Raw genomic sequence first — 129098 nt, 5'->3', positions numbered from 1 at the left:
GAGTAGCGTTTAAATGTGTCTTAATAATAATAATAGTAATCATTGCTTACACTTATATAGCGCTTTTCTGGACACTCCACTCAAAGCGCTTTACATGTAATGGGGATCCGCTCCACCACCACCAATGTGCAGCCCCACCTGGATGATGCGACAGCAGCCATAGTGCACCAGAACGCTCACCACACATCAGCTCTCAGTGGGGAGGAGAGCAGAGTAATGAAGCCAATTCATAGACAGGGATTATTAGGAGGCCATGATTGGTAAGGGTCAATGGGAAATTTGGCCAGGACACCGGGGTTACACCCCTACTCTTTTCGAGATAGGACCTCAGTTTTACGTCTCATCCAAAGGACAGCACCTGTTTACGGTTTAGTGCCCCGTCACTATACTGGGGCATTAGGACCCACATGGACCGCAGGGTGAGCGCCCCCTGCTGGCCCCACTTACACCTCTTCCAGCAGCAACCTTAGTTTTTCCCAGGAGGTCTCCCATCCAGGTACTGACCAGGCTCACACCTGCTGAGCTCCAGTGGGCTGCCAGTTGTGAGTTGCAGGGTGATGTGGCTGCTGGCCATATTTTGTTCATGTGCACAGAAAATCGATTCTATTGCATGCCAGTCTACGGATTTGTACGTCCATGCATGGTCAGGTTGGTTAGGTTGTCTGTCTGGGCCTCTCTAATCCAGTAAATCTTCAATGTCAGCCGTGGTCGGTCATCTCTAAATATTGGGGCCGCTGGCCCTCGAAAACTGGAGAATACTCCGATTTTTCATCCAAATGATGTTTAAATATACTTTACAAAGTATGTCAACCTGTCTGATCACAATGAAACTAGTTGAGGTCTTCGAAGCTCATGATGTTATGAAGGTAAGCTCATGATGTAAAGCTTACTCTTAAATCACGTGAGACTGAGATTCTCCAAGAACACCGCTGGACCTCCAGTCCTCACCCTATTCCTGGCACTAAGGCATGAGATGGAGTCTTCTTTCTGTACCTCACAGCAGCTCTCAAGAGCGCTAATAACATTTGAGTTAAAACAATTAACACACACAAACAAAGCTCTGCGTGAGTCGCTGTGTGGGTGGTGGCATAATGGACCCTTTGAGCGATAGCAGGAGACCTCTCTACAGAAAGACCTCGTCCCCTCCCACCTCAGCTCCCACAACAGATTTCATTAACCCGAATAAAACACGACAATAGATCCGCGCACAGCGTACAACCCGCTAACTAAACAAGCAAATGAAAACAAATGCCCTGTCAGCTCGGCATTGCTCTTCCTCTCTCCCGGCTGATTCGCACAGCGCGGCGCCTGTGTGTGGGGACGGGGTGCTGTCTGGTCTACACGTGAGTCCCAGGCAGTAGGCGGACAGCAGCAGCTGGGAGGAGAGAGAGGGACCGTCGGGCTCAGGTAGAGCTCAGTCAGCACACTCGTTGAGCTACTCCCACTGACCTGCTACTGTCAGCTGCTCTCCTGCCTCCCCCTACACCAACAGCAGACAGTATATAGTATAGCCAGTGTATAGTTTAGTCAGTGCATAGTATATAGCATATACAGTAAAATACAATTAATTAATAATAATTTCTTACACTTATCTAGCGCTTTTCTGGACACTCCACTCAAAGCGCTTTACAGGTAATGGGGATCCCCTCCACCACCACCAGTGTGCAGCCCCACCTGGACAACTGGAAGCTGAGGACAAGCTCAGCAGGTTTGAGCCTGGTCAGTACCTGGATGGAAGACCTCCTGGGACAGCTAAAGTTGCTGCTGGAAGAGGTGTTAGTGGGGCCAGTAGGGGGCGCTCACCCTGCGGTCCACGTGGGTCCTAATGCCCCAGTATAGTGATGGGGACACTATACTGTAAAAAGGCACCATCCTCCAGATGAGATGTAAAACTGAGGTCCTGACTCTCTGTGGTCATTAAAAATCCCAGCGTGTTTCTTGAAAAGAGTAGGGGTGTTACCCCCAGCGTTCTGGCTAAATTTCCCCCTGGCCTTTACCAATCATGGCCTCCTAATAATCCCCATCTCTGAACTGGCTTCATCACTCTGCTCTCCTCCCCACTGAGAGCTGGTGTGTGGGGAGAGTACTGGTGCATCATCCAGGTGGGGCTGCACACTGGTGGAGGTGGAGGGGATCCCCATTCCCTGTAAAGCGCTTTGAGTGGAGTGTCCAGAAAAGTGCTATATAAGTGTAATTAATTATTATTATAAATTCACTCCATTCAAGGACACAATTTCATAGAGGGGTCAGCCTCTGCTGGAGACGTAAACTGTTATATGCTCGTTGTGATTTAAAACCTTTCAAAATCATTGGATTTACATAACAGATCTGAAGCACAGCCTGCAGCCTCAGGAGGAGATATTTCAGAACTATAATCCAACCAATTTCACTGAATTTACCCATAATGACTTAATTAGCCCAGTAGAAAGACTTAACACTGAATGGAATTTAAGTCTCTAGGCTGCCATAATATACAGTACAGTGTGTGTCCCTCTTCATCACAGTATGAAAGGGACAGCTAATTCTCAAACTGCCTGTATTCTGATGGCTCAGGACCCAGACAGACTTTAGCAGTGCCTGTCGGGAAGTGCCCATTACAACTAGTGAGAATTTAAACCCATTCATTTATTTATTTATTTTCAAGTAATGAATAATCCTGGAAGCCTGTAACACATTCCCAGTCATTCTCACCTCCATCTGCTATCGCATCTAATCAGTTGTGTAGAAATGCAATTGCGAATTGGAGAGGTGTGTGAAAATGAGTCATTTATCTCCTTCTGAAGTGACGGGGAATCTTTTTAAGAATAACCACAGCCTGCAACTGATGAAAAGTTGTTGTTTTTTTTCGTTTCATCTGAAGATCTGAAGCCTTCTAGGAGAGAGGTTTTTCAAGAAAACAACTAAGGAATCACGGATCTCCAAATCAGCTTGGTTCTATTGAGAATTAAAGTTTTTTTTAAAAAAAAAAATAACCTTCAAAGATTAAAAAGATGCATGTGTACAGCACAACCATTCTTCCCAGTACAAGAACAGGCTGCAGCTGTGGTATTATTTAAGTACTGCTGTCTTAGAGGTCAGCATAAGAAATGTGTGGCTAGCCAGGTGAGTACTGTAGGTATAATTGTGTTACTGGCATTGTCATTGCTGTGGTGATTAGAAAACCAACACAATTGTTTTCACATCTGACTGAACATTTGGAATCAATGCCTATAATTGCTTTGGCGAGCTGAGTGGTTCGGTATTTTGCCTCAGTGCAGTGCAATTGATGCGCCTCCCTGATATGACCAGATATTGATTTTTTATTTTGATCCCTCCTTTCTAGGTGCCCATGGATTAGGAAATAGATCAGGAATCAAAAACTCCACTTTCAATGGATCTGCAGTGCCTAGTTTCAAAGATTGTGTGCTATAGGCAGGGCCTGGACAGCAGGGAAATTCATCTTTCTTTTTGGACACTTTTTCCTTCTTTCTGAGAGACCTGATCACAGTGTTGCTGTTGGCCCAGATCTCCTAAAACAAGGGTTCCTCGACTACATAATTCAACCCTTAATTAGCCAAATAATCATGTTAATTTGAATTATTTAATTGTTTTCAAATGTAAACATTTGGGAACCCACTTTTTAATGATTGAACTAAACCCAACATAACTAAGCAGTTTGCTTTTTTTTATTAATTGGCTTTGTTTGATGCATAGGAAGGTGCAATCTGTAACTCAAGCATGACAAACTGTTCAGTCCTACAGGGGATCATCAGGGTCTCGTAGCTCTCCTGGTCCTAGAGAGTCCCAGTCCAGCAGGTTTATAGCGCTAGCCTTTCAATCAACCATTTCTAAAAGTAAAAAGTACCGTAAAGATCATTTCGAGCAATAATCAGACAAATTAGTGTCCCACAAGAATAACTGGACTCAGTTAATTATTAAGCAATTAACGATGAAAAACATTAGGGATGATTGAAGGCGATTCTGAGTATGGATCTTATCCCAGTCTTAGGCCCAGAATCACAGGGCCTGCAAACAACAAGGCTGTGCCACCAGCCCCTGGAGTAACGTGCCCAGTCTGATCGTCGTGCCCACCAGCCCATCTCTCTCTCTTCCGCTGATCGATGCAGTTTCGGTCTAGAGCCCAGGATCCATCGGAAATCTTTATCCGCAGGGCTGGCTGGTGTAACCGGATAGTACCGCCACCCCCCTCCCTCCCTGTGGCTGCGTTCCTCTGCCCGGCTCTCCAGCCCCGAGCTCGCACCACCGGAGAGACCCGCCGCCCTGCTTGCCTCGTCAGCCTGAGTGTGGAAGACTCTTTCTCTCTGAAATACCAGCGCCACAGACCCGGTATGATGAGCCACTACACCATACAGGGGCCACCTTTCCCCCAGCCAGCCTGTAACAACTCGTACTGAGGGCTCTCCGAGTGAAAGCAGTGCAGAGGGCTGTACTACTGCACCCTGAGCTAAACATGGCTACGAGGCCACAAAAGGGAATCAAGGGGGGGGGGGGCACGTTTATGACTGGAAACAGGAGACACTTCTTTGTGAGAACTGCTGTAGGTTTGTAGAACATGTTAACAAGGCAGGTACACACAGAGCACCAAAGTGGCTTTGCATCCATATTGATCCAGAATGCAGATAAGGGACAAGGAGGGGGAGGGAGAGTGTGCGTGTGTGGGGGGGTCTGTACGTGTGTGTTCTCCAGAGACACATCGCCACGTGTGCCGAACTTCATTGTCCCCCAGTGTACAGTTTGCCCCACAAAAATGTTTGAAGTGAAAAGCTAAAATCAGTACCCTACCATTATGCCCAGTAATGTGTAGGGTTCACCTGAAAGTGGATTCCATTCATGACGAATCAGTAGACACAGCTTTTGACTCCTGTCCAGTGTGCCCACCAGTCACTGTGTGTCCTTGCTGCTGTGTCCTGGGAGCTTGCGTGACCCAGGTGTCTCACTGAAGGGGGCGCTATGGGCCACAGTGTTATTTCTGGGGTAGCCCAGTTGCCGGGGGGACCTGCTCCGTCAGGCTGGGGAATCGCCCGGGCCTCGTTCCCTCCCTCCTCGCCGGGCTCGCCATGGTAACAGCGCTAATTGAGAATAATTACAGGAGAGCGAAGAATTCACCTGGGACCAGACTGCCATCACAGGATGGTGTTGTTTCTGTCTGCGTGTCAACAGGCTCACACTGCACAACAAGGCAATGCAAACCGACCGGCTGCCTCTCTCAATTAATCACCTGTCCTGCGCCCCGAGGAGCACTTACTCTTCTCCCTCTCTCTCTCTCTCTCTCTCTCTCCTCCTGCTTTTTTTATCCCACTCTCCGGTCTGCTTTCCTCCTTTCTTTGGAATTCACCGCTAGAAGAAAGGTGACCGTGGAAAAGCTCAGCAGAAGCACAGTGGGGAATCACTGAGGTGTTGTGATCAAACACTAGCACACGGGAGAGGAACAGCGAGGAACCGGATGACGAGGTGAAGCAGGAACAGGCACGGGGGCAGAGCGGAATTAGGAGGCAGCTTTGCTCTGGTAAACGTTTTCAAGGGCGTACAGCGATATTGGACCTTCAGGAGCTGTGTGGTGATACATCGATCGGCCGATGGGTTTGGAATCAGACCATCAAATCAGATGAATCAGAGTGAGCTTGTTCGATCGGAATGGGCCAGGTGGTACTGGTGCTGCTGCACCTCCCTGGCGATCGAATGCCTCAGTAGGTACCACCTGGCCCACTCCATGGTCTGATCATCAGCAGATCGGGCGCATTGATCACACACTCCTTGAGGCACGCATGGAAGGGCTCTGTGTTAGCCCTGCCAGGAAGAGATTAGCTAAGGCACTCAGCCAGAGAGTATTTGCCTCACCTCACCTTAGAGGGGTGAGCACAGATACAGCACGGCTGGAAGGTTCCTCTTGTCCCCAGATCACACCATCTCCGAAGACAAACATCTCCTCCTGCCAGGGTACCCTGCTCAGGTGTGGGGTCGTTTTCAGTGTTTCGCCAAAAAAAAACAAACACACACAATCCTGAAAAAGATACCTCCTCCTCACACCCGTGCTTAAAAATAGAAGGTATTTCAGAAGATATATTTAGAAATATGTACAGTTGTAACACACACAGCGCAGAATGCCTTTCCCAGCTTTCTCAGATTGTGCTTGTAATCGCTTCAATGCTGCTGTTTTGCTAAAATAATCTCCCAGCATTATATCACTCAATTTCAGGCTTCTTCCACACGAGCCAAGAGCAGGAAGTGCTGCCGGATATGTGTTTGTGAGCCGGGTGGGTTTTAAAGATGGTGGGGGGGGGGGGACCTTCTGTTAGCAATTAGGGATATTAAGATTATTGCTGCGATAAGGTGGAGGCAGAATTGGAGCCATTTCGCATCTGAATAGGAGAGATAAATGCCGCAGGAAGTCAGCCAGCCTATAGTGGAATCTCCTCAGCCTGGTTCCATCTCTCAATAGCAGCCCAGAGGGAGGTGCGGATTTTATTTTTTTCTGGGCAGCAGATCTTCTGATCGTCTCATCGCCATCCTTACCAATGGGGAAGAGGTGCATCTGTCTGGACCTGCCCAGCGAGCTGGACGTCCCAGCAGAGCTCTCTGGACCTGCACAGCGAGCCAGCTGTCCCAGGAGAGATCTCTGGCCCTGCCCAGTGTGCTGAACGTCCCAGCAGAGCTCTCTGGACCTGCACAGCGAGCCGGACGTCCCAGGAGAGATCTCTGGACCTGCACAGCGAGCCAGCTGTCCCAGGAGAGATCTCTGGACCTGCCCAGTGTGCTGAACGTCCCAGCAGAGCTCTCTGGACCTGCACAGTGTGCTGAACATCCCAGCAGGGCTCTCTGGACCTTCACAGTGAACCAGCTGTCCCAGCAGAGCTCTCTGGACCTGCACAGCAAGCCGGACATCCCAGCAGAGCTCTCTGGACCTGCACAGTGAGCCAGCTGTCCCAGCAGAGATCTCTGGACCTGCCCAGTGTGCTGAACGTCCCAGCAGAGCTCTCTGGACCTGCACAGCGAGCCAGATATCCCAGCAGAGCTCTCTGGACCTGCCCAGTGTGCTGAACGTCCCAGCAGAGCTCTCTGGACCTGCACAGCAAGCCAGATGTCCCAGCAGAGCTCTCTGGACCTGCCCAGTGTGCTGAACGTCCCAGCAGAGCTCTCTGGACCTGCACCGTGCTGAACGTCCCAGCAGAGCTCTCTGGACCTGCCCAGTGAACCGGCTGTCCCTGCAGAGCTTATTAAGTGATATTGCTGCTGGTGAATAAATATCTGTGTTCTAGAAGGGCGCAGTTTGCATCCTGTATTTTTAACTGAAGAGGAGGTCCTGCCCAACACGTTAAGTTCAAAATTCCAGTAATATCATACAGCTGAGACTAGCTGTTTACGTGCAACTGTCTATACTGTCTCTCGGCCTGTCTGTCTGTTCTTCTGTGCTGTCTGTTTCTGTCTCACACATCTGCAGTGAGAGCAGCACGGTGGCACATTGGTCAATATTGCTGCCTCGCAGTGCTGGGGCCCTGGGCTCAAATCTGTGCTATCTGTGTGGAGTTTGCATGTTCTTCCCTTTGTTCGCATGCATTTCTTCCAGGTGCTCCATTTTCCTCCCACAGTCCAGAGATTCTTCTGGCTTCTGGGAAAACTGGCCCCAGTGTGAGTGTGTGTGCGTGCCTGTGGTTGTGTGTCAACTCTGAGATGGCCTGGCGTCCCATCCAGGGTGTACCCTGCCCTGGGCCTGTTGCTGGCCACAATAGGCTCGATCCCTGGACTGGATAAAGCTGTTAGAAAATGGATGGATAGATATCTGCAGTGTGTCAGTGCCAAGAGATCTGGGATTACGATCTCCACAGTGTTGAGGCACAGTGTTGAGGCTTGGGGGCAGACCGATAACAGCACACCTAGCGTGGTGCCCTCATAATCAACACAAGAGCAGACACCGTCCCTGAAGGAGATGGCCAGTAGGCTTACAGGAGAAGACTTTGAGTGGAGTGTCCAGAAAAGCGCTATATAAGTGTAAGCAATTATTATTATTAATTATTCAGACGAGTCACTTCCTTCAGCAAAGTCGTGGTTTCTTTCAAAGACTCCTTCCCGTCTTCACCCTCAAAAGGAACACGCTTCCCTGCTGGTGTGGAGGTTTTAAGCGCGATTCGGCCGAACTGGAATCGCGAGTTCCTGATCCGGGAGGGCCGCAAGCCCGCGTGACGGCGTGGCCGCGCGGCGGGGGACGGGCCGGCGCGAGCTGTCCGCGGTGCTGAATCCTCCTGCCCGCGTCAGCACCCCGCGAGCGCGGACACTCGTCACCAGGGGCTGCAACAGGGTGTTACTATATTACAATTCGGCGGAAATAGTGTCATTTAACTTCCCCCCAAAAAAAGTTTGGATGAACCAAATTCTTTAAATAGAGGAAGGCGCGGTGTAACTTCACAGGACGGAGGACAAAATGTTATATTGCGCGTCCCTGTCATCACACAAAAACCCTAAAACCCAGCCTAACCCTTCTCCGCGGGCGACCCTTATTACACGCTGGCGTGGCACATAATCAAGCAACAGAAAGCGCCTCATTCAGCCCGAAATGCTGTAGGAAACCGGCCCGAAAGTACAGTTCATCTCCCCGTACGAGGCGTCGTGTTGCTGGACTGGTAATACAATCTCAGCATTTTGTAGGCAGACAGCATGTCAAGAGATGCTTCAATCGGAAAGTTATACACCGTCGTTTGATCAAATTATTCCGCCAAGAACGAAAAGCCCACTCTCTCCTGACGGTCAGAATTATCAGCGAGTTTTCCCTTTGAAAGGGCTCGGCGTTATTTGAACAATCTGTCATCTCTCCCAGCTGCGCCGAGCTGCTATCTCCCGCTAATGTCCGGGATAAAACGCTAAAATCTTCTTTGGATTAATAAAGAAAGCCCTACCCCCCCCCCCCCACCCCACACAAAATAGCATCCTGCGTGCCGCTTTCGCGTGCGCTGTAATCTGACAGGGAGGGAGAGTATAAACACCTCCGGAGAGCGCGTCACATGTCGGAGCGCAGGTCGCCGAGGGAATTGGTTGGTATTTTTGAACTCAACTGAAAGCAAAACGCGTTTTCATAAATTTTAAATATAGGAGGCGTTGTGTTGCAGGAGAGAGCGGTTGCAGCGAGCGGGAGCCTTTTGCGCTTCTACTGCCTCCGAGACTGCGAGGTGCTGTCTCCCGCAGTTAATTACTCGTCCTGGCTAATTAAGAGACGGAAATAACACGAGGAGAGGACACTCGTGCCACGGGGGCAGCGTGGGGCTCGTCGGGACTCCGTTCGCTTTCTCGCTGTTGTTTATTTGGGGATAAATGACAGTGGGAAACCGGCGCCTCGTCCGGATTCAGCTGATTTATTGATGAGAAGGAAGACAGTTGCCGCTTTATTCCCAACCCAGGGCTGGGAGCACTGCGAGCGGGCGGCACACACGCGCACCTGCGGACCCCGGGACCCGGCGGCGGTCAGCCCGCTCCTCGGCCGTCCGTGCGCCCAGCCCGCGGCCAGCTGCGAGCGGAGGGAGCGGACGGGCACCCAGCTGCAGCCCAACCCGCCAGCGACGCGCGGGGTCCGCGAGTGAGACAGAGGCTCCGATCCTCCCGCCCCGGACCGCACAAGCGCGGGGCGGCGCGCTGTGAGCAGGAGCCTGAAGTCTCGACGAGGAGACGGAGTTCACCTGTCGGCGGAGCACACGGCCGCCGCGTCCTCGCTTTTTATCTGCTTCTGCTCATCAACCGCTTCGACGATCTACCCGCCCGAAGGACCGACGGGCGGGAGACGGACGGCGGCATCCCGTCGCTCGTAGGCGAGGGGTTTCGGACTCCTTCAGCGTTTTCGTTTCGGGCCTCGTGTTGCAACTTCTTGCGCGGCGCGACCCGGCTCGCCGGCTGGACTCACGGGGGGCTCCGCTGGCGAACATTTCTGGGTGGTGTGCGAGACTGTCGTGCAGGCACAAACAGAGAGCCTCCTCTGTTCTGGGAGGCGGGACGGGAAGCCGGAGGAGGGGATGAGGGTCTTATCGGTGGCGAAGTCAGAAGCCCGTTGCCAGCCGCGTCCTGTCAGCCTGTGTCGGTCTCGCTGCTGTTGCCGTTTTCTGAAGGCAGAATTTCTCCCGTGAGCGAGGGAGACGCACCAGCCGTGAGCATGCCGAAGAAAGCCCCCCTCGCCTGCCCTTCTGCGCTGTCGGGTTGCTGGGACACGACCCTCTTCGGTTTCGGCCCGGGACCTCAGGGGATTGTACTGTGACTGGGAGAGGCGGCTGAGAAACATTCCGAAAACAGCCCCGGCGGGCGAGAAGAAGAGACTCCGGGGAAAACTCGCCCCAGACCCGCCCCTCCAAAAACAACAACAACAAAACACCCCCAAAACAAACCACGGGCCCGGCCAGTCTGGAATATTGGGTTGGACGAGCGTGTCTCCGCGCGAAACCAAGCAAATCTCCAACATGTTCAAACGGGGTAAGTGAGAGAGAAAAAAAACTTTTGTTGCCGTGGCTGTTGGTGTTGCTTCCGCTGGCCGGTGGGTTTATTGAGCTGCAGGAGTGAGCGGTGCTACCTGGCGGGCTACCTGCGCTCGCAGAGATGGCGATATTGTGAACGCGGTTCGGCAGTCCGGGCTCGATTCGCCCGGCGTCGGCACGCAGCCTGGTGCGAGACGAGTCCAGGCTGTTCGGGCGCAGCAGGCTGGTGGCAGAGCGGCTGCCTCTCCACGCTTTGTGGAGTACATGAAATATTTATCCACCTCACGTAATATTGTTCTTAAATCGAGACAGCGGTGCCGCACTGCAGTTTGAGGGCTTGTTTGGCCGCTGTTGTCTCGGACAGTAGCCCGTGGGGTCCGCGAGTGGCCGTGGAGGCGTGTCCAGGGTGAGGAGTCCGGTGGGCACGGAGCGCCAAGCCGGGGAGGTGGTGAAAACCCCGTGCGTGTTCCCACCGGTGCCCGGGAGGGAAGCAGGGCTTGGACTGGTGGAGCTGGGACTGGTTTAGTAGGGACTGGTGGAGCTGGGACTGGTGGAGCTGGGACTGGTTTAGTAGGGACTGGTGGAGCCGGGACTGGTGTAGTAGGGACTGGTGGAGCTGGGACTGGTGGTGCTGGGACTGGTGGAGCTGGGACTGGTGGAGCCGGGACTGGTGTAGTAGGGACTGGTGGAGTAGGCACTGGTGGAGCTGGGACTGGTGGTGCTGGGACTGGTGGAGCTGGGACTGGTTTAGTAGGGACTGGTGGAGCTGGGACTGGTGGACCCGGGACTGGTGGAGCTGGGACTGCTAGAGCTGAGACTGGTGGAGCCGGGACTGGCGGAGCAGTCCACTATAAGATGTAGGAGTTGGGGACGGACGGGAGGCAGGTGTTTATATTCGCTCACAACTGCTGCACCTGTTTCCAGGTCTCAGACTGGAAGAAGGAAGAGGCGTTCAATCTCCTCGGACTACGCTCCCGTGTTTGACATAAGGCTTGGTCAGAACATTTCAGATACAAATTCTTGCTTCATCTGCCCCAGTTTGTAGGATGATTGCTAAATACCCGCAAGCATTCCAGTTATACTTTTGTCTCTGCCTGTAGTGTTTGGGGTGTACTGTGAAATGTGAAAATCACATCAACACTGCACTGCTGGGGTTTTGCTTAGAAAAGTGCAAAAGGCACCTGAACGCGAGGAAAGCGGAAAAGCGGTTTAGTGTTTCATTCACTCCAGCGCGATCGCCTTAATGTGGGTCACTGATGAAATTATGGATTTCAGCGCAATAACGCAGCAGCCGGGCTGCCGCCGCTGTGGAGCGCTTGCGGGAGCGCGGCCGAGGCGGGGGTTAGCGACAGGGACGCCCGGCTCGGGCCCCCCCCCCCCGCTTCCGCGACCGCCCGGGTACCGGCGGCGCCTCGGAGCGCTCTCGGCCCCGGCCGCGCGCCCCCGCCTCGCGCGCCCCCGCCAGCTGGGTCCTCAAATATCCCTTCTCTCGCGCGCTCGCGGCTCCTGCGTCGCATTTGCACATTATTTCAAGTGCAGAAGCGCAGAGCAGGGGGGAGAGAGAGAGACACTGCGATGAACATTTCAGCTTGAGCAAATGCACGGAGACTTTTCCACAGTCTCTGTGCACGTCTGTGCAGAGACGTGGATATGTGTGTATGAAGACCGCCGAAGGAGTGGGTGATTTGCTCTCATGCGCGAAGCAGATAACGGCACGCAGTCCTTAACACCCCCGAGCCCGCACCGCGTCCTGTTGACAAGAGCGTCGAAGAGAGTCCCGCACTGCTCCGCCTGCCCCCAAACAGCGCAGCTCTCAAATATTTACTCAAGACTCCTCCGCCTCCACACAGCAGCGCCCTGACCTGCTGGGAGCCTGAGCGATATTAGCGTCGCTCACCGCCCCCCTCGCCCCCCAAAGCAACACCATGAAACTTAAAAAAAACTTTGAACTGCGAATGAGCATCACGGCGGGTTATCCCAGAAAGCTGCGTCCATGGCGTGCTAGGGTTTCGAAAGGTAACTTGCACGCCGATATTTAAGCTACGCACCGGTGTTTTGGCGCAGATGGGTCTGGTGTGCGGCCGCCCGCTGAGAGGCTGTCGGTCGGGCTGGGCCGGGCGGACTCGGAGCCCGGCCGCGGCGAGGGCCGAGCTCAGGGGCTCCCCCTGCAGGGAGCCGTGTGTCATAACACCGCCGCTGGCCGGGGGGGGGGGGCGTGTCTCGCTGACCCGGGCCTGCAGGAGCCTGTGGTCACGTGTCTTTGCCACAGCATGAACAAGAGCTCCCTCAGCTACTCGAGTACTAAGGGCTGGTTACACGTAATTTCACCTGATCCTATTTACGCACTGTGTAAATATAAAAGCAGGACAACAGTGCTGCCTCTGCCTTAAAATGTTGCTTTAAATCAGCAGTAGCTGTAGTGTAGCATTTCGAAGTGCTCCTCAGAAATGATGCCACGTTTTTAAGCTGCCAAGGGGTGGCGTGTACCGCTGATACAGGCCTATCCGTGTTTCCATCTGTCCAATTTCCTACCCAGTTCAGTTCAGTCCAGTTCAGGGGCTGGGACAGCACAAGCCTTGCCTGGAAAACAACGGGCACAAGGCGGGGTACAGCCTGGGCGAGACACCTGTCCACTGCAGGGCACACACGGAGACACAAACACTCAGATCACGGCCAGCATTCCCAGAAACCAGTTATTTCACTACCAGTAGGGCTTTGGGCTGTGGGAGGAAAGCAGATCACCGGGTGGAAACCCAAGCGGTCACAGAGAGAACATGCAAACTCCACACAGACAGCACCTCGGGAATTGAACCCGATTCAATTCACTGCACTTCAAGGTGCTTTACTGGCATGGCCGATGAGTACAGTCAGTGGTGCCAAAGCAAAACAGATACAATGAACACGGAAAAAATTCTACAGACATTTACAATAAAGACGCAATCACAGGCATGAAATGATGACCTTCAGTGGGTTACCAGTTGTGAGTTGCTGCTGGCCATATCACCCTGCAACTCACAGCTGGCAGCCCACTGAAGCTCAGCAGGTGTGAGCACGGTCAGTACCTGGATGGGAGACCTCCTGGGAAAAACTGAGGCTGCTGCTGGAAGAAGTGTTAGTGGGGCCAGCAGGGGGCGCTCACCCTGCGGTCCATGTGGGTCCTAATGCCCGGAAGTTAATTTTCAAGTTTACACATTGGGCACAAACCGGGCGGTTTCGCGCCTTGCAGATGATCTCGGTGTCTGAGATCCGAGGAGCCAATGCGACAGAGCTGGTTATAAGGCGTTCGGAATGGAACACTGATGTCCAATTAAGCCGGATCACTGCGGTGTCCAGGTCAATGAGAGCCCAAGCTGTATTGACTGCTGGGACGGGGGAGCAGGGCCGATATCGATTCACCCCTCTCCTGATTCTCCTGGCTCTTCTGTCACCTGTGTCCGTCGGGTGCGTTTCCTCCTGATTACACCATGAGGCTGCAGGGCCCGAATACACATGACCTGCTCTCCCCAGGGACAGGCTCGGCCAGGTTAACTCTTAATCGAAAGCTCAGAAGCCCTCTCACGGATACTCACTGCGTCAGCTGCAATAACGTGGTCGTGAGATGGAGGCTCAACGCCACATGTCCTGGCTCAGCTGTTGATTATTCCCATTCGATGCCAGCGTTGCTCCAGCTCTCTGTTCCCAATGACAAAGATCGCACGTCCCACAGCTCCCAGTCCAGCTGGCTCCTTCCTCTCCGGCTCCTCTCCTCCCCCCGGCGCCCCTGACGACCCGGCGCTGCTGCTGCCCACCTGGGAGGGGCCCCGGCTCAGCCCCCCCCCCCCCCCCACTCCGGATCTGACGGCGCGCTGTCCAGCTGCGGGCCAAGGGCGGACAAATCAAAATCAAAAATCAAATCACAGTTTATTTCTCAGACGCCCAACAATACGGCGTGCAGCAGTAGTTGCGGGCAATGAAATGTCTTTTCTGTGAGCTCACAAAAATCACAGAAATCACAAAAATCACAAAAAACACAAAAATCACAAAACTGAGGTTATGAAAATAAGGTTACTTAATAATAGATGTAATAGAAACGGAATAAAACTCAATATGAGTAGAGCTGCTGTGTGTCCAAGGTGTATGCAATATATACAAGTAGTGCAGTTATGCTGAATACAGTGAAGACTGTGTGTCCATGTAGCCATTACAGGCGATTTGCTAAAGGAGCTGCAGGTTGGCTGTTTAGCAGTCTTATTGCCTGGAGCTAGAAGCTGTTCCGTAGTCTGTTGGACTTGGACCGAATGCTTCGGTACCGTTTACCGGACGGTAGGAGGGAAAACAGTTTGTGACTGGGATGACTGGGGTCCTTGAGAATGGACCTGGCCTTCTTCAGACATCTAGCTGAGGACAGGGGTGGGCCAGGCGTTTCGAGAGGCGAGGAGAGCGACAGACTCATCCGCACGACCTTTCACTTTCACTTTTAAATATCCTGGAACAGGGAAGAGATTGGTCCAGGACAAGTACTCCAGCACAACAGCAACCAAAGAAGCAAACTGGGACCTAAGTCAATCATGTCACCAGCAATGTTAAGGAACTTAAAGCCTCTGACCTTTTAGCGACCTTTAACAGTACCTGAAACAGCAGTCAGAGCCAGCCGTCTTTTCTGAAAGTTTACTGTGGTGTACCATGGTAAATGCAGAGCAGAGCTCGGGGAGCTGTGGTCAAGCGCGGTAAATGACTGGTGTGAAAATGGTGAAACTGCAGGCAGGGTTGTGAAAATACTGTTAGGAGCCTCCCACCCTGGTCAACACTCACAGAGCCTGGAAAACATCCCTCCGTCACCCCAGCGAATCGATGCGTTTGGCCCCCCAAGTGCAGGCGTCTCTGCTAGAACGCGAGAGATGCGCTCCTGTAAAACCTCGCGTTTTGCAAAATCGCGCGATAAAAATAACAGGGCTTATGGGAAAAAAAGGGTTAGGGGCAGCCCACTCACAGCCTAACCCAATGCCTAAGCAAAGCTTTACCAAATTTAAGAATTACCCTAATAAGAATGTTAGCACAGTTTCAATACATGTTCAATTCATAATAAAGAAATACTACAGTACTTTTAGGACTTTACCTTGAAAAAAAAGTGAAGCCCACCACCTGAGATTTTATCACCAGCACGCTTCTTAGATACAGTCTTGTCGCCTTGTCCACTGGTGACGAGATGCAGACGATTTCGTGAAAATAGCACGAAAATTAAGGAGCACCTCCCAGTTAGCACCTCCGAGACACAGCACGCGGGACAACTGAGCATCGTGTGTGTTCCTCCGCGGACCGCCGCGTTCGGACGTGTTCCTCCACGACACGAAACGTAAACAGGTCGGGGAGGAAATCGCGTGAGTTTCGCGTTAAACAGACACTTTTCCCCTGTTCTCGCATCGCGTATGAGCCAATTCGGGTTTTGGAAACTCGCGTAACAGCCGAGATCACTGTACTACTCCTGCTTCCACCTAAGGTGTCACAGGCCACCCGGCCGAGACCCCGAGAGAAAGCTGGAGGGGAGGGGGGCTGACAAGCACCTTCTCGGCGTTAGCGTCTCCCGGCCACCAGACAGCTTCCCTCTGACGGAGATCTGATTCGCCTTCCTCGGGCGCTAATAGCCTCGTCCCCTTCTGCCCGGCTGCGCGCTCTCCGTGTCACTTCGATTAAAACCCCTCCTGCGGCGCACGAAGGGAGCTGTCTGGCTTACGATTTCCAGAGCTTTTTAGCTCCGGTGTAAAACGTCTTCTCCTGCTCTCCACTTTGCCCAATTACCCGACGGAATCCAGCTAAGTGAGAAAAGGATATCACATCCATCCACACCTGTGTCAGCGCCAGTGGAATGGACCTTTTGTGGTTTTTATCATTAGTTTCAGATGGACTAAAAACCCTCTGACAAGCCACCTTGCTGGTGTGAACATACCGCAGAAGACTGTACAGCTATAGGTTAGGGGCCATGTAACAAGCCTAATGATTTAATAGCACTAAGTGTTTTACTTTTAATAGGACAGGCGCCAGCTTTGACATGCAGTACAGGGGACATGCAGGACTGGGGTGGGCTGTGGGGATGTGTCTCACGAAGGTGAGGGGGTTATTCCTGTTGAGCAGGTGGAGTGATGCTCCCCCTTTGGGAAGCGAGTGTGGGCAGCGGACTGGTTGTGTTTCTTTACACCAAGGGTGCTAGGTGTCTGGAACAAGCTGTCCAGCCATTTTTTTGTCCAGCCTTTCAAATAACCCCATCAGATCCAGGTCCCATAAACTATGAGCAACCAGGCAAGCAAGATAATAATAATAAAAATTGCTTACACTTATATAGCGCTTTTCTGGACACTCCATTCAAAGCGCTTTACAGGTAATGGGGATCCCCTCCACCACCACCAGTGTGCAGCCCCACCTGGATGATGCACCAGTACTCTCCCCACACACCAGCTCTCAGTGGGGAGGAGAGCAGAGTGATGAAGCCAGTTCAGAGGTGGGGATTATTAGGAGGCCATGATGGGTAAATACCAGGGGGAAATTTGGCCAGGACACTGGGGTAACACCCCTACTCTTTTCGAGAGACACCCCAGGATTTTTAATGACCACAGAGAGTCAGGACCTCGGTTTTACGTCTCATCCGAAGGATGGCACCTGTTTACAGTATAGTGTCCCCGTCACTATACTGGGGCATTAGGGCCCACACAGACCACGGGGTGAGCGCCCCCTGCTGGCCCCACTAACACCTCTTCCAGCAGCAACCTTAGTTTTTCCCAGGAGGTCTCCCATCCAGGTACTGACCAGGCTCACACCTGCTGAGCTTCAGTGGGCTGCCATCTGGGAGCTGCAGGGCTGATACAACAGCTGGATGAAGAGAGGGCGAACGCTCCCCCATACGTGCAGCTCCTGCGTCAGTTCCGATGTCCTGATCCTGATGGGACGCCTCTCTAAATCCTCTCACAGGTGACCTGCCCACAAATCCAGGCTGCAGTCGGGCAACGGCACAGAAATTCATCCGGCTGAGAGGAGCACAGTCAGTCCGCTACCCAGAAACCGCTGGGCACAGTTCGTCGCATTTAATGCTGCAGTCGCCAAGATGGTGCAGAATAAAGTGAATTATGAATTGCAATAACCTAGCGTTACATAAGACTCTTAAATAGATGGAAAGCACAAGAAGCCACTCTGTCTGGCGTTCTCAGCTCTGTCCTGCGTTATTTTATATGCAGTTCTACCACAGCCTTCTGATATGATATTACAGAGGCAGACTCACTCTTTGTCTCTAGATACACACAGAAATGTTAATTATTTAGAAGGTGAAAAGAGCTAGTATGGTGAACAGCTCATTTGCACGCTCTCCCTGTTACTCTGAGCTAATATTCTCACGTTGTTTCATCCTGGTATCTCTCCTGCCTCTGATTCACACAGCTCAGAAAGAGCCTTTACCTGTTTTTATCTCAGAGACAGAGGCAGAGGAAGCAAGCTCCTGGCTCAGGCTCAGCCTTAATGGAAGAAACAGGTCTTCCGTGTCATTCAGCTTCTTCGCGGTGATGGATTGCAGGCTTCACAGGCAATCTGGTTTTGGCAGCACTAGAGGGGATCATAAACAGCTTGCTCAGACGGGCACTGTAAAGTATCAGAGCGGGTTAAATGCAGAATCTGATTGGGTTAATTGAGCAATGTGACATAATCTGACTGGAAGCCTGCAGTCCTCTTACGAACCGGTGCCTTGCTCTCACAGTAGCTCTGACAACGTGTGAACTGGTCGCAACTGTTAAGGGAGGCAGTGTGGGCTAGTGGTAAGAGCTGTGGCACTGGGAGAGAGGCAGTGTGGGCTAGTGGTAAGAGCTGAGGCACTGGGAGAGAAGCAGTGTGGGCTAGTGGTTAGAGCTGAGGCACTGGGAGAGAAGCAGTGTGGGCTAGTGGTTAGAGCTGAGGCACTGGGAGAGAGGCCGTGTGGGCTAGTGGTTAGAGCTGAGGCACTGGGAGAGAGACAGTATGGGCTAGTGGTTAGAGCTGAGGCACTGGGAGAGAGGCAGTGTGGGCTAGTGGTTAGAGCTGAGGCACTGGGAGAGAGGCAGTGTGGGCTAGTGGTTAGAGCTGAGGCACTGGGAGAGAGGCCGTGTGGGCTAGTGGTTAGAGCTGAGGCACTGGGAGAGAGGCCGTGTGGGCTAGTGGTTAGAGCTGAGGCACTGGGAGAGAGGCAGTGTGGGCTAGTGGTTAGAGCTGAGGCACTGGGAGAGAGGCAGTGTGGGCTAGTGGTTAGAGCTGAGGCACTGGGAGAGAGGCAGTGTGGGCTAGTGGTTAGAGTTGAGGCACTGGGAGAGAGGCCGTGTGGGCTAGTGGTTAGAGCTGAGGCACTGGGAGAGAGGCCGTGTGGGCTAGTGGTTAGAGTTGAGGCACTGGGAGAGAGGCCGTGTGGGCTAGTGGTTAGAGCTGAGGCACTGGGAGAGAGGCCGTGTGGGCTAGTGGTTAGAGCTGAGGCACTGGGGGAGAGGCAGTGTGGGCTAGTGTTTAGAGCTGAGGCACTGGGAGAGAGGCAGTATGGGCTAGTGTTTAGAGCTGAGGCACTGGGAGAGAGGCCGTGTGGGCTAGTGGTTAGAGCTGAGGCACTGGCAGAGAAGACTATAGCAGTATATGTTTATCTGATAGTAAGAACCATTAACATTTCAATCCTATAAACAAGAGGATGTGGGAGACAGTACAACGATGGCAGTGGGAGTCTGTAGGCCTGTGCAAAACCGTGGGAGATCTGGAAAGCACTGTGCTTAGTGGGACGGTGTCAGAAGATCCTGTGATGGCATTGTGAGTTACAGTCACTGGCACAGAGATATCAAATGCAGAACTCTCCTCCGGGCTGGTTAAAAGTACAAACCGTGGCCTTAATAGGCAACTCCCCTGCCCCCAAAAAGACTCTTCAGGTGCAGCGAACGTTGGGGGATGTGGCAGCAACCGCTCGCTGACATGCAGGGCTGTTAGTGGAAATGTCACCCCTGTTAGCTGCGGCTAACAGGACAGATGTGCCAGCCAGCTGCTCCCTCGCTCGTTCCATTGCGCGCGTCCGGGGCGTGAAGGGTTAATGCCCGCCTGGGGCCGTGGAGCGGAGGATGCATTTTTCATCCGTGGCCTCGGCGGTGGCGGCAGGCGGGGAGGGCCTGGCACCGGCCTCGCTTTCTGGGCCAGCTTCCTCCTGAAACGGCTTCATTATTCAACAGCTCCTCTCCGGCGCAGCTCCGGCAGCGCGGCTCAGCCCCGCGCAGGCTCCGAAAGAGAAGCACACGGGGGACCCAGGGGCAGCTGCTGCAACGGCCCCGCTGTTGAATATTTAGAGGCGATGCCACATGCGCCAGCTCGTGACTGTGCTCCAGGAAGGCCTGAGCATCGTTCCTCATTCAGAAAAGGCCCTTGCACATGGTCAGCCGTATCCGCCCTGGTCGAGCCCTGGTGGCTCTGTGGCTCAGGATCTGCGCCTGTGGCTGGGAGGTTGCCGGTTCAAATCCCGCAGCCAGCAGAGGAATCCTACTCCGTTGGGCCCCAGAGCAAGGCCCTTCACCCCAACTGCTGCAGGGGCGCCGTATAAATGGCTGACCCTGCGCTCTGCCCCCAAGCTTCTCTCCCTGTCTGTGTGTCTCATGGAGAGCAAGCTGGGGTATGCGAAAAGACACATTCCTAATGCAAGAAATTGTAAAGGGTTAATAAAGTGATGTTGTTGTTGTTGTATGACCTCGCCCGTGCTGATGCGCTCCTCTGCCCTCGTTTGTGCCAGCTGGATCTGCGGTGGTTGGTTTGTGCTCCACCAGTCGATCTGAGCCCACCGTGCCCACCGGTCCTGTCTCACTGGAGCCCCACCTCCGCCCCCACCCCGGGCACAGTTCACCATCCAGCCATGATCTGTAACTGGATCCCCAAGCCAACGTGAGCCCCGACGTGCACTTACTCTGTTACTTGGTCCCTGGATTGGGGGGGATCCAAATGAGGCTGTCGCAGCACAGAGCAGGAAGCATCTCCCCGTGTTCAGCCACTGAACACTCCGTCAAAGCCAGGCTTCCGGTAGCCCCTGCTTTAAAATGCATCGTGCTCAACTTCATAAAACACCTCTCTAAATGAAAAGCAGTATCTGAAATCACTTGACCTGCTTACAGTATCTGTTGCTTGTATGACATGTCCTCGGTGATTCTGTTGGTTTTTGCACTGAGGTTATCTAATCGTAGAATGCCTTTCCTGGTCCTCCCAACTTTGACAGGCTGTGTGCTCACGGGCTATACCACTGGAAAAAAAAAAAAAAACGAGCAAAAGGTTAAAATGGTTCTTTACAATAATTAACAGACAAAAGTCAGTGTCACCAGCGTCTTTAAATATCAACACAATCCTGCTGGGTTTGGCTATTAAGAGGTCCTTATGATAAACACCACCATGAAGTAGCTGCACTAATCCATTGGATGATGAGGCCATTGTACTGTGGTATGAAGTGGCTGTGTGGGGTTATAGCGCAGCGCTAGTGCACGGGGCTGTGCTGAGCTGCACAGTGATCTGAGAGCGTGTTGACATGGTGTGCGTGCTGTAGCTCTAGCTATTCAGCTGCCGAGAGAGGAGACAGAGTGTGGCTGGTACATGAAGTGGCTGTATTAAGTCTGTTTTGAAGGCAGTGTGTGCTTTGCGAAGCTGTGTTTGCAGAGCGAGGAGGAGAGGTGCACGCAGGGTGAGCCAGGGTCAGCCGGCTTTGTTTGGAGAGGGGCTCCGGGGAATCAGAGCCTACATTTAGACTCCTCTGCCCCTCATAATCACCACCAGCTTTCAGTAGACAAAAGGGCAGAAAAGTGAGGGACCTCACAGCTCGGATTCGTGCTTACACGCTGCATGGCTGTAGGAGAGGCAGCATACTGACTCACCGGGCAGAAAGAGACAGACAAAACGAGAAGCTGACCTGTATTTCTGTCTGGCATGCAAATACAGTCCTGTCCATTTCCATTGGAAGAAGAGAGCAGACCTGGTTTGTACCTGCATACTCCCCTGCACGGCAGGACCACGGCTCAGCCAGCGTGTTGCTGTGCAAACGGCTCATTCTCTTCTAGTGGCCTCAGCCAAGCAGCCACTTGGTTGGATGTACAAAGCACAGCAATCTGCAGCGGAATGGAGCAGACAGATAAGCACCGGGCCATCCGTTATCATTATCACGTCTGTCTGTCCCCCTGCCTCTGGACTAAAAGCCCCATTCAACCTCATCTCACCGGCTCTCCGCTTGTGTTGTTTCGCAGTCCCCGACAGGGCCCTGTGCAGTCACGATGGACAATGTGCTTACAATGGAGATTTTAAGCCTGACAGAAAGGGAAAGCAAAAGACAGACTGACTTACAGACACCAGCGCAGTGTATAAACTCACCAGACGTGCAGGCAGATGGCTCCCCCCCCCCGCCCCCTCCAAAGTCTGACGACTGGGATGTGGATATTTGCCGGGTGTATATAAATAATGCATTTATGGGAATTATTACCAGAACCCTCTAATCACTGGGGCTCGGTCTAATTGCTGACTGTTTCAGCATCCTACCTTGCTGTCTGTGTGCAGAAATGAAACAACTGTAACCCAAGGAGATGCAGGCGGAGGGCAGAGGATTTTGGATTGTTTTCTGTGACAAAATTCAATTAAAATTAAGCTCAATAAAAGAAAGATGTAAAAGGAGTGAATGTCAGCCTAGACAAATTGAAAAAGCTAACCAAACAGATTGCACTGGAAGTCATTTACTTGTTCTAAATTTATTGTGGTAAGACAGACGAGTCAGTACACCATAGCTGACAGGTTGATTTGATTACTTTAGCGTAAAATTGCTTTTAAATTTTTAAATTTCTTCATTTTTCCCCCATGTACATGCAAATCAGTCTAATCACCTAGCTACTGAACACTCAGTGGTTCAACACTATAACACCGAGCTACTGAACACAGTGCAGCCCAGTACTCTGACACAGACCTACTGAACACACTGCAGCTCTGTATGCCAACACTGAGCTACTGAACACGCTGCAGCCCAGCACTCTTGACACTGAGCTACTGAACACACTGCAGCCTGGCCCTCTGACACTGAGCTACTGAACACTGCAGCCCAGCACTGTGACACTGAGCTACTGAACACTGCAGCCCAGCATTCTGATACTGAGCTACTGAACACACTGCAGCCCTGCACTCTGACACTGAGCTACTGAACACTGCAGCCCAGCACACTGACACAGCTACTGAACACACTGCAGCCTGGCACTCTGATACTGAGCTACTGAACACACTGCAGCCTGGCACTCTGACACTGAGCTAGTGAACACACAGCAGCCCAGCACAATGACTCTGAGCTAGTGAACACACTGCAACACAGCACACTAACACTGAGCTACTGAACACACTGCAGCCCAGCACACTGACACTGAGCAACTGAACACACTGCAGCCCAGCACTCGGAGACTGGGCTACTAAACCCACTGCAGCCCAGCACTCTCTCTGTGTTCAGTAGCTCTGATACTGAGCTATTGAACACGGTGCAGCCCGGCACACTGACACAGACCTAATGAACACACATCTTGTTAACTACATCCCCACCCCTGTCTCCAGGCTGGGAGCAGTCAGCGAAACGTTCTGAATGCACTTTTTTTCGCTCTTGCTCTTCCTTCCACGTTTTGTCTCTGTCTTCGCTCTGCAGCTCAGGACTGGCTTGCTGCAGAGTTTGTTTTTTCATCCGTGCTGAATTATTGAGAAGTGTTTTGATTCCCAGAACGCCTGTGAATCTGGGGCTCCTGGTTGGCTGGGGCTGCAGCTCTCAGCAGTGCAGCTATTCTGCTCAGACGTTTCCTCCTGGACCCCCTCGCTACCCCCGCGCTCTCGCTGCCTTCCCTCTGCCTCTCTCCTCGCCCTCGCCCATCTCCCTCCACCCTCCTCCATCACTGTTAAACCGCTCCTCTCCCATCTCTCCTGTCATGTTCTGGCTGTAATGCACACCAGACGTGAGAAGTCCCAGCGCGTTTGCTGGAGCGCTCAGGAAGAGTGCACTCCTCAGTTAGGCCCTCCGTGTCTGGAGCGCTGGCGTGTTGAAGTGAACAGCCGTGAGAGCGACACAGCGCCACCAGACAGGACCCGCCATCACTGATGGTCCCGCAGAAGGGGAATGCTCACCCTGGGGGGGGGGCTGTAGGCATTCTTGCTGGGAAGCAGGTCAATCCCCGGACTGGAACGAGTGCTCGTTCTACCGCAGCAGGGCTCGGGAACTATCGAGCGTCTCACACGGCTAGAAGTCCGACAGAGGCCAGGCAGACGAGTCTCGCGACGAGGCCGGAGCGGGAGGAGATCCAATAGGAGTGAACATTCAATAGGCGTGGGGCCAGAAAAGCTCTTCCGTTTTAACAAAGAACAGCAGCCATGTTGCATGTGGAGACGGGCTCTCTCTCGATATTCCACGATTGCTTTATAAGTGGCAGTGGCAACATTACCGGCACTCAGGAGGAGGAGCAAACAGAGCAGGGGGTTCTATAATGTTTTTAGGGAACAGTAATCCCACGCACAGAACGAGGGATAACAGTGCGTTATTGCATTCCTTATCCAAGTACGGGGTGTATCCAGCCGAGTTTAGTGCCCTCTGGAGAATGCCTACCGCCATTCTCCACACAGTAGGAGCAGCACTTGCACAGAGGTTTTGGATCCGAAAATAAAATGGAGAGGTGCAGCACAAAGGTGGGCGGATTAGTGTTTCAAGAGCAGAAGAGATGGGAACCCATCCAAATAACCCCTCATCCAAAGAGCCCTCTGTGGTCATTAAAAATCCCAGGGTGTTTCTCGAAAAGAGTAGGGGTGTTATCCCGGCGTCCTGGCCAAATTTCCCCCTGGCCCTTACCCATCATGGCCTCCTAATAATCCCCATCTCTGAACTGGCTTCATCACTCTGCTCTCCTCCCCACTGAGAGCTGGTGTGTGGGGAGAGTACTGGTGCATCATCCAGGTGGGGCTGCACACTCATGGTGGTGGAGGGGATCCCCATGACCTGTAAAGAGCTCTGAGTGGAGTGTCCAGAAAAGTGCTATATAAGTGTAGGGAATTATTATTTCCTCTGAGTCCTGCTGGCAATCAGTGTACTCTTCACCATGTAGATGTTGAGTCCCCAACTCCGATCAGCTGAAATCTAGGCCAATCTCACCTAATGCCAGGTCATTAGATGACTGTAAGAGGAAGTGCAAGATGTTGATGAGTTATTAGATGGTTTTCAGCCAGAGTTCATGTCAGTTTTGGCGAAAAGGGAGAGAGGAAACATGTTCCAGCCTACAGCAGAGCTGTTCGGCACTGTATTTGATAATTAATTGGCTCGTCCTTATCCGGAGTGCTGTGTAGATGGAAAGATAACTTGGTAGCCAGGCAGCGGGGAAAGCACAGAGAGAAATGCAGAGCCAGATTAAGGAGGTATTAGCAACACTAATAAATGTATGTCTCAATGGCGGGAAACTCGGATCTTCAGCCTGCCGGAGATTATTTTACAGTGATAATCTGCTCATGCAGCGCACGGCTACGCTCCTCATCTCTGGGCAAAATATTCGGATCCCTAAAGAATTTCTCTCGGCTCAGCGTTTTCTTCCAAGTCAAACATTTCTCCCGCGGTGCCTCACAAGGGCTACAGGGATACAGAGAATCCGAACTAAAAATACTGCAATAGGTTGAATGGCCTCCTCTCTCCTGTGGCGTGCATTAACTTCATTCAGCCTTCTCTGTACAACACACTGGGCTTCTACAGGCAGCAAGAGCAATCTGAGAGAGGCGTGGCAACACACACCAGGGTTTTAAACATTTGCAGCCCAATAGCATTCACGCTCTCCCAGCATAACGGCTCCTAGCTACGGCGAGAGACGGCGTGTGATACTGACCCGCCCACAGCTCTGGCTCCAGTAGCTCCAGGCTGAACGCAGATCCGGGCAGCGTCCTGGCCAGGGAAGGTGATGGAGACCTGTTTAATGCTCTTCAACCATGCACCCTTGCCACTAAGAAAAAGCCTGCTTATTTAACTGGGGGGGTTCCTAATGTTTTGTCCAGGCCCTACACTTTGTCGGTGTGCAGAAATGAAACTACACTGGCCGGATCGTCAGGCGCGTCGCCCCCTGGGAAGTTTATATGCAGCAGTTTGAGCTCCCACAGGTCTTACAGGCTGTGGGGTTTTGGATTTAAACGAAAGCCAGGGAGTCTGCATTGGTGATGGGGATCTGTTTTCCTGCGCCACCAGGGCCGTCTGATTCACAACCAGCAGCTGGTAAAACCCGAAAAACGACCAGACGGCTCAGCAGCGGTATTTTCATGGCCTTCACCGAGCCCCTCCTCTCGTCAGTCTGAATTTTCCGAGCCCAGCTCCCTTCCGTTCCAAGATTATTTACTCACCCAAATGGCGCTGCTCTGTTATTTCAGCTCTCAACCTCGCATAAACCTCTGTGAAGTCTGGTAAATGCTTGTTCCGGCATCTCAGAGCGCCTATAAAACCTGAAGAGGTGTCAGGATGTATTTGTGCGCGAATATTGTGTCGTTTCTAAGCACTACTGAAGATTTTATGCGCGAGTGTTGACAGCGGTATCTTCTTACAGCTGTCTGCTGCCTGGAAGGGGCAAGGAATTAGGTTGCAAAATACAGGGGCAAAATAAAACCGTAGAAATACAAAACAATGGCAGTGTCACCAATAATGTGATTATTGTCACTCTCCGGTGACGAGATTAAGTTGGGAGGCAGCCTGTCGAGAGCCTGGACGTGCGTCTCTCCCAGCGCTGTGATGTCAGCAGTCCCAGGAGGCCACGGGGGTAGACGCGGTGGTTTGACGAGCTTGGGGGGGGGGCACGCCGGCCGCAGACTGCCGCGCGCTAGAGCCGTCCTGTCCCCGTGCCCACCGCGACGCGAAGCCACCAGAGCTCCGCGCTGCGTTAGCTCTGCACGTTTCGCACAAAGGTTTTAAAAATAGCAGCCAACGTTTACACGAAACCCATCTGTGTGTGTGTGTGCACAGTGGATCTGCCGCCACATGAACAAAACATCCCACTGAGAACATCAGGAGGTCTTGTGGCATACCGCCGGGTCTGTATGACAGTTTACAGTGGCAAACGTGCTTGGTGTCTCTGCAGCTTTGCTGTGGTTCCACCACGATTCTACCACGGTAAGCAATACCTTTATACGCTGTCGGCTGGCGCGGTAGGTGTGATGTCCAATTAGCAGTGAGCTCAGATCTCCGACTCCAGAAGGTGAGATCCACCTTCTGAGTCATAATATGGAGGGTATTTTCAGCAAAAACCAGGTCCATGATATACAGCCTATGGGCATCTTTTAAAGGGAAGAAAGTAGACTTTGTTTTCTGAAAAGCAGAACTTAGTGTCTGGCAGTGAACGCCCTCCCATTATGTTGGCATGGGCACCTGGCACATTGGCAGGCTGGTCAGGGGCAGCAGTGCCTACAAGGGGGCGCACCTTGGAGATCGAAGGTTGTCCAGCCAGGGCGTCCTCGGCCTGCTACGCTACAGAGGCCTCCCGCGCACATCTGTGGCGAAGTCAGTGAGAGCTGCTCCATCCCTCCAAGCCAGGGGTTCCCCACCTTTTTCTGTCGGCTGAACCCCTTCAACCTAAATTATTTGTCTCAAGTCCCCCCCCTTGAGATTTTAACTAAATCAAACCTTTCAATCAATGTAGATAAACGCAACCCTCTTAACAAGCTTCCTTTCACTTTGTAAAATATTAATGTTACTCCTGTTGTTTTTCTTATCCTTATTACATTGTTATTTATTAATAGGCCCATATAATTTGACATTGATGTTTCCATCACGATCTCACGAACCCCTGCTCCAGGAGATGCTGCCTCTGCTGCAGGTGCTCAGGAAGTGGTATTTTCTCCCGCATCCTTCCTCGCACTTCCTGTACGAGCGTCTTGCGGAGGAGCCAAGCTGGTGGGACAGTTAGCAATTCCAAATGGCGAATTCCACAATTCAGCCGGCTGTTTATCTTCCTCGGCGGGATTTGAGCCGCTGACCGCCTGTGCTGGGAATGGACACGCGATCGTTCTGCTAAGGAGGAAATGTGCTGTAATAGGGATTGCAGTCGATATCTCTATATGGAGCATGTGCCACAGGGGTCTGTCATTCCAGCATCCTTTAATTGCTTTGCAGATAGACAGAGGATCTTCAATTGTCATGCCATCAGCCCCAGCACCTTCTGCTGAAATAATAGATGTAGAAGAAAAAAAAAATCAATTTTCCTGGTGCAGACTCCTGTCCTTACCCTATGGTCTGAAAGACCTGCCTTCTCTGTCATAATGAAATTCATTGTAATGGCTTTTGAGACACAATGTCAACAGATATATATTGAAATATCAGTGCCAACAGCTGCGAGAAATCTAGCAGTTTAACATCAGAATGAGCAGCAGCCGCAGCCCAGGAAGAAAAGGACAAAATCCAAAGGTAATCAAAGCTCCCACTTCAAACAACACAGCCATTTGCTTCTGCTCAGAGCTCTTTTCATCTATTTACTCAAAACTAGCAGGCAGCAAAATTGTTTCTCTTCAATCTCAAGGCAATTTTGTTGATAACATTGTCTCTCTCTCTCCTGCACAACTGAGACAGAAGTAATGTGTGGCCGATTTGGGGATGGGGGGGGGGGGGAGGAGGGGAGCTGTAACAAGAAAGCCTGCTTGCTCCAGCTCTTCACTGAGCACACCGGGTTGCCAATAAGCAAGACAGCAGCTCTCTTCACACCACAAGCGGAGCACTTCAACAGCTCAGTGGTGGCCCGAACAGAACTCTCCTGCACCACATGAGCCCGGGGAGCAGGAGAGCACTGAGATCAAGGACACTGTGTCCAGCGCTGACCACAATCTGCTCACCACCGGGGCGAGGGACCAGCAAATGGACAGAGGAATCCAACAGATTCCAGATCAGACACGGGTCAGTGACCGCTCTGGCATTTGACATTGGAGAAAAGGCCGTGTCTGCCTCTGGGTTGAGCTCACAGAAATTCCTGGGCTTTAGAACAGTCTGGATCCAACCCCACAAAATGCATCAGTTTGCCCAGCAGCGGCTGGCTGGACCAGACAGAAGGATTTCGCAAAAAGAGGACTGTAGCTCCAACCACTCGCATTGAACGTAATAGAATCTGTGCCTTTGGAGGATTTGAATCAAGCTGCTCCTCCTTTCCTCAGAAACACGGTCCACCTATTCCTGCTCGCTATTTATAGCTGCTTCAGATCCCAGGGGGTTTTGAGGTAACTGTGTGAAAGATCTTCATTATGGAGGCTGCCCGTCAGGCTGGGGGCAGGCCCGAGATTAATCCACAGCAGGCCGCCACAGCAGAGCAGCTCTCACCTCCAGGGCCGTGCTGGAGAGCCGAACCAGAAATCACGATCCCCCATCGATCTCGGCTGCACTTCTACACTGGTGCACACCCGCTGCTGTGCTCAGCACAAACCGGAGAAACTGCTCTCTCAGCCCACTCCCAAAACACACCAGTAAACGCCTACAGCCCTATAACCCAGGTTACTTCTCAAAGTGTTTTCACGTGCTTCAGCTGTTGTGAGCGGCACCAGGTTTTGATTCGACACGTCAAGACGGCTGTTAACATTTTCACCGGTGGCACCTCTCGCTCCGTCTGCACCTGGAAATCCCAGCTGGGGGGAGGGGACTGGCCACAGATATATTCCGAGAGACTTTTTAAGGCAGATGTGGTGTTCGAACAGAAATTTCTAGCCAAAGCATCCTGCAGTTGTTAAACTACTTGTGGATACCCGGTGGTTACGTGTTTTTGGTACTTGTTTAGACATTGGGATTGCTGGAACAATCTTGCACGGGGGGTACAGTAGCATTTCACCTGGGATTTGAACTTGCAACCCTCCAGTCGGGAGCCCAGAGCCCTGACCATGCCCCATACTTCGGAGACGTTTATATATCGCGTTCTGTACTACACGGTGTCCCTGTTTAGGGGATCATATCCTCAAGGAGGCTATTCAGCGCTCAGTGCTACATGGCACTGCAGGCTCAGGAATATACAGTACGTACAGGAATTCCCACAGCCGATGATGGTACAAATTAGTAGTACAAACGCAGTATAATAAATGCAAGTCACAGATTCAATGCAGTCTAGTGGATACAACCCAATAGGGTTTTCCGATTTGATAGCAAATAAAATGCCGTATAGCTTACAGTACAGCTTAATAAGCGAAGACAGGGGATAGAAGAAACAGCAAATTCAATGCAGCCCACACCACTGAACTCAGCACTACACTGCAGTGAGGATCTGAGGAATGGGAAATTCAATACAACGTAGTATTGCAAATTCAGGCCTTTTTGAAAATTTCAAAACGAATGTTTTCCCACTATGCGATTCTTTCAATGTCCTCCTAGAGCGCAGTGCGTCCTCCAGCTGGCAGAGCTACGTCCTTTCAGCAGCCTCCGGACTGCTGCTCCCATCCGTTTCTAATACAAATCCCTGCAGGTTCCGCAAATATTTATCTCCGGCCCACAGGGAGTACAGCTTGGAAAGGCCAGGCCACGGCGTGTGGAAAAACGGCTCGTTTTCGTGCTCTTTAATCAGCCAGACGGGAAGCCTGTAAAGATAGCCGATCAGGGACGGTGCTGCCATTAGAACTGTAGAGCATGCACAAAGCTTGACCGGGCACCCCTCCTTTTTCAAACGGGGCTTAGAAATGTAAAGTCAAGGAGGGAAAGCCCCTCGGAACTCTTGCCATTTGAGCCAACGTCCTGCTTTGCGGCACAAGGGAGATCGGCCTCTCCTTCCCAGCATTCCCTGTGTCATGATCGTGCTCCGACCCTTTCGGATTTTAGCTGATTATGTGCACCTGCCCCGCGTTTTGTGTCTCACTATTTAAGCCTGGCGCTCTCGGTATTCCTGGCTCAGCAATGGGAGATGGACGCCTGGAAGCCCGCCTACCAGCAGGTCCAGGAGAGACCCGATGGCATCGGCTTCACCACGGCATCCTGACCGTCTGGGTCCGGGGCTCGGAGCGCCTGGCCTCGTTACCCTGGTTTTATTCCCTGTTCCTGTTCCGGATCCTGTTCCGGATTTTAACCTTGTTTGTCTAGTCTTGGAGGGGTCCCCCGGTTCCTGGACTGCACCCCAGATTCCTCCTTGGACTGTTTGGACTCGTTTGCCTTTGCCACGCCCTCCGAGTGCTGGATCCCCGCCGTCACGCTCCCCCGTCTGTCAACCCGTCTTTTCCCTGTTGTCCTTCTCCACTTACTTCCGGATTATACCGTCTGCATAGGGTCCTGAACTACGCTTCACGGGAGCTTGGACTGGGTCCTGTTACACCCTGCTCTGCCTCTTCCTTGAATCATCCACCCCACCCCCACCCTCGTGCCCCTGCCCCCCAGCTTCGTTCTCCTGCTGGCTGGGCCCACAGACAGGTGGAACTGAACCAAGCCACACCTGTGATTACGACCTGTCAGGGAAGTGGCGTACGGTCAGCCCCCCCCCCCCCCGCAGTATGGCGCGCTGTGGACTGGCACTCCATTTGCTAAGCAGCCTGTGCTCCATAATGCTGTGTCTGCACCAGGGGTTGAAAGTGAGGGTCCAGAATGGAGGGATTTAAAAAAAATCAGAGCCCGTTTGACATCCACCGATGCACCATTACAAGAACTGACTTTTTTGGGGGGGGGGTAGGGGGATAAAGTCACACTCACGGGACGTTATGCAGATCTGTGCATACAGAACAGCTGCAGCTGGCCTGTGTGCTGCTAGTTAGCACCTCTTACAAAGAAACCGTTTCACCTGACAACACAGCCCTGCAGCTGCACTACTCCCTGCGTTCAGGCACAGTGCTGGGTCCTCATCAGGCGCAGAGCTGAGCTTTTTTTTTCACGTCATTTTCACCTGATTAGATAATTGGAGTGACTTGCGAAGTGCCAACACTCGAAAGACAGGCACCTGTTGTTTAGTTGCAGGCCCCCTTTAAACTCCAGTCCTGTTCCCCGTCCCAGCAGTCTGAGGACTCCAGCCTCGTGAGGAGACCATGCTTGTGTGTCTGCTTTACTGTGACTTCCAACTGACTGGCATAGACTAGTCACTAGTAGTTCAAGTAGGGAGCTGCGTCAGCATGCTTGGCCACAGAGGAACAGGTAGCGGGTTTATTCCATGCAACACACAGTGTTTTGGCTGTGGAGCCTTCTTCAGGTGTGAGGGAGAATAGAATAGTCACTGCTGTTTAAGGGCTCAGAGGCTCTTCATAAATCTTCAGATTTCATCACAGGATAACAAAGATGCAGGGACCTTTCTACTGTGTAGAATCTCATCTGTCACATGCCAAAAACGAGGTACTCAGCCCTGTTGTTGATGCGGATATTGTTAATGCTCGATGGATGAATAAGCTGTTAACAGCTAAACCAGCTTGCTGGCCTGCCCTCTTCTGCACACCGTTCACACACTCCACACTGTTGTGTATTGTGCTGTGTGTGAGGGAGAGTGCTATGGGCGAGCTTTGCAGAAACCCAGAAAATCCCTCTTCCAGCAGCTCCTCTCTGCAGGGGATGCAGGTGGGAAAAAAAAGAGCAGGAAGATCTTAACTGAGGAGATGGAAAGACAGGGTGCAGGGAGAGGGAGTGTCAGAGGGCAGCATTGGAATAGAAATGAAGGTGGGTTAGACAGCGAGGGAGGAGGAGGGAGGAGATGTGTTCTGGTAATGCGTTCCTGTGCAGGAGATGAGTGATCTGGGTCAGGTTTTAATCAGAGATGCTGTCAGAGTTCAGTTAGCCTGACTGAGAACCTGGGCTCTGCCTTCTCAAAGAGCCATCTGGAGTAGAGTGCCTTAACCCCTCAGCTGCATCCCACTGCATGAAGAAACAGGAGTCATTTCCCAATGCACAGTACCTGCACACCTCAAGCAGACAGGTCCCCCACACATAACTGTAAATCACCGCAGCGCCCAGATCACTCTTCTCTGAAACCATTCTGGAGATGAATGTAGGAGTCCTGCATTGCTAGATTAAGTCCTGCCTTGGCTTCCTGGCTCTGGGCTGTAATTACAGCTAAAACAGGTATCTGGTTAAAAATTGTACTACAGATTCACTCCAATGCATTAAGGAGAACCAGTTGCAGCACTAATCACAGATCCAGAGCCAGTGAATTAAAATGCTCTCCGATATGCAGGATTCCTAGTTGTAATATGTGACATCTGAAAAGCTGTAAATGCAACACATATTCCGCAAATTAATTGCAGTCAACTAGAGGAAAAGATCTCAGCAGTATGCTGGAAATTTGAGATCCTGCACATACATTTCAGTCTACTGCTGCGCTCGCTGAGCACCAACGCTGACATGACGGTTCATTTGCAATGTGTCCACAAGTAGTTGATTTTTTCCAAAGGTGTCAGATTTAGCCTTTCATAATGATTAGATTGCTGTAGTGCTCCAAAACTGAAAAGTAAGATTTTTTGCACTGGTTTGTCCGTTTACACTTCATGCTGTAGAGACACCGGACAGTTCCCCTGTCACCTGAAGACGAAACACCGGCCGGGCGTCCTTCCGAAAACAGGGTGTTGGGTTTTGTCTGGACAGGACAAGATGAGGCTGGAAATGAGCTTTGTGAAAAGAGGACAAAGAAGGTGTAGAACTCAAAGCAGGTGGAGAATACTGTCTTTTAAGCATATCTGAAATTGAACCTAATTCTGTGCAGTCTTGATATGGCCAATGTGACCTGCTATCTGATCAATAATCCAATCGTGCGAGAGCAGCACCAGCACAGGCCTGTATAAGCACAGGCAGTCATAGAGTTTTGAAATCTGTGGGGAACACAATGGCGCCTGAGGAGGAAATCACATGTGACAAACGCACAGAAATGAAGGACCTGGCTCAGATCTGCAGATCGCACTGAAGCCTGCGCTGAGGGCAGGGCCCCGAAGAGGGTCCAAGAAGGTGCTGCTGTTGACAGCGCAGGTGGCCATTCAAGAATCCCAGACAATCCAAAGGTTAGGAGGAATGGCTGAGAGGTTGGCTGGGCCATCAGGAAATAATAATAACAATTGTGTACACTTAAAGTATATAGTGCTTTTCTGGACACTCCACTCAAAGAGCTTTACAGGTAATGGGGATCCCCTCCACCACCACCAGTGTGCAGCCCCACCTGGATGATGCGCCAGTCCTCTCCCCACACACCAGCTCTCAGTGGGGAGGAGAGCAGAGTGATGAAGCCAGTTCAGAGATGGGGATTATTAGGAGGCCATGATTGGTAAAGGTCAAGGGGAAATTTGGCCAGGACACCGGGGTTACACCCCTACTCTTCTCGAGAGACGCCCTGGGATTTTTAATGACCACAGAGAGTCAGGATCTTGGTTTTACGTCTCATCCGAATGACGGCGCCTGTTCACAGTATAGTGTCCCCATCACTACACTGGGGCATTAGGACCCACACAGACCGCAGGGTGAGCGCCCCCTGCTGGCCTAATTAACACCTCTTTTAGCAACAACCTTAGCTGTCCCAGGTGGTCTCCAATCCAGGTACTGACCAGGCTCACACCTGCTGAGCGACAGTGGGGCTGTCAGCTGGGAGCTGCAGGTTGATATGGCAACTGTATAGGAAAAGGAAAGGTTACAAATGAAAGGAGACTGAGCTCATGTGGTGACTGACTGATCCCCAGAATCCACATCAACAACATGACAGGGCATCTTGTTCCACACACCCACCACCCTTCATGTAACAAAGAGCCTCCTGATCTCAGCCTCACATGCACTTCTCCCAGTTTCCGCGTCAGTGCCAGGGCAGACTGGGAGGAAGAGTAAATGTATTGTTTGGAGCTCAGCGCTGTGCTGGAGACCTGAGATCCTGCCAATGCAACAGACTGCACAGCACTGGGAGCCTGTGGGGTTAATACCAGACAATTGTTTTCCTGGCTGCACATTAATACAAGCAGCAGAGTAAACTTGTAATAATTGCAACTAACACAGCATGAAGCCATTATCCAAAGTGGAAGCAGAGCTTCTGCTACAGCCAGCGAAGGTGCGGCCAGGGGAGCGAAAGGAGGAGGCAGAAAGGGGCAGAAAGGGGCAGTGAGAGCAGGAGGGGTAGTAGAGGAGTAAGGGCAGCAGGGGCAGTAGGGGTAGTAGGGACAGTAGGGGCAGTAGGGACAGTGAGGACAGAAGGGGTAGTAGAGGAGTAAGGGCAGCAGGGGCAGTAGGGACAGTGAGGACAGAAGGGGTAGTAGAGGAGTAAGGGCAGCAGGGGCAGTAGGGGTAGTAGGGACAGTAGGGGCAGTAGGGACAGTGAGGACAGGAGGGGTAGTAGAGGAGTAAGGGCAGCAGGGGCAGTAGGGGTAGTAGGGACAGTAGGGGCAGTAGGGACAGTGAGGACAGGAGGGGTAGTAGAGGAGTAAGGGCAGCAGGGGCAGTAGGGGTAGTAGGGACAGTAGGGGCAGTAGGGACAGTGAGGACAGGAGGGGTAGTAGAGGAGTAAGGGCAGCAGGGGCAGTAGGGGTAGTAGGGACAGTAGGGGCAGTAGGGACAGTGAGGACAGGAGGGGTAGTAGAGGAGTAAGGGCAGCAGGGGCAGTAGGGGTAGTAGGGACAGTGAGGACAGGAGGGGTAGTAGAGGAGTAAGGGCAGCAGGGGCAGTAGGGGTAGTAGGGACAGTAGGGGCAGTAGGGACAGTGAGGACAGAAGGGGTAGTAGAGGAGTATGGGCAGCAGGGGCAGTAGGGGTAGTAGGGACAGTAGGGGCAGTAGGGACAGTGAGGACAGAAGGGGTAGTAGAGGAGTAAGGGCAGCAGGGGCAGTAGGGACAGTGAGGACAGGAGGGGTAGTAGAGGAGTAAGGGCAGCAGGGGCAGTAGGGGCAGTAGGGACAGTGAGGACAGGAGGGGTAATAGAGGAGTAAGGGCAGCAGGGGCAGTAGGGGTAGTAGGGACAGTAGGGGCAGTAGGGACAGTGAGGACAGAAGGGGTAGTAGAGGAGTAAGGGCAGCAGGGGCAGTAGGGGTAGTAGGGACAGTAGGGGCAGTAGGGACAGTGAGGACAGGAGGGGTAGTAGAGGAGTAAGGGCAGCAGGGGCAGTAGGGGTAGTAGGGACAGTAGGGGCAGTAGGGACAGTGAGGACAGGAGGGGTAGTAGAGGAGTAAGGGCAGCAGGGGCAGTAGGGGTAGTAGGGACAGTAGGGGCAGTAGGGACAGTGAGGACAGGAGGGGTAGTAGAGGAGTAAGGGCAGCAGGGGCAGTAGGGGTAGTAGGGACAGTAGGGGCAGTAGGGACAGTGAGGACAGGAGGGGTAGTAGAGGAGTAAGGGCAGCAGGGGCAGTAGGGGTAGTAGGGACAGCAGGGGCAGTAGGGACAGTGAGGACAGGAGGGGCAGTGAGAGCAGAAGGGGCAGTAGGGGCAGCAGGGGCAGTGAGGGCAGTAGGGGCAGTGAGGGCAGCAGGGGCAGGGGATGAAACTTGTTGATGCTGATGCTGCCCAGCGGGGACATCACAAGGGCACAGATCACAGGGGCTCCTTAACACGATCTGTATTCTGCAGGAGGAGGCGAGAGCCCACAGAGGCGTGTGAGCGTGGGGCAGTTTATTGCTGGGGTAGAGAAACAGGGGGCCGGCCCAAGGCCCCATGAAACCCTTTTCATCTGGTCCATGGTCTTCCAAGCCGGAGGGCAATGCGGTCTCCCCGCTGGGGCGCACAAACACACACCACCAATCACAGCCCTGGAAGGCCAGCATGTTCTGCCCAGCTGTGAGCAAGTGCCAGGCACTGCGCCCGTCCCCTGCCACACCTATCGAACTGGGCTGCATCTGTCCAGCTGTCCGCACTCCTGTGGTAGTGACTGACCGTCTCATGCATCACCCCTACGAAAGATGCATGTGCAAACCGTATCTCTCGGCACAAGCAGTAATAGCAAAGCACACTGGAAGTGTAGTAAAAGTACAGGCATCTCTGCTAGAACGCGAGAGATGCGCTCCTGTAAAACCTCGCGTTTTGCAAAATCGTACGATAAAAATAATAGGGCTTATGGGAAAAATAGGGTTAGGGGCAGACCACTCACAGCCTAACCCAATGCCTAAGCAAAGCTCTACCAAATTTAAGAATTACCCTAATAAGAATGTTAGCACAGTTTAAATACATGTTCAATTCATAATAAAGAAATACTACGGTACATTTAAGACTTTACCTTGAAAAAAAGTGAAGCTCACCACCTGAGATTTTATCACCAGCACGCTTCTTAGACACAGACTTGTCACCTTGTCCACTGGTGATGAGATGCAGACGATTTCGTGAAAATAGCACGAAAATTGAGGAGCGCCTCCCAATTAGCACCTCCGAGACACAGCACGCGGGACAACTGAGCATCGTGTGTGTTCCTCCGCGGACCGCCGCGTTCGGACGTGTTCCTCCACGACACGAAACGTAAACAGGTCGGGGAGGAAATCGCGTGAGTTTTGCGTTAAACAGACACCTTTCCCCTGTTCTCCCATCGCGTATGAGCCAATTCGGGTTTTGGAAACTCATGTAATAGCAGAGATCACTGTCTAATAAAACACAGAGAGCCATGGCAACAAGCATAATCCTAGAGCAGACCAGAAATGACAGAAATGCCTTGTGAATGATCATAGTCAATTTCTATTAAGGTCATGTTAGGAGGAGAGCAGTCAGAGATGAGTGAGGAGCTGGAAGTCCTTGCTGGTAGTGAAAATCCCGATGGACCACATTTGAGAGTCTGGAACAGGCTGTCCAGGCTTCTGTCAAGAAATAGCTGGATGAGCTCCTCTCACTTGCCGGCTTTCGTATGTTCGATAAAGAACAGAGATACGCTTTTACTGTACAGAAAACACATATTGTATCAGCTGCATGGTGCAGAACTATGAACAGTATCTCCAAGAAGTGAGAGTTAATTCATGATATGTACACATCATTTAACTCATTTATAGGAGCAGCAGATGACAACGTGTAATGGGTTGTTTCAGTGTGTTAAGAGTCTTAAGTGCTCCCCATACATTTTCTGCCACATCTAGACCAAGAACATTTTTCATGTGCGCTCAGTACTAATGCCGGACTATTTGGCAACGCCTTTACAATTCCAGACCACTGAAACTGGTTTGGGAAGTTTTCAGTCTTGGCTGTGCCACCCCTGTCGTGGTGCAGGTTGGTCAGGGGCGTGCTTGCCCGCGTGCCATTTCGAGTGAAATACCAGCTGCTGTGAGCGGTTCCCTTGTGTTTGCACTTGCAATGAAGCACGGGAGGGGTCTCTTGGCTTGGGACATGGATGCGCCCAGAGACGGAGATTACAAAGAGCAAACACTGCACACAGGTCGGACTGTGCCGGGAGAGGGATCCTTCAGCGCACACGAGTCCTCTCCTGCCACCTCGGTCAACAAAACCAGGAAACTCAAGCCAGCTCGCGAGAGACACCGGACAGTTCCCCCGTCACCTGAAGACGAAACACCAGCCGGGCGTCCTTTGAAAACAGGGTGTTGGGTTCTGTCCGAACAGGACAAGATGAGGCTGAAAATCAGATTAAAAAAAGAGAGCAGAGCAGGTGTAGAACTCAAAGCAGGTGCAGAATACTGTCTTTTAAGGAAATATGAAATTGAACCTAATTCTGTGCAGGCTTGATATGGCCCAAAGTGACCAGCTATCTGATCAATAATCTAATCGTGCGAGAGCAGCACCAGCACCAGGCCTGTATAAGTGTAGGCAGACCTGGCTCAAGAAGGAAACCCCCATCTGCAGATCGCATGGGATCATGTGTTGAGGGTGGGATCCTGCTGTTGACCGTGCAGGTGGCCATTCCAGAATCCCAAACAATCCAAAGGTTCTGAGGAATGGTGGGGATTGCCCCCAGGATATTGGGAACAATATTCCACAGCCCTTAATTGCCAAATGGTACGAGAGCATGAAAGTAACACGTCAAACTCTATATGAAGCACAAAGATCCATGTGAGAGCTCCGCACAGTGTATTCCTCTGCATGTTTCCTGTACTACTGGGCTGAGCGTATGTCTGTGCACATTTGTGGAATGGAATTTGAGCTGTTTCCAAACTTGGATTCCAACGTCATGAACCCCCAAAGCCTCCTCTCTTTCGGGGTGCTGAGAGCTGCGGAGGACAGCAGTCTGTTCAAGCCACAGCACAAAAAAAGGAAGTGAAAATCCGGCGCCTGTGGGGTCTGAGCAGCGCGAGCCTTCCGAAGAGCCTGCCAACGTGGGCTCCGGGCGCACAGGGTGGCAGTAATCCAGCCTCCACGAGCGCCGAGGCGTGGAAAGCCCATCTGTGTTGAGAGAGAGGAGGAGAGGTCAGAGAGGAGGAGGAGGAGGAGGAGGGCTGGCTGGCTGAACTCACGCTCGCTTGTTTGCCAAGAGCTCGTTAGTTCCTAAAAGACGATCTCAGCAGTTTCTGATGGGTCCTCTCCTGTTTCAGCGCACGGCGTTTCGGGCACGTTTCCCGCTCCCTCGGGTCGGGAGAGAAGTCGGTCCCCTTCTCTCCCTCCCGGCACCCGTGAAGGTTTTTGGTGAGGTTCAGGGGGTTATCGAAGTGTTTCAGATCAATATGGCTTCCTCCCAGAGAGTAACTTGGATACGTCAATATTCCTTTTTCTCTGCCAAGCGACAGGAGCGGGTAGTGATTTCTTGTTTATTCCGAGTGAAGACACAGCCCTGCCGTTAAGAGAGCTCTACTGTTTTTGTAATCAAATTTATGTCCATGTCTCTCAACCTGCCTGGGCATCTGGTTTCCGTCAGGTACAATGTGACCCCAGTGGGTTGGGTTCCTCGGTGCCGTGACACAGACTTTGCTGTTCAGGAATCTGGATGCACAGAGATTGACAAGACACCAGGGGCTTGCCAACTCTCCGGAGTTCTGAACCTCTAAAAGCTTGAAACCTTTGAGTGTGTGGCCAGGTTGTTTCCCAGCTTTAACATGTCAAATTAACAGCAGATGACGATGTCGGAACATGGGTGGACCTGGGGCTGTAACGCAGGTGACCGCTGTGTCTTCTGTAGTCACATCTATCAGTACTTCCTGTGTGATCACCCTGTCTGTGGCTCAGCTCTGATAAATGGACCATGTAACTCACTGAAGCCCTAAGACTTGTTCTAAGAAAGCGCTGACAGCAGATCAGTCTGGAAATGTTAGAGAATACACACATCTTTTACCCAGTCCAGAGCTCCGGTGATTTAAAATGAAGCCCCATCAAATGCAATTCTCAGAAAAGCCCACAATACACCCACACCCCTATATCCTACATCCCCAGCATATATAAATATCGCCCTTCTGCCTGCGCGTCTGTGGCAGGCCCTGCACAATGACATCAGGCCAAGCTACCAGATGCTGCTGTGTGTGAGTGGGCTCTGTTTCGCACTTGGTGTTGTGTCCTGGAGATACTGTAACCCTAATGCTCACCATGGTAATAGGTCAGGGGGTCTGCGACGTTGCCTGCAATGGTAACCTTACAATGTCTCAGTGGATAAAGAAAAGAGAACAGGAAAATAAAAAGACTGAAGGTACATTTCTGGATGATTCTGAAGAATGACTTAGTCATGGTGACCCATTGAAAAGCACTTTCCTCTGGGGACTTGACTAAATAATTTTTAAAAAAACTGACAAATTCTCAAAGAAAATAAAAAGCAAACAAAATAAAAAACCCTTCTCCCATCGCCGTGGCATCACAGTACAGCAGGCCAGGCTGCACGACAAAGACAGGCTCTATTTAATGGAAATGGACTCAGATTTCAGCACACCGTGACTCAGCGCGTGACTCAGATTTTCCATTACCACTTAGCCAGTGTAATTACTTTCCAATTCTTCAGAGGCTGGGACAGGGGTCAACATCCTGCATCCTGCCTATAATAATCCCCCCAAAGCTCAGATGCTATTACACCACTCTGGGCTCGCAGGTGTGCCACGGCACAGAGGGCAGAGCGCCGCCAATCTCGTCTGCCACCGCGCTGCCCACCGGGAGCCCCAGAGTTCAAGACTAGCTGCCCCTCAAGTGAATAACAGCAGCGCGCTGTCAGGCTGCTCTGCCAGTGATGATCTTGCCTTTCAACAATCCCTTACAAAATTTCACAGAGCTAAGCCACAGTAGAATGGCAGAATCAGACAGCAGTGATCGTGGTAAAGCACTGAGCAACACAGTACAGCACGGCACAGGCATGGCGAATCCTGAACAGCACTGCAAAACCGGCACACCACTTCCACAATCTCAATCACTGTGCGCGAACTGGCTGCGCTGTGATTCCTCCTCTGTGTGCCTGCCGGTCTGCCATATGTGGCACGATGTGAAAATGCGAGTATAGTGTGTGTGTGATGTGAGTTCCTTATAAAAGGAAATTGCACTGTCATTTGTGATCTATCCATAGATTCCTGTCCCTTCATTAAGAAACAATGCACTTGAAGAGAAAATAATAACAGTGAGGCTGAGCTTCAGCTCCCAGAAGCCCAGTGATGGAAGAGCCTCCTGCAGGGAAGACGACTCCCATCAGGGTTCACAGGCTATCTGATCAAATTCACATGTTATGAAATCTTGTATGCCACCAAGTTTATCAGCTAACTGAAAGCTTATTACAAAAGTGCTTAAGCCAAGATAGGCAGGGACCCTTTGATAATGCTCACGCACAGAGCTTAGCCTCTCACCTTCTGAACAAGCAGCAGTTTTCCAAGAATAAAGCCCTGCCTTGCTCTCCTGCTCTGATAGGAAATAATGGCAGCATAATGGGCTTGAACTGTAGCACACAATAATAATAATAATTAATAATTATTATTATAAAACTATATAAGCACTTATATAGCGCTTTTCTGGACACTCCACTCAAAGTGCTTTACAGGTAATGGGGATCCCCTCCACCACCACCAGTGTGCAGCCCCACCTGGATGATGCGCCAGTACTCTCCCCACACACCAGCTCTCAGTGGGGAGGAGAGCAGAGTGATGAAGCCAGTTCAGAGATGGGGATTATTAGGAGGCCATGACTGGTAAAGGCCAATGGGAAATTTGGCCAGGACCCCGGGGTAACACCCCTACTCTTTTCAAGAAATGCCCTGGGATTTTTAATGACCACAGAGAGTCAGGACCTCGATTTTACGTCTCAGCCGAAGGACAGAGCCTGTTTACAGTAAAGTGTCCCCGTCACTATACTGGGGCATTAGGACCCACATGGACTGCAGGGTGAGCGCCCCCTGCTGGCCCCACTAACACCTCTTCCAGCAGCAACCTTGGTTTTTCCCAGGAGGTCTCCCATCCAGGTACTGGCCAGGCTCACACCTGCTGAGCTTCAGTGGGCTGCCAGTTGTAAGTCGCAGAGTGATATGGCTACTGACAATACAGTTCGGATTATCCTGTGCCTTTGCTTGGTATTGTCCTCAAATCAAGTACGAATCAAGCTCAGGATAACTTTTCCTTAATTTAATGTGGTGCATGTGCCCGGACAAGTGTGGGAAGGAAAACTGAGCTGATAGCCTCACATTTCAAAAAGCACTTAAATACTTAAAGCCTTGCTTCCTGGAGGAGAGATGTCCGAGATTCTGTTATTATCATAAAGAGGTTTAAGAACACAAAGGAAGTACAGTAGTTGGCTGCCTGCAGAATACAAAAATGATCACAAAAAAAAGAAAGTAAATCTCAGCACAGAACCCAGGGCCTGAGACCACATGGTGCTGTATCCGAAACCTGAGTAGAGATTGATCTCAAGCAGAAGACAGGAGGAATATGAGCTGAGCTACCATGTCAGCATCCCCGACGCTAAGATCCTTCAAAATCCCCTCTGTACTTGTACTCACCTCCAGCTCCTGAGCCAGCTGCAAGCTGGCATTTTTAACATGCATGCTGGGAGAGGTGAGTGCATTGGCTGGCTGCATGCAGCATGTGTGCTGATGAACACAGCACTGTCTGTGTTGCTGCCATCGTGTTGAGCTCAGAAGCACAGGGGCTGTTGGGTTGTGACAGGGACGTGCGCATATTAATCTAGATGAGGACGATTCCACACCCATGCCGAGAAAAATCGGGCATGAAGCAAACGTGCCACTAAGATATCGAAGGTGTCAAACTGCTGTACTGCAGGCGCCGAGTATACCAGACTCCTCAGTACTCTGTTTTAAAGGTGCCACCCAATCCCAGATAGGGATGGACCCAAACCCCCTTCTTATCCTCGGCGCCATCTCATTTAGTGATGTGGAAGTGGTGTTGCAAGCCAGTTGCGTTCATTAAAGATGAGAAGAACGTGCTTAATCTCGCAGAGATATTACAGAAACCAAGAGGTCCTTCGGTGGCTCTTCGGCCCATTAAAAATGTGCATTTTCTTAGCCTCATTGCAACTGAGTGGAAGGGGCTGCTTGAGTAATGGATCAAGAAACATTATTCTGACCCGGCAGACCGCAGACTGCCTGCCCGGTCTGTAGGGCTGCTAATGTGGCCGTCTGAAAGGTTTTAACGTTGTTTGAAAAATATTTTTATTACCCCGTTCGCAGAAGTGGCACGCAAGCCGACTGCAGACAGCGTAGCTGAGAGATTGCACTGTCTGTACCCATTTTCGCAAAGCACAGTCATAAAAATGCCTGTGGAAGGGAATTACTGCATATTAAAGGAAAATTCAACAAAGGGATGTTTATTGCATCACCTCGTACGCCAACCTTTGTGCACAGGTCAAGTATAATACTGCGAATAATAATAAAGAGAGGAAACATACAACATTTTTCAGAGAGGGAAGAAATCTGTAAGCTTTAGAGTTGTGTTGGGACAGACTCTGCATTCCAATATTGAAATTGTTACGTACTGTGGTTCCATTGGCTTTGCACATTGTTGCAACGGGAACATTGCAAACAAGGTGGACAGCCATAAATAAGAAAAAAACTCAGACCAAGTTTCTGAGTTTACAGCTTCCTCGTGAAGTTTAAACAGCACACATACAGTGTCCTGAAAAGTGGATTTTTATGTCTAGGGCATGAAAATTTATCACACTCATATATTTTCCTACACATTAAGGTTCAAAATACATAGCTTTAGTATTACAGTATCAGTTGAGTCCAGATGAATATGATCATTCCCATTATTATGGGCAGAATTAAATCATTCTGTCCTTCACCTCACAGGAGCTGAGGATTTTCTTAATCCTGATTGCTCCTCTACACAACAGTTACCCATCCAGCCCTGACAGAGCACAACCGTACTGCTCACAAGTGGCGTGGTGCTGGTCCACTGGAGCTGTAGTTTGGGTGCTGTCCGTGGTGCTGAAGTGTGCAGTTACAAAGTGCGCAAACCTTGTATTTGCAAGCAAACTGTATTATAATTTTTACACTTCGATGGCACCATCATTTAAGTTGTGAACGGCCTGATAATGAAGAGGCTAATTATGTTGGTCCTCTTTAGGTGAAATCTTAGAATTTCTTGTACAGCTCTATTGCTGTTAATCAGGGTCTTGACATGACGTGCTTAATTATACTCGTTAAATATGGCAATGCACTGAAAAGAAACTGTACTGCAGTACATAATTTAGGGAAGGGATGGAAGACAGCCAGTACAAACCTGACCTAGTTCACACTGCCTCTCTGCATTGCCGAGAAAGCGCAGTCCTATTTCTCAGTCACAGACAACCAGCCTGCTAAAGTTGCTAAGGCATGGAGGATGTTTTGCTCGGTGACAGGCAGCCTCGGGGAATATTTTCATGTGGAACCATAGGGTTGTAATTCTGTTCCTATAAGGTGATTTTTGGGACCTTCAATGCTGTTAGGCCTCATGAGCTTTACCACACTAAACCTGTGTGCTACCACCATGGTCTCTCCATAGCAGTGCACTGAGTTTGAGAATAACAATCATGCCTTACAGCAGCCAGTCAGCAGCTTCACAGTTAACTTTACTGTTCCTCTTTATTGAATTTTTATGTAGTTTGACTGCATGGATACTGGTGGTTAATGGTGGTTGATAAGAGAATTGCAGCGCTGCATAAATATTGCAGTCAGAGTGCAGCGCTGCCATTTCCATCAGACTGAACCCCGAGGACAGTGGTAGCTTAGGAAAAGTGTCTCCTGCAGAGAGATGGTCTCCTTGTGTAACAGGACCAATTGTTAATACTGAATAAGGAACAGCTGTGGGTACTGTGCTCTTAGATCAAGTGTGACTGCCACATGTGGGCGGCCCATGTCTTACCTTATAGGCTCAGCTTCGAACTGAGAGAGGCCTGCAGAAGGAAGGGGGTAGTTTGCCAATACAGTATGTCCAGACTTAACCTCCCCTGTATGTGACTATCAGAAGTTTAAGCATTAATTTCTGGGTCTGAGCATTTGCTTTGGTATAGGCATAGGGGAAGGGCAACATGGACATGTGATGTTCTGAGTGAGAGACTGGTGCTGGACAGATTTTAAAGGATCACAGAAACAGAAGGGAGGGAGCCCAGCATGCAGCTACCCAGGCAATTGGAGGGATTGTGCTGACTGGGGGGGCAGGCTAAGTGGGTCCCACAAAGCAGTGCGGCATTTATTCCTGGATGTAATTTGGAGAAAATGGGGAAAACAGCAGTTGTTTTCTTCCTCCAAGCTGTAACTGAGCAACCAGTGCGTTTGCTCTGATGTGCACTCAACGTCAGCGAGCTACGGTTTATTTGTTTTGGACAGCGAAGCGATTAGTCTGAAAGGCTGCTGTCGTGCTGCTCGGTCGCTCGAGAGCGCTTTCAGAAGCAGGGTGTTCTAGGCTGTTCCTCTCCAGCATCGAGCTGGGTGCAAGGAGACCTTCACCCGTGAGAGGAAGCGCCGGCTCTGTGTTTTCCACCTGCCTTCTGGCACGTGACCCACGTGGAATGAGAACAAGCCCCCTGCTGCTTCAGACCGAGCTCAGAGTTGAGCCGGCGCCCTGTTACCAAGTTCCAGACTGCCGTAGCAGAGCTTAAAACCTGCGCAGTATCGGGAATTAAGACACGCACACACAAGAGATTCACTCAAAGACATTACAAGCCTGCAGGAGAGGTAGGCAGCAAATGTCCTACACTAATCCATGCCAATCTCTGTGGTTAGTCCAGAACCGCAGGTAGTGCGAGGCGTGCACGAGCTTGCACGGGGGAAAGGCAGGCGCCAAGCACCTGACACAACTGACATGGAGATGTATTTTTAAAGAGGAGGTCAATTTGTCTGAGTGGCCTTTTTTTGCTCGTTTCAAAATGTGGCACCACCTTGCTGGCATTTCCTGACATTTCCCGGCTGTCGGGGGCGAGACGAGCAGGGAGACGGCTCGTTACGCTGGCCGAGGTGCGCTGTGAGCTTGAGGTGGGGGCTCGCTGGACGGAGGCCGGAGCCGAGGATTGGAGGGCGAGAGCTGGCCCACAGACCCGCGGGGCGGTATTGTCAGGGCCAGACCCGTAGCTTAACGCGCTCAGAAAGAACAGGCTCCCCCGATGAAGAGCCACTGTTACCCTGTAACAGCGTGTGCTGAAGCTCGTATAAAAACAGAGAATACATTCTACCATAAACAGCCGTGCGAGAAGCTCAACGGGGGTCTTCAGCACGTGGCTGACTGTGCCTTGGTGTGGGCTGATGAGTGCAGTTTACCAGAAGACCCTGCTAATAAAGCTGGAGGTGTCTGCATCTGAGCATCGCGTCTCGCTGGGCTGTGCCAGCCTGCTCATTCCGAGAGACGGTGCTCGGTGTGAAACGGAGGATCCAGCCCTCTCCTTGTCTGTATTCCCAAAGTACAGGCAACAAGAGGAAAGCTGACCCACTTACAGACAGCGTGCAGAGAAACCAGGAAGCCTGCAGTAAATAACGTGCCAGAGCCAGGCACAGCTGGTACCTGTGCAGCAGCTCAGAGTCCCTGTCCTGGGCTCCATGCCCACAGGGCTCTCTGGCAACACACATGTGCACACAGACTCCTAGGTAGCCATTCTCAACAGTATGTACAGTACACACGTGGCACCACCCTCAGAGATCTGCTGAAGCAGTGCAGAGCTCTGTGTGCTAGCTGTCCTTCCTAAGGTTAGTCCCCGACTTCAGACAATCAATCACTGCACTCGCAGTCCGCAGCAGGACAGCAGCCGGGTTAACGAACACTTCAGCATCTATCTTCCACGCAGGCAGACACGCTGCAGAACAAAGGGATGCAGGCAAGGCTAATCAGAGTGAATGAGCAGCTTTGCGCACAGGTGTTAATGAGATGCCTTACTGCGAAGCCTTCCCAATTTCTGCGCAAGTAATAAACTAATGGGAACTTATCACCGTGCTTAGATTCGAAGTGCTAATGCAGTTTTCCACAGGCTTTTAGTAAAATCTGATTAAAACAAGTTCTACTGCAGCAGAGCACTGAAGGTTGAAGAAACTATAGTAATGCATGGTGAACAGTCTGGCACCCAGAGTAACGCACACGCAGAAGGCAGAGGGAGTCTTGCGTGATTGCGTGAGGAAATCTGTACCTCTGCAGGGAGACTTTCACAGCAGAAATACAATTCCCTATGGAGTACAGGGGTCTGGTTTAAACATTCAGCCTGTGACATGATGTGTGAGCTGATCTGTGTCACAGAGGTTAAAGACTGGAGGAGCACTTAAGACTCTCTTCTGGGTTTCTGCAGGAGAAGAAAACTTCTGCACAGAGAGCCAGAGATTAGAGGTGTGAGTGGGGTCATAGGTGAGGGCTCAAAGCCAGGCTGGGTGTCTGTGCATGTACACAGGGAGATCGGCTGTAGTGTTGTATGTAAGTACACATGGAGATCAGCTATACACAGGGAGATCGGCTGTAGTGGTGTCTGTGCCGGTGCACAGGGAGATCGGCTGTAGTGGTGTCTGTGCCGGTGCACAGGGAGATCGGCTGTAGTGGTGTCTGTGCCGGGGCACAGGGAGATCGGCTGTAGTGGTGTCTGTGCTGGGGCACAGGGAGATCGGCTGTAGTGGTGTCTGTGCTGGGGCACAGGGAGATCGGCTGTAGTGGTGTCTGTGCTGGGGCACAGGGAGATCGGCTGTAGTAGTGTCTGTGCTGGTGCACAGGGAGATCGGCTGTAGTGGTGTCTGTGCTGGGGCACAGGGAGATCGGCTGTAGTGGTGTCTGTGCCGGTGCACAGGGAGATCGGCTGTAGTGGTGTCTGTGCTGGTGCACAGGGAGATCGGCTGTAGTGGTGTCTGCTGGTGCACAGGAAGGTTGCTGCAAAGATGTCTACAGTCTACAATCAGGGAGGGGAGTTAGAGGGCTGACAAGGGGCAAGTTGGCCCATTTTGCCAGACACATGCCCTGGTACACAGCCACAGGCCTATAAACAACCTGAAAAACTTTTAACTTTATAAATCCACCTTTCTTTGCTATCTACTTGACTCATGACAGATGGTTTTCTACAAGTACAGAAATACACTGCCATCGTGCACTTACTCAGAGCAGCAGTGCTGTAATGTGTCAGAGTCTGCCTCTAATGGAAAACACATGAATAATTTCCTGTACATAAAAGATGGATAGAATTGGACAGCTAATGTACCATAGATCATATAATCTATACTCTAACATAGCTGTGCACTTCACCATGATATACTGTGATACATACTATAGGTGTGCATTTGTGTAAGTTCAGACTGTGTTACTTGCCAGCCTGACTGTTATGGATGGCTGAAACGGAAAGATAAACATGAATAAATGTTTCAAGTGCCACTAAGCGATTGTTTATGTGAACAACGTTAGCTGTAAGAAACAGGAAGGGATTTCAATAGACCGTAATGGATCTTGAAATTGATAAAACGCAACATTCACCTTTATAATGGCTGGTAGCGGAGTGTTTCTGTTCTTTCCTGATTTATTCTGCAAACTGCTTTCGTTCACATAATAGGGACACAGGGTATGAGATTGCTGGTGCAAGGAGATGAAGGCCTTCTTGCAATGTCAGAAACAGACGCCAGCGGAATAATAACGAGTGCAGGTAGGATCCCTGCCGGATTAGAATGAGCACCCCCCAAAAAGCACAGCGGCTCCTGTCCCCATGGTGTAACCTCCTCTTTAAGCGTGCACGTCAGGCCCTGCGTAACACGCTACTGTGGGCCTATGTACGCTGCACCGAGCGGAGTCATGATGGAACTGCTCTGCCAATGGATGGTTGACAGGGATGCTGTGAACAGGAGAGCCTGCAAGCTGATGCATTGATTTAAAGAGCCGTGCTCTGTAACTGGGTCACGCTGGCCTGTCGGCAGCACATTGGAAGCGATGGTCCTCCTCAGGAGAGCTTCAGACTGACCAGGCTGCGGACTGCATTCGCCTACCGAAAGGGAGCTGTTGGCCGAGCTTAGCTTGGAGCGCAGGTTAAATTCCGGTTCAGGAACCAAATGGGGGGGTCGCGCTGTCCTCGATGGAGTTTCCAAAGGGGAAGTGAGCAGGACACTAGGCCATTCAGAATCGAGAGAGGGAGGACACAGAGACGGAGAGCAGGAGGGAGAGGAGAAAGGAGAAAACTGGCAGAGAGAGGAGTCTGGCACAGAGGAACAGAGGCAGAGAGACCGAGAGGGAAAGCAATTGAGCTGAGAGGGAAACGCTCCTGTACTATATTGCTTCGCTTTTGCCGGAGTATCGCTGGGGAGTTGGAGGGAAAAAAAAAAAACATAAGCCATAAAAAAAGAACGAAAAAAGCTGAAGAGGTTTTAAGAGTGCGAGTTAATAAAAGCCTTTGCAGTTCGACAGCTCGGAGAACACAGAGCATGTTGAGAGGGCAGGGCTGCAGCTTGCCGTTGTGTGTGTGTGAGTGTGAGTGAGTGTGTGTGTGCAGACGCAGCCAGCACACCCTCTCCCTCTGTCCCGTCTCCAGGAGCTCTGCCCAGGCCTCCCCCAACCCCCCTTGCCCCCCGGCCCCCTCCCTCTCCCTCTCCGGCGCCTTTTTCAATTTCAAATTAGGCACTCATGAAAGGTGAAGGACTTAACGGCAGAGACTGTGTTTTGATGCCAGCGTGCATCGGGAGGGCCTCCTGTCACTGCTAACGAGCTTGCTTCAATAACGACCTCCACACCGCCAACAGTGCAGTCCCCTGTCCTCCAGGAGCCTGGATCTGCATGAGGTCTGCGCTGCGACCCACAGCCTGGCCAGGACACACACTCTCACACACTCTCACACACTCTCACACACTCACACACACTCACACACACTCACACACACACACTCTCACACACACACTCTCACACACACACTCTCACACACACTCACTCTCACACTGTCACACTGTCACACTGTCACACTCTCACACTCTCACACTCTCACACTCTCACACTCTCACACACACTCTCACACACTGCTCAAACGGCCGAGCTGCCCAGTCACAGTCCCGGGGAGCCAGTAGCAGCCTGGGCTATGCTTAAATTCTCAAACGTTGTTTTCAGCAGATAGTCCTTTAGATGCAGTGCTAAAGCACTATGCATCTCCTTTGTCACCTGCGGTCCCAGAACATGTGGAGATCTCAATCTCAGACGGGGACAGGAAATCTCTGTGAATGAAAATGGTCTCTTTTATGGCAAAAGCTCAGACAACCATCAGCTCCCCTGGACTAAAAACCTGACCTGGGATCATTCCTGTAATGGCACTCCAGGTTATACAGCATTAGTAACCAGTAACTACATGGCACTGGGTGGAAAATTACAGGGGGATTATTGGATGGCTTAGGGGGTGACGTCTAACTGCAGGGAAGAGGCTTCAGAAGCAATAGGTTGCGGCTTAATGTCATTCCCTGGAGATGCCATGCTTAAAGACCTCGCTCAGATACCTCCACACTCTCTCCTGTCGCTGCAGAGGAATGAAACTGCAGCACCAGCTCGCCTGTAGCCACCCTGGCGTGACGTCAGTCCTCTAATCTGAAGTGTCTGCTTTCCTCTTTTATACAGCTCTGTGCTCGGGGTGCTCTCCTAATTACTGTTTGCTTAAATTTGGATCTGAACACGTCCCCAGCCGTCCTCGCTCCGGCACCGCAATCCCAATTTAATTTTGAATTTTTCGGGCCTTTCAGCAGGATGGAGCTTTCCATTGGGTTGGCGGGGGGGGGGGGGGGGGACCGTTGCAGAAGAAAAAGAAGGAAATAAGCAGGCAGGGCCATCCGACAGGGCCTCTTTTATATCGCAGAGTGAAGACACCCAAAGACCGCCTGCCTATTACCACCTGTGCCCGGCAGTGGATAGGACTGGCAAAATAGTCGCAAAGCGCTTCTCGACAAAACTGCAAGGCACACACAGGGCGTTACGCCACGCCCCCCGGAGGACTCGTCCTTCCACCTCGCATTCCAGCACGGTTCCCAGTTAGCCCATTTAGCCCAGCCTAATGAATGCAGCTTCACACTCTCCCCTGGGCTCAGTATCAGGGGTTCTTCCTGGCTAGAGCTACCTTGATTCTCGCAATTATTTACGACATGGTTTTGGGCTTCCTGATCCTGGCTTGTTTTTCGACTGCATCTCCTGGTTTCGGTACTTGAATCCTCGCTCTGGTTTCGACTCTCGGCTTCTGGTTTTGTACTTTTGCGCCGGCTTGTCTACCTTCGGCTTTCGGACCTCGGCTTGCCCTATCGGCTACGCCTCTGGAGATCACCCTAGTTTTCTGAACAGGGTTCTCACTACTAATTCCTAACACAGGGAGCCAGCCAGTCTCCAGCCACCTGAAACAGCCCTCAGGAGCCCCGGATCTGGATAGTTTTCCTGTTGATCCTATAGCTGGGCACTGCGTTTGTCCGACAGGGAGCTGCCCAGGAAAGAGATAAGATCCTAACACAAAGGAAACCCAGGCGCCCACACAGCTGTCTAACTCCGGAGGGCTTTAGGTGACAGGAGTCTTCATTGTGTCTTCACTCAACACAGCCTTGTGTGGGAGCTTTTTAGAGCTCTCCTATAATTTGTCTTTTTACTGTGGTCTCCCAGGTCTCGGAGTAAAACTTCACATTAGCAGTTGCAATTTGTATTTATAAATACTTTAGAACCTCGACTCCACCAGTGGGGTTTTGTCATAAGCTTCTAGTCGCTGAGCTCTGCTGATGATTGATTGCATGTTATTAATACAGTGCAAATTGTTCTCACTTATACCAGGTTTCTAAAAGGTACAGTTCTCGCAGTGTGTTTATCAAGTGACATTTGCACAATGATTGATATCCGTATGCTCCTAGTTACACCTATCCACTTGTACTTCCAAGTAATTGACTTAAAATCCATGCAGCTTTTGCCTTCCTATTATGTAACTGTATAAACTGATTTTTGGCTTGGCACGGAGACTCTTCAGCCTTGATCTTCGTAAGCCTGGTTTTACACTTTTATTGACATGGAAATAAACTCCTTAATAATTCACTCCTATTTTAACATCTAATTCTTATTATCTTATCCATGAGTGTCGACCCACGATATATTTGTCAAGCTGCGGTACTTGTAGATATACATTATATATTTTTCGCAAAGTATTTTTGCTGAAACAAATGTATCAAATGTATTATTTTACAGCCCTGTTATTTTGTGTCTATCCATGTTGTGTGAGAACATGATTTGGACTGCAGTTATACATCCTTTGATGTTCTTTGATTTTCAAAAGGGCAAACACCTCTGTCTTTGACTCTTCGACTTTTGTCTTTGACTCTTTGACTGAAGACTGAAGACTAAATAAACACTTATGCAAGAAGACAGGCAGGGCGGCAGGACTTTTCAATGTCAGGCACGAGGGTTGATGAAACTGTGCTCGGGGGAAGTATTTTTGCATTTTGTCAGATCGAGGGGTCGTTGCTGTTGTACTGTGCCAGGCAGCTTGGTCTGCCTTCTTTCATTCAAACTGTCCATTTACTGGCCCAACAATTCAGAGCAAAACAGCTCAAGGCATCACGCAGCAGTACAGAAGAAATCCGGCTGCCCACACACCTACATTGTGTAGCAGAATCAAGGATTCGAAACTGACAGGACCGCTGTTGGATCAGAGTTGAGGTCAGAAACACGCTACGCTGTACTGCTCAGCCACTGTGCATTATTGACAGAAGCTGACAATTTAGGCCCCGATCCGGGTAAAGTGTGCCTGCTCTTCGCTTTTAATTATATCCTGGAGCTTTCCTGCTGTCGGAGGTGGTCCCGGTTCTACTTGAAGCCGGGGGGCCCCTGAGATGCAGGTCGAAGCTGTCGCCTGCCAGACGCTGGCTTGTGCAAACACACACGCAGGAGAGCGCTGCACTTAATTATGTTTCCGTGGCTAAACTCCCAGGATAGCGTGGAGAGGCAGGCAGCTCTTCCTGAGCACATCAGAGCCGCTCGATCTCCTGGCCAACATCGGGGCATAAGGGCGGGTTGGACAACCCGGAGCCGGATCGTGGTGCCGGATTGGGATTCGCGTCCCAGAAGGCATCAGGCATTTGCACTGTGCACCAGTCGGCCTGGCAGACTGCCCTCAGGACTCCGCCATCCTTCTGCAGGGAGCAGGGGCAGTAAATATCACTGATCTTCTAAGCCTCGGGCTAGAACAGGTGCAAAAACAGGTGTGGTGATCTGGGAGTCAGGGACTGGAGCACGGGGTTCGTTTTAGGTGAATACGGATACTGATCGTGCTGATGCCCGTAGTGCCAGAGAGCTTGCCAGGGCCGCCGCCCGGCACAGCTACGGATTACGCAGCCCCAGTGAGAGCCGACCACAGTGTCCATCACTCCCCGGCCACATAGAGAACACACTGCCCCCTCCGGCGTTCAGGCCTCCCTGCCAGTAGACCTTATCCGTTGGGCCTTTGAGAGAACCATACTGACCCCCACTGATTTTTAATTGCTTCGACTAAATAATTAAAGAGCTGATTGTAGTGGAAGGGACACATGTAGCGCAGCCCCCACGATGGTGTGTATGTATCCTTTCTGGAAAAATAATGACATGCTTATCTCTTACCTTATGTCTTGCTGTTACCGGCAGGCCGACGTGGGACCCCCCCCCACCAGCGGCCCAGCACCCAGCTCTCAGAGCCATTCCAGCACTGTATGAGCTGAGCAACACCTGCGAACTGCCAGCTGTAGAGTCAGGGGTGTTCTGTTCTATGGCTTCTTTCAGAAAGCAGGGAGAGGCCTTGCTCATCTGTTCATTTCTTCATTTTATTGCACTCGTTAGCAAACCCGTGTAACACAGCCAAAAGTCAGCCTTTACAAAGACTAGGAGGATCGAAAACTAGCATTCCAGTAGGACAGTACTCTTCCAGAGTGCAGGTTGATCCCTGTGGTCTGGACACTTTTCACTTGAATAAGGGTGGGTATCAGCCAACTGTGACCACACTTCCCTGAGTGCAGTTACCGAGGATCAGCCTGACCTGAGCTTGTCACGCAACAGCGCCCCCTGTGGCTGTGTGCTGAACACAAGTCACCCCTGTCCTCCCCCTGCCACCCTAGCTCTGCTGTTGCTGCAGTGGGCTCTCAGTGTCCATATCCACTTGGCGCATGCTTGAATCTCGTAGACGGGCTGCGAAACCCAGTGCCTCCCATTGGCTGACAAACTCGAACCCAGATCCCATTTTTCTAGGCCCTGCAAGGGTCACACTAGAGTGCCGACAGCAGGCAAAAGTCACGTACTGTATATTCAGACATTTCAGTTCCCCTTCGTTAGTGTAAGTCTTACTGCATATGCAATGAAATGCACAGGGTCAGCCCATTCGCTTTGGCCAGAGTTTGCATCTCGTTAATTTACTGCAGCTCAGGCAGTTTGCCCACAGTTTTCCCCAATGGGACAAGGAAAACAGACCATGCAGAGATAACCCCGCACCCTGCTGTCAAGCAGCCGTACTCTACAACACCAGCTTGGTTCGGTCTCACAGCTATTAAAAACATTAGAGTTGCACACCAGCGCACAGCTGCCAGCTCTCTGATACTGCATGACCTGTGAGGAGCTCCCTCCCTCCAGCTGCTCCTCTCCACTCCACAGCCGCACTCTGCAGAAGCCAGCCTCTCCGCTCCAGCTACTGATCATTAGGAAATTTAATTTAGCCTTTTGAAAGCTCTTGAAACAGAACGGATTATTTCCATGTCTGAGATGTGATGAGGCCCTCATCAGGGCAGCGTGCAAACTCCTCTGCAGATTGCAATTCAGGAAGGAAAACATAAAAAAAAATTCCCTTTTTAATGCCAAGTTATATTGTATGGTATATTTGTTACAGCTTAGCAACTGAGTAATACACATACAATCATAAAAATAAGACACTGATCTGCTAGTACTGTAATTGTACACAATATAACAACAACTTATATTATTATGTTTGCCATTAACGAGATCTGAATTAGAAGCTGCTGTGGTGCTGCAAAATTCAAACACAAAGGCCCTGATTATGACCTATTCTCCGGTCAAATACGGAAACTGATTGTGAAGCCATTTCTCACACAGTCACTGCACACCCAAACTAAACAGGACAAGCAAGGTGTTTGTGGGATTTTGACATGCTTTTCAGTTCATATGCCTGAGCCCCGACCAACACCGCAGCTCCCATCTTTATTCGGACCTTTATGACAGAAAGAAAAGCAGAACCCGTCCATTCCTGGGATCAGTTTGGGTTTTTTCGCATATATATGAGACATATAAGCCTCAGAGAACATGATAATAATAATAACATCACTTTATTAAGCCTTTACAATTTCTTGCATTAGGAATGTGTCTTTTCGCATACCCCAGCTTGCTCTCCATGAGACACACAGACAGGGAGAGAAGCTGGGGGTCAGAGCGCAGGGTCAGCCATTGTACAGCGCCCCTGGAGTAGTTGGGGAGAAGGGCCTTGCTCAGGGGCCCAACAGAGTAGGATTCCTCTGCCGCCTGCGGGATTTGAACCGGCAACCTCCCAGCCACAGGCGCAGATCCTGAGCCACAGAGCCAGCGCTCCGCCGCCTGTCGAGAGAACATCACGCAAGGTTGTAGATAGCACAGCCTGCGTGTTGAGCTGCTGTGCCTCTGTGCTTCCTCCTGACTGCTGCTCTCGACTGCAAGCTGTGCACGATGGAAGCCAGGGGCCAATATGGTCAAACTGGCTGCCATCAACGTGCAAGAAAGAGGCCCGAGTCCCCCTGCAGTAGCAGCGTGTCTGCGTCTCTCCACTCCGGTTGGGATTCTGCTCACACTCGTCTGTAATTAGCGACAAGCGAGAGGAACGCCTCTCCCTTATCTCCCCCTAACGTGCAATTGATCACTGAATGATATTGCAAATTGATATGTTAAGAGCCCTTAATTGCACAATGCAGTTTAATTTCATTGTTGCTTTTTTTTCCCGCGGACGGGAGGATCTGGGATTTGAATCTGAAACAAAAGCGGAGCGCGCGCTCCGACAGCCTGGAATCACAGCTGCCACGGGTGAAGATCTTCAGAGCACTGGAGCTGGTCGTGATCGGGAGTTTAGAACCGTCCCGAGTGAAGCCCATCACTCAGCAAAACGTGGGCTGCTGTGCATTTTGCAGAGCAATGTTATTGTCCTAATGCTCTACTACACTGTCAGTGTTGTTGTAAGATATTACCGAAACATAGCCAAACACTTTCCTTATCCTTTCCTATTGAAATCATTTTAATAACGCGTGCTTGCTCTCTTTGTTCTGGTCTGTTTGCCTTAAAGCACAGCAGGAACACTTGCAAACAAATTTGTCTTGCCTCCCCTTTCTCAAGGAGAGAATCAGTCCACGCAGAGCCTCACAGCACACAGCAGACAGCGCGGAGCTCTGCCTGTTGGTAAACAAGCTATCCATCACAGTTCGATGAAAATTCAGACTGCTCCTCTCGACTTTAAAAAACAAAAAGACACGCTTAAAAAACACTTTCAATGTATCCGTTTGGTTTGCTCTTTGAAACTCTGCTTTCTTTGAATGAATGAATGCCAAACTCCTCTGCTGTTTTGAAGGGGAGCGGCACCCTGCTGGTAGCTGGGACTGGGTGCTGGCTGGCCACCCTCAGGCCCCTGGCCACTGTGCGGAGCCTCAGTGATAACTGAGCACCTCTCCTCCTCCTGCCTGTTAGCTGAGCGATACCGGAGCAGGACAGAGGCCTGCCATCGTCAGGCATTGCTGTGGCCAGGGGTGTAAATCCGCTAACACATTGATAAGGCCAGCCTGCCAATACCACCCTCCCCACGCAGCCAGAGCTCCCTGGGCCAGAACCCCCAAACGTACTGCGCCAGCACCCCAAAACATACTGCGCCACTGACGCCCCAGCCTGCGCTGACAGACACCCACAATGCACTGTGCCCTCACTCCAGCAGCACCAGTCCCGGCAGTGTGTTCAATTACCAGAGCACCCTGTATCTCTGTAGCAGTAATGCAGCACCTCCTGCACTGCACCCTGCCTCTTAACCCACACAGCGCCCCGACACAGACAGCACATTCACAGGAAAGCTCCAGGGCAGGATTCAGTATGCTAATTCTCCAGGACTCCATCTGCCTGGCCCTCCTCAAGGAGAGACACTTACAACAGAGTGACTCCTTTCATAGAGAATTCTCTTTCTGTCAGGGTCCAGTGAGAGTCCACTGCTCCTCGGCGCTTGCAAGCCATTTCAAAGGTGCCTCCCACAGACAGAACTCCTCTCAGCACCCAGGCACCTCTTTATACAACAGAGGCCCTTTCTTTCCAAGTCAATTGTGACTGGGGCCAGGTTTGATCAAACATGAAATTAGCTCATTGAGTCTAAAGACCCACAGAGCCTGGCAGCTGCTCTTTCTCACCGGAATGCGTTAAAAAAAGACAAAGCAAACCTGAACATTCTATTAATACACACGAGCCGCCTGCAGCCCAGTTAAGTTGTGCACAGAGCCACCAGGCCGGTGCCTTGAACACCTCTGGACCCTGAAACTGGAACAAAAGGACACTCCAGTTATAGCAGGGCGCAAATATGCTGTCCCACTCCCACAGTTGGTCTTGTGAGGGTGGAGTATGATATGTCATTGATATGGTTAGACCACGATATCCTCTGAGCCACTGGCACATCAAATTGACCCTCTCAGACAATCGCTGATGTGCACACCATTTTCAGGGCTTTTACTGACACCACAATCTGTCCGTTTCCCAGCCTGCAGCTGATGTCTCACTTCACTTGAGGCAGTTGACTCAGAGCTCATTTTTTCCTGAGCCGTTTTACTTTAACTCCTTCGCCTGCGGAGGCCCAGCTCTTTGGCACACCCTGCTCCACACAAACACTTTGCTGGCAGGTTCTCTCTCGGCGCCTTCAAGATCCCGGCCATCCTATGAGCGTGCGGAACACGCAGCCAGAGTCTGACGGCTATCACAGGTCCCATTCCGAGCACGCGAGTCCAACTCTGATCCTTCCTGCGCCGAGAGACTGCTGCCCTCTCGCCTAACCAGGCTGCCCGAGCCTTTTACAAGTGTGCAAGAAAAACACTATCGTCAGCTCATTGAGAAGACCCCCGCATCCTTCATTTGCTTATGGGGGGACATACGGGAACTTCCAGCTAGCCACTGCTGTTTGTGTGCATGTCGGAGGTCCGTCTCGGGGTGCGAGGTGGGGTGACAAGGGACATGAGCATGCTAGACTCGCAAACAAGGCAGGGAAAAATTAGGAAACCTTGCACGCTAAGTTTGAGCGAGCTCGCGAGGATCGCCGTTGCTAAGTGACTAGAATCCACCCTGTTGAAGATCCCCCTTAACTTGTATGTTAAATGAATTCCGTTATTAATATTAGGAGCCGTATCTCACTCCCTCTTGCAGGGCCTGGCAGGAAATTACCTGCCGATCTGATCTCTGCCTTGTTAGGATGGTCCCGTCGCCCCTGTGCAGTTTAATTAGCACCGTCCCACGCAGCACTGGGGCCTCCTCGGCACGCCGGGAACAAGACATTCAAGGTGTCCCCAGGATCTGCCCCCTAAATTCCCCAGGAGGAAACAAATCAATGAGAAAAGTAAGAGGCCAACTGTCTCTTCTGGCCCTGCAGTGTCCTGGAGTGTTTGTTCCAGACGTGCAGAGAGACACACAGCCGAGAACAGAGACACAGCGTTAGAGACACACAGCCGAGAACAGAGAAACAGCGTTAGAGACACACAGCGTTAGAGACACACAGCCGAGAACAGAAACACAGCGTTAGAGACACACAGCCGAGAACAGAGACACAGCGTTAGAGACACACACCGTTAGAGACACAGTGCTTGAGACACACGACCGAGAACTGAGACACAGCGTTAGAGACACACAGCCGAGAACAGAGACACAGCGTTAGAGACACACAGCGTTAGAGACACAGTGCTTGAGACACACGGCCAAGAACAGACACAGCATTAGAGACACAGTGCTTGAGACACACGACCGAGAACTGAGACACAGAGCCTGAGACACAGGGGCAAGATCAGACACAGCATTCGAGGCAGAGATGAGAACACTCACAGTGTTTGAGGGAGAGGTGACAACAGTGTATAATACTATCTGAGATGAAAATCGGAGATAATGTAAAAGCAAGGCAATTCTCAGTAGGCTTCTTGAAACTCAACCGATGTCAATAGGGTTGAGTTCAAGTTGTTGATGAGCTGCAGGTTTTGCTCAGCTTGTTGCACCGAAAGGCATCCCCAGCAAGAAATCTCACCCAGCCCTGCAGTGTCCGGGCTCTGCTCACACCCTGAGCACCCACTGAGCACCCGGCCAGAGGTCACATGTGGGCCTCCTCCCCAGAACTGCACTATACCGACATCTGTACAAGCGCCAGCTCTCTGAAATATTTAGAGGAGGAAGTGCTTGCCAGGCAGAGGAAGACGGAGACTGCTGGGAGGGAGCTTCTATTAATAGTGTCCTGGCTTTAAAGCGGCTCAGGCTGTTTGAGCGATTCTGTTTTTATATTTTGTTTTCCTGTGGCAGACCGTGCTTGGTTTCCTGCTGGGTTTTTAAAAAAAAAAAAATCTTACTCTTTTCTGTAGCAGTCTTTATTTATGCCTTTCTGGTGCAATTAATATTTCAAGACTTCTTGCAACACTGCAAGCGACAGCTCCCCCCTGTGACACTTGGGAAGAAATCCCAACGAGCTGAACAGACTGGGCCTGTCCACCATCCCTCCGGACTGCAAAGAATCCCCATCCCAGGCTCTTCGGCAAGAGCTCAGCGCGGGGGTGCAACAATTCACCTCTTTCACAGTGTGCAGATGGGCAGAGACACTGTGAAGCACAGCAAAGACCAAGGCACTACACTGAACACAGCCCCAGTAACTGGTTACCTGAGTGAGCTTGCTTATACTTCCTCCTGTGCAGAATCATAACATTTCAAATTCCAGGTTAATGGACTCTGAAGGAATGCGACACATCTGAAGGGCAGCACAGTACAGCATAAAAGGCAACAGTTCATAGAGATCTGAACTGAAGCACAGCAAAGGTTCATCCCAAGAGTTTGTAGCAAAACAAATTCTTCAGCGGCCCAAATGTTTTAATAAAATAGATTAAGAAAGCCAGCACATGACTGCAAAACAACAGCTAAAGAAAATGAGTTCAGTGAGCTGTATGCACAGGTAAAAGAGGATATCAAGTCAAGAAAGATCCAGAAAGCAATACCGCAATGAAGGCTAAAATAAATATGTTTTTTGCAGTATTATGAAAGCAACAGAAGAGTACAGGATGAATCACAGTGCCTCAAAGAGAAAAATGGGGCGCTTGTAGACACCAACAGTAAAATGGCTGATGTATTTTGTAAGGAATTTTTCACTCAGGAGCTCACCAAGTAAGGCTGAGGAAAGACTTTGCTCTGTATTAAACAGTATCAGCATACAAGAGGCAGAAGAGTCATGAGTAACTAGAAGCACTTATGATAAACACATTTCCAAAGTTTGATGATTTGCTACCAGTTGTAATTGAGGAAGCATGATGTTACTCAAAGGCCATAGACAAACCTCTTCCCACAGTCACACGTGACAAGACAACGCCCATCAAATCGCTAAAGTAGTGCCCATCTACAGCAAGGGAGACTAACCTTATAACTGAATTAAAATTAGAAACTAATTATAGCCCAGTAAGTCTTCTGAGAACTCTTATTAAAAGAGGATCGTCTGTATGGTGAAAGCATTCTAGGGAGTAGTCAACACGGATTTCGAAAAGGCAATTCTTGCTCGGAACAAAACAAGAAGAGGATACAAACAGAGCTGTATGATACAGCATATTCTGCTTTTCAGAAGGCTGTCGATAAACCTTTCTCACTCAAGGTAATGCATGTCTTGCAATAAAGAACATGTTAAAGTAACAGAAATGTATCCTAGTGCTAGAAAACAGAGTGCACAGATAAGGGAGTGAATGCTCAAACTGGGGTGATGTCATCAGTGGAGTACCTCAAGGCTCTGTAATAGAGCCCCTGCTGTTATATACTGATACACACATATTCTGATATCATTTGTCACCTCCTGAACACTGCGTTCAGCTGTATTCGCCACAATAGCAAAACTATTTGGGTGCCTGAAACAGTCCTAAGAAGAGTGACCACATACAGTACATCCCAGGCTCAACAGTACACTGACGAGCTGTAACGTTTTATTCTTGACGAAGCTCATCTTCTGTAGCACTGTCCCCATGTAGCAGTACCAAAGCACGGTGTTGATTAAAGTAACATCAAGGACAGCCTGACCAGACACCAGGCGTGACAGCACAGCACGCGTGGGGCACAATTACGAGGGGGGGGGGAAGTAAGATAACACGCAAACTTACCGTGAAAGTTTAGTATTATCACAGGGCGCTGTAATTTTAAAGAGTCTGCCGTGTTTATGGCTTTTTCTGGAAGGCAAAAAGGCGCTGCGCTTAATGCCGCCTCAGCTCTGCTCAGCACAAGCTGCGATTTTTCCGGCTGACCTCATCGAGTTCCAGTCTGGCTTTCGGGAAAAAAAAAAATTTAAAAGCTTCACAACCAAACGAACCTTCGCTGCAGTTTTTTTTTTTAAAACTTTTAAAGCAGCTTTTGCCACAAAGGCCTCTGCTGGGGACGTCCTTTCCGACGAGCGAGCGCGGCACTTCAAAGCGGAACGGTTTGAAAACGCGCTGTGATCAATAAATAAGTTTGTTTTTTTCGAAGCAGAGAGGGAATTATAGACTGTTAATGGATCCAGAAGGTGCCAGCTGAGCCTTGAGGTTCACCGTATGCCATTGGAAGTTGGGTTTTTTTTATTATTGATAACAAAAAAAAATGAAGTAAAAAGAAAAATGTACAGCAGGGGAGAAGAGCAGGACGCTCTCCCACACGAGAAAGCTCCCATCCGTGATGGCCCCCGAGTTAAACTGCTGTCCGTCCGTACCGTGCGCTGAACGCTTTTTAATTCCAGATGTAATCTCTTCCATTAGAATAAATTGAAGCCCAGGCGCGGCGAAAATGGCATCATTTCTTATTTTAAAAACCTGCAAGAAATTAAATCCCTGACTCAGACGAAAGCCATTTAAAAAATAAAATGGGATTTCGGCTGGTGGAGGGAAAACGGCTCCATATTTCGGGGTTTTTTTTTCTCTGCCTTCTCTGTATTAAGTGCAATTCAGGTGCTTTTAATGAAAATATTGATTAAAACGAAGTATGGTAGCGGCGTCCTAGCGTGTTTTCATGGAAAGTGCGTTTCTTCGGTTTGAAGCCCAGACAGGCCATGTCACCAGAGCCACAGTAATCACCCCGGTCCATTCACTCGACCCTTCTCTCCGCCGGACCTATTTAATATGCTTTTGCAGGGTGATATTTTAAAAGATGTGCTCCATTCAGAATGTAGAACCTTAAACAGAGTGAATGCAAAGTAGTCACTGTCACTAAGCCTGTGCACTGTGGAGCACTGTTGCACACAAACGGGACTGTGAAATACCAGCACTGGGCTGTGGTGTGCATCACAGTGGGCACCAACACAACCAGTGTCCACTGGAAGACGTGTCCACTGTCACTGTCCATGTGAAATAGGCCCCCAGGGTCCCAGTTGTGAGTGGAGTAGATTTCATTGCCCTGCAGTGCACAGTTATTCTACTGACCAGCTAGAAGTTGCTCAGGCTAGTTCCCCCAGAGAGAAGATGAAGCTCTTGCATCTCTGGTGGTTGATTGCCGTCGAGTCAGTATCGACTCATGGCGACCCTATGGACAGTTCCACCATCACTATCCATAGAGCTTTCATGGCAAGGCACAGAAGTAGATCGCCAGGCCTTTCTTCCATGCAGACAGTGTGGGCACGGATATGTGACCCTACCCTGCCAACACCACCCCATACTGCTGCTGCCCGGTATGAGTTCTTACATCTCTGCTAATCCAGAAAACTCCTTTAATAAAAACCTAGAGGACGGTTTGCTGTCTGGAAGCTTAGGAAAACACTCCATTTTACATGGGGCAGTGCGGTGGCTCTGTGGCTCAGGATCTGCGCCTGTGGCTGGAAGGTTGCCGGTTCGTGGCTGGCAGAGGAATCCTACTCCGTTGGGCCCCTGAGCAAGGCCCTTAACCCCAACTGCTCCAGGGGCGCCGTATAAATGGCTGACCCTATGCTCTGACCCCCAGCTTCTCTCCCTGTCTGTGTGTCTCATGGAGAGCAAGCTGGGGTATGTGAAAAGACAAATTCATCATACAAGAAATTGTATATGGCCAAGAAAGGGATCTTATCTTATCTCTCTTCTCTTGAAGAGTTCTGATCGTCTTCCAGATTCCAGACAGAGACCTGCCTCATCACAGGCCTCTCAGGGTCTGTCCCGAGAGAGGAAGACCAAGGCCCAGCAGCAAGTGGGTCAGAGGTGGTCTCACTACCCTTTAAAAACGGGTTCTGCTGGGTCAGGCCGAGCTCTGGCGCAGCAGCCCGCTGGAGCTGATGCTGGGCTCTGAGGCAGCACGGTGAGACAGCAGAGGCGCTCTCCTCGGCAGACGTGGATCAGACCAGCCCAGCCCCTGTGGCAGCGACAACAACAGCAACGAAAAACAAAACAAAAGTTAAAGGGATTTCTCCCAGCTGCGTGGAAGTGAGCGCGAGGGAATTTAGGGCATAGTTAAATCAGAGCCAAATAACAGAATGAGTATTTGCAGAGAGAAGAGAGGCGCCTTCTGCAGAGAGGTTATGACAGGTACTGTAGATCTCAGCTCCACAGGTCTTTCAAAGTTAATCGCTTTCTTACCCATAGGGGACAGCTGCTCTTCTCAGGTGCATGAAGAGGCGGAGAGGAGACGCAGATGATTGAAATGTAAAGTGGTGAAGGTGAAAGAAGGGAGTGATGGGGAATACAATTAGGATGAGCAGAGAGAGATGTAGGGCAGGTTCTTTCATCAGCACAAGTGCTGGGGTAGGGGGGCAACTAATCCTCACAACAAAGACAGCTTGGTGGCAGCAGCTCCGAAGGATCTGCAGGAGTTTGACTGATAGGGCTCAGTCTGAAGAGAACAGGTCAGATTCAGGAGACCCTGTTTTTTTCTGGCAGTGGTGGGCTACTTCTGTCCCTTCTTCCTGCATCACACTGAACCATGCGTTATTCGCTGCCATTGTTGTAGACTATTGTCCTCACACCTAGTTTTTCTTCCTTAGGCCAAAATAATCGTAGAGGTGGCTGCTGTGAAGTGTAAGGGGGGGAGGGGGGGAAGGAAATTAGTGTCGCACAGCGACCAGGCTATTGAGGAAGCAGTACAGTGTGCATCCCAAATATTGTTCCCCCCGTCACTTCCTCACATTCACCTTTGATGGCGGTCTGCTCTCTCAATCAGTCAGGCAATGCAGAATAACACTGGGACATGGACAGGAGGCAGATAGGGCTCTTTTGAGCTGCAGAAACGGCTCAGACACCTATAAAACATGTGGCACTTCACATCCCAGAGAAATGGAGGGGGCATAACCAGGGGGCCATGAGAGACAGCCCACCGGTGATGGCAGTCTAATGGCGCAGTTCCCTTTCCGCAGCTGGGGGTGCCCGCAGGCTGCCCACCCTGACCCTGCCCTGCTCCGTGGGTCTGTGCCTCGCAAGAAAGCTGAATCAATAAATTTCACGTGGCCTGCAGACACAGCGAGCGAGAGCGAGAGAGGGAGAAAGCACTGTCTCCAGACATCTGCAAAATAAAAAGTAACACTCCTCTCAGCACGGCGTGAATAACATTATCTTGAAAGGAACCTTGTTCTCAGAAGATGCTCTTTGTGCGCCTGAGCAATGTGGAGAGACAACAGGCATTTCTGCATTCCCTTTTCTCATCTTCTGCAACATTTTTGCATTTTTTTATCTTTCCCGTGTTTGTGTATGTCTTTCCAGTGCTGCTCCCTTATTGCTTTGTTTTGTTGACAAGCAGAAAATTAACCCATTTTGACATCATGTCAGTCTTAGCTCCTGGATTCAAACTGTATGAGATTTTTTTCTTTCCTGTACTCCCGTTCGGCAGCTTGCCTGTGATTGGTCCGGGCTGCTAATGGGGATTTCTGATTGGCTCCTCCTCTGAGCTTATCACTAGGCCTGTTTCTGTGCACACTTGGCTGCTTCTGTGTTAGAAGCACCTTGGGCTACTTCCGTGTGATTGGGTGGAGCTATATAAACTTCTTTTATTCATTCCTTGTCATTCTGTGGTGTATTATTTTCTGTCCAAAGCTGGTACTCCTGATCTGGGTCTGGACTCTTTAAAAACATCATACAGGAGCCTTATCTGTCTTATCTTACTGACTAACATACTTGGGTTATCTAACTCTTTGCTTATACAGATACAATAGATGCTAATGATCAAGGACAAAGTCTGACAGAGTCCCATTGTAAATGGATTAAATCAACAAATGGGATCCCAGCTCTCTGGGCCACCATACCGTATGATGCAGAGCTGGGTATCACACTGACAGCAAATCACAGCCAGCTAGATCTGTATTATGAATCCCTGTATCAGAAGCATTCACAGAATCAATGAGTATAATACATAGTTTGGCAAACTTTACTACTTTGTCAACAATACCTCTTTTTAACCTTACTGACATCCCAGCAGGTGGTAGTTACGGTGAGTGAATTTACTCATGCAAGACAGTATGGTGTCAGTACTCATTGTAAGTCTTGAGCTCTATAGATAGCGATATGTCAAATCAGTAAAAAGAAGTGAAAAAACTTTTATTACTTTCTGTGTTGCCTAGACACACAGTGAGTCTGTAACAGCCTGACAGTCAGGGAAGATGAGATGCAGTTTAAACAGGCAAATACAGATATTCCCTCTGTCCCACCCTGCAGGGTTTTCTCCACTCAGAGCCGATATTGTTCAGTCGCATTAACTGCAACTGTGTCATGAACAGTAAGTCCCACACACCCCCTGTAGAGATCATGAGAAAATGATGATGTGAAAGAGAAGCACCTTCACCAGGGCACTGAGCTGGAGCAGGGCAGGCCGGGAACTGTGGGCACCTCACTGAGCAGGAGCAGGGCAGGCTGGGAACTGTGGGCATCTCACTGAGCCGGAGCAGGGCAGGCCGGGAACTGTGGGCATCTCACTGAGCCGGAGCAGGGCAGGCTGGGAACTGTGGGCATATCACTGAGCAGGAGCAGGGCAGGCTGGGAACTGTGGGCATCTCACTGAGCAGGAGCAGGGCAGGCTGGGAACTGTGGGCATCTCACTGAGCCGGAGGTGGTGCCTTGAACATTGAGGGAAACGGTAAATTGCTGAAGCAAGGACTCACATACTGACAGTGTTACAGGGGATTATCTTCAAGGCTTTTCTTAAATCAATAGGTTGCAATCTTACAGGAGCCAAATACAGCAGCATCTCCATGCTGGAGAACTTCTCTCATGTCTGTTGCTCCTCTGTAGATATATCCATTATGCATGTACGGATTTTAATTATTTATTTAATCAATACCATACTTCAGGGAAAGCCCAGTATTTTGGTAGTTCCTGACACAATTCCTCATCAGTTTTAATTATATGATTAACTCTGTCTCAGTTACGAAACCTGACATTGCCAAATTTGAGTACTGTTCTAGTCTATACTGCCTCTCTCCCAGTGTCTCAGCTCAAACCACTACCTCACACTGCCTCAATCCCAGTGCCTCAGCTCTAACCACTAGCCCACACTGCCTCTCTCCCAGTGCCTCAGCTCTAACCACTAACCCACACTGCCTCTCTCCCAGTGCCTCAGCTCTAACCACTAGCCCACACTGCCTCTCTCCCAGTGCCTCAGCTCTAAGCACTAGCCCATACTGCCTCTCCCCCAGTGCCTCAGCTCTAACCACTAGCCCACACTGCCTCTCTCCCAGTGCCTCAGCTCTAACCACTAGCCCACACTGCCTCTCTCCCAATGCCTCAGCTCTAACCACTAGCCCACACTGCCTCTCTCCCAGTGCCCCAGCTCTAACCACTAGCCCATACTGCCTCTCCACCAGTGCCTCAGCTCTAACCACTAGCCCACACTGCCTCTCTCCCAGTGTCTCAGCTCTAACCACTAGCCCACACTGCCTCCCTCCCTCTCTCACCATTATTTCTGACACTAAATCCCTTGGGTCTCTGCTTTTGTTCCATTTCTGAAAACACTGAAATCATTACACATTCATGTTTCTTATTCATCACACAAATGCTGCCCTTATGCACCATTGCGAGATTTTATTTCCTATAAAATTCTATCTTGTCTGTGATTCACAAATATCTCAAGCTCTGCATCTGACAGAGTACTAAGAAAAAAAAAGTCTTCTGAAGGAAAGAAAATTCTTATCTGGCTGTTATTCATCCTCCGAAAAAAAATCTGAAGAAAGCCTTGCGACTGAATGGAGACAGAGCTGCTATCGTTTTCACAGGCTGCAATATGGAATCCATGACGGCCTCAATTAATTACCCTTATCTGCTTCTCAATTCAACACATCTCTGAGCCCTCTTCTGATACCAGGCTGCTCCCAGCAGCACATCAGCAAGGTTGCGTGCACACTGTCCTTTCATCTCTGCTCTCCCTCTCCCATCAGGAGAAAAAGGGAAGGTTTAGAACAAAGAAGGAAATGGCTGTTTCCTCGCCCTTACTGCTGGTTCACAGTAAAATCAGTGTAGTGTTTGCAGTAAAATCAATGGTGTTTGTGCAGTAAAGTCAGCGGTGTGTTGGTGGCAAAATCAATTTTGTGTTTGCAATAGAATCAATGGAGTTATTGCAGTAAATGTAGCAGTATTTTTGCAGTAAAATCAGAAGCGTGTTTGCAGTAAAGTCAATGGTGTTTTGCAGTAAAGGCAGTGGTGTTTTTGCAGTGAAATCAGAAGCATATTTGCAGATAAGGCAGTGGTCTTTTTGCAGTAAAGGCAGCAGTATTTTGCAGTAAAATCAAAAGTGGATTTGCAGTAAATTAAAACGGGGTGTTTCCAGTAAAATCATGATGCATTTGCAGTAAAGTCAGTGGTGTTTTGCAGTAAAATCAGAAGCGTGTTTGCAGAAAAGGCAGTGGTGTGTTTCCAGTAAAATCAGAAGTGTATTTGCAGTAACGGCAGTGGCGTGTTTGCATTAAAATCAGTAGTGTATTTGTAGCAATGGCAGTGGTGAGTTTCCAGCAAAATCAGAATGTATCTGCAGTAAAGTCAGTGTTGTGTCTGAAACAGTGGCAATTCATTTCACCCTGCCTGGGTTACATAATCACACAATTTACAGCTAAACCCGAATAGTCAGGTTGAGACATTGAAATGTGAACATCTTCGACTCAAGACAATAACATCTGCTTGTCAGCGCTGCAGGGTGAGCTGGACACCATGCTGGGATAAGGGCTGGGGGAAGGATTGAGCTTGGCTATTGTAATGTTGCCATAGCCAAAATGTAAATGTAGTGGCTCTCTGAAGGCACCAGTTCTGTAGGGTTTGGGCATTTACTGGGACAATTATTAATTGTAGCAGTAAATCACAAAATTGATTCTTTTGATGGCTTTAGAATCCAACCATGCGACATAACTCAAACAACGTGCACACACAGGTACTAATACACGAGGATACATTTATTAATACATAAAATATGCATATAAACCTAACAGATCTTATCGAGAGGGTTATCAGAATACAAAAGATATATATTCAATCAGTTACAAAGAGTTACATATATCAAGAGGACATACGTTCAGTATATCATTCATTAAGACCGTTTCATAAATGAACTTGGTTATAACTTCTACATTAGATACTCAAAACAAGTACATAACTCTTAGGAATTAAATTGATATCAACTGGTTGGGATAACAATTGAATTCTCGAGCTGTAATGCATTGAAGTTGAATACTCATCCAGTTTCTGGGGATTCATATCTCCTGCAGGCACAATCAGCTGCAGGCTTGTTGCTGTCCAATCCGCGCTCTCTGGCTCCGTGCCAGGCTGTGCTGTGCGGCTTGCGACGGTGCGCTGCTGATGCTCACTGACCGGCTAGTTAGTGTTGGCTTTAACTAGCAAAGTTTGTGCACAGGAGAAAAGTTACTGTGGGTCCCAGCAGGTCAGGAAGAGGACCGGTTCGTTCCTGATGAAGCGCTAGTTCTGAATAGTGATTCAGCTGTCCACAGTTCCGACCTGTTCACGAGGCTTGCTGCTGATGCTAACCTTGGGTGGATCCTCTGGTTACTCTCTGGCAACCTCCGCTCTAGACTCTTAGAACAAAGCAAAGTTCTGGCACTCGGACACACTGGCCGTTCCGTGGTTGTCCGGGCTGAGTCTCAGGATGATCAGGAGGCGCGCTGCGAGAATGTCCTGCCCTTGGGAGCCTTCTGCTCCTGGGCCATCCTGCCCTGGAATTCTCCTTTGAATTCCCTTTAGAATAGTCCACAGAATTCTCCCCGAAGTCTCTTCTGAATCTCCCAGGCTCTCTGTGTTGCCTGTTTTTACCTGGAGGAACTTCAGCTCGTTGATTGGCTGAAAGTTCCATGGGCATCAGAGTCCCACGTGGGTTACTCGGCCCTACCAGTCCCTGATTGGTTGATCAAGGTGAGATATGAGTCACTTACTCCTGACACTTAGGAATGCAGTCCAGATGTCCATCTGGCACTCCCTAGACAGATAGGCGCCAATGGATGACCATTGATCATGATAGCCAGGCTTAGCTAAGTGCATCCCCCTTTGGGAGCTGTCCTAGGAAACCTTATCAAAGGAAACCTTAAATCAGCCTGCATGAATAGTTTCTCTGTGGCTGCACCACAGAGATGAACAGAGAGATGAGGCCTAATTTGGGAAAGCTCAGAAACACTTAATTCTGCCTTATTAATAAGCCTCGCTGCTACACTATGAATGTCTGCTGCATCTCCATCATAACAGGGTGTTGATTGTGTCTCATGTTCTTGACTCTTGAAGTGGGGAGCCAACTCAAGGACCTAGTTTACCGCCCAATGCTGTATCGAAACTTTCTCACTTGTATTTTTCAGTGACCTCTAATGTAAGAGCATGGTGGAAACATCTCAGTGCACCCAGACTTCATTTTGCTCATTTTCGTCTATTAGGGTTTTAATTGTTTTCCTACCCATTCCAGTGTTTAATGAGGAGAGTCTTTGGGGAAAATTGTCACTCTGATCAGGCAGAAAACATACAATACAGACCAAGAGATTTAAGGCAGAGTTATAAATCATGGATTAAAGGAAAAAAGTCTTCTTTTCAAGACCAGCACAAGGAATTCATGGGTTCAACAAATACACCAAATGACTAATGACATAAAGAGCTTTTCCAATCTATCACTCTGAACCTTTCCGACAACCCAAAACATGGCTCTTCCTTTAATAACGGCTTCACATGTTCTGCAGATTCGAGCAAGACTTATCCCTGCGATTCTGAATGTGCAGAGCGCCTGCTGTCACATTTTTATTCCACTGTAAGCCTTCTATTGAGCTCATCTCGCAAGCCTGAGCCCTACACAATCTGCAATTTCAGCTGCTGTAGAAACAAAGTAGCCAAGGATTTCGAGGTGGTGATGGTGTGTGTGTGTGGAGGTGTGGTTCAAAAGCCCCCCGCCGCCCCCCCCCTCCAGCTTGGGACATCTAGGAGCTCTAGTTCTTGAATTCCACATTCCAGCCAAAGAGGGTTCAGGTCTCCTGAGGGATCATCGCTGGCCTCTCGCTGCAGAAAGCCCAGTTTCGTCTCGGAGCCTCACCTTCTGATCTCTCCTGCCAGCTCTCCAGGCCCTCCTATCCCAGGCCGGTTGGCAGTCACCTGCCCCCTTGTCTGATGGCCGAAATAAGCCCGTGTGCCAGCATGCCAAGCTGGCTGCCCACGCAGTGCCCGCTGGGATACGAAGGCATGCCCGTCTCTCGCAGGGAGGGGTCCCGTGCAGCGGGCTGCGTGTGCGTCCTGTGTCATTTGCGAATCAGGCACCGTGCTGCGACGGCTGAGCTCAGAACGTCAGGCGCCGAGAAAACCAGGCGACTCGTTTTCACACCTCGTGATAATCCAGCACGCGTGTCAGAAAGTCAAAACATCACGTAGCCCCGGATTACAGCTCAGGGAGGGTCCTATAACCCCCCTAAATTCGAGCTCGTCGGCAGGGGCCTTGCTTCGTCTCCCAGATCCTTTCTCGGCTTTCCTCCATCCACTTCTGAAACCTGCATCTGCTAACTTTTACAGTCTGTCCTGCTTCTCTGTTTACAATCCAGAAGCAGTGTCTGCTCAGTGCACATCGGGGTCCGGTGTTTTATTCGTCCCCAGAAAGCCAGGCTTTTCTGGCTCTTTTCTTGACTATTTTCGGGAAGAGATCAAATTATTAGTTATACGGGCACAAAGCTAATTAGGAAATAAGGAGAGGAAAAGCAGATATTTCTCAGACATGTACGGGAGCAGGGCTCTTAAGACTAATGCATGGTTGTAGCTTGGTGAAACAAGTGTAGCTTAAAAGGCTCTTTAGTTTGTGGCGAATGAGTCCTGAGAGATTGTTGCATTATGTATTTCATCTAGAGTCAAAACTCCACATAACTCGAAAACCTATTTACAGTGTCTTACAGAAGGAGCAGCGCTTTTAACAGTGGTTTTAATTCCAAACCCTGTAATGGATTCTTCATTTTTAAACAGTTCTTAATGCTTGGCCTTGGCTCCAGACTCACAGATAACTCCCTATTCCACCCCCCCCCCCTTCCTCATTTCAGCAGCGGAATCCTGTTTCCTTTTTTTTTTTCCCTTTCTCGGAAGACAGAGGTGAAAGCAAGCAGACTGTGTCCAGTCCGGCTGGAGTCTGGCATTCGTGAAATCCGGCAGGACACATCTGGAGTGTGAGAGCTCTGACACTCTGCTAGAGATCGGCTTCAGGGTCAATGGATGTGAAGGTTACTGGACACATGCCATTAGAATTTATTTACTTGCACGGTTTCTTGATCAGTGGGTTTTGTCAACAACTAGACAGGCCTACATAGCTCTATAAAAGCCGCATCGACTGAGCACATCAGGTTTTCCAGTTCTCCGTGAGAAAGCACAGCTCATTTGGATTTAATTAACACTGCAAAAGAAGTGTTAATTGCAGAAGCCCACTTGGTGTTATTTTGCTGCTCTGTGACAACCTGCACCCTGGCTTCTCGCGGCCCTCTCCCTCAATCAGCAGCACACCTCACTGATTAGCAGTGTGAGCCTGATTAGGAAACGGGGGAACGCTCAGGCTGTATTATGAATAAAAACACAATCAGAGGAATATGACAGCGAACGCTGAAAAACTCTTTCATTATCCCATCATCAATCATTCCAGAAAATGTCATGTGTTGTAAACGCCTGGCACAATCCTAGCAGGTAGTGCAGTTGTTTATAAGAAAGGCTCATTTGTACTGTCTGTGTAGATTTTCACCTGATCTAACGACTCTTTCATAAATCTTTATGCTCTTTAACCTTTAAGAGTCCCAGTACTGGGGATCAATCTTGTTGACAACAGGCTGGTATACTGACTACTGATTGATTGGATCACAGCAGAGATTACTGGGCCCATCCCTCACCTCCCTAGATGAGCTGGTAATGGCCTGGACCCGACCCGGGTCACAGTCAGGGGGTATTGGACTTCCTGCTGGGGTGCTTGACAACAATAACTTCCTATGGTCGTGTCAAAAGACACTCACAAAAGATACGGAGAGGCATGCCAGTTGAAATACAAAAATATGAAAGACTTACAAAACCCAGCTTACATTCTCTCTTTGCTGCTCTCACTTATAAACACCCCTCGTTTTCCGCAATGGACTTTTTCTGGTTGTTAAAAATCTTCTTTACGTGGGCTCGTGTTGACAGAACAGGAATGAGCCCATACCTCTGCCCTTTGGCGTCTCAAGCAATCCGACACCGCTTCAGAAGACTCCCAGAATGCTCCTTGTCTGCCACTTTAAGGGACGGCTGTAACGAAAGCGTTTTTTTCCGGACCCCTATGCAGACGACACAATCCGGGGATGAGTGAGGAAAACACGGGGGAAAAAGCATGCGGGAGACGGGAATGAAAACAGGGGGCGTGTCCATGGTGCGCTGGTGTTCGGGGGAGGTGTGGCCGAGGCAAACAGTCCAGAGCTGAGTCCAAAAGGGGAATCCAAAACAGGGCAAAAGTCCAAAGCCAGGTGATCCATCCAAGACAGACGAGATTAAAACAAGAACCGGTTCGGGACCGGCACGGGAACGGGAACAGGAACCAAAACCTTGACGGGACCAGGCGTTTCCAGGTCCCGGACTCGCCTGGTACGGGAACCAGAGACGAGCCCGGAAGAGAGTGCGCGCCCGGCTTTTATAGGAGGAGGGGCAGGAAGCGGAGGCAGGTGCAGGGAATGAGTACTGAACAAGGAAGGGCTGGAGCGTCCTTAAGAGGAGGGGTTTCCGATCGCGACACCGGCGTGCGGAAACCGGGGAGCCAGGCCGTCGGGGCGAGTGGAGAGACGGTGTGGAGAGGGGCGCTCTGCTGGGCTCATCGGCTGGTGCTGAGCAAAGCAGCGCGTGGCGGCAGTGTTTCCGGCTCACCGGTAGCCTAGATTAGACGAGCCCTGATTGCCAAGCAGCTGTGGGAGGAATGCTAATTGGAGCGGCCCTCTTGGGTAAGGAGAGCAGCGCACTGCTGCCGCTCAGACAGCGGGCTTCGGAAAACCGATTGAGAGGGGAGAGGCTGTAAAAAACACGCTACATTGTGAGGATATTTCCGCCGCGTCCCCTGCCCCTCCCAACACAGTGGGCATTCTGGGACAGGAGTACGACTCTGCCTTCACTCCGACAGCTGACAGAAGATCTTCCCAGACTGGAGCGTCTCCTGCAGGGCACCCCTGACCTCACGCCATCCTGCCTTCACCGTTGATCGGCGCTAGAGCCACTGGCACGTCCCGGAGAGCTGCAGGGTCCGCCAGCGTTCCCTCCACCTGAGCTCTTACTCCCTTAACTGGCCCGTTCATTGGCCTACCTGCTTTGGGTCACCGTTATATTGAACCTACAGCTGCTGAGGACAGTTACATTCCTTATCAACCCTGTAGGCTGTGGTTCTCAAGGATCACAAGGGACATCAGGGACAAAGGCTTAGAATCCTGGCCTTCAGCTTGGACACCTGTGCTCTTCATCATCACCCCCAGTCATCTCAGTGAGGCGTGATGCCTTTTCCAATACCCCCCCCCCCCCCCAAACCATCACCCAGCACTGTCCAGTGGCAGTGGGACACCTGGTCCCCCATTTCCAGTGACCAAGGTAGGAAAGAAAAAGACCCGAGGTCCCTCAGTGCAGAGCTGAAGAGCCATTTTCTCACAGAATGCAGCAGAGGGATGTGAGGAAAAGGGCATATTTCCATTCTGTAGATTTACTGAATAATCAGTTAACAGGCACAATTCAAGTATTTCTTTCGAATAAATTTCCTTTCGTCTTCCCCACTGAGGAAGCGTGACAGGCAGGGATGCAGGCAGCGAGTCCCGTGTCGTTGTGCAAATGGTGAGAACTTGCTTCGAACGGAGCAGGTAATCAGCCCAGAGAGGTAAAGATTCTGTCTAGCCGTCAATGTGTCAGGACCCACCAACGCACGCCTTTCAAAGTTCGCTTTACGCTTGCTTGCCAACTCAAGGATTTCAGCAGTGTGTCTGCACACCTCCCCAAGTTCCTCCAGCAGCTCTGCTGGTTCCTGGCGCCGGGATTTCCAGGAAGCCCGTGGCAGGACCGCGGGGAGGTCGCTGCTGATGGAGACGGCATTGTTCATCCTGGACCTTGGATCTTTACTCTCTGCTGCACAAGGCCAAGCCTGCCATCCACATCACATTTAGGAAAACCAGGCTAAGACACCTTTGAAAAATCACCACAAATTTGCCAGGACAGAAGATACAAGATCAGATCACTTTCTGGGCCATATACAATTTCTTGCATTACAAATGTGTCTTTTCACAGACCCCAGCTTGCTCTCCATGAGACACACAGACAGGGAGAGAACCTGGGGGTCAGAGCACAGGGTCAGCCATTTATATGGCCCCCCTGGAGCAGTTGGGGTTAAGGGCCTTCCTCAGGGGCCCAACGGAGTAGGATTCCTCTGCTGGCCGTGGGATTCAAACCGGCAACCTTCCAGCCACAGGCGCAGATCCTTAGGAAACTAGGTCAACACAACATCTGCCTGCAGGCCGGCGAGATGATTTTCTCTTTAACTCCCCTCTCTCAGATCAGCAGCTTCGGGCTGATGTGTGGATCTCCTGCAGGCAACTGAGGAGAAAGACAGAGCCACACCCTGGGCCTCACCCCCTACCCCTCATGCAACACAAGAGCTACCGCCACCCTCAAGACAGGTGTAATGACTCCAATCTGGTGCCGTCACAGAGCAACGCACACTGAGAGGCTGAATGGATGTCCCCATCCTGCCCTTCCGGGAGCTGTCACAGCGATTTCCTCTAAAGGAACGGCACCAAAAGTGCCACAGTCCCTTCGCTCTCCAGATAATCCTCCATTAACGAAGCCGTCTCCATTGCACTGCCAGTTAAACAATATTGCATCACCGAAATACTGCACAGGCTGCCATTTTCGAGAGACTCCATTTACTGCTTTCTCATCTCCTGCACAAAACCCGGCAAACAGCCATAAAACCTGCAAAGTTCCCAGGCTTTTACAGCAAATTCAGCTCGCTTTTTAGAGAAGCTACCTTGAATGTGGCAGAAAACGTCCACACACGCAAAAAGACTGACAAAGAAAAAAGCACAGGAATCTGGAGCCCCAGCTGTCCACCTTATCATGAACTCCCCGTCATTACGACCAGCGATCTCCACGGTGCCACAGGGCCAAACCGCCAGCGGCTTTAACATGGAGATGGCCAGTAATTTCATACAGTCCACCATTCATCTTTATTAGCGTTTGAAAAAGACTCGATTTCTTTAGTGCTACTGAATTATGTAAAAACTCTGCATGAAGCCTATGTGTGGTGCGATGTCTGGAAACTCACTCAGCGAAGTAAATTATTGATGTCCAGCCCTGCCTTCCACTGAGTTCTCAACACTGTCCACCTCTCTTCTCCATTAGCCTGCGCGAGAAAGCTCTACAAACTGCCTCCTGATTGCACTGTGGGCTCTTTACAGAGCAGTTGCCAAGAGTCACTAACGCCACCCTCTTACTTCCTGTTAACATCACAAGCTTTTAGAGCCCCACAGTGATTCCATAAAGACCATTGACGGCGTTAAAACACAGACTGCCCAGAACACTTTCTGCACTCATCCACCGTTGGCAAGGAACGGCGGCAAACGACACTTCCTATTAAAGGAGATGAAATGATCGTGCTTGATAATGTGGTGGTAATAATATCAGCGATATTGATTTGTCAAATGGATCATTTAGGAGGAACGTTAATGGTGATCTAGAGAGCTTTATTTTGAACCGAGAGGCAGGAGAATTTGTTTCGGTGACTGAAAGGTCCAAATGAATGGGAACCAGGATGAGGTTTTACAGTCACGAGTGCCCGTTAGACTTTGGAATTCATTAATCCTGCAAGCGGAGCTAATCCGTGAGGGAGAGGAAACGAAGTCCAGTCGAACACCGAAGATAACCGGTCCGCGCTGGCACCAGGGCAGCAGAGCTCCCCAAGAGCCTCAAACTCTGCTGGGCATCGTCCCGCGTCAGCCTGGCATTGCTAACCTGAATTGATCACTTTCCGAATTTGACACCGTTCCAAGTCTTTCGCGCTGCTCTCTAACTGGAGGGCACTCGGCTCGGTTCCAGCTGTCTGGGGCCCGGCTGTGCCCAACACAGACAGCCCAGCTCGGAGCGCAGCTGGGGGGGTGGAGGGGGGAGAAGGAGAGTGTCTCCGGTGAGCGCAGCTGTGAGATTGCTCTCACGGGAGCTCGAGATGTTGAACAGACGCCAAGGGGGGGTTATATCTGAGCCTGGCGGCCTCCCTGTTCCCATCCTGCCAGTGGGATCAGTTGTCCGCTCTTACAGCCAGGCAGTGAACTGGGGCTCTGCTGCTCCCTCATCAGGCCGTCGGCACACAAGCCTCTCTGCCTGTGAGAGCCATGAGACGTGCACTTATTCTGCAGCAGAATACGTGAGGCCAGTCGCTGGGAAACTAAGACCCTCTGACTTCTGCCAAAGTCTTTCCTCCCCTGCACGTGGCAGGACTTCAGTTAACGCCACACAGTACGATGCACCACAATACATTGTCCGATTTCCCAGAAATGTGTTTTGCATCCCAGTAGCTTTGACATGCACAGAGACTTGCAAAAAATGCATAAATAGTACAAACATATCATTATAATTAAGTCGTAAATAAAAGACACTGACCCACACTTACTGCAGTCATTACACCTCCTTCCTATAATAATCCCCAGAGCATCTTGCCCCTTCATAACCACTGGCTGCACTTGGCCATGAGCAATCCTCATTTATTGATTGAGTAGTCTGATTGAACGCTGGATAAAGCAAGTCCTCATTTTGTTGTGTCTGCATGGGAGGGGGGACTCTCAGACACCTGTCTGGTGGCACCAGTTGGTCTTCCTTCATGCAGACCACGCGAGGCATCAGAGGAGATACTAACAGCGTTGGCCCTTGATCACTTATACAATCAGCTCACTTGCTGAAAATCAATGTCATGATAATAGCATTAGCTGGGGCAAAGACTTACAGTGGGATGAGACGGCGGAGCCCAGGTCGCCTGCCTCTGTCCGCTCTTGCAACAGCGCCCCCTGTTGGCCAATTGCGACTTGTTGCTGTCACCGGCTTCCCCGTGGGCGACCAAGGCTGCCAAATGGATCCCAGGAGCCGTTTCCCTGCAAATGGAAATCTTTTCAAATTGAATGCCGTTCGAACGGCAGCCCTGCGCGACTGCTCTGTAATGGAAAGGGAAATGATCAAACAGCTGGGTGCAGCCCCATTCTGATGTGCAGCACGGAGGAAGGGGGGAGAGCTGACACTGCCCCCCCCCCCCGGTCCCCAGGAGGACACTGGCTTGCCGGCCACCTCCCAGCATCTCGAGGGTTAAAACCCAATCCGGTTTTATTCAATTTCATCTCCATTTTCACTTTTCAATATATTTCAGAGGAAACGATTAGATCTGACATTAAACATGTGCTAGAGGTTATGAGAAAATTATTTCCAGCTTTTCTGAACTGCCTGAAAAAAAAAAAATCCAATATTCCTCAGTGTGCCCCGGAAAAAGAAGATGTTAAACAGGCGGCCGTTTTCATTTAGATTCGTCGTCCTCTTTCTCTCTCTCTCTCTCTCGCCCTGCTGTCACGCACTGCTGGGCCAGAGATGGGGACTGAGTGGGCGAGGTCAGGTGGCGGGGGGGGGACCGGGGGTCAGGGGTCGGGGGTCAGGGGTCAGGGGTCAGGGGTCCCGGGTGGGGTGCTCCTTTCTGTGCGTCTGTGACGTGAATCTTTTATCTGTGCGTCTTTGATCCTCATTGCGCCGCAACAGTAACAAATCTCCGCGTTTCCATTATGCAAACGGCTTAAGAAGCACACAGCTGGAACACTGGTTAAGAATGCCAACCCGTTTCAATTCAAAGAAAATTTAAAGGGCCCCGATTAGCGACACTCTGCAGAGATGACGGCGTTGATTTACGCCTTGGCTGAATTGGCCATGATTGCGCCGATCTCAGCAACGCCAAGCCGACTTGTCCCAGAATGCATCACTGCCCATACGTCCCCCGAGGTCCTGGAACGAGTGGGAAGTGTTTAACCACCCACTCCCACCTCGTCTGCCAGCCTTTCACCTACCCGGACCGGCACAGCGTGTGATGGGGCTCCCCAGTCGGCGACTGCCCTGCTCCGGGGTCCGGGTCCGAGAGGGAGGGGGACGAGGTGGGGCCCCTCTGGCCTGTGGCCCCAGAAGCGCTGCGCTCGCGTCTCCCCGCGCTCGTCACAAGAGGCAGAAGCGTGCGAGCTGGGTGAGCCGACTGCGTCCGCTCTTCCAGACACACGGGGCAAGAGGGGAGTCACCCCGCACAGTGGAGAGTGACCCCGAGACACGGAGAGACACCCCCCGACCTCCGTCTGAACCAGACAGCGTTTAAACACTGAAGGCTAAAGTTCACAGTTTGGTGATTAAAATACCATGAAAAGGTTAGAATTTAAAGGATAGCAGGGGAGAGGCAGAGGACTTGGAACTGTCAAGAATTATTATCTAGGTGCAGAACCTGGGTTCGATTCCAGTTCCGCCACCTCTGGTCACCCGGGTCCTTCTTTGAAAACCTCCAGACAGCCCAGCTCAAACACACCCACCTCAACGGCCACATTATCTTTCATAAACAGAGGCACACTGCATAAACAGCATAAGATCTGAAAAAAGAAAACAGCTGAGGGCTCTGGCAATACATTCTGTGAAAAAAGTATAAGTATTTGTGAGCTGGATGAGTGTTGCTCTCATCTAGAGAACAAACAAGAGCCGATGGTCTCATTAATTTCCCCTGATGGTGAAAAGAAAACAAGCAAACACAGGCAAGCATCTTAACGAAAGCAAACCATAAGAAAAGATTGATGTTTATCCGTCGCTCCCCCATCTGCGTGTGACGTGTCACATTTTCTGGATATTTGGCAATTGATTTAAAAAGTTGCAGAGGAGCTGGAAATAGCCAGAATAAATATAAAACTGACTGGACTATTTTCTTAATGTGCGGAGAGGAAGTGACAGAATGAACCTAATTTATCACCCGTGCTTTCGGCAGCGTGGAAAAGCACTTTACAGATTCCGGTGGGGAAGTACGACACTGTAGTTCAGACGACGACGCCTTCGGAGCAGGGCTGTGACCACAGAGCGCACTGGGCGCTTGAGCTAAATGAGTTTGTAAGGAGCGTTCGAGAGGTATGACAACAGCCAGGTTCAGTCACACTCGGCTGTCAGTAATTAGCAATCACCCCTGATACTGGACGGGACCCCCTTCTCTCCCTCATGAATGTATTTGTGCACCCCACCTCCCCCTCTGCAGCTGCCCCTGGGTCACCCCTCACTCTGCAGGGGGCTCCCAGCCTCCTCGTCCTCTGGCCAGGAGGTCGACCCTCAGCCAAGCAGGTGAAGCCTAATTTTAACCTAAATGCTCCGCAATCTTTCAGTACTCTTAATTCCTGGGTGTTGAGGATTCTGGGAGCCCCGATTTCTAGCTGTAAATGGGGATGGGCCCGTATTCTGCTGTCGCGCCCTTGTCCAGCTCTCCCGGTTGTGCTCCTGGTACCACAGGGAGGCGCACGGGAGCAGAGAAGGGTGGTGCAGTGTTCCTCGCCAGGCTCCAGTGGCCTCAAGGTGGCGTGAGTCCAGGAATTTCAGGTGGTGAACCCCATGCCCTGGCATGCCACAGTAAAGAACCTTAAAATTCCTTCCACTGGTCTGCTCATTGCTAGAACCCACAGGTCCACAGATTACAGCAGGAGAGAGTCACGCCCTGTCATATGAGTGGGTCCATCCAGGCACACACAGACACAGAGGGCACCAGTGCTGCCGGCAGCCTGATCTTCCCAACACAGGTGGAGCAGCACACAGCACGCCTGCCATGCACACAGACCTCAGGCGAATGGCAGAAGAGCACACAGACAGCCTGCCTACAGGACGTCCAGCAGGCAGACAGACAGATGGAGGCAGGCAGGGTGCAGGCAGAGGGGGGAGGAGGCTGGCTTGGCAATAATCACAGTCTCAGCAGTCAGCACCCATAGGGTACCTACCCTCATGTCCAATTTACGTGACATTGAGTTAATAGGAGTTAACTGCTAAGGGACTGCTGCCACACAGTCTGTCAAGAATTAGATGCAGTCACAAATAAATGCACTGGCATCGTCAACTGAAATAATGTTATTCAATAATTCATTTAGCTTAATAATGTGTTGCTCATTTCTCAATAATGGCTTTTCAAAGGTTAGTGATTACTCATTCTTTTAGGCTATTAGCAGTCAAAATCCCAAGGCAACTACAGGACCCACGTTTAGACAGGTAATTTTGCTGGAATGGTCTGCAAGTCTACTGATCGCTATGGTACAGTACGTTCACCTAGAGCAGTGGTCTCCAGCTCTTCAGGGTTACTGATGTCTTCAGTTGCTGGTTAAAGATCTGACTAATCTTGGCTAAATAAGATCACAATCAGTTCAGTTATGTCATTGGAATCTCAGCTGCAATGAAAACAGAGAAACCCAGTAGCTCTACTGGACCAGGATCGGAGCCCGGTGAGTTCGAGACCCTGTCAGGGAAGGTCTAGGAGCGAAGGTGTTGAGCACAGCCTGCAACAGACAGGAGAGCAATCTATTTCCATTCCTTTAAGAACCCGGGAAAGAAAACATGGGTATGAATATCTTCTGGCAGAAAACAATCACACTGAAACGACTGAGCTTTCTCAGACATGCCGTATGTGAGCAATCTGTGTTTTCATTGTGCTAATAAGTGTGAGTGTAAATGCCAGCTGGAAGTGGCCATTAACAGCCCATCAACATGCTGGGACTCGCCACCGCGGCCCTGCGCAAATGTCACCTGCTGTCCCCCGATTTCTCTCCCAGAACGCGCTCTGTCACTCAATAAGTCATCAGTGTAGTATCACTGCTGCCGACCAATCAATAAGGTCTGCCTGTGGTCGGAACAGTGCAGCTTGACGTGATCGAAGCGGGCGTGTGACGGGATCAGATATCCCAGGAGAGGGGCGATCTCCGACGTTCTTCCCGCCGAATCCGGGATAGAACACAGGAGAGAGCCTGGAGGCTGGGAATATCCCAAACCACGCCGCTGCCCCTCGCTTTGAATGGGATAGCGTGTATACATACACACATGATCACGATCGCTGAACTAACCCTGACTCTAGCACTGGGGGCAGGGCGCCCCACTGAGGACCGTATCTGCGGCTGTAGCGTCGGTGAGGCAGTACGAGGGCAGGGGTTTGGGGGTTTCTGAGCTGGATGGTCCAGGGGGCTTCCGAATGGCGGTCGGCATGGAGACGGCCGCGGCAGGGGGGCGTGCGTGTGCGCTGCTGTCGTCTTGTCCAGGGTCAGTGGCGCCTAGCTCCGTCTCGGGAGAGGGGCAGATCCGGGAACCCAGGTGGTACTGGATTTGAAAAAATGAACACCCATTAAAGGGGAGTGCCAGACAGATTCCAATTCCTGTACCGCCTAAACCTGCGCGGGTGTCACGATCGCAAACCCCTCCTCTTAAGGGCGCTCCAGCCCTTCCTCATTAGTCTCATTCCCCGCACCTGTTCCCTGTTTCAGTTCGCCTTTATAAGCCAGGCGCTCACTTCACTCGTGGCTCTGCATCTGATCTCCGCATCGTGCGAGCCCGGGACCTGGTTGCGCCTGGATCCGTTATGGTTTTAGCTTCCTGTTCCTGTTCCTGTTCCTGTCCTTGTTCCCCCCGCCGGTCCCGACCCGGCGCCTGTTTTTAATCCCTGGTTTTTGGATGGATTTCTCACCCTTGGACCCTTGGGAATCTCCCTTGGGAATTGAACTGGACCGCATGGACCGCATTGCACCGCATGGACACGCCCCCCTGTTTTCATCCCTGTTCCTGCATGACTTTTCCCTAGTGTTTTCCTTCCTCACTATTCTGGATTGTGTCGTCCGCATAGGGTCCGGAAAGAACTGCTCCGTTACAGCGGGACTGAACTGCGTACAGTTAACACCCAGGCCTGAGCACAGTGCAGCACAGAGAGCAGGCACGCGGGTGGGGTGGAAGTCGGAACAGTGCCCTGATCACTGGGCATACAGAATCAGAGGGGCAGTCTCCTGCACTCTCCTAAGACACAGAAGAGCAAAGGTTTGTAAGACGGGCCTGATCTCGCCTGCAGACACTTTCTTCCCCTTTAAAGCAACTGCGACTGGTAATAATGCAGAGTTCGTCATATAGTGTCTGTGTCTGAAAAACTCGCTGTCTTATCAGAAGTACATAGCCGGACCAGGCAACACTAACTGGGGTTAAGTCTTCTTCACATGAAGAGCACATGTCTGTAATCGCGGTCACAGAATAAACTGAGCTTTTCACAATGGGCAGGAGGCAGTTCTTTGCAGGATAATAAGAGAGCCAAGAGATATGATACCAGCCTCAGTGCCTTTTTTATATAAAAGCAAAAAATCAAAGCATGAAACTTGAGAGTTTAATTCAAAGGGACTGGACGTACCTTGCATAAATGTTGTAACCTTAGCTTTATGCCATACTAAGCATATAAAGTGAAAAAGATGTATCAGTAATATCTGAGCAGGGGCTCTGATGCACACTGGATGGATCAGTAGGTCCGATGTTAGTGTCAGTGTCTTGTTGCAGCATGATGCCTGTGGTCTTGCTGTCGAGTCCAGGGATGTTGCCTGCAGTGTGAACGATAAATATGGCTGCAGATTTTCTGCGCAATAAAATCTCATTTTCTCATAATCGGTGGGCCCTCTGAGGGCTGCAGATCTCTCTTCGGATTCTGGATCCAGGCAGAGTGTTTAAGAAGACTGAACGCCAGACTAGCACTTCAAAACTGACGATGCATGCAGTCACAACGCTGTCGCTGGTATGGACTCACAAGACAATCATTGGACTGCACTTCTAGCTTATATTCTCATGTAACAGTATGGCATGGAAGAATAGCTTGTTCAGTAGCTGGTGTGTGGAGTGGCCAGGTGGGTGAGGGAGGCAGACGAAGAGAGCTGCTCTATGCCTGCCTCTGCCTCAGCGGGTTAATCTTCTCTGCACACGATGCTTTAAATAATACACAAGCCTTCCAGATGAAAAGGATAAACATATAAAAGATTCAGCAGCTGTGGAAGCATGTCACAGTGGATCTCCGTTCGTCTCTGCAGACACACCAGTGCAGTGAGGAGACAGGGGGAGGCAGTGTGGGCTAGCGGTTAGAGCTGAGGCACCGGGAGAGAGGCAGTGTGGGCTAGTGGTTAGAGCTGAGGCACTGGGAGAGAGGCATTGTGGGCTAGTGGTTAGAGCTGAGGCACTGGGGGAGAGGCAGTGTGGGCGAGTGGTTAGAGCTGAGGCACTGGGGGAGAGGCAGTGTGGGCGAGTGGTTAGAGCTGAGGCACCGGGAGAGAGGCAGTGTGGGCTAGTGGTTAGAGCTGAGGCACTGGGAGAGAGGCAGTGTGGGCTAGTGGTTAGAGCTGAGGCACTGGGATAGAGGCAGTGTGGGCTAGTGGTTAGAGCTGAGGCACTGGGGGAGAGGCAGTGTGGGCTAGTGGTTAGAGCTGAGGAACTGGGGGAGAGGCAGTGTGGGCTAGTGGTTAGAGCTGAGGCACTGGGAGAGAGGCAGTGTGGGCTAGTGGTTAGAGCTGAGGCACTGGGGGAGAGGCAGTGTGGGCTAGTGGTTAGAGCTGAGGAACTGGGGGAGAGGCAGTGTGGGCTAGTGGTTAGAGCTGAGGCACTGGGAGAGAGGCAGTGTGGTCTAGTGGTTAGAGCTGAGGCACTGGGGGAGAGGCAGTGTGGGCTGACAATTCTTGTAACAACATTCCGGAATCTGTCTATTTTCAATAATTGCTCAGTCCATTGCAGGATCGAGGTGAACAAGAGCCTAATCCAGCAGACAGTGGGCGCAAAGCAGGATACAACCAGTCTGTTGCAGGACATCCTCACAATACTGTCCGCTATTGGAATAATCTTTGATAGCTGAAAATAAATACACCACAGTTTAGCGTTCAGGCTATCCCAGACTCAGGTCTCCTTCCTCCAGTCCCCTGTGACTGACAGAGTCCCGCTGTGACAAGTCCAGCACCCGTCCATCACCTCCTGTCTCAGATCTGACAGGTTCCCAGGTATGAGTTCAGCTGCACGGCTGCCTCACCCAGACAACATCTGGTGCATTTGTCAGCCCCAGCCTGCTGCCAGGACGTCTCACTTCATTAAGAGAAACTGCACTTCCTTCTGTGCTCAGTACCCGTCACATCATCAGGTGCTGACAGCAGCACTGGTGAGTCAGCGCTGTCACCCCCCCAGCCTTCACCTGCGGAACACACACTCGGTGCACACCGCAGCTCCCGGCACGCACACACCTGCAGACACGCCGGCTGCTTCCGACTTCCTGCTCCAGCGCAGCGCTCCGACACTGGCAAACATCTCGGCATCCTGAAGGGCTGTCACCTGGGCAAAACCAGCAACTATGGCACACAGAGGCTCTTGGGAAGCTTTCGTTCAGTAACAATAAACAAAGACCAGCTAAATAATGGTAAACGTTTTCTGAAGCATAGTAAAAACCTAGTACAGGCATGGGCGGAGAGGTGTCTCTGTGGCTAAGGATCTGCGCCTGTGGCTGGAAGGTTGCTGGTTCAAATCCCGCAGCCGGCAGAGGAATCCTACTCTGCTGGGCCCCTGAGCAAGGCCCTTAACCCCAGCTGCTCCAGGGGTGCTGTACAATGGCTGACCCTGTGCTCTGACCCCCAGCTTCTCTCCCTGTCTGTGTGTCTCATGGAGAGCAAGCTGGGGTATGCGAAAAGACAGATTCCTAATGCAAGAAATTGTAAAGGGTTAATAAAGTGATGTTATTATTATTAGTAAAACCAGGCCAGTTTGCTTGAGGAGCTAGGAGATCTCAGAACGATTTCTTTCTTGCTGACATGGGGTGCTGCGAAGCACCTGGTACTAGCGTGAGAGAGAGCGAGCGCAGCCTCCTGTGGTTTGGAAGCTTTCTTCTGGTCTTAAGCCACACTTCAGGGCACATCCTGGTGCACATGGAAACAGACTCCTACTGGCACGCAACTCTAGGGTGATCAGCTGAGCTTCAGTGACGAAGATCTGACACACAAGAGACAGGCGACTCTTCCTGCTTGTGTCTATAGATACTGAATCTAATGCCTGAGACACAGAATAGGAAACGTCTGAGAGCAGGCCACATGCAGCCAGCTCCTACATCACTAACCATGTGCTGTAAGCATACGGCCTGTAACACGGTTCTCCTACAGCCATACGGTCCTTTTCCTCATTGAGTGCATGCCCAGCAACATGACATGGCCTCTGAACTTCTGACAATGTCAACACGTCTTCGCACTGGGGTAAAAGCAGAGAGCACCAGGGAACAGGAGTGTCACACTGTCACTGCCTCTCAGTTCTGTCTGCCAAAAGAGGGGGGGGGGGAATTTAGCGCAGCGAAATCCACTGGTGCCCACTGGCACCGCGAGCTCCAGCCTGCACAACACTGATATTCAGCCCCCACTGCCTCGGCAGGACTGCCAAGTCTGTTGCCAAGCTTGCTGTTCAGAAGCATGGCGAAGCACAATCACGCTAGATCCAAAGAGCACAGATTCGCGCAGGACGCAATTGTAAGAGAGCTCCATCGCAAAGCAGTGGGGAACAGAATTTGATGTCGGTAAAGATTAATAGCAGTGAAGGACTTTAGCCTGGAACAGAGATGGAAATTTAAGCACCAATGCAGACCTCCAAACTTACGGCTCAGTGTGCCACGCCCAGCTGGCCCAGCGCACTAGTGTCCTCACTGTGTGGTAGAGCAGTACTACCACACATGACAGAGATGCACTACAAAGGGTTGTGGCAACAGCACAGAGGATCATAGGATGTGATTTACCATCAATCAGTGAGATCCACACCATCGGCTGTCACCATAAAGCCCAATCCATCATTCAGGATCCCAACCAACAACTGCTCTCCACCCTGTCCTCTGGCAAGCGGTATCGCACTGTTAAAGCACAGACCCCTAGACTCAAGAACAGCTTCTATCCCACTGCAGTGAGCATCCTCAACAGCCAACTGCAGGGCCTCAGACTCAACACACATCTGCACTCTGCACTTTTTACAGTCTACCATTTTTTTTATTTTCTCGATCTCACTGCTACATATTTATTTTTCCACAATATATTTATTGTTCCTGACATCTACACTGTGCGGTGTTGTCTGTTGTACTGTGTATATCCCGAGAGATCAGCGGGATTAAGGATTCCAATATACGTGTACATATGGCAATAAACTACTCTACTCTACTCTCTACACTGGCCGCAGGGTCTAGACTGCTGACGACGAGGTGAGAAGAAACCCAGACATGTTCTCAGCCACACCCCTTTCTTTTGGCCCCAAGTGGAGCAGGAGGGCATTCTGGGTGAGGGGGCGGGTCATTTCCTCTCACCCCCTCGTTCTGACCCCTGACCTTGGCTTTCTTATTCCATGCTCTGCCACTGACCCCCCTGGTCAGTTTCAGAAGGGCTATGTATGGGTCACGCTAGTCTTTACTGCCCCCTACTGCCCCAGTGTGAAGGGGCAGCTTTAGTTGGTAAAGCACTTCAGTTTGCACGCGTGAGTTCTGCTGATTGCAGACAATCAGCTCGTCAACTGGACCCGAAACCTCCCTCTGGAGCTGAAGCTACTCCGGGGGGACATGTACTGTGGGCTGGACACACAGAACGCGCTCGGATCCCTCCCGCTGTGCTGCTTTCTGTAAGCGGCTGTGTCAGAGCAGCGGTTCGGCCTGACACCCGTGCGACCCCCCCGCCCCGTGCTCGTGGATCAAGGAGCTCTGCGCGCTGCGGGCTGTGTCGAGTCCCGTGGAGTCCGGCCCGAGAGACGGGCCACGCGGACTGACCAGGGGCTGGGGGGGGGGGGGAGCGATTCTGGCAGAGGCGGCGGGAAGAGGCGAGTGGCCAGCTGGCAGAGTGCAGCACGTGGCCAGCAAGCGGTCAGCACGTGGCCAGCACATGGCCAGCACACGGCCAGCACGCGGTCAGCACACAGCCAGCAAGCGGCCAGCACTCTCAGCGCAGCTCTGCATGCATTGGGACGGGCTGAGGGAGGATTCAGTACAGCACAGCGCTGCTACTCCTCCACCAAGCAGCTCTGGGTTCTGTTCCCCAGCTTTAAACAAAAACCCACAGCCTCAGGCAGAGCATCTCATTCTTCCTCTCTAGATATATATTTTTAGCAAGACAGCAGCTAGAGCAGAATACAGCACATTCCTCACAGCTTGCGATCTCTCTCTGAAAGTGTTTAATACATTTCAATGTTTTTTTAGTTGAACTGCCAGTGCTTAGTCATAGAACCGAAAAGCATGGCAATGTTAGTATATGTAAGGCTAGACAGATATATATATGTGCATACATCTTTCATCTAGTCATCTCTAACAGTCCATTATCTCACCTCCCTGTATCGCCCACTATTCTGGATGAAGTGTCTCACAGCGGTTTACACAGCTGTCTCATCAAGTGAAAAGGTCACTCACCTCTGAGCAGTATCGGTTTTCTTCTCATCTGTCCAGCAATCCAGTATGAACTCCGGAGAGACAGAGAGACTGTAATTGCCAGCAGCAGCAGATTCGCTCATTAATTTTTCAGCCTATTATGCTGCTCACCGCTATAGGTACAGTCCAGGGTATCATGTTTAACATCGGTCAGTTATTATCGGGATACAAGGTGGAAATAAAGTCGGGTGGAGATAAGGCCGTAGATAAAGGCCTGTGCGTTCAGAAAGGACGGAGTCCGACGTCCTTTTCCAAGAGAAGAGCAGGGGAAGAGGGAGTGTGCCGGGGCTCAGCAGGACAGGGGCAGGATGTTCCCAGACCTGCACCTGTTTAGGGACAGGCTCTGTAGTCCGTGCCGGATGTTATGTTAGACCCTATGCGATGCGGTAAGAGCTGGAGGAAACAGGAGGCGTGGTATGGGAAAACACATAGGGGTTTACTGGTCCACAGAATAACAGTGACAGTCCGGGAGACAGTGAGCGGGGGAGACAAATCCGAGCAGGTCCGAAGGCAGGTCAGGGCACAGTCCAAGAGTCCATTAACCGTAGATCCATCCCGAGATGTGACGAGGTTAAAATCCCCGGGAATGGGGGAAAACACGAACAGACAACCGACATGGAGGTCCTGGGATAACGGGGCGAGGTCCTCCAGACCCCAGGCTCAGGAAACGGGAGGTGTCGGGGGTGAGGCCTGTGCCCTCAGGAGACGGACGTACTGTAGGGTATCCTGGTGCTAGGCGGGCCTCGCGACATCCGTACCCTAATGCTGAGCCCTGAGCCCTGGAGGAGCTAAGAATAAATAGGGGGAGACACAACAACACACCTGGAACACATATCACCGATCGCAGGGAACTACTGACAGGAGTGAAATGGAGCGCCTTCTAGGGGAGCGATGTTAACTGTAACAGCACCAGGAGGGACAGTAGCTCTGGCTGTTTGTGATCCTACAGAGGAGACTTGTGCAGCTGCACAGGAGTCCAGTCCTGGATATCTGCTGGATGTAGTCTAGGGTTTCTGCTTGTCTTTAACTCCTCAGGTGGTCAAGTAATTGATTGAGTAGTTGGCTGTCACCCTGTGGGTGCCTGGGGGGTCTCCAGCTCAGGAATCTTTCCCGAGTTTCATACTGTAAGTCATGCTGAGCTTTGGACCTCAAGAGTTATGGGTGGAATTGGTTATAATAGGCCTGCAGCAGCAAAGGTCACTGCCAGGGTTAAGAAGAGTCTTCAAATACCTCTCTCCTCCCCTGCACAGCGCTTCAGGTCGAGAGGTTTGTCGGGGCTGTGCGGCTGGTGGGCTCAGAACGGTCCAATCCCAGCACCGGATCTAAAACAACACACCCCAGCTAATCCTCCTTAATCACTGTTTCAGGCTTGCTTGCTTCTGTCGCAACAAAATTACCAAAAGATATGGGGGCCCGATTAACCCCGCTGCCCTGGGTCAGGGTGGCCTGTTTCTCTCGGGGGTTAGAGAAGCAGCTCTTGCCCATACCAGTCTGCACTGCACCTAGCGTATTAATGAAGCTCCTTGCCTGCGAGCCTTTGACAGGAGGGGGGTGATTAATATGCTGAGGCACAGCAGGAGAGGATCTGGTATTTTCTGGTACAAGAAAGTATTTACATTTTCGGATATAACTAGGTGTTTCACAAATAAGAGGGCGGGGGGGAAATGGCCCAGTGCAGACAGACTTCCCACCTATCCAATAGAAATGGACTAAGTGTTTATGGAAGTACTTCCTAATCCGGAACAATGTGCCCAAGATTGACACGGAATTCCACCTCTCACTTGGTCATCTGTCTGTTTTCTCTCCACTTCTTCCAATTCACGGTGGCAGGGGAGCTGGGGAGCGCCGGGCAAGGTATATCCTGGACAGGACGCCAGTCCGTGGCAGGGCACACTTAGGCACACACGCACACCAGAAGCCAATTAACCGGTATGTCTGTGCACTATGGGAGAAACCCACACGGGAGCACCCAGAGGTAACCCACGCAAACACAAGGAGAACATACAACCTCCACGCAGACAGCACCCAGGTCCGAACCCACAGACCCAGTGCTGAGAGGCAGCTCTGCTCACCACTGCGCTACCGTTCCGCTCTCTGACTGGATCGTCTTTCTGGGAACTGCTCTGTTCAGTAGACCTGTCCTTGAGCAGGTTTACTGTATGGTGAACGAGTTGCCATGCACATTTCTTGGAGCTTTCAGTTACGATTAGTGGTAAAATGATCTTGACTGACTTTCAATACCCCACTATGGGAGCGGCACGATCGAGTGGGTAGAGCGCGGTTTTTAGACTCACACATCCGTCCATGGGTGAGTCATATACTCTAAACACATGCTCACACACTATTCTGCTTGACGCTACAAAAAGCAGGGCGAGCCCTGTGGCTCTGGTCTGGACTTGATCTTTTCCCCTTACTGCTCTGTTGTGGGGTCCCTGCAGAAAGCGACCTACTGAAAAAAAGGGGGTGATTTTTCCCGTGTGATGCTGGGGGGTTTCCAACAAATAAAACCCACCAGGCCCGGTACAGCTCAGCTTCCAGAGGGGAATGGCATTTCTCCCTTTTCACATTTCGAATTACACAAACGGCATCACAGCGATTCCTGACAGAGACCAGAACCCCCCCCACAACTTCCCGGTCCTTTTGAAGAGTTTGTGATTGAGCAGTTCAAAGCAGCTCCTTCAAGAGGCAATCAGACACAGAAGGGGAGGGACGCCGCTTGTGTCGGGATAATGGGATTCAAAAACAGCAGCACAAGGCTGCTGCAAACGGGAAACTGGACCGTGTGTGTTTCGGGGCTCAATCGACAGACCCCCCTCTGTGGGACCCTCATGCCGGGCAAAGATCGCTTGCAAGAATTCATACATATGCTCACCGAAACCCCCTCCAGAGGTGTGTCGTTCAAATCCGGCCCGCTCCACAGACGCAGACAGCCCGTCTCTCGCTCTCTCCCTCTCTCCTGGTAGCTGCGGTGCGGAAGGGGTATTCCTCTCTGGAATCGAGGGAGTCACGTACCAGGGAATGAGCGAAATGAGAAGTAAATGGAATCACGAGTTCATTCAGAAACGGATTTGAAAAACAACCAAGCCGGGATCGGAATTCTGCCATCCACGGTGTTTGCATTTAAAAACACACGTATGGAGAGGGATCGAATTAATCTGTCCGCCGAGCGGAGGCAGCCCCATGCTGCCGGCTCGCCTCGCGCGGATCGGCCCCCTCGTGCATTCCGGATGAGCCCCGAGTTTCACGCTGCTCCACCATGGCAGCTTCCCAGCCAACTCCATCCCTCCCGGCAGACGGCTGACAGCACGGAGCGCGCGGTGAATACCAAGCACAGCGGCCCCCAGGCTCGCTCGCTGTCCCTCCACCAGCAGGGAGGGGCCCACCCGGGACGATCGGGCCCCAACTGAGCCGGCGGGAGGGGTATTCTAGCCTGCCAACACAAACCTGTGCCCACCTGGCACGCCAGCCTGATGCCGAGGAGAAGCTGCTGCAGGCGGGAAGACCCCCCCCCGGACCACCTGAAGTCCAGCATGCAGGCTGCTGCTGGTCCACTCAAGAGCTGGACACCAGCTGCTCCAGCCCCTTTAAAACCGCTGAGTAACAGGGGGGGTAGATCCCGGGCAGTGAAATCCTGCCCTTCCAAATCCATCCCATCGTGAGATGTGACTGCAGTGCAACCAGCTGACTAATGAGAGAACGAAGGTATAATCAGTGTTTTCCCAGCCTGTACTGGAGATAACCCCATTATCCAGAAGTCCTCGAAGGAGCAGGGGTCTTGATTTCAGAGAACAGCGCGTCATCCTGCCAGCTGCTTGTTTCCCTCCTGATCATCACCAGCAGTGTGAGATTGATAAAATCCCAATTACGCCTGAAACAAAGGACCGAAGTGCATGGTAACTCAATAATGGGCTCGCTGCTTCCTGGATGGAGCTATCCGGAGCGTGCTTTTATACAACGAAAAACTGGTGCAATAATATAACTGCATATTTAATGGAGTTTCTCCTGTCTGGAGTGAGGGCCTCTGTATTTCACCTTTTTACTCAGCTCGGCACTGGGGGAAAGGCTTGTTACTGGTATAACACAAGTGGCTCTCCTGCCTCCCCCTCCTCCTAATGTTTCTGGGTGTAAATCTACAGCGAGACCTGGGGCTCAGGCCGCGGTGCGCTGGCGCTGGGCTGGCCACGCTGCGAGACACACACCATGAGACCAGCCGGAGGATCAGAGGCACGCTCTGTCTCAGCTCGCAGTGTGCATGTGACTTAATCCCAGCTCGATGTGGGAAAAAAATGACCACGCACAACAGCACAAAAGCACCCTGTACTGTTAGAGCAATAAATAGGCGTGGACTTCCGACGACAACCCGAGTCAGAGTTGTGGACGTCAACCAGGTCCTGGTGCAGTTTAAATAGCCGTGCCAGGTCTGCCCGGACCCGCTGTGTCTGGCACAGCTTTTGGTTCCTCGCAGCAGATGCCCGTGGCCGCGACTCGCAGCGTAAATAAGCATCTGGGGGAAACCCTGCCATAATGTGCAGGAGCACAGGTTCATCACCTGGTGCCGGCTCTTCAAGAGAGCCAAGGAACCGGAGCAGCCCAGACTGTTTTTGCTCTGTGCCGAGCGAGCCCCAGCTGAGCAGGACGGAGGGCGCCGCCAGCTGCCAGCCTCTGGCCAGCCTCCCCTCCCTTGCAGCCAATGGAGAGGGGGGCGAGGTCGCGCCCTTGCCCATGAGCCTCGGCGCTGGGGTGCCAACGGCTTTGGAGCAGGCGCTGCAGGGTGCACACTGCCTACCAGCGACTTCCTCACACGTGCGCTTTTACATCCAGTACAGGTTTGCTGGACCCAGTAGCTGTGATCCACTGCCAGGTTACAGACTGATAATGCCCTTGTCTCCTGCCCTGACACTCCTCATTACTGACTTATATAGCCAATCTAACACACACGCGACGCCTAGCTAAGTAAAACTGCCATTCGGCACATTTTCTTATTGGAGCTACTCAGAGGTGGTCAAAGCGACCGAGAAGCAGTAAACGCATTAGACGCTCAGGCTGATGGCATTAGAGCTCAGTGTGCATGACAACTGAGCAATGCTGTGTCCTTGCCTAACCACAGTGGGGACAGGGAGCGCACAGCTTTGATGCAGCTGAGATGTAAAATTAGAAACAATAAGAGGGGTGGAAAGAAAGGGAAGGGGGAATGTTTTAATTAAGGAACAGTGTGTGCTGTACAGAGGAGCTTAGCAGTCAGTCCCTCATTCTCTCTGACAGAGTGCCCATTTTAAATACAATTTTTATAGATCATGCAGATGGACCATGCATATATAATATAGGAGTGCTTGATTCATATTCCCTCATGGTTGGTATTTTTATATTAATTCAAATGATGATGAATCTCTCTCTCGGGTGCAACGCGGAGAGAGGAAGTGGCCTCTGTCTGGCTCTCTGAAGTGTGTTGTAGAAATACTGGGAAAAAGAAACACACACTCCTCCAAGACTGGGCCTGAGAGAGATCCATTGGCTTCCTATAATGATTGAGGTGTGACTTGTTGCCTTTTCTGTGCTCCTGAACCTGTCTACCCTATGAATTCAATATCTCAGCGAACTCGGCTGTAGAATGCACTCCTACGAAAACATTTTGGCCAGGAAGATCCTGGAGGACACAAAATAGTGTCACGGAAGGTCATTGATGAACAAGCGAAGGTGCAACACTTAAATGCTTCCCCTACTGTGGCTCCTTCACACAGCTTCGCAGTCTCAGTCCAAAGAACGGACACCTGTCATTTCAAACAAAGTCAGCCTGCAGCTCGTTCAAGTTTAACGACAAGTTTAACGCCCTCGTTTATCAACAATAGATTTTTGAAATGTTAAACCTGTTCTTGGGTATAACACTAACAGTCCAAGGTAACCAAGTTCAGTCAGGCAGCTGTTATTTATCTATGCAGAGCTGCAGATAATAATAATAATAATAATATCACTTTATTAACCTTTACAATTTCTTGCATTAGGAATTTGTCTTTTCGCATACCCCAGCTTGCTCTCCATGAAACACACAGACAGAGAGAGAAGCTGGGGGTCAGAGCACAGGGTCAGCCATTGTACAGCGCCCCTGGAGCAGTTGGGGTGAAGGGCCTTGCTCAGGGGCCCAATGGAGTAGGATTCCTCTGCCGGCTGTGGGATTTGAACCGGCAACCTTCCAGCCACAGGCGCAGATCCTGAGCCACAGAGACACCGCTCCGCCCCTAGATATTAATAATACCACCCTGCTCGAGTCTTCACTACTGCGCGCTGCAGTGGGGTTTGATAAGGTAAACACAGCATCACTGATAAGTCAAGTTAAATTGACAATTGTTTATTGAAGTGAATTAGTCTTTTGTCCCAGAGAATGGAACCAATTCATGCATTTTCTGGGATGGCAGCAGAGGCCAAGCTGATAGACCTGCTTGACCTTGGTCTGCTGAAGAGTTTGCTATCTTAGAGACGGCAATCTTAGCAGCAGTGCCGAAGCCTAGAATAGAATTGGAAGCCATTAAGTGTTCTGCCCGTCTTGAGCTCTTTTAATTGATGCACTTTGGGATGCAGCCTCCTCCTGCACCCAGTCCGTGAGCCGGGAGAGGGTGCGACAGGGATCGGGGATCGGTGGGGGATCCCAGATCACACGGCCGCCCCTGCAGAAACCTCTCGCTCCGCAGCTGCAAAACCGAGCGGCTCAAACACTGTGCCCCTGCCCGCGATCGAACTCGTTTCCCTACGCGTGTCGTGTCCGCCCATCGCCCAAACGGGCTCGATCCGTTCCTAACCACAAGCACGAGGAAAAAGCAAAACAGGGGAGGAGGGGGAAAAGCCGGCCAACAACAGAAAATAACGTTTCTTTGCAGCTAAACAAGGTGCCCATAAAAAACACATTAGGAGCAGCAGCAGAGCGAAGCGTTGTTGTTATAGAGGGGATTGGCTCTAGAGTTTTAATTTTCAAGTGTATTTAGCTCCGATGCCGAAACCCAGCATGTCCCCTTGAACGAGGCAGGATTTACTGTTTCACTGCAGGGCTGTGAACGCAATTTGCAGCCCCGGCCTCTAATCTCTGTGAATAAAGAGCAGGAGGTCTGGGCGGCAGCACAGAGTGCAGGCAGGAGCCCCTGAGAGGCAGAGATCTTGGCTAATCTGACGGGGGAAAAGGAGTTACAACTGAGATCCTCCCAGCAAGGTCACAGCTCACAGGGAGAGAGGAGATAGGAGACAGGAAGGGGAGAGAGGGAGGCGGGGGTAGATATGTAATGGAATATGGCACGACACAGTACAGATTTCTACAGCGCTTTCCTTGAGACCTGATCCCAAGACATTTACAGTACAAAACTCGGAACTGGAGCTCAAAGGGAAAAGTCTCAAAAGAGGTTCCAAAGAGAGGCAGCGTGACAGCTGAAAGAGCAGTTTTAGGCCTGGAATCTGAAGCCCCAACTCCTTAGAGTACAAGGCAGGAGCTGGGACATACAGTACAGTAACAGTTACTCCACTGGTTTAAACAGATCAAGACATGCAGAGATGTATACAAGCAGGAGCTCCCTTACAAGCAGTGTGAAAAAAGAGTGTGAGCTAAGACTTGCTTCAGCCATCTGGTTTCTGTTTTTCTCCCAGTCTTAAATCAGCCCTTACGAATCGGCTTAAAGCTGTGTCCCTTTCCTCCGACGTGCCCACTGCAGGGCTGAACTCCCGCTGGCACAGCGGACCAGCCGAGTCAGCACTGATTGGAGGAGCGATGTGTGTGTGTCGCTGACATCACTGCTGCACAGCCAACCGGCACAAGAATCTGGGTCCCTCAGCTCGTGAACCAGCCCAGACTCAGACTGGACTTCTGAGCAGAAGGGCTCGGCCTCGGCCGCCCGAGCTCAAGTGAAAGACAAATTAAATCCCGGAGGCGAGAGTGCGGGAAGGGCAGACTGAATTCCTGTACGAAGGGCAGAGGGCAAGAGAGAGGGAGAGGAGGGGTGACTGGCCAGATACCTGAATTGCGGTCACTTCTTCTGTATGCAAAGAGAGGGGAGGCGGTACAGAGGAGGGAGGAAAGAGGCATGCAGAGGAGATGGTGAGTAGGGATGTGGAACCTCAGCGAATTTAAGCAGATTCTGCTTCGTATTCAAAGGCAGCCAAAATAAAACAAATTATCTATCTCGTCAAGGTAATTACAAGCAGCTCGAGCACTGAAGGATGATTGTGCTTGACTTTGCTTAAGTGCTGGTTTTGCACCTATTATTCTTCAGTAATAAAGTGAGTAGGAGAAATAAATGCCTTCAATGAGAGCAGGAGAAATGAAAGGATGCCTGCACACATCAGTACACACTTGTACACACCTGCACACGCCTGCACACATCAGTACACACTTGTACACACCAACACATGCCTGCACACACCAGTACACGCCTGCATTCACCTGCACACACCAGCACGCCTGCACACACTTGTACACACCAGCACACACCTGCACACACCAGAACACACTAGTATATACCAGCACGCACTAGCACATGTCTGCACACACCAGCACACGCCTGCACATATTAGTACACACCAGAACACACTAGTACACACAAGTTAAAACCAGCACATACCAGTACCCACCAGCTCACACTAGCATATACCAGTACACACTAGCACATGCCTGCACACACCAGTACACTCTAGTACACACCAGACACCAGAACACACCAGCACACACTAGAACACACTAGTACATACCAGCTCACACCAGAACACACTAGTACATACCAGCACACACAAGCTAAAACCAGCACATAACAGTACACACCGGCTCCCACTAGTACATACCAACACACACCAGCACACCAGGTCTGCACCAGGCACGGGTCAGCTAGACCGCTTTCATCTGGGGGAGATCTACTCCTTTAGGTAGCTTGAAAACAGACAATGTTTATTTGCTAAAATACTGCTGAAATAACTTCACTAGGGACAATCACATCCAAGAATTAGATGCTTTGTGAATGACTGATGTAAGTTTGACTTAACCCGCATGGTTAATGGACAGCCTCCTGGACACAGGACGAGGGGCTCGAACCCCATTCAGAGTGAGTGAACCAAGGGGCAGGTGTTTGCGTTGGACACACTGTATAGAGCTAATTTCCCTAATGATTGTGATTAGGAACAGCTGTGTGAGATTGACTTGCTGTTGTTATCCTTCCCGAGCTCCAGTTAGTAACGTCCATTGAGCAAATTAGTCTTCATTCAAAAGCTCTGAGCAGGAGAACTCTTCTTTTCTCTTTTGTTTCTAACTTTACGCAAGCGGAGATGCCTGTTCATGGGCACCCATCCGAGAACACCCTCTCGCAGAGTGTGGCTGGATCACACCTGGTTCCAGAGGCCTGAGGAGTTCCAAGCTGGATAAGGCCCAAAGCCTGCTGTCTCAACAGGCACCTACACCGTGCAAATGATTGCTGCAGTTGTGTTTTCAATGAGAGTGCAGGCAGACTGATTACCTGTAGACTCAAGGGGCTAGGGCTCATGTTGGCATACGTTAAGACCCGCGTGTCTGGGAGGCTTCGGAGCCATCCGCGGCTCTTCTTCCTGATCCCAGCAGTTCTGGCTTGAGGCCCTGGCACACCTCCGCGCCCCCGTTCCTCTCTCCAGCTCTTCCGGAGAACTGGAGCATCTGTCGGCTCTTCCTCCCCGAAAGCAACACGGGGGTGAAAAGCTGCAATCGCCTTACAGCACAGAGCAGCAGAGCCCTGCCGTCTGGGAGGCCCGCTGCCCGGCTGCAGCAGATCACCCGCAGGTTCGCCTCAAACGTCAAGCGTTCATCGTCTCCTGCAGTGAAACCGAGCACGATGCCGGCCGGCTGCGGCCCTCACTGGTGAACCTGGATCAGGCTGCAGCAGGCGGGGGGCAAACGATTGTGAACGGGTGAAAACACACCATTGCTGTGGAGCACAGGGCCTCTGTTCTGGCCACCCAGGGCCGGAGTCGTGTCTTTGCTCCATCCCCGACCCCATGATCACCGGGGGTGGACAGACCCCATGGTGCCCAGGAGCCCGAGGCAGGATATAACCCAGCCGGCTCTCCGACAGATAGGCGAACTAGGAAACTCACAACTTAACCATCCCCCTTGGTGAAGCCACGGCCTCCTCTCCATCTCCTGCCTGAGCTCAGCAGGGACCACCCCTCCCCTTGCAAAGAATTTAGGAGTGACAGCATGCTCTGGGCTCCTTCTCCCTCTTCCCCGCCGAGCGGAGCTGGCACTGCCACACGAGGCAGAAGGTCGCGGCCTTTCCAAGGGATGTCTGAGCCTCGCACCGCCCCGAGGTGTGCAGGCCGGGCAGATCGGGAGGGGGAGGATCGATAAGAGCTGAAAGCCATCAGCCCTGGCCTGCCCTGCCTTCGCCCCAATTCACACCGCTCGGCGTGACGGCCCAGCAGAGATAGCCAGACAGAGCCAAATCGTTATTTTTTAAATTAATGTGATTTTGCTGGGGTGATCTGTGTTTTAGTGCAGTTGTTGTTGCTATTTTTTTTAGATTTCCTTCTTCCTTTCAGGAAAATAATCAGCTATTGTTAGGGTAGTTATTGATTGATAGCCAGGCAGTGGGTAAATGAACTCTGCAGGGCCACTCTGATGTATTTCAAATATTGACATTTTAATGCTGTTATAGATCACTGCAAATAAAGGCGACCTTTCAGTAAAATCCCCCAGTTCTCCCCAATCAAAGTTACAAATGTCTCCGATGTGAGGCTGCTGTCTGTTCACCTCACCTTGCAGAGGAGCCCAGATGTACAGCAACACGGCACACTTTCCAAGCCTGTCCTCACCCTCCGTCTGTCTGTCCTAATACTGGCTCTGATAGACCTGCTACCCTCATTCTCCTCTCTCAGTCTCCTGACAGGCCTGCTGCCCTCTCACTCTCCTCTTTCACTCTCCTGACAGACCTGCTGCCCTCTCACTCTCCTCACTCAGTCTCCTGATTGACCTGCTGCCCTCTCACTCTCCTCTTTCACTCTCCTGACAGACCTGCTGCCCTCTCACTCTCCTCTCTCAGTCTCCTGACAGACCTGCTGCCCTCTCACTCTCCTCTCTCAGTCTCCTGATAGACCTGCTGCCTTCTCACTCTCCTCACTCAGTCTCCTGATAGACCTGCTGCCCTCTCACTCTCCTGACAGACCTGCTGACCTCTCATTCTCCCCTCTTACTCTCCTGATAGACCTGCTGCCCTCTCACTCTCCTGACAGACATGCTGCCCTCTCACTCTCCGCACTCAGTCTCCTGATAGACCTGCTGCCCTCTCGCTTTCCTACAGACCTGCTACCCTCTCACTCTCTGTGACACACCTGCTGCTCTTTCACTCTCACTGCATATTTCTGCTCAGCAGAGCCAGAGCACTGAAAAGAATTGGAATTAAAACAGGCACAGATAACAAAACGAGATAGGGAAAAGAACCTGGGGTAGGGAATAGATTTTTTTTTCAAAAGCAAATGCGATTATTATCAGTCTCACGTTCCTCACTCTCTCAACCCGGGGCTCCATTTCAAAGCTGCTGTCCCGTCTCTCTCAGGTTGCAGCAGCTCTTTACTGGCATGCCAACGTGAGCAAGCGCTGCCAAAAATACAGAACTCTGTCCACACGGCCAACACAGAGGGCTGGCGTGGAGCTCAGCTACAGTGTGTCTGTCGTGATGTGACAGCCAAGGCTCCTGCAGTCACTAGCCGCAATATTAGGAACAATAGGGGCCAAACTGAAAATATCTCAAAAACGAGTGTTGTTCACTGGGGTTTTCCTAATATTTTTGCCACTGAATGTACAGTATCACTGCTTCCTAACTCTCTGTGCTGCAAAGAACTCCCCCCCCGCAACTCAGTCTCCATCTGTCTCGAAGGAACTGTCTCCTCTCTTTCCTTCTCTCTGAGGGTCTGTGAACTTCTGATCCCGTCCTCCGACGCTGGTCTGTGTCCGCTGACGGGCAGAGACCAGGGATGCCCGCAGAGAGACGGGCAGGGAGCTTGGGGGCAGAGTGGAGCGCGGTGTTGCACAGGGCCAGCTCTGGGGAGAAGGCTTGCCTGACATGTTTTCAAGGCTGCCTTTAGCTCTGTGGGTGTTGGGCAGCCCTTCCTGTGTTCCAGCACTGGGCCCTGTGCTCGCTTGCTCGCCAGCACTCCCCCGCACTCTGAATCGTGAGCGAGCCCAGCAGCTGCTGTCAAGGCCTACTGAGCCGGGGATCGGGGGAAATCTCTGTTCATTCACCGCCTTAGTCTCAGGCCATGCTGGTTTAGACTCTGTGGAGCTTGGTTAAGGCAAAAGCCTGCTGTTCCTGCTGGCGCTGCATCAGTAGATAGAGCAGTATCTGTGTGTTTCACAGTCTCTCTGCCCACCTGGGTTTGAGGGCAGATTTCTCCCCAGCTCCAGCTGCACTAAAGCCTTGGGATCTGCCTGGCCAAGAGGCTCGGGGGTGCACACATCCCGCAGAGAGTGCACACAGGGAGTACACACCCCACAGAGAGTGCACACAGGGTGCACACGCCCCACAGAGGGTGCACATGGTGTGCACACACCCCACAGAAAGTGCACACAGGGTGCACACACCCCACTGAGAGTGCACATGGTGTGCACACACCCCACAGGGAGTGCACACAGGGTGTACATGCCCCACAGAGAGTGCACACAGGGTGCACATGCCCCACAGAGAGTGCACACGCCCCAGAGAGTGCACAAGCCCCACAGAGAGTGCCCACGAGGTGCACACGCCCCACAGAGAGTGCACACAGGGTGCACACGCCCCACAGAGAGTGCACATGGTGTACACACACACCACAGGGAGTGCACACAGGGTGCACATGCCCCACAGAGAGTGCACACAGGGTGCACATGCCCCACAGAGAGTGCACACGCCCCAGAGAGTGCACAAGCCCCACAGAGAGTGCCCATGAGGTGCACACACACCACAGGGAGTGCACACAGGGTGCACATGCCCCACAGAGAGTGCACACAGGGTGCACACGCCCCACAGAGAGTGCACACGCCCCAGAGAGTGCACAAGCCCCACAGAGAGTGCCCACGAGGTGCACACGCCCCACAGAGAGTGCCCACGAGGTGCACACGCCCCACAGAGAGTGCACATGGGGTGCACACGCCCCACAGAGAGTGCACACAGGGTGCACACGCCCCACAGAGAGTGCACATGGTGTGCACACACCCCACAGGGAGTGCACACAGGGTGCACACGCCCCACAGAGAGTGCACACAGGGTGCACACGCCCCACAGAGAGTGCCCACGAGGTGCACACGCCCCACAGAGAGTGCACACAGGGTGCACATGCCCCACAGAGAGTGCACACAGGGTGCACATGCCCCACAGAGAGTGCACACACCCTAGAGAGTGCACACGCCCCACAGAGAGTGCCCACGAGGTGCACACGCCCCACAGAGACGCTGCCAGCTCGGAGCGGATTACCTGGTGTCGTTGTTTGCTTGCTTTCAAGATTACATGAAGCAGGGACTTACAGATCTTGCCCTACAAAGTCCCCCCCAAGCATGTCCACAACAGGATCCACTGGAGTCAAGTTTCAACAACAGCAGTTGGGCAGCTCGTTCCAGGCCCCCATCACGCAGTGTGAAGAAGCTCCTCATGTTTCCTCTGCAGAAATGCTCCTAAACGAAATTACCCCGAGCCCCTAACATTATTACTGACTGTAAAGATACTCCCTGGATTGCTTTAGTCAAGCCCTCTCAGGTCTGTGAATACCCAAATCAAGTCGCCATCTAATGACCACTGTTCCAGACTAAAGAGATTACAATCTGTGTGTGGCATTTCATTTAGGACGCAATAATACTCGTTTTCCTCTTTGGTAATTTGACAATGTAGAGAACTTTGAGGTGCTCTATGAAATAAAGCATAATGGGATTAACTGATTATCAATTAGAATGGCCATATGGCCCACTAACTCCTGGAACAGATTTACAAAGGTGCCTTAAACACATTAAAAAAAAACTTTGTGAATTCAGCATTTATCCCTTTTTTAACTGAAACTGGAGCTTAGTTAACGATATTTGACGCTACAATAACAATGGTTCATGATTTGAGTCGATGCACGGTGGAATTCAGTTTCCGTTGAGATTTTTTTGTGTGATCACACCTAGTTACCTTAATTGCCTCTCGGTAATGAGAGCTGTGTCCTAATTTGCACAGACGCTCCCCGATCGATAATACCGATCACCTGTCTTTCCCGAGATCGGGCTGATGGAGCTGCAGGTGTGAGGGAGATAATTAACAGCATATGCAAGTAATCCGGCAGTCACTGAGCAACAGACACGCGAGCAAATGAACAGAAAACAAAACCTGTTCACGAGAAAGGATGGAAATTCTGAGCCGTGCTGTAATGCAGATGTAGTGGCAACATCAGGGAGCTCCATACTCCTTCCCACACCTCGACAGCCTGTGCTGGTTGCTGCGGCCGAGACAGCCACCCAGATTCCTGCTCATGACTGTCAAGCCTGAGGCCTGTACAGTCTGCTCCCATGATTCTCTCCCAGTTTGCCCTACTGGTTTCCCGCATGCAGAAGGATGGCAGTCAGATCTAGGACATTGTTGTTTGGGAAATTGTGAGCAGAACTGACCACAGTCTCTGCCCTGTGCGCCAGCAACCTGAAACCCTACTGTACCTCTTGCCAAAGTGTGTCCAGGTGCTGCTCTCCATCTCAGCTGCTTAGAAACTGAACACCGACTGACCGAGTTCCTCGTTCCTCTCAGGGGTTCAGCAGGTGGGCACAGGTGTGGTAGTATTGAGTGAAGTGCCAGGAGAGGCACACAGACGGGCAGGCAGCCCCCGGACAGGTGGGGGTAAGATATAGGGCTTCCCAGCGAGCTCCAGTGCGAGAGATTTAAGAAACAGGTAGTGCCGGGTTCATGAGACAGAGCCCTGCAGCTCTGAGTATAGCAACGCAGGGGTCAGTTTTCGGCATAGCGTCAATGACAGCTCAAAAGCCAGGTGAACAACAATCTCGACAGAACTTCCTTAACACATTTACAGTACGCTGACGGGCCTGTCCCTGCAGCTCTGCTGGCACAGACACAGAGAGATCAGGAAGGAAGGGAGATGGAGACTGGAAGAGGGTCTTTCATGTGTGTGTGTGTGTGTGCTTGGATCCGTGATTAACGAGGCTCTTAGGTTTGTTTCCTTTCACTCCTTTCTTTAACTAGAAAGGTCACTTGCAAGGACGACCTAACCTGGAGACCCATTCACACATCCGCATTTACTGCAGCGTCCCACCTAGGACTCGAACCCAAAAGCCAAAGCTGACATCCAAGACGGGTGTTCTGCCTTCATTTCACAGCACTGAATCAGGATTGTGAGACGGGAGAAAGAAATCGAATTATTGTACAGCAGAGAGGAACACAGGATGACGAGAAAGACGTGGAGGGAGAGACGGAGACAGACAGAGCCAGCTGCCCAGGTCAGCCCGGCAGACTGACAGACAGGTTACTGCTGTGCTCTAAAGACAGTACTTGCCTGAACGCCCTCCATTGTGATTAGCAGAGCTCAGGCGCAGTACAGTTGATGAACTGACATTACAGGGGATCAATGGCGGGCTCTCAGGGTCTAAAAACGGCAAGTTAATAAAAAGGGATTACTCTGTGGAGATCCACACCATCACCCTTCTTGTCTCCTGTCTGAAAACGAGCACGGATCGAGTTCCATTCCCATCAGTAAATCCAGGGAATGGAGCACATGTGTTTGCAGACTGAGGGCACAGCAGCTCCGCGCAGAGCTAAAAATGAAAACACAGTGCCATGCTCTAGAGGTCGGAGGTCGGAGGTCAGTCAACCAACACACACAGCACATGGAGTTGATCAGAATGAGACAATTATCAGTTTCTTCAGATCTCGTGCTTCTGTCGTCATTCATTCCAATCTTACACGCTCCCAGGTACATCTTTTCCTTTCGGTTCAAAGGTTTCTGCAGGAATATAGATTATGTCTGGAACTGAGGTATAGAGGTGGTGTGTGCGTGTGTGGACATGGTTCTCTACAATAATGCAGAAGTCTCTTTCTAGTTCACTGGGCTCTGTAGTACTGACTGGAGCTGAGCTCCCAAATACTCAATTGAACCCTTACTTGCACTAATTATTTAACCTTTGATGGAGGTATTTCTCAGTTCTTGAAATGTTGCAGGTCTCATGTTGCTTCTGAACTATTACAGACACCCTTAAATCTCCGTCTGCAAAATCAGTTGACTGAAAGCCAGAAGAGACTGAGGTACCTGTCCTACTGTTTATTGTTCAGTCGCTGATGAAAGCAGATGGTTGATGTCCATCCTCTATGGCACACAACTGAAAGGACTTGAGCTGGAATCGCCCAGATTCCCTTTAGTACTTCCACTGCCTGCGGTAGCAACTGCAACCCGCCTCACTTACCATACGCCACTGTGTTTGTGCCTGCTCCCTTTTGAGCTTGGCATTGTGTCACCCGCTCCCTCTAATCGTGCTGCTTATTTTAATAAGGCTAGGGCATCGTAACTATGTAACAGAGGTAAGCTGCTGCAATGCTGCTATGGCCTCCTTAACGAGGAGTATTAACAGATGAAAGTGTGTGTGTTGGGGGGGGGGGCTTGCTCTGCTGCTGTCTGGGGAGACTGAGTGAGGAGTCAGTGCCTGCGCACAACGCCAGAGTCAGCACTAATTCCAGCAGGCGGCCAGGGGCACGCCGACACGCGGCTGACAGCAGGGAGATCGGGGAGCAAGGGCGGGCACTGACAGGCGCTGACAGGGAGCAATCAAGCCTGCCCAGCTCCAGTTCCACGTGAACTGCGCTCTCTCACCAGCGGAGGCCGTGTGAAACTACCTGTGCTGAGGAAGGAAATCACTGCCTGGTAAAAAAAGAGGAGGTATTAACATCTAAAGTGCACACTGCCCGCCCTCTACAGCAATATCAGCTGTGAAATAAGAGTCCCCCGTTACAAGTGCTTACAATAATGCGTACAGTTTATTGCTTGGCTGTGGCAGCAGCTGCAATAATTCGCTTTATCCTACTGCACACAAAACGCTTCGCCTGATCCTTTTTCAGAGTCCATATGGCACGTTTAGGGTTTTTTTTTTTGCTATTTTTGACGTCCAAATTCCGGTCAAGAGAACACCACTGCAGATTCGCAGCGCTGAACGCACCAGACCGTCGCTGTCATCTGGCCGGATTTTACTCAGCATGCCGCCAGCCTGCTTTCTCACTCTTGAATAAGAACCCCCTCGCAGCAATCGGTCAGCTGGGCTTACGAAGCGAGAGGCCACCAATTACAGGCCAAGTCTCCAGCAGGAAGCAGGCCTCAGACTTTGAAAAAAAACAGCAGCGAGAGGACCGCGGCAAACAGGAGGGAGTCATCAGCTCGCCGACACCCTCCGGGCATGCGTGGGGAGCGCTGATTAAACCAGCTCCGCTTATTTGCACAGCGGAAGAGCCGTCTGAGATCCGTGAAAACCTGTCCGGGCCCAGTTGCGGCGCGGCTGACTTCACGGATTCACAGCGGACAGCGGGATGTACGGGAGCAGGCAGTTTGGCGTTAAGGACTTTGGGGGAAGAGCAGTCCATCCTTTATTGTCTCCGGCTTTATTCCAGGGATTCCGGCTCAGCGAGTGAGATTAACAACTCCTACAGCCGTGGCTGTGTAGCGGAGCTAGTTCGGAGATGGTGACGTCAGCACCCTCCCTGCGTGTAGCAGGGACCTCAGCCGCCTGGGCTGGGGGAGGTCTCCTTTAGCTCACTCGGCTGGTTCCCTGTTGCGTTACGTCGGGGACCCGGGTTCGCGCCCCAGGTGCTGCGGGACGGAACGGTTGGCGGAGGGCACGAGCCCCCGCGGAACCGCGACGATCACAGCTGGGGGCCAGCAGCCAACGAACTCCAGCAGGATCAGCCGGCAGCCATGATACCAGCGTGGCGCACAAGAACAGGTAGCTGGAAGTAACGGTCCAATATGCACAGTGCGCAACCAGGGTCTTACCCTCTAGCTCAGGCTGTGGTCAAACTCGGAGTAGCAAGAAAATCAGTGCTACTCCGCCCAAGGCACAGTGTGGCCGGGACACGGGATAACAGGCACAGCGGGACTGCTGGAGAGAGAGAGAGCTGCTCTCCCTCACAAAACGAGCGATCGATCGATCAGAGAGCGACTGGGAGAGGGGGAGTGGCAAGGCCTGGGCGCATTTACTTAAACTGAAGGAAAATATATCAACCAAGCGAGAAAGAGTAAAGGCACTGTCTTCCCCAGGAGGGGGCGCTGTTCTGGATCTGCCAACAGTGAGGTGAGCCACATCTGTGCTGTGAAAGCAGCTGAACCCAAGACACGGGTGTTTACAGCAATCAGCCACGAATTATAAGCAATCACCTGGAGCAGGGCTCTGTAATTGGGATGTTAAATTACACAACATTTTTCTAGTTTGTTGTGGTGGAAAGGATTACCCATGATTGGATTGAACTCCGAATTTGATACCAGTGTGTAATAATTCCAGCTCTCACAGAGCTGTCCCTGATTTAAACGCAAGAGTTCGTTCTATAATCAACCTTGATATTGTTCTTTCCGAGCAGATGTTTTAGATTTCAGGTTTTCGCTCTGGAAATGGCTGGATTTCATGGGAGATTCCTGCTGATTGGCTCTGCCCCAGCAGAACCTGTTTCCTGTTCAAGTCTGGAAACAGGTCAGCCCTGCGGCTGAGAGGTCAACTCCACAAGCAAGGGAAAATCACATGAGTTAGGCCACACTGCACTCAGCGTCCTGGGGAACGTACTCCTGTCTCTTACTACTGCAGCGTAGGCTAAAAAATCTCAGTGCAAACAATTAGGAAACGTGCACTCCTCTTCCTCCAAGCTGAAGACCATCTGACTTCTCTGTTTCATTTCCAAACCTCGCCTGAAGAACCGATCAATCACGACCAAGGCACAAGCAGCAGGAGTTTATTTGCAACGTGTTGATTGCACTGCACTCCAGCCTCGGAGGAAGGGACAGGAAAATAATTTCCCCACTCTCTGCATCGATGTGACGATTGCACTTTTGCGGCAGACCTGGGCCACCCTGCGGACGGGGGGGCACCCTGACCTCACTGGGGCGACAGAAAGACTCGCGGCTGGCTCTCTGCGGCAACGGCAGGACCCCCACGCTGACGGCGCGCAGCTCCGCGGCGGGGGTGGAAATAAGGCATTACCAACGCTCAGATGGTCAAAGCCGGTGCCCAAATCCCACAGTCGATAGGAGCTCAGCTCACAACAAAGGCTTGCCTCCTCCTCCCCCCCTCCCCGGCCATGGACAGTAAGAGCAAGGACACGATCTGGCCTCTCGCCTGCCTCCAGCCCGCCTTCATTTCCATCTGCTGCAGATGTGCACGGCTGAGGTCAGGGGGCAGGCTCACAGAACCGCTTCTCGCTTCTGACTAAATAGAAACCCCGCGGCCTCGCCGCTCCAAATGAAGTCATTAGACATTCCAGAAGGGGCTCCAGAGCGCTCGCTGGCGCGCGCGGACAGGGCAGGAGAGGCCTGGGCACCAGGAGGGCGGCTCTGGCGCCGCCTGGGAGGGATGCCTTATTCATGAGGGCTGACCGCAGCCCCGACCTGCCTCATCCTTATTCAGCGCGGCGCCCGGCACGCGTGCAGCCCAGGGACGGCTGTTTTTCCGTGACCCCGAGAAACCGCAAGGCCGCGCGGGGGGGGTCGCTCGGGTCGCCCCTGTGCCGAAAGCCCCAAGCTGTTTAATTATTCACTTAACGACGAGGCCGGTGGCAGGCGCCCGGCATTACCGCCGGAGAGAGAGAGGGCTAGGACAGGGACGGGCCGCCCCGAAACGCTGGCAGCGCCTCGCCGGGCGCTGGCTGTCCGATGATGAGCGCCCTGCGACAACGAACCGCCATTCATTTGAGAACTGGCACCATAACGAGGCAGAGAGAATTGGATTGATGCAGTGAGAGTCAGTGGGACCCAAGCAGGCTGAAACCCCGAGTGCCCGGCAGGCCTGCCTGAACAATCCTCTGCTTGGCACACGCTGACCTTGGCGCCAGGCCATGCTGGCAGACCTGTGTGTCCCTCCTCAACTGCAGATACAGCTCTTATGGACTCAGAGGCAGAATTTGTCTTTTCGCATACCCCAGCTTGCTCTCCATGAGACACACAGACAGGAAGAGAGCTTGGGGTCAGAGCGCAGGGTCTGCCATTGTACGGCGCCCCTGGAGCAGTTAGGGTGAAGGGCCTTGCTCAGGGGCCCAACGGAGTAGGATTCCTCTGCCGGCTGCAGGATTTGAACCGGCAACCTCCCAGCCACAGGCGCATGTATAGCTGTGCCCCTGTACATCACCACATACACGGCCGATTTTCTTCTCTCTCTCCCACCTGAAGAAGGCTCCACAGCCGAAACGTCGTGTTTCTCTTCTTCTCTTTCCAGCAGGGAACGAACCCTGACTTCACACATGCACGTTCATGTAGTAGCGGCACAAACCACGTTACCGCCGAAACGTGCTGCAGCCTCGAATTCCCGCGCAGGGGCTTAATCTCGTCAACGCGATCTGCATGCCGATCTCTCCCGCCGGCAGGATGAAAGGAGGCGCGTGTTAACCAAGAGGGGGGCCGGAGCCGCAGATGGGGGAGATGGGAGGAGAGATACCTGCTCGCTGTTCTCAAAGGCGAAGCCCGCGGGGATGGCGCCGAAACTGGAAAGACATGGGGAGACATCGGCTGGGATGAGACGGAGCAAGTAGCAGGGAGCAAAAGAACAAAAAAAAACAAGATAAAAAAGCCCCAAGTTGCGCGTTCTGGGATGAAAAACAAAGGCGGCTCTTGGAGCTGGCGGAGACGGAGCTAATCGATTAGGAGAGAGTCCTGCTGAGGCTGTATTAAATTAGCCCCTCTATTTGTGGAGCATCAGCTCCCTGCTTGAGTCCATCAGTTAAGAGTTTTATATTTAATTAATTGACATGCATGTAGCAACAATGCGCAGATAACAATCGCATTAAAATAATTAAAAATCCAGCCGAATTAGCAGCTGCTGGAGCAGGGTTCGGAATAAACGGGTGGCGAGGCATCGCAGGGCACACGAGGAGCTGGGAAACGAGAGATATCACCGATGGAGGTGATAAAACAGCTTCCTGATGCACACTGATACCGCACAGCAATTAAAACCCACTTAACCCGTCGCTGTGCACTGCTCTGCTCACAGAGGCCGAGGCAATGTTATATTGCTCGGGCAAAAAAGAAAAGAAAATTTAATTTAAAAACTGGCTCATCAAAATGATCAGCAAAAAGATTGCCAACTGGGGGGAGGTGACGATGCCAGACCATGCCACTTCTTTTGCGACTCTGTATGTGTTTTAGCTGACCAGCCTGTCTTGTTGGAGCCCCCTTTATACAGCGGCACAAAAACAGGTCTTGCCACACACGCGCTTGGCATGGCAGCAGCATCATCTGTCTGAGCTGCCCAATATCCCAGATCCTGATTTCCCATGAGCACTACAACAGCCTAACGCTCCTCTATTCAAGGAGCAGGTGCCACGCTCAATACAATGCAGCAGAGCTCAGCGCCATGCTCTTTCGTTCCATCCTCATTTCTAATCTGCAGCCCCGCAGTCCAACGTCTCAGTCGTTCCCGACATCGGCTTCCTGCGTGAGCGTCAATGTCGGGCCCTGCGCAGAGGCCACAGGGCCCAGCTACGAGATCCGGGCGCGGTTAACGTTGTTTTTCTTGGGCAGTGCTGCCCACGTGTCATTTCCAGTAGGCAGGGCCCTGCCTTTCGCCTGACATTTGCTTTGAAATAGAGGCGGGTGCCAGGGATTGAAGCTTCAGAGGGGAACCAGACGTGGTTCCCAGCTGTCGAACCTGCGAACAGGACATACCTGATCGGGGGAGGAGGAGGAGGAGGAAGCGGGGGGGTAGAGGGAAGGTTTTGGTGGGCATCTTTCAGCACGCAGCAAATTATCGCAAAAGGTCAATGAGTGCTGAATGTCAAAGCCAAGCCCTGGATCTGCGAAAAAATTAATTTGTCTCCAAGGAAAGGAAGCAGATCGTTCAGCTCCCCTGTGCTTAATTCATTTGGCAGCATGTAGGAGACACACCAACGCTGAGAGTTTGAAACGAGGAGAGAACAGCTGTGGAGCAGCATTGATCCGGACAGAACAGGGAACCATGCCTTAAACCAGAAATCAATTTTCCTCCAGATATATTCCCATCACGACGAGAAATTTCTACTTCTCTCTGAGCCCGCCTGACAGGGCAGGAGCTGAATGGCTGCCTGTTGCCCCAGGACTTAAAACGAAGGTGTGTGGCACCCACAGCTAACGGACAAAGAGCTTCCAGCTGCTTCCCAGAGCAGAGAGCCCGACTGCTGTGCGAGGCCGAGGGAACACAGACGCTCTGGGCCAGCGTTGGAGCGGTATCGTCACAGTCAGGAGAGCTCACGCAGAGCAGATAGCGGGATTGAGCCACATGCCCCGTGCCTGCTGATGTAAAAGCAGGACCGTGACAATGTATTAGTAAGCAGGTGCACAAAGGAAAAAAAAAACCCATTGATATACTCATTTGGTTTTGACACCAGGCATTTACAGACACACGGCTTGCAGACACATGCTTGGGCTACATTCTGACATGGCTGTCCAAAGAAAAGCAGAGACATGCAATGCACTGAGCCCAATTTAACAGGTCTGCGCGCACTCCTACAGCAGGAGCGCTGCAATCAGTCCCATGAAGTGTGCACTGTAGTGCGATGGGCAGAGCCAAGATTCTAGATGCTGGGCAACTGGGAAGGAAGTCACAGTGCAGCATTAGTACAGTAAGTGTGCAGTAGCTGAGCAAGTGTGCACTAACAGTAGCAGTGCTCTGTCCTGAGCTGGCAGGCTGCTTGATATGGGTTACAAACTGCCCCTTGGTTTTCCTGAGCCCTCATTGAACCATTCCAGAAAGGGCGCGTCATCCGGGCGCAATTAATATGCGAGAGCCGGTGAGTGTGGGCTCGTTAAGGAGGGGCTGAGTGGCTGCAGAGGGCCATTTGCATAGCGGCAACACACCAGGACTGCAGCTCACGGATAATAGGAGGAAGCAGGAGGCACCCCTGCCCTCGCCAGGCTGGATGTGCCAACACACGCTGCCTGAGCCCTTAATTAAGTGCTGTGGAAAGACTCTCTTCTCATCCTCGCTGGGTCAAGGTATATGCAGGCAGGTTCCCCAGTTTGCCTCTTTTTCAGCTCATGTCTTGCATCTGTTTGACTCCCTGCTGCTCCAACTGCTCCTGTGTTGGTACGTAATGGAGAAAAACCGTGAGGAGGAAGGACAGCCAGCCTGCTTGGGCTCCTGAGCTGAATCTAAGTGGGGATTACTGGTTTATGGGTTCATTAAAAGACCTTTTCTGAAATCTGTAAACTCGGTTGTGGCGGTTTTGAGGTGAGTCGCTACAGTGGATTGAAAGAAAGTATCCAAAACGCGTCCGTCGCCACCGAAACAGCGGCAAATAAGAACAGGTTTGTGTCTCATGCAGCACTGCGGCTGCAAGTTACTCACGTCTGTCTGTCTGTCTGGGCTGAAGTTGTGCAGTTGTGAGCTGGGCTGATGGGAGACAGGCTGGGGGTACAGCACAGCAAAACCTCTCGCAGAGTAGACAGGCACAGAGCGGACAGCAGTGTCCCATTAGGGTCCCCAGCGACTGCAGGAAAACTCTCCAGGTACATTCTCATTACTGGCACACAATGTGCACCGTGATAAAAAGTTCTGCCTAGTAACAAATTCTGTTGCCAGGGCTGTCCGAGCGCCTGGGATTGCAGTTAATTTTTCTCTCATAACAAGCCTAAGGCAGGTACAAGTGCATGAGCAGGCGCCATTAGGCCCATCCTGCTCGTGTGGGTGCTGGTACCTTACAGATCCAAGAATCTAGACCGACCATTCCTGGGGAATATCCCACGACATCTGCTTCGACGCCATGGCTGCTGGCTCACGACAGCCCGTCTTTAAGTGCCTCTCTCTGTCCCCATCAGGCTGTGGGCTGGAGTTCCTGCTGGTCCTGTGCGGTCTGGAGCTGTCCTGGTCGTGCCCGCGCCACTGCGTCTGCTACACCTCCCCCACCACCGTCAGCTGCCAGGCCCACAACTTCCTGGCGGTGCCCGAGGGCATCCCGCCGCACAGCGAGCGCATCTTCCTGCAGAACAACCGCATCCACCGGCTGCTGCGCGGCCACTTCAGCCCGCACACCGTCACGCTCTGGATGTACTCCAACAACATCACCTACATCGAGCCCAGCACCTTCCACGGCTTCACCCAGCTGGAGGAGCTCGACCTGGGCGACAACCGCTTCCTGCGCGCGCTGGCGGCGGACACCTTCCACGGGCTGTCCCGCCTGCACGCCCTGCACCTGTACCGCTGCGGCCTGAGCAGCCTGCCCAGCGGCATCTTCCAGGGGCTCAGCAACCTGCAGTACCTCTACTTACAGGTAACGTCCAGCAGGGGGCCCCCTTCCCGCACTGCTCCATCCCCTCCCTCTCACAATAAGAATTCCTTACGCCTACATAGCGGAGCTGTGGTAGCTGAGACGGCAAGGGCGTCTAGCTCCTGAGCGGAAGGTCCCGGGTTCAATCCCAGGTAGGGGCAAGCGATGGAGCTTGCTCTGATTCCTTCCAGATGACTCCCAGGTCCACTCAGCCTGCTTTCCAAGTGACTACTGGGGGTTAATCCTTCTTGAGGTGATAGGCCGGCCGGAGTGTGATGCTGACCACATCAATTCCACCTCCAGTGTTGGATGGCCAAAGAAAAGTGGCCCTTGCCCCCCATTCCCCATGGGCTTTGATGGCCTGAAAAGGCCATCACTTAAATAGCACTTTTCTGGACACTCCATTCAAAGCGCTTTACAGGTAATGGGGATCCCCTCCACCACCACCTGGATGATGCACCAGTACTCTCCCCACACACCAGCTCTCGGTGGGGAGGAGAGCAGAGTGATGAAGCCAGTTCAGAGAGGGGGATTATTAGGAGGCCATGATTGGTAAATGCCAGGGGGAAATCTGGCCAGGACACTGGGGTAACATCCCTACTCTGTTACCAAAAATAAATGCTGAAGGTATAGAATACTTCCTGAATAGTAGCAGGAAGTCCACAGAGTAAAAGGATATGAAAAAGACACAAATCCTAGAATCCAAAATCCAATGGGCAGGTGACAGTCAAAACCGAGCAGAGACAACACAACCGAGGAAGCCGATCCAAAACGCAAGGGCAGAAACCTAACCAGGGAGTAGTGGAAGCCAGGGAGCGAAAATAGATCAGTTTAGAAGAAAAGGGAGCTCCAGAAGAGACTCTGTAATAGTGACAGGAGTGAAAGGTGATAGGACGGTTTGTTTAAGAGGGTGCGTGTGGTTATGTGAAGGCATTTGTGAGTGTGAGTGCGTCCGGAATGCGTAACATACTCTTTTCAAGAGACACTGCAGGATTTTTAATGACCACAGAGAGTCAGGACCTTGGTTTTACGTCTCCTCTGAAGGACAGCACCTTTTTACAGTACAGTGTCCCCCATCGCTATACTGGGGCATTAGGACCCACACAGACCGCAGGGTGAGCGCCCCCTGCTGGCCCCACTAACACCTCTTCCAGCAGCAACCTTAGTTTTTCCCAGGAGGTCTCCCCTCCAGCTACTGACCAGCCTCACACCTGCTGAGCTTCAGTGGGCTGCCAGCTGGGAGCTGCAGGGTGATGGCTCATGATACTCATAGACTCGGTAGTCAAGAGTGAAGAGGGTTAGTACCCCATTTATACATGCAGTAAACTCACAAATTAGTTTTACTACCACGTGCTGGGATGAATGAGCACTCAACCAACCTTTAAGGGCTGAAATGAACAGAATTAATCACCACTGCGAGAAAATTAAACTGTGGTTTTGGGATGCCACTATTTACATGTAATAATGACAAACTTTATTTTATATAGTGCCCTTAAAGGTGGCTTCTCAAAGCACTTTACAGAATGACAACAACAAAAAATACACAAGATATACACAGTGAAAATACACAATGAGAGGAGACAGTAGATGGGGTTACTGAATACTGGAGGTGGTAGGAGCAAACGGGTAAAGAACAGAACCAGTTAAGTAGAGGCTCTTCTAAAGAAGAAGGTTTTGAGTCTTTTGAAAGAGTTTAAGGAAGGTGAGTCTCTGATATCCTCAGGGATAGAGTTCAAGAGCTCTGGGGCAGAACAGGAGAAGACCCTGTCACCCATAGAGTGTAGACAGGCTTAGGGGACAGATAGGAGACCAGAATTAGAAGAGCGAAGGTTGTGAGGTGGGGAGTAAGGCTATAATAGTTCAGACAGGTACTGAAGTGCCCAGCCATGCAGAGCCTTATAGGTGAGACAGGAAGCCAGTGCAAGGACTCCAGCACAGGAGTAATGTGATCACTTGCACTAGACCTGGTCAGGATTCTGGCTGCCGAATTTTGGACATCCTGGAGTTTGCTCAATGTGGATTTAGAAACCCCAGCGAGCAGGGCGTTACAGTAGTCGATTCAGGAGAAGACAAATGTGTCGATCAGCTTTCAGCAACAGTCAGCGATAACACAGGACATAGTCTGGCGATATTGCTGAGGTGAAAGAATGACGTTTCGACGATATGTTGCACATGTGGGTCGAATGTCAAGTCTGAATTAAATATCACCCCCAGGGTTTTCAAATTTGACCGAAGCTCAAGTACAATTACCATCCACAGACAGGCTTGAACAAAGTTTGTGCATGCAGTACGAAGACAGACGCACGGAACCGGACTGTACAAGTGCAGCGACACACAGAATAATAATAATAATAATAATTGCTTACACTTATATAGCACTTTTCTGGACACTCCACTCAAAGCACTTTACAGGTAATGAGGATCCCCTCCACCACCACCAATGTGCAGCCCCACCTGGATGATGCACCAGTACTCTCCCCACACACCAGCTCTCAGTGGGGAGGAGAGCAGAGTGATGAAGCCAGTTCAGAGATGGGGATTATTAGGAGGCCACGATTGGTAAAGGCCAATGGGAAATTTGGCCAGAATAAGAAGCATGCAGGCCAGAGGTGGCTCACAAGGGGGCTGCCGGAGTGTAACTGTGACGGCTTTATCTCCCTTTCAGGACAACCGCATCGAGATCCTGCAGGATGACCTGTTTGTGGACCTGGTGAACCTCAGCCACCTGTTCCTGCACGGGAACCAGCTGCGCAGCCTGCACCAGAACACCTTCCGGGGCCTGGGCACCCTGGACCGCCTGCTGCTGCACCAGAACCGGCTGCACTGGGTGCACCACTGGGCCTTCCACGACCTGAAGCGGCTCACCACCCTCTACCTGTTCAACAACTCCCTGACCGAGCTGTCGGGCGAGTGCCTGGCGCTGCTGCCCTCGCTGGAGTACCTGCGGCTCAACGACAACCCCTGGGAGTGCGGCTGCCCGGCGCGCTCGCTCTGGGACTGGCTGCAGCGCTTCCGGGGGTCCGTCTCCTCCGTCGCCTGCCGGGAGCCCCCGGAGCTGAGCGGCAGGGACCTCAAACAGCTGCGCAAGGAGGACTTCCCCCACTGCTCCGGCTCGGAGTCGCTGCACCAGATCAAGACCAGCACCTGGACCACGGCCGACAAGGTGTCCCTCAAGAAGGAGCACCCCTCGCACCACCACACCCGGCACCACCCTCACCCGCCGCCCCCCGCCCCCGCCGGCCCGCCCCCGCCGCCCGAGGACGCCCTGGGCATCCCGCCGCCCTCGGTCGCCAGCGACCGCCCGGGAGCCCACCGGCCGGGCCGCGCCAGGAACTGCACGCGCCACCGCCCCCGGGGCCCCAAGAAGGGCCTTAACGAGGTGCACGTCCTGGAGGAGATGGCCGACAAGGAGTACTCGGCCCCCGAGTTCCCGGGAGACGGCAAATACGACCACACGGGCGGGGCCCCCCGCAGGAAGTCCAAGTGCACCCCCAGGACCCCTGTGCGCCCCCCCAGCGGGGTCAAGCAAGCCACCAACCGGGCACACTCCCTGCTGGGAGGCCACCTGAGTCGAGCCCTGTCCCTGCTCGCGCCACTGACTGCAATTATACTGCGGTGAACCAGCAGGGGGCGCTCTGCCAAACCGCTGTCCTTCGGACTGACACCAGCCCCTGCACTGGCAAGTGTGTGTGTGAGTGTGTGTGTGTGTGCGAGTGTGCGTGCGTGTGTGTGTGCGCGGGGGGCTTACTGTCTCCAAGCATTCGATTAAAAGACTAATCAAACGTAAGGAACAGAGGTGGACAAGGGAAAGACACAGATCCAGAAGGCTCTCGCACTGCCACTCGATTTTTGTTCGAATTTTTGTTCTGGCTTTGGAATTCCATCGATTTTCGCTCAGCACCGAGGACCAAACTTCAGCAGCTGTGAGAGCTGGGGAAAACAAGGCGCCAGGCTGTGGGGGAGGGGGGGGGGGCAGAGGCGGTGAACTCAGAAAAGTCCCCTTTTTCCTCACTCTCCTTTTCGGTTTTTTCTACCCAGCAAAGAGGAGGGCACCTGCTCCCGTCTCTCCTTGAGTGTGGAACTGAATTACTCGCTCCGATACGTCCGCAGGTGGTCGGACTACAATGTACCGCCAGCCCCGGACCTGTGCAGCCATGTCCTGGACCAGCACAGACTTTTGACGGGGCCAGTCGGTACCTCACCCACACAGCAGGCGGCACAACCAGGGAAGGCACAAAGGAAACCCTGTCCCTCTGATGGCTTGGCTGTTATCGCCGGAGCTCGTCACAGGACGGAGCTCTGAGTGTTTCATGTCGGTTTTGTCACGTTCGCGCTAATGAAAACCTGCTTGATTTCCACCGAAGCCAATTCAGCTGCCACACCACAGGGAACGTCTTAATACCTCCACCGCTCGGCGTCAAACAAACTCTCTGCGGAGGAAGCTGTGCACGGCTTCTCACAGATGAGTTTTTACTACGTTTTGTTGTCGAGTTTTTTTTTTTTAACCTTTGTTTTCTTAACCCAGAACTGGGACCTGGTGGGGGATGGGGGGAGGATGGGGAATGGTGACCTCTGACCCCCTCTCGCCCCTGCTGCCAGGGAACATCGCACGCCCCCTGTCTGTTTCTCACCAACAAAGAGCAAGAACCCCGCTCTCACACTGCTGGAAAACACAACAGAGACACATATCAGCAACCTCCTGCTCAAAACACTGGGGCAGGGGCAAAAAAAAAATGAAAAAAATGAAAAGGCTTTGATCTGTACTATTGACGAGTCGCTACTCCCAGAATGCAGCTGAACAAGGGAACGGGCAGTTCTGGACTGCCACCACAGAGCCGCAGGGACAGAGACCCAGGAACAGTCCAGCGCTCTTCGAAAACACGCCGAGGGAGCCCAGGGCAAGACAATCTACGCTAGAACTCATCCCCCCTCCCAGGGACATCTGTCCGAACCGGGGGACGCAGCCGGACGAACTAGTGGGCAAAACACAGGAAACGGAGCGGTTCGGCATCCTGCATTTCCTGACTGTGTTTGTACTAAAGTGACTAGAACATTATTAACATCAGTAATAATTATAACAGTACTGACTATGATAATAACTATACCGATAACAAAAATATTACCGATAACAGGGTTGTCCTTTCAAAAGGGGGGAGTTTTTATTTTCCTTGTTTTGTAACTTCTTCACACTGTCCCGCACAGCTCTCTCCTGTCCCCAGCCCCCTGCTCCTTCTCCCCCATGACCGATCTGTACCGTATGTCGTTAACAAAGAAGAACCAACGTACAAAAAAAAAAATGTTTATAAATGATATTAAAAAACCTATATCTTCTTATGCTAAAGGTGGTGGGCTGTGTTCGGTCTTTCCCTCTCCAGGATCCCTCCTGGCTCTCGGAGGGGGGGTTTCAGGGTGGCTGCGATTGTGCCTCAGCAGCCTGCCTGGGATGCAGGTGTATAATGACTGTTTCCTCCTGCAGAGGAGGAAATCAATGACAACCCAACCCCAGAAACAATCACCGGCTGATCCAATTTGTCAAAATATCTCCAAAACAACAGGCGTGGGCGTCACAGGCAGAGTTTCCACAAAGCCGCATGTTCTGCATTATTCACAGCCTCTCCTTTGCAGACCCGAGGTTTAATCCCTTTTCCGCGTGTCTGGCGGAATTCCGCGGGCGGAACATCTTCTCTTCCTTTCGGTGTCGTTTCCCACTTCGCCCGCCCGCGCAACACCCGCGGTCCCCCCCCCCGTGGCGTGGGCAGCTGAGCGGGCCGGCCGGGGCCGCCGCCCCCGACACAGCCCCGCTCTCGTACCCCTGCCCAGGCCCGGCCCGGAACGAGGATCTGAGGTAGCCATATGGCTGCTAACCCACTGTGGGTTGAGCGACCGGGCTGAACATCTCGGGCTCCAGTATTGAGGGAAGAGGCTGAGTAATAATAATAATTGCTGACACTTATCTAGCGCTTTTCTGGACACTCCACTCAAAGCGCTTTACAGGTAGTGGGGATCCCCTCCAACACCACCAGTGTGCAGCCCCACCTGGATGATGCTCCAGTACTCTCTCCACACACCAGCTCTCAGTGGGGAGGAGAGCAGAGTGATGAGGCCAGTTCAGAGAGGGGGATTATTAGGAGGCCATGATTGGTAAAGGCCAGGGGGAAATTTGGCCAGGACACCAGGGTAACACCCCTACTCTTTTCAAGAAACGCCCCGGGATTGTTAATGACCACAGAGAGTCACGACCTTGGTTTTAGGTCTCATCTGGACGGTGCCTTTTTACAATACAGTGTCCCCGTCGCTATACTGGGGTATTAGGACCCACACAGACCGCAGGGTGAGCGCCCCCTGCTGGCCCCACTAACACCTCTTCCAGCAGCAGCCTTAGTTTTTCCCAGGAGGTCTCCCATCCAGGTACTGGCCAGGCTCACACCTGCTGAGCTTCAGTTGGGGCTGCCAGCTGTGAGCTGCAGGGCGACATGGCTGCTGGCAAAAATGGGCTTCCTTACTTTTGGACAAATACCAAAAGAGCCAAATTTCCATGAGTAATCCGTGCTTCTCTCACCCACGGAAAGGTGTTATTCAGATAATGCCGGCACACCTCTGGGTGAGCCTGGAGCCAGAGAGAGGGCAGGAGGTGTGAGACCCTCACAGGGTATCTGCCATCCACATATGGCCACTCGTCCTTTCACAACCTCCAGGAGACACATGCATTCCCGGCTCCTGCTTTTCAAACCATGCAGATGCAAATGCCTTCTCATTCCTGTCTTTTTCCCCCCCTCATTTTAGCCTTTATTATTCATTTAGGAAAGAAATCCACCCCGTCAGCAAGTTTGTCTCTTTTTAAACATTTGTTAGGATTTCACAGTCTCTCCTCACGGACAGAAACAGAAAGGCCAGGAGCTAACATACCAGCGTTTGAAAAGAGAGGTCGTGCCACTGCACATTACCGAGGGCTCACGCGGCGAAGGTGTCTGGCTCCTGGGCAGCCTGCCTGGGATTGGCACCACAGGCACGTTGCTCTGTCAGGTTTTCCAAGAGGCTTGATCTGCTTCCTCATGGCTGATCAGTATTGTACTGCCTTCAGCTACTGTACGGTGCACAAACCTAGCCAGGAAATCACACTCCTCCCTCTGCACAAGCACCCCAACAACCTATGATACACCCCCTGAACTGAAAGGCATAACAGGCTGGAAAATGCCCCCACATCATCAGGACCCCTCTCAGGGCTGTGTTCGCCCACGAGGCAGGGCCCTGTGTTTGGAGAGCTCCAAGAATCCAGGATGCTTTCGGAGTCAGGCCGACACCCACAGCTCTAAATCATTTAAAAGCAAGGGAGGAGTATTTATGAGTGTGTCAAAGTAAATCTGCAGATATTCAAGGGCATTATTATTATTAATGGGACTTTAGAATGTAAATTCTATTTCCTTTTTATGATGGAAATTGATGTACAAGTCCATTTTTTTTTTACTGTTAAATAAAAAAAAAAGTTAGTTTTATGCATGGCTGAAAACCTGCCCGGAATTACATTTAAATTGATGAGCAGCTCAGGCAGTTAATTGCACGGCCGATCACTCCATCACCCCCTCCCCCCCCCCGGCTCGGTGCCGTCTCCCTGGTTGCGGGAGAGGGCGGTTTCAATATTGACCCCCTCTCCGGTCACAAAGAAAACACTGCCAGCCCGCATTAGCCAGGCTTAATCGAAAAGCAAACAAGCTCGCAACCCCTGCCTTTTCAACATGCATCTTTTCTATCAGAGCACACGGCGCAGTGTGATTTATAGCAGGACACGCAGCTCAGAAAATTAGCTCCCCTAACACTCCGTGGAAGAGTTACACTGAACGGCACAGTTTTGAGGAGGTGCTGCATCTTCTAGTGAGACTCAGGGTTAACGGCCGGCTTGTTGCTCGTGAGTTAACCCTTGTTATCTATTCCCTTTCTCTTGGATCGCATCGGAACTCGGAAGAGAAACCTGTTACAGAAAGGCTGTAACACACCCTGGGTGAATGATCGCCACCGTCACTCTGTTATTGATCCAAGAGGAGCCCCGCCCTCAACACGTTCTGGGATTCGGCGCCTCCGCCAACATTATTTGTTAAGCCCACATCTTGGAGCACGGAACTTCTGGCATCAGGTTGTGTGTGAGGGGCGCCGCCCTAGTGGCAACACCGGGGATGGCGGTGGGGGGGTGTCTGAGATAGAAGAGGCAGGGAGAGTTAAATAGGGTGGAAAGGAAAGGAGGCAGACAAGGAGAGGAGAGAGGTCTGTGTTGGTAGGCACTCCTTTCCTCGTGATGGACAGGCGGTGCCGGAGCGTGTGTGCTCACCGAATTCATCTCCGCAGCCTCAATAAGCGCCGCTCCACCGTGAGAGCACGGTTTCTCTTTTGTGCACTGCGCACATTGCTGGAAGAAGCTTCGCAAAGCACAGGGAGCCAAAAATCGGAAGACTTTGAAATTTGCATCTGAATGGAGAAGGAGAGGGAGGGACAAAGGGATGGACAGAGGGTGAGAGATGAGACGGGAGGGAGGAACTCAGGGAGCAGAACAGGGATGAATGAAGGAGAAGAAGCCAACGGAAAGAGGGGAACAGGGGGAGGGAGGTCACATCAGCTGTGGGAGAGAGAGAGCGGACAGACCAGCAGACACCACCTGACGTGGGCTGATCTAGTGAGCGCGTGAGAGGACACTGTGAGAACAGGACGGAGAAATGAGAGGAGGAGAGGAGGAGACTGAGGGACAGGGAGTGGGGGAAACAGGGTAGAAATAGAGAGAAGGAGGCGATAAGGGAGTCTGCGCGCCTGCACCATCGTTCAGACAGATGTTCCTGCTCCTGTTGTGCTGCTGGAGAGGGGACAGCTGTGTGCACACTGCCCCCACGCCAGCACTCCCACGACGGACAGACACGCACACGGGCACAGCTCTCGGGAGAAAGGGCTGGGAGAGAAAAGACCCCATGACGCCGTTTCTTTTCGCATTACAGAGGAGGTCCCCTCCAGTATATTTAAATGCAATGAATATAATTTTCGGAACCTTGGAGTTCACAAAAGGAGGACTCTAAGTTGGCCAGGAAGATCACAGTTAAGTACTGCTCACAACCAGCAATACAGCAGCAGAAATTGACTGACACGTAGTGACGAAACCAAGCCCTTATCGCCGCAGTCAGAGCAAAGCGCGACCTGGGGCACATTCAATGAGGACAGACGAAGAAGACACGAAAGCCCAATTAGGACTTTTTTTAAATCAGATGCTCCCCAAGACTCATTCTGCAGCAGTATTAGGGGCGGTGCGCTGGCTCTGTGGCTCAGGATCTACGCCTGTGGCTGGAAGGTTGCTGGTTCAAATCCCGCAGCCGGCAGAGGAATCCTACTCTGTTGGGCCCCTGAGCAAGGCCCTTCACCCCATCTACTCCAGGGGTGCCTTATAAATGGCTGACCCTGTGCTCTGACCCCAAGCTTCTCTCTCCCTGTCTGTGTGTCTCATGGAGAGCAAGCTGGGGTATGCGAAAAGACAAATTCCTCATGCAAGAAATTGTAAAGGGTTAATAAAGTGATGTTATTAAAGGAAGGTGGCAGAGACCACCAAGGGGATTTTAGAAAAGGCCCGAGCCACTGCTGTCACAGCTCCTCCAGCCCCCGATGAGCGCACTCAGCCTCCGTCCAGGAACACCTCGAGCAGACCAGCGCCCCCCCTCTCCCCTGCAGGAAAGCAGAGACCTTGAGTTCCGTAGCATCAGAAAACTGAAGGATCAGGGGAGCCCCGAATCTCCGATGTGGAAGGCCAATGCCCGGAGACTGGCGTCTGTGCCCCAAGCCCGTCCAGGCAGGCGTCCCCAGTGGGCAGCCTGGTGCGGGCCGCGGAGAGAGGAGGAGAGCTCCTCCCGGAGCGGGCGCACGAGGGGAGGGGGCGCGAGTGCCGCATGGCTTTAATTAAGCTTTCTGTCACCGCGTAGCTATGCGGCTTTAATTAAAATCAAGCGTTTAGGAAATGAGAAAGGGGAAGAATGAAGGGGCGCTAAATCTGTGTGTGGGGCTGGGGTGCAATTAGACCAGTTCCAGCCCTGCACCTGCCTCGCTGCTTGTCCCCAGATCCCTGATCAATCAGCAACCTAATACTGCCGCTCGGTTTATTACCTTTTTCACTGTGCATGCCTTTACTCACTGTTTATTTATTTATGGCAGCTCTCCAAAGACCCCCTGGCACCCCCCCCCCCTCCACCAGCTACTGTTGCATGCAAATCACACAGAGCACAGGCATTCTACATCAGCACCAGTCACGGCAGACAAGGGCCACGGCGCCCCCTGCAGGGCGAGGCAGCCATGCAAAGTGCTTGACCTTGGAAACAGAGGCGCTTCACTCTCTGCCAGTGAAAGCCCACCGGCGACTGGTTCAGCCACTGTCCTTCAAGGCCAGTCGGCAGACTCACAGTCGCAAGACTTGACAGGGGTGATGAGCAAGTATACAGCCGGCACGGTAATAGCACAGCGAGGAGACCTGCAAAAATACTGCAGTAAACCGCAGGCACAGGTTCAGAAGGGGAGCTCTTTAATTCCGAAGTGCTCAGATTTTTCTCACGTTCTCCTAGAAATAAGAGAGATGAAAGCTTTGGGTGACCCCTCGCGCTATGAGGAGTGTCAGAATAGCCTGGAGGCGCTGGAGAGTTTATTGCCAGTGAAAGAGATGCAGCGAATCAGGATGCAGCACCTTTGTAGGGAAACGTGCTGACCCAAACAGTCACCCCCGGAGGTAATCAATGCGCACAATTAACACGTCGGATCAATCTGCTTTAACGAGCAGTGAAAAGATCATCTTAAATACAATTACAACGGCCTGTGACCGACAAACAGAACAGGGCCTCGTGTGATGAGCAAATCGAACAGGCTAATCTCGCTGGCCTGGGAAGAACTAACCACCGTTAATGAGTCTGCAGCCATGACAGGACGCCAGCCGCATCAGCAGCTGCGCTGTCCCGGCCTCTCTTCCGGGACAGCCTGCTCTTCCTGCTCCCTGCTCCCTGCTCTCTGCCTGGCGGGAAGTGTGTCCAAACCCAACAGCCTGGATTTTGTCTTCCTGCAGGGCTTTCGGGTTAGAGCTTCCTCGTACATCACAACATACATGTATTAATGTCCCTCAACCCTGATAATGTAACTCAACCCCACACAGAGCTGATAATACTCCTCAACCCTACACAGAGCTGATAATAATCACAAACACTACACAGAGCTGATAATGTTGCTCAACCCTACACAGAGCTGATAATGTAACTCAACCCCTACACAGAGCTGATAATGTTCATAAAACCTACACAAAGCTGATAATGTAACTCAACCCTGCACAGAGCTGATAATGTAACTCAACCCTACACAGAGCTGATAATGTAACTCAACACTACACAGAGCTGATAATACTCCTCAATCCTACACAGAGCTGATAATACTCACAAACCCTACACAAAGCTGATAATGTAACTCAACCCTGCACAGAGCTGATAATACTCCTCAACCCTACACAGAGCTGATAATGTAACTCAACCCTGCACAGAGCTGATAAGGTAACTCAACCCTACACAGAGCTGATAATACTCCTCAACCCTACACAGAGCTGATAATGTAACTCAACCCTACACAGAGCTGATAATACTCACAAACCCTACACAAAGCTGATAATGTAACTCAACCGTACACAGAGCTGATAATGTTGCTCAACCCTACACATAGCTGATAATGTTGCTCAACCCTGCACAGAGCTGATAATGTAACTCAACCGTACAGAGCTGATAATGTAACTCAACCCTGCACAGAGCTGATAATGTTGCTCAACCCTGCACAGCCCACATTATGTCCAGGTACAGAGCAGATTTCCAGCCTCCATGCTCAAGCTCAGCCCAGAGGTCACCTCTGCTCCCAGCAGGGAGGCAATGAAAGACAGGAAATGCTGCACAGGATAACTCTGAAACAAATCGGATTTGAAATTCAATTTCTCGATCAACATTTCAAGTGGATTAGGCTAAGATCGAAAATGGGAACATACTCTACTCTAACAATTCCTGTACATTAGTATATTAACTCACAGGGCAAAAAGAAATCAAAACAAAAGCGGTCGATCTAGTCGCGATTCAGACCCTTGACACTCCCCGGCGGCATTAACAACCCTCTGGTCGCCAGTCAACGCTGGCGAGAAACACCCCAGTGCTCTGCAGCGGCTCCGCCATCCCCACACGATGAAACCAGGAGAACAGGCGTGTGCCCTGGCACCACGCTACACTATCCTGACATTATAATAGTATATTCCCTGGCCTGGAATATTAGGCTCCAGGGAGCACTCGGTTTCTTTTTTTCTGTTGGATAAAATGAAATGTTCCATGTCCCTTACCAACTGCTAATAGCCCCGTACCTGAACGCAGGTTCTCAGTGGCTTGAAGCAGGAAGTCTCAAGTCAACAAGAAACTGCTCACCTGGTCTGTAATCTGTAAGGGGAGATACTCAGCCAGGGCCTGCGTTTCCTTGTTTTAGGAGAAGGGGGATAGAAACGTGACCTTGTCACCTCTGACTCTGCTGCTGGCAGCCAACAGAAGGCTATTCCAGAGTGTGGCTGTGCCAGTCTGTGTTCGGCCCGCAAACTTCAAACACAGCCTGCCATCACATCTCAGCTCAGAAGCGGAAGACATGTGTCGAAACATCTGGTGCAAAACTGCTTCACTTTGTTTTCCTCCTTTCTGAAGTCCCAGCACTTTCTCTCCCTTGTTTTTTTTTAAAAAGCGTTGTCATCAAACGGTTTATAAAAAATGCCAGGTGTGTGCTGGCGCTGGTCTCGCTTCAACAGCCATGGAGTGAAATGCACAGCTTCCTCCAGTCCAGCCCTGGGCGAGAGAACACAGAGCCCCTGACTGGCCCAGACTCCAGAGACAAGCTCTCTCTGCCCCTGAACCAACGCTGGCTCGGGGGGACACACTCGTATTGGCTGCAAACAACATGTTCTAATTCATAATTACAATTACAATGAATAATAATCCCCACCTCTGAACTGGCTTCATCATTCTGCTCTCCTCCCCACTGAGAGCTGGTGTGTGGGGAGAGTACTGGTGCATCATCCAGGTGGGGCTGCACACTGGTGGAGGTGGAGGGGATCCCCATTACCTGTAAAGCGCTTTGAGTGGAGTGTCCAGAAATTAAGTATAAGGAATTATTATTAATATCACCCTTAACTCAGGACTGCTCTTAATCCAATGTCTAAGTTTGGTTGGATATACTTGGGCCCCAGCACACTTTAATTATCCAAAACATTTTTTATTCTGGCCTTTGCAGACGTGTGGGCCTAAGCCAACAAAACCTTAGGTTTTATTCATTCTTTAAGAATATAAGAACCAGCAGATCATCTAGCTTGTTTGGTTGCTAAAAGCTTATGCTCATGCAGCTGTTTCTGCCAAGTTGCACAGTAAACAGTAAACCTGCACCCCCAGTCCCAGACTTGACACATTTACCAACTGCAGCAGAATCCAGAACGTTGACGTCAAACAGGAAGAGCAATGTTCCAGGAACAGATCCCTGTGGCACGCCTCTAATGACATCCCTCCACACTCCTCCTGTATTGCAGTAGCTGATCCTTCACCCACCAAGTCATTATTAATGGTTCCTCTTTATACATCCATAGAAGGCTATCCTTTGTACTACTAACCACAGATCTATCAGGATTGTTACCAAAAGGATCACAGTTCCGTAGAAGACTGACATTAATGATGTTTTTGCATAAAATGGAAAAACTGTGAAAAGAGTAACACAATGCAAGGTGTCAAAGGCTTTGGCACAGCTGCACTGCCCGTGTTGCACAGTCGCACTGCAGTGGCATCAAGGCCGCTCGTTTTAATGTGGCAGGTGTCTGCACATCGGCACGATGCGTCTTAAGCCACAGGCTCTACTGCTGTCATTGCTGCAATTCTGCAGGCACCCAAGTGCCCTACTCTCCGTCTCTCCGCCTCTGTGTCCCTGGGTTTCTGTTTTGATCAGTGCCGGACGGGCAGGGGGTTTTCTTCTGACAAAAATTGGCCTTGAAATCTTGCACCCTGGTGCATTCCGGTATCTATAAATCATCACAGGCCTTTTAAACATGCAGAAAAACTGGCAGCAGCACACACAGAGCACTGCTCGCCTCCTGTCTCCGGCTCCACGCGGGGAACGTGAGAGAGACGCAAGACCTGTTTAAAACGTGCCGCTGGAGGAAGGGGAACGGGGCTGGCGAGGAGTATGCAGCAGGGGGAGATGAGCTGGGAAGGTGGGTGTGTGCGCTTTTGGAAGTGGGGGGGGGGGGGGGTGTTTATGTACTAGCCTGAAATGAACAGTTATGTCCCCCTCCTTTACTACCGACTCCTTTAAGGACTCTGACTAGCAGCGCGCTCTCAGATCCAGCTCCCCGGCATCGCTGCTTTCCAATTAGCTCCAGATCCGCATTGATTTTGTGACAAGCGCGGCGTCGGCGATCTAGTCGAATATGGAGGCCTCACATCTGCGGTACTAATTGTGCAGAAGCCGGGGGGGGGTTGTGGGGGTGCGTCACCCCTCGACGCCCCCCTCAGCTTACAGATCATCAGAGACAACCGCCTGGCCCCCTCCAGCGGGCAGGGGAGTGACACCCCGCTGGCGCCCCAGACGCAATCCATTAGGTGCAGCAGATCGGGATCGCTGGGCGAGAACTTGCTGCGCAGAGATGAGGAGACTGGGCAAGAGGGTGACGGAGAGGCCCCCACTTCTCTTCAGTCCCTCCCTGCTCATCAGAGATTTTTACCTGCTGGGTTCAACGCCCAGGAGAACTACCTCACGTGAAATCACACCGTGGCCAGGCCGCTTAGCCGACAGTGACGCCTCCTGCGTTTATTGATAGTTCCATAGCCCCGGCAAGTGCTAATTAAGGATGGGTTTCGCTCCCCGGGTAGGGAAATGAACCGCTCCGAGCTTTGACGGGCAGGCAACGGCGCGTGGCAGAGAGACCGAGACCCCCCGCGGTCCCAGGAGACCGATTCCCACTCGACCCCCTGTGAACGGGGCCCCGCTGCTCATAAGCCTGTCCACGCGCAGCTCTACTGGGGGGCCCCACAGCAGCTCCGCGCGGCTCTTTGCGCAGGTGGGAGGGGGGCGCTGCGGGGAGGAGGAACAAGAGAGGGGGAGGGCAGAGCCGGAAGGAAAGAGCAAGGACAGGGAGAATGACGGGAGGAGAATCGGACGGAAAAGGGAGGATTTCCACTGGCGTTCGGACGGGGCCCTTAAGGAAGAGCGGCAGCCGCAGGCAGGAGCCCCACCCACCCCCGCCGCGACCTGAGAAAGCTGGCGCTGGGAGGGACGCGCGATCAGGAACTCCGCTTCGGGTAAGAGCCAAAACTGCAAGCAAGAGCCACTTATCTCATTAACAGCCTGGCCTGCGAACGGGACGAGCCATTGTGGCCCCGAGGGGATGGATCCTAGGGCTTGGGGCCCCAACTGCAGAGACCGACAGGACACCACGCTGAGAACTCTAGAGAGTGTCTGCTGTGCGTGTTCAGAAACCCGGCTGGGATTCCTCAAACAGCAGTGCTTTCTGTCTAAGCTTCAGCTCCCACTTTAGTTCGAAGCAACGCGATGCCAAGTTGAGCATCCTGGGGGAGGAGGGCCATTTCCTGACCCGGGCCTCCCGTGACCTCAGCTGCAAGCGTCTCAAGAGTACGGTGTGGCTCCATCATCATCATCATCACCACGAAGGGCACAAGCACGGCACGGCTGCATTCAGGAAAACACAACTGGACAAGGTGGCACCCCCATCTCTGCTGGGGGCAGGGAGCGCAGTGCCAGCGCAGCAGCTGCGGCCCACACGTTCGCCTGCGCAGCCCCGGCAGACGGCCGGGAAAGAGAGGGACAGAGGCCCGAGATTCTGCTGCTGTCACGGCAGCTACAGGGTTCTGGGTTTTTTTTTAAACCGTGCATTTCAAGGAGATGTGTTTTCCATCCTGCTGATTTTCTTCTTCAGAAACAGACAATGCAGAAACGGGACAAAGCGGGGTACATCAACCCCAGCGCCCCTCCCGGCTCTGGGCTCCTGTCCCATGGCGCCGGTTAACGAGGCGCTTCTGGCGAGATGAAAGGATGTTCCCTGAAAAATAACGAGCACCGAGAATCCGCGCGCCTTTAATTCCTGCCCGCGGATCCGGGAGAGCTGACACAGGCAGGGAAAGGCACTCAGGACCTCGATGTACAGCAGCGAGATTAAACTGAGAGTGATGCCCGTGAAATGGTTTGACAGACAGTAAAGGATTTAAACTCACACAAGGACACAACCCTCCCCTCCCCTCACACACACACACACACACACTTTACAACTTCTTTCATTTGCATTGTGCTCATATTCACGTCTGAAACATGTCGGTGTGCTTTAAGGTGTTTTAAGTTATGGCTGGACAGTGAGAACTCGGACAAAAGGAAAACGCGCTCCCTCAACACCAACAGCCCCGTAACGTCCTTCGATCTCCTTTACACCCTTTGCAATTCATTTTTTATTTCGCCAGGCCAGCCAATTGAAAACCATTGCTCATTGACGATGATGACCTACAGCTCCACGTACACATGAACCTAGTTTCAGGATGCGTTTCGTTTCTGTCTTTCTGCTGTGGGAGTTGAAAACCCCTTCTTTGAGAACAGAGGCAGAGAGATCAGTGTGATCATGGCCGTCTGAGGCGAAATGAGAAACTATGGGCTTGGAGAAATGTTTAATCTTCCTCAGATTAAAGATATGGGCCCTAACATGTTCTCTGAAGCGGTCTCCTAGTCTCCTTCCGGTTTCCCTAACATAGCTGGGAATACAGTAAATGAGGTTGCTGGAGGTACAGGATGTCTGGGTGGTCAGGAATTGACCTGAGGGGCCCTGAATGAGCGCGCTGTTAGATATGTATTTGCAGGTGACGCAGCGAGTTCTGTTGCGGGGGAAGGTGCCTGGTGGGGACGATTGCCGAGTGCGGTCGAGGGAGCTGTGAACAAGCAGTTTACGCAGATTGGGTGGTTGCCGATAAGAGGTGATGAGAAGAGATGGGCGCTCGG

The 129098-nt window shown here is 51.5% G+C and overlaps 1 protein-coding gene across 1 annotated transcript; it reads left to right on the top strand.

The window, feature by feature from the left end:
- The first annotated feature begins 8944 nt into the window (after positions 1–8944).
- Positions 8945–117393, top strand: rtn4rl1b (reticulon 4 receptor-like 1b). The gene is made up of 3 exons (XM_088906869.1): positions 8945–10443; positions 111604–112055; positions 114718–117393. Exons 1-3 carry the CDS (start codon positions 10431–10433, stop codon positions 115669–115671), a joined length of 1419 nt encoding a protein of 472 aa, XP_088762995.1. The 5' UTR covers positions 8945–10430; the 3' UTR covers positions 115672–117393.
- The last annotated feature ends 11705 nt before the right edge of the window (positions 117394–129098 follow it).

Source organism: Atractosteus spatula, chromosome 27 (assembly GCF_055471065.1).
Source record: "Atractosteus spatula isolate fAtrSpa1 chromosome 27, fAtrSpa1.hap1, whole genome shotgun sequence".
NCBI classification, from domain to species: domain Eukaryota; kingdom Metazoa; phylum Chordata; class Actinopteri; order Semionotiformes; family Lepisosteidae; genus Atractosteus; species Atractosteus spatula.
The sequence above is the reverse complement of the archived record's forward strand: the minus strand, read 5'-3'. Positions and strand labels throughout refer to the sequence as shown.

What these genes read in the sequence shown, in the direction of transcription:
- rtn4rl1b (XM_088906869.1), top strand. An exon ending in TGCAGTACCTCTACTTACAG is followed by an intron (nt 112,056 to 114,717) that starts GTAACGTCCAGC and finishes TCTCCCTTTCAG; the next exon opens with GACAACCGCATCGAGATCCT.